Genomic DNA, 126,477 nt, shown 5'->3' on the forward strand with positions numbered 1-126,477 from the left:
CCAATTTAAGCATAATTTATTATACAAGGAACAGAACTGTACAGGATAATTCTACCATCATCACTTAAGTCATTCATTTTGATTGCACCTCCTCTGATTTAGTTAGATTCTCATTCAGCCACAAGCCATACCATGTGCGGAATCATGAAATTCACTCAGAGGAGACTGAAAGACTGTAAATACTGCTGTCTTCCATTAGGATAAAGAAAGGCATAATTAATTGCTGTACAGTAAGAATATTGGCTGCATATTTTGTCTCAGGAAATGAAAACTCATTTAAGAATAACTTATTTCTCTTGGGGTTGTAAAGACATCTTTATCTGTACATCACTATTCTTTTACCCAGGCTTCCATTTATTACAGAATGAAGACTAGACAAATTATTGTATTAGAACTCTTTATCTCAGTTGTCCATGGAACAGCTTGTCCCAACATACACCAGAATAAACAGATAATAACAGACTGAATACTGAAAATACAATAGAGTTTTCTAAATGTGATTACAGTGGTTTTTCTCTCAGTTACTAGTATCAGTTCTACACATAAAACGTTTTTTTAAATGCTCTATAGGATAAACATTCATAACCTAATTCTGATTACAGTTTCCCATTCAATCATGAAGGAGACCTTCAAACTCACTTGCCTGAGGCACTGAGAAGCTCCAGGTCTTTGACGCTCATGAAAGGAAGATAACAATCACTCTTCAGGGGAGAGAGATTTTTATTATACATACCCCGTGGGTTTTTTTTATCCTTTATCAAACTGCACCTTTGTGGGCCTTTAATTTCTTAATGGGTTGTTTATCCTTTCCCCCATAATTCATGATGAAAAGCTAGATGTCACAGAGATATTGTTATAGTGATGAAAAAGTTGTACTGATGAGCTGAGTCAGTGATGTAGTTTGATTAACTTTTTATATAAATCTTTCTAGACAGCTTTCAAAAGAAGGCCAAACAAGTCAGTTGACAATGTTACAAATGTTCAAGTAGGTGAAAATCCACCTGATGTAGATCTATAAAAATACCTGAAATAAGTAAACAGAACCAGGAAGAGATATTGATGGCATAAATTTCATTTTATTATAACATATAAAGTGCATGCTGGAGCACTTTTGTCTGTAATGCATGTAGAATATAGGGCTTACAATAGCATGATATATAAAGACTTAAAAGCAAGACTTTTGGAAAGCTGTATTACTTGTAATTCCAATATTCATAACTAAGTTTATTAGGTGCTCTCAGGCGAACACCAAGAAAATCTTTGTACAGTGATTGCTACCTGGTAGCATACTCAGTGTTGTCCCTCTCTAGTTCCCTGGTTTTGTGTTTTTAACAATTTGGCCTTTTCTCCTTTTTTTTTTATTCATACTTTTCATCATGATATTTTAGTTTTCACCAAGACTCTCCCCCTTTCCTCCCTTCTAAAACGAAGGAATGGGAACACTTCAGGTTCACAGCTTTTTTGTGTAGTGGACAGGTAGATAAGTAATAGGAAAATCAGAATTACCAGGGATCAAAGATGGACAGGTAGGCAGGAATCAAAACACTTATCTTCTAAATGAGCAGTATTCAGGAGTATCCAGATATGTCCTGGTGAGTTTTGGGCATTGCCACATTTAAGCACGGCAATTCCTTTTCCATGTAACCATTAAAGGTGCACAAACATATTTCCTAAGGGTACCAGCTACTCATAATGATCAATACATCGCATCAGTATAATACATTTTTTGCCTCTCTAGGTTACATTTTTGAATATGCCAATGTATGAAATCAATTTTTTTTTTCAAACAAATTGATTTTTCACACAATTTAATTTTTCAGTTTTTACAAAGAGCATTACAATATTGTCATTCCTTGGACATTATCATTGCTTAAAGAATTGGGAGAAAACCTACTCTAATGATAGGAACAAAAAAGTGCTAGCAACTGAATTTTTTTTCCATGGACAGCATCCTTCCCCTTCAGGACTTGCAGGCCAAACATTTCTAGGCAAATTAAATTGGTGCTGGAACACAACATTATAATAGGAGTTGGTTTCATCCTTAACCACAGAAAGGCTACTGCCTCTTCATATTACTATGGAGATGTAGACTGCCTTTGATTCTCTGCTAAAGAGTGTTCTCTCTAACTTACATATTGTTTGGCATGCAGGATCCTTTGAACACATCTCCATAAAAAAAAAAAATCTTACTTTGCTTCCAAGTCAAATGAATTATATATGTTTAACACACGAGATGTAGCTGTGGCATAAATGTCTGCTTGTGAAGTCCAGATATCATTCCAGAATATTAAGAGCAATCTTAAATCTGCTGGTTTATCTTTTTGGTTTTTGCAAGTTTTCTTTGTAAGTTTATGTACAGGATACAAATATTTATGTCAGTGAAGTGTTTAATCCAAAAAGCCAAATAATAGTAAAAATAGTAAAAAGTCAAATGCTTTATTGAAGTTTCATTAAATTACATCAATAAGCAAAACTTGCAGCCTCATTAAGACAGCAAAGTCTGATTGCCAGGCTCTATTTTTCTGCCAGAATATATAGATTTTTTAGCAGAAGCCCACGGTAATTGGAAATATCTTTCTTCTTTTAAATTACTTGTTAACTGAGTTAACAGTGTTGTCTATTCCATATTTTGCCTGATCAATGTAACACTGGTAAATTATTATTTTATGGCTTTAAGGTATTAGAACAATACTAGCTTCATCCTCCTTTAAAAAGTCTTAGTGTTTCAAAAACTTCTGAATATGAACATTGAGAGACATGTTAATTCCAAAAGCTTTAATGGCAGTTTTCTTTCAGTAACTGAACCACTCTCTCTCATCTTTGAATAGCAAACAACTCTTCGACACTAACAGCATAATTACATCAGCTGTCATCTCCCCAAAAGACAGAACAAATATGAATATCTTGAGCATTTGAAGTTTGTCATTGATTAAGGTTTAAGATCTCATCTTCAGGTCTTAATAGGGTATTCTTGCTATTCAGATTATTTCCTGTATTTTATACTTGCAAAACCCCTCCAGTTTCCTCATTCTAACTCAGTTGACCATATTTATATTTCCCTCATAACCTTTTACTTGCCACAGCAATTTTCTACAATTCCTACCTTTCAGTGTACATGAATGTCTCCACATTCTTCCTCCAGTTTTGCAGATGTTTGCCTTGTAAACCACCCTGGCTTTTCAGCAAACATATTCCTTAGCTGTGCCATTCTGGATGAGTGGATATCTGTTCTACCACCCATAAACCACTTCCAATTACTATTCTCCCACTTCAGATTAAATTTCTTCTCCCGACAGACTTACCTTATAAAAGTATTCATCTTTATACAATCAGCACTTCCAAAGGATTAAGTATATATATATTATTGGCTTGGACTTAATTCTATTTGCACATATCAAATGTGATCAAATCATTATCAGTTATACCTAAGCTATGGCTAATTTTTAGTTCTGTGATCAATTCCTTTTCATCTGACAAGATGAGGTCTAATATAGAATTCCTCTATGTTGGATGCAACATTTTTTGAGTCAGGAAATTGACATTTTAAATATTTTGAAATTCCAAGTACATTTTAACACTGGCAGCATGAGACCTTCAGCATATGTCACTCAGACTGAAATTCACTCAGTACAGCAGTACTTTCCCTATGCGTTGTATGTGGGTAAGGCATAGGTCATGCTGTTCTCTAGTGTGATTTGATATCAGCTAAGTACCCTGTCAGCTTCTGACTTATCCACTAGAACATTGACCCATAAACATTCAAGATCCTTTGTTTCCAATTGCCATCAACTCAGAAACAGGTAATGCCATTTTTTAAGTGCTTTCTGTCCACTTGATCCTTCCAAAATAGATTATAGCAATTGATTCTGACATTCCTGTTTTCCAAACAGTTGTAGCAATAAAAACTAGGTCAAATCTGTGCTAAAAAAATGATCTGCTGGTGTCAAGTTTCCAACACGAAAAGAAAAGTCACTGAAAAATCTCTGCTCTTTATATTCTATAACATCCCAGTTGGGTTTCTCTTACAGTTTTCATTTGCACTTAACAGAAGCTCATTGATTCCTTCTCAATGTTTCCATTTCTGACCAGCCCCCAGACACCCAAGCGGGCTAGCCCTTTAGAATAATTCCTTTGTGAGAGTAAATTAAGCAGCAAACTCTCCTCAACAGAAAGTGAGGATATTTTCCACAAACCAAATGCCTTCACGTTGTCACTCACTCAGAGATTCATTCTAATGTTTTTTCTACTTGGTCTTCCCCCTTGCTCAGAAGTCCTGAAGGACATCAGGGGGGTTCACAGGTCCTGGAAGGATGGAAGGAAACAAAGGTGATTCAGGGACTGAAACATTGGTCTTACAAGTAAAGCCTGAGGGAGCTGGACCTGTTCAGTCTTGAGACAACCGGGACCTCATGAAGGTCTGTCAGTATCTGTAGGAGGGATGTCAATAGGATGGATCCAGGCTCTGCTTGGTGGTGCTGAGCAATAGGACAGGAGGCAATGGCAGAAACTGATGCACAGCAATTTCCACCTGAATATGAGGAAGAACTTCTTTACTGTGCAGCGACCACACACTGAAACAGATAGTCCAGAGAGATTGTGGCCTCCCTCACTGAGATAGATATTCATGGACCATAGGCACAATCCTGTGCCATGTGCTCTGGGACAACTCAGCTTAAGCAGGGAGGTTGGACCAGATGACCCACTGTGGTCCCTTCCAACCCTACCCATTCTGTGATTCTGTGAAAGAAGAAAACCTGCTCACTGCAGGTACCCATTTATCATGAGAGATTGTCCACACTTCCTAAGGTGTCCCTACCATCCTGGCTCTTTGCCTGACAGCTTCAGAAACTCATTCAGCATTGAGAGACGCTCCCGTTTGAGGCAGCTCGTTCGGAGCTCCTGAAAAGCACACCAATACTTCGGGCCGTGACGATTTCCCACAGTCCCCGTATCCCCCAGGGTCTAACCCGGCCTCGGCACCTCCCCAAGCCCGCCGGGGAGGGCTGGGACGGTCCCTGAGGGTTCCGGGAGCCCGGCCCTCAGCGCCGCCCGGCCCCAGCGCCGCCCGCGCCCGTCGCCATGGCAAGGCGGCGGCGTCCCGTGAGGGGCCGGGCCGGCGGAGAGCTCGTCGTGTGGCTGCGCCATGGGCCCAGGTCTGTGCCCCGGGGAACTGCAGCTGGTGGGGCTGATTTTATCCGTACCGGAGCCGAGGGTCAGGGTGTGTAGCGGGACAGGTGAAGTGTCCCTGGGCGGTGGTTGGTGACAGCCAGGCAGCAGCGGAGGGCGGCTGTAATTCCCAGAGCCGCAGGGACGGAGGGCATTGAGGATAAGGGTCAGGCTGGGGCCGTGACCTCGTCCAGGTCACTTGGAACAAAGAGCATCTATCACGCTGGCTGTAGATTTCAACATTTTATTGTTAGTTTCTATTTTTTTATTTACTCCCTTACTTTCAGTGTAATAAAGCAGCGTGGCAGTCTGTCCTGTCACATTCTGATGTCCTTTTATCTTACGAGTTGCCAAGTAGCAGCAGATATGGCCACAAAGACAGCCGTGTGTTGTATCCATCCCTGCTTCCTCACCTCCTTCCCTCCCTGGGAAATCCTCAGCCTCCAGTTAATACCTCAGAAAATGTGTAGGAAGAGGCAGCCAACAGGTTTCCCAAAAGGTGCTGGGAAAGGCACCATTGCTATTAGCTGGTGTTTTACCCTCGCCTTCAGCGCACCTTGGAGCACTCACAGTCCGTGGGGAGAGTCTCTCCATTATGGGACTAAGTGAAGCACTTCTTTAGAAACAAACTGCACCACCTCATCTTTCGCTGAATTCTGTGGGTGTGTGGTTAAGTAAATGAGAAGTGGCTTGGACTTGATAATAAAGAAGCAAGATGTAAAGTGATCTTTAAATGACCAGCAGTGAAATTTACACGACTGGAATAGCATTGGTTTCAGAAGGATGTGTTGCTGGTGTCTTCTGTCATGTGTCTGTGGTTGTAATTTACCTGTAAGCATCAGTTGCCTTGGAAATGAGGGAAAGACACCCTCCATTTCACTCTGAAAACAATCTCCCACATCTAAAGTAAAAGTTCAACTGGCATTCTTATGAAGCAGTTTGGGTTTTCATTTTTTTTCCTCTCCCAAGCTTTGAGTTTGAAATAGGAGCCAGGGTTGTATTTTAGTCCTTGTGAGGCAGAAACATGCTAAGAAAAATGTCTGCATATTTGCCTTGATGTGAGATGTGTATGCCTGATACCCTCTTTTCCCATAGACTTGATTTCTGTGGATTGGGAACGTGGGGCATGTGAGCCAGCAAGGAGTTGTGTGCTCCAGCCAGGTGCTTTGTGGCAGTCCCCAAATCAATAGCTTTCCATGGCTGCAATGGCTATATGGGGGCTATGGCTATATGGGAGCAGCTCCTTTCAGCTGCTTCTCCTTTTCTGCCCCATAGCTGCAGTCAGCCCCCCTGCCTTGCCAAATTCATCAGCCTCCACTAAGGCAAGGCTATGTTCATTTTCCAACTTGATACCTCACAACAAAGAAGCTTGTAGAAAGCTTTGCATCTTCTCTGAGCTTCAGTATTGCTGTTTCAAAGTTTAATTACTATTTCTCACATAGCATCTTCCGAAAAAGGGGTTTTCCTTTGTATATAGTTTTTGTATACAAACCTGTCATTCTCTGTGAGAAGTGGTGGTGGCTCTTTTATAGTGGTGAATTACCCATATGTTTTTTGTTCTATTGATTTTTTATTTTCTAGGACACACATATGTTAAATTTTGCTGCCTGTAATTGCAGACCAGTTAATGTATAAATAATACCTCTTTTCTTTCTGTAAAAAATGTTATCATTAGTATGAGGCCCCAGAAAAATTACTTAGGAGAAATATCCTATCCTGTCATCTTTTCAAACTATAATTCTCCTTATTACTCAGTTCTAAGTAACACAATTTAAAAAATTACATCACTATAACCACAGCAAAATACTGCATCAATGAAATGGTTTTTGATCCCAGAAAGGCTAATATATAAAATATCTACTAGTCTGGTGCTGATCATTCAGTAACAAATTGATTCATATCTAATACTTGTTTCCCAAAAAATAAATTTCATTTCACTAAATGTAGCAAATAGTTAAATTCTTTGCCCCCCTTTTATTATATTCTGTTTTTCCATCCCTATTAAAAGTTTATGCCTTCAGGCCTACCAGCAGGGCATGCAATACCTACATTAAACCAAATTTAAAAGTAAGGGTGCTCCTGCTGCTAACGTCCTCAGATCACAGACATGCAAAATGAAGGAACTGGCAGCTGAAACTTTAATGGTAGGAAGTGTAGACTGAATACTTGGGGAAAAAACACAGTAGCTCTATATGACAAAAAAGTCCTATTAGCATTTATGTACTTCAAAATGACATGCTAGATGATTCTAAATAACTGTGGGGCTTTTGGCTTTTGTTTTAAGTAAAGCCCTATGTTGTAAGTATAGCAGGACTTACATTTTTTTCCTTCAAAAGCTTGTTTCTATTTTGATTATGTAGAATTTTGAACATTAACACAGTGCCTGTTGATGCTCTGCATCCTATTTGTCCACATTGTGTATTAACTTAAAATATTATCAATACTTGGACCTAGATAGCTTGAAAAAGCACAGGGAATCCCATGCAGGTATGGTTCCTGAATCAGCTGTCCCTATGGAAATCAAAAGCACCTCAGTGAAAGAGAGAAATCCCTGGAAAGTTAATTAATGACCATTCCTTTGTGTTACGTCCTACTGAAGCAATGCTGCGATTTGTGTGGAACAGGAGTTAGGCTTTAAAGCACTGGAAATAACAGAGAGTGGGCTGGGAAGCAGCACAAGAAGGAAAAGAAGCTACATTGCTGTGAAGGGATTATTTCAAGGAACATTGATTTTATTTGTTTGTTTTAGTTAAACTGAACGTGTTGCCTCAAGCAGTCCTCCAAAGCCCAGGGGAACATCCCAAGTTTATAGAGCAGCCTCTTTGCCCCCCATTAGAGTTTGCAAGGTAGGTACCTCTTCTCTTTCAAAGCTGTGAACAGTTTCAATCAGCTGTGCCAGGGTGACAGATTATGTTTGCTCTTTCACAATATTTAAAACTACAAACATCATAGGCAAGGAAATTCTCTCTTGGGAAAGTTCCACAATTAAAATAGAACAAAAAAGAAGGTGTCCATTTGATTAAAAAGCATTTCTTGTTAATATCTGAGTGATTTAAAATTAAATAGGAGCCAACTTACAGGTGAAGTAGACTCTTTCTGTACACTTTATGAAGTACTGTGAGTCATTACTGAAACACTAGAGAAATAAGGATAAAGAAGCTTGGAAAAGGCAAGTGACAACCTCTGGAACAAAAGAAACAGTGTCTTTTAGCAAATGCCATCCTCATCTCAATTCTGTAAAAAGAAACTGTCTGTTCTAAGTCACAGTCTCTTTTCTTCACATTGATTAATTAATTAATTAATTTTAATGTTTTTAATTCTCATTGCATATAGGAAGCTATAATGATTTTCTTGAGTTGATGGAATTTCCTACTGTATTTTTTCCTCAGTATAACCTGCCCATCTTCTCTGTGTTATTGCTACACTAGCATCATTGATAATAACAGTGTAAGATGAGTATTTGTTATTTCTATTAAGCTCAACCCTTTATGACCATGTCTGTAGTTGCATCAGCCTAATACAGGTCATTACAGAACTTATGTAAAAAGTTTTTGCTTATGTTTCTTTTTCCCCTTGGCTGTAGTTTTCTTTAAGTTTGAGGGTATTACCAATCAGAAGTCAGAAATTCATACTTGGCTATAAGGCTGGTGGCATTTAAAATTTTATGTGATTTCTAAGACTTTTGCCTCTGATTCTTTAAAAAAATTATTTATTAAGATACCTTTGTAAAGACAATGGAAAGGCATCAGGCTTTCTTTTGTTTCATTTTGAGATGCCTTTTAACTGCAGTTAAAAAGTGTGGATTAAATTGCAGCAAGCTGATAGTGATTTGCCTGTTGTAGTTCACTGTTTCAGTTTGGGGGTTTTGACTTTCTCTCCCTACTTCCAAAGATTTCCTAAATTTTGATTATTCTGGTGTGAAAATTTTAAATTGAATATGCTTTGGTGTTGATTATAAGTGAATTTTCATGGCAATATCCATAAGGTGTACATTTAGCCAGATCAGCAGCAACTCCTACAGATTGTGTTAAGTGCAGCCTCAAAGCACAAGCCTCCGCTGGTGCCACTCAGCAGCAGCAAATTCTGGAACAAATTTAAAGGCACTATTTGTGAGGGAAGTTTTCACTGTTACATTTTTTTAAATACAGATATGTCAAAATATCTCTGCTTTGCTTAGCTATTTTGTTTTCATTTAAATGAACTTGGTGAAGTGTCTTTGGTATTCTTAGAGCAATAAGGAGCATGACACTTATATTAGCTAACATTATGAAAAGAGTTTATTCTCATCACTGTATTGAAAGACAGAAGTGTAATACAGACATAGAAAGAGCAAAGTAATGGATTTATGTGGAACACTAATGCTGAATTTCTTTTATCTTTGAGTGATTAACCAGACAATCTTTGTGCTCTTTCTCAGAAGAATAAATTCACATTACTTTTAGAAAGATAACATCCTCTTCAGCTGGGATATCAGATTCTATTTACATACACCTTATGGTCAGTAAGTGCATAATAAATTTTCCAGGTATATTGTGTGTTTCACAGTGGAGATGCAAAGATATGGTGGCTGAAGTGAAAGGTGAATGGTGGACAGTTCAAATTTTAAACCTACATCCATGCATCCTGAAATTTGCTCTTTATTTTAATGACCTACAAATTATCCCCTCAGTGGAGCAGCTTTTGCACTATGCTGCTCAAACTGTGGAAAGCCAGGAGCAGTTTTAAAAGATTGCATTGCACCAAGGAAAACATTTTGAGTTGGATTTGGCAATTCTTTTCTTGATTTGCCTTTGTTTTTAATTTTGAAGAAGCTAAATATGAAATAGATTGGACCATTCTGGTCCAACAACACGAAAATGTAACGGTTCTGATTTAGGAAACAGTTTAAATATGGATAGCTTAATCAATTATTACTGATTTAGCTAATACACAATTTCTTCTAGTTTAGACAGAAATAGCAGATAACCAGATCCCTGAAAGCTAATATCACCTCTGTTTTCTTTCAGGAATAAAGATTTGAACTAGCTACAGACCAAAAAATTAAAAAGATATTTGTATGTGCTTACAGAATGTCTGATATATTACTTTGTCAATATTTCATTGTTCAGCTCTACTTGGCAATGATAATATATTATACATGCTGCAGAAGTCTATGTAAGCACCTTACAGTATTTCTTTTAATTTTTTTCATTTAAATTTAGGATTCATTTGATCAAAGACAAAGATGCCATAGATGATTATTTGGCGAAGAATATCAAAGGGGTGTCAAAACAAGAAGCTGCTGCGTAAGTTGGCTTTTTCAAGGCATTTTAACATCTATAAGTTTATTGTTTCCTTTGTTTCTAGTCATCATAGTAATTTAAATTTAAAGTTCCCTAGGCCCTACCCTTTTTAGTGGAACTTGGCATTTAAAAATTGAAGTTGATATTAAATAATGATGTTTCATTTCTCCTGATGTTAAATATATCAAAGCATTTATTGCCTTGGTTTTACTAATTTTTATGTTTACCAATTAGATCAGATTTGTAACATTATTGTTAAGGTTGTGTCAATAATTATTATATTATGCTGCCTTTTTTTTTTTCTTTCTCCTTCTCCTTTTTTTCTGAGCCTTTGTGAAATATCTCCTTTGGGGTGGGAGCTTAGTGTACCGACATACACGTTCTTGTAATTTTGAATGACTATTTAGCCAAGCCCAAGTGCTGACTTCTGTGGTAAAGCATTTAATACCCCATTAGTTATTTAAAAACCCACTGAATGAAAGAAATCTAGATAACTTTTGATTTCTTACAGCTGAGGTATTTACATTTAGAAGTTACAAGAGACTATGACTGACTTACTCTTCTGGAGTCTTTTAACAGATCTGGGGTTCAGCACCATCAAAATTAATGAAAGAATTCTAACAAACTGGGTTGCTGGTTGCTTAAGTGAGCTGATTTATTTATTTCAATATTTAAATAATAAAAAGATGCATATACAAGGGCTCTAGGCACCTTAACAATGAATATTGCAAGATCACCCTTGCAGCATAAAAACATTCTATCAGTCAGACAGGAATTCCACCAGCTAGTTTCTTGGAAAACATGCTTTTTTTTCTCCTTCCTAGTCTAAGAATGTGCCTGCAAACCTTCCCTAAAAACTTCCACGTTGAAATCTAGAAAATTCCTAGAAGGATCAGCTGTCAGGGAGCAAGCACAGAACTAAGCACCTTTCCCTTACTGTCCCTCTGGTTCCATGCCAGCTGTGGAACTGGCTACTCTGCTCATTACATTCCAACAATTGTCACAGGCTGAGCTGCCTTCCCAGGGAACTCTTTCAGTCCTCAGCCCCAGTGGATTTCCACGCACCATGCCGGGGACACAAGTGTTCCTTCTAAGGTGATTACACAGGAAATCACTATTTTAGGAGGGCCTTGGGGCTTCAAAGTGCCGTTTACAAACAAACAAGAAAACACAGTGCAAAAAATCCTCCTAAATGATGTTTTTATATCCAAACCCCGAGTCTGAATGTTGTGGAAAAGGAAACCAGCGAGGACATCCACAATGAAGTAAGAATTTTATCATCTGTTTTGCCATACCTACACAAAGTGGAGTTCCCTTACAGTTTTGTAAGAGTTCCAAAGGTAGCAAAGCCTCTTAGAAGATTAAACTGAAATATCAAATGTATTCTGCTTTATTTATATGGAGATTTTTAAAGTACCTACTTTAAAAAGTTACATTCATGTTCTGTGAATTTAATACTTCTTGGAATTTTAGCTTTTGATAATAAATTAGCAGTTACAAAATTTCTGTCTGTATATATAATTTACTAGTGCTATTTCGTAACCTTGATAAAATCATTTGAGAGCAAACAAAACGAAACAATCTTACTGTACAGTTGTATTAGTACTATGCTAATCTAATTAGAAAAAACAAAAAGCATAAAATGTAATCTAAAACCAATTTATTAACTAAGGTAATGCCATGTCTGTAAATGATCTTCCTGAAATCAGTGTAATGCTTGGTATGTCTCAGCAGGCAACGGGTGTTATTATTTTAAAAATGAGAGATGGCTTGTAATATGCTGCATAGTTTTTCAATATTGTTTCCATTCCAGAGGCAGATTATTAAACTTCTTGATAGAGGGATTGAATTGCCTTCCTCTGACATATAAATATCTGTACTTTTGTTTAATATGGAGGTTAACTTAATATGCCAGTGGTTATTTCATCAAGAAAAATTCTTGTAGCCACATTCCTGCTTAATATTAAACACCGATTTTTTTTAAAGTGTACATTAGGCAAACAACAAATTTATTATCTTCTAAATAAAGGAGTGTATAGGTGGTATCACATTTATGAAAAAAAAAATTCTTTAAAATTTTTTCCCTTAAATTCTGTCCTTCACAATATTCCTTAAAATTGAGATGAACTATTGAAGGAAAAAGATTGCAGTTATTCTTGTATTGTAAAATATTTTCCTGTGTTTCAGACTTCAGCAAAAGAGAATACCCTTAATTGTATTCATCATATAATCTTGTTTTTTCCTGTGAAAAAATGATTTTATTTTTTTTTTTAATAATTTTTTGTCCCAAGTTGATAAGCTAGATCATGGAGGAAAAAATAGTGCTTAAGAAAGGTAGTACTTTAATTATATTAAAACAGGATATTGCTTTGTTTTTTCATTGATTTTGTTTTGCTTCCTTCTCAAAGACTTTAACTTGAAATAAGAAGTGAATGTGGTGCAAGGATCTGGAAATGGAAAAAAAGTAGAAGTTCATTAATGCAGAATGTGAGTGCTTTCTTGCCACAGAATCAGGCTTTTATATGAGGAGGTTGGCTGACTCCCATGGCCTTCAGTGTGCTTTCCTTGATACTTTCTGTTCTTAGTCCCGAATCACCAAGTCATTAAAAGCTCAAAATCAGATTGCAGTAAAAATTAAAAATAGTTCATATGACTGAACGAAGAGTCAAGAAGTTCACGATGAACTGTGAAGTAAAGCATTTTTCAACAAGAGATTGATTCCAGGATTGACTCTTCAAATTATTTTAGAGCCTAAAATGGGCTAGAATTTGATATTGTCGTTCTTGTTTCCTGATCTTTTTTGTCAGGGCCAGAAAGATCAAGTAACAGTTCTCTCCGCTCCATAAAAATGAAGACTATTATTTGAGATCCTCCTCAAAAGAGGACCACGTCACCAAGAAAGAGTTGAAGACTAGAAAGAGAAGCTTTGAAATGTATTTGATGAGAGGAATAGCTTTGCTTAGCTGTAAACCAAAAAAATAATTACATTAGTGATGTTACTACATGTATTTTAAATACATTTGAGTTGAATGATGAAGTTCTACTGTCCTCAAGACTCTAGTGATCAAATGAAATCCAAATTATTATACAGAGATGGTAAAGGCTTACCTAGGTATGCAAAAAAATTGTATTTGTGTTTTGTGTCTCGTGTGTGGTGGAACAGCATATTATGGAAAGCTTGCTTGATAAATCTATGCCAGTAAAGACAGGCTCTAAGATTACTTTTTCAGGCAGGAGACAACATTCTCTTACATGCATTCTGTCAGATGTTTTTGAGATAGAGTGGGCTGTTCTGCTTAGAATTCTCCAATGGCTGGCCCACTTTAGGATTAGCTGAAACAGAAAAAGGCAAAAGCTTTAATTCTCAAGTGTGCTGTGTCCCCTACAGCAGTTGTTGGCCATCTCTGTCAATACTGGGAAGGTGGATCATTAAACTACTTTTCAGATTGTTGACTGCAAAATGGAACATAAAATTTCTGCTCTAGCAGCGATGAACAACAAATGTAGTGAAGTATAACTTCTGTAAACTCCCTGCAAGAAGAGCGGAGTGGCTTTCACCCAAGTTTAACTAATCCAGGTTAATAACCCCAGCTGTGTGATTAGTTGAGCCCCATCTTTCAGGATCCAGGCAAGTGCTTTAGAATAAGGTGAATCATACTTTTGAAGAACCAGTTTCCCTCCATCCCTTCTAGATAGATCATAGGGTGACGAGCTCAGATGTAGACATAATTTAGCACTCTATCCCACACTGCAGAACTATGGAATTTTGAAAGCTGTAAAAAGGCTGAGGGTAAAGACTGGTTCCTGAGATACCATCTTTACAGGAGGCTGTCAACTGTACAACAGAAGTGACCTGGCATCCATTTTAAAACTTCTGTTGGTGCCGTCTGATACAAGAGTATTTTTCCGTATTTCAGTCAGAAACAAATTATTTACTAGCCTCCCCAAGTTTCTCCTCTTTTCAGTATCAGCATCAGCTAGGTAGATTTAAGGGAAAATGATGTAGGAAAACTTATGAGAGATTAAGTATTAGAGGAGTTTGTGGAAATAAATTATTTCTTTCCTACATCCATACATCTTCTGCCAGTGATCTCTGAATATTCAGCCCTATCTGTCCTCCAGGACTAAAGAGGGAGAAACTTCCTCACCTGACTAGAGGCCAGGATGATCTGGAGAGTTCACTGAGGGAGAAAAGTGGGATTTGTGAGCTGATGGAGAGAAGACCTAGTTTAAGGTTTGCTTTGTGTTTTCATCATAGCCATGATGGACTAGATTTTTCTTGTCCTTTGTTTGTAAGTTATTTAAATAATGAGAGTTTCAGTACTCAGTTTCTGATTTATTTGCTTCTTTATCTGTCTGTATTCTGTTTTTTTTTGCTTTGAAAGACCAGTGCTTTAAGGAAGTGGAACTCAAATATCTGACTGGGGATTTGATTAACCCACACTTTTAGTATCTGTCACCTCTACCACAAAAATTAGTTAGGTGACTTCTTAGGCTACTCAAAAAATAGATGGGGACCTTTTTTTCACTGACATCATATTGACATGTTTTCTTTTTCACTACCTGAATTTTTTACTGTGGCTTCCCAATTTGAAGTGGTTTCATTTAGGCATGGGGATTTTGTGTTGTAGGGTGGATTTGACCATTTTTTACAATTTCTGTTAATAAGAGGCTCTCGAGGGACAGAAGAGGGGCACTACCAAGAAAATGGGTAAGGAAAAATACCTTGTTGGTATGGAATTAAGGCAAGGAAGGAGGAGGTGCATTCTATTACTAGCAAGCTTGCAAAAGGCAATTTGGGATGCAGACAGATAATGTGTAGATGCAGATTCTGCTTTTCCCTTGAGTGCACAGTATTTGGTTCCAGTGATGCACTGCTGTGAGCTGCCTCCATTTCTTCTGTGTACAACGCTGTGGAGACAGAAGAAGGGAGGCAAGCTCAAGGACATAGCAGTAAACAGAGAAAGAAGTAAACTTCTTTCCCTTTCATATTCAGTCCTAGGAAGACTTTGCTGTTCTTCCTGATGTCAGTCTTTGGACAGGACCTGTGAGCACCTTATGGCCCTCTTTGCTCACATTACTCTGGTTGAAAACTAGTGGAAAGTTGTGTAAATTCATTTGCATTTTATGAGGGTATTTCTTCACTTTTAGATACTAAAAACTATGGAAGAGGGTAAATCAGAACCAAAGAAATGTATCCTTTCATGGTAAAAGAAATTTTAAATTAAGGCACTCTGTCCCAAACTCCCTGCTGGTTGTGGAAAGGGAGATGGCACAAGTCACTTAGTGAGCTAGATGATAAATTTTAAATTCCTTTCACAATATTATTTAAATATGTATTTTTTTGCAGTCTGAATAATTCCTAACAATCTCGCTTGCCATGACCAGGATTCAATGTTTATTAAACAACTTTCAAAAAGAGATTTTAGAACTTAGAGGCACACATTCTTTTTGGTCAAATGAATGATCTATGTGAATTTTGGGGCTGATAAGCATATTATTTAGTGTAATTAGGCAGCGATCTGAAGAACAGAACTGTGTAGGAAGCGAATGGTTTGCCTTTCTTGAAGAAACTTCTCTGTGCATTTGTGTAATGTGAAAGATTTTTCTTGAAAAGGTTAAAAAAAGTTCTAATCAACTTCTGTACATTATGTAGAACTTCATTTTCTAAACTCTGCAAAAGAAAGTTTCATATTTAATGGGAAATCATGAATTATTCCATTTATTATCTACTTCCTCCTTTCAAAGACATGATCTGGATAAAAGGCGGGGTGAATAATTTCAAAAAATACAATACATTTTTAATGGGAAGGTGCAAACTACAGATTCTCATGACTATTAGCAAGTATAGAGGAAACAGAATTTTACTTGCAAAAACTCATCAAACTCTTGCAAAGATAAAATACATGACATACTTTAATAAAGAAGAACACAGTGAGCTGAAGTTTTTCTTTTTTATGTAACTTGTTGTTTTTACTAAGTTTGGTCTTACGGTTTTTTAGTGCTTTCATTTCACAATAGTTTAACAATATTTACTACTGAAGATAATGTACAAGCAGTACACAGCTGACTTCTATGTTTAAAACACTCCATAAAGGTGAAGCATCTCTAGCACAGAAAAAGAGGCTGAGATAAAAAAAGATTGTCTAATCTGCCTTGGTACAGTCATGACTTCCTAATAATTTTCACAGTAAATCCTGCATTGTGTAAAATCCTAGCTTTTCCTTTCTGCTCAAACTCTGTGTGGTCTATTTGTCCTTATCCTACTGAGTAAATTCAGCTGGGGACTTGAATAAGAGATCTCCTAAACAAAAGCAAAAATACTGTGGGAATTGTTCATATCAATCCTGCAATAAATGCAGAGCCTTGTATAGGGTTTTATGATATATCATAACAGCAGCTCAAAAGCTTACAGAAAGTAGACAATTATGTTTATCTGTCTTGCACCCAGAAAGAAACTTGCAGAGAAATTTAACATGTAAAAGAAACTTGCAGAAAAATTTAACAACTGCTTTGATATCATGCAAGTCAAATGGAAAGTATTCCAAACTCACATGTTTCTAGCTCTCAGTCCATCAGGTCAGCTCTCACATAAAAGAGGGAAGTTAAGAAATACTTCTTTTTGATAACTAGTAGTCCATAAAATAAGGTTGGAATTACTTTTGGTTAAGGAACATTATTAATTTAAAAAGAAAAGCTGAAAGATTAATCACGATAATGTTTTTTCTGATTATGCTGGAAATAATCACAGGTGTGTGTACTTTTGTAAGATGAACAATTTTATAAGGGTAGAACATTTATCTTTATTTTTAGTGTTTTCTTAGCATTTATGTTTAATGACATTAGAATGTTTTAAAAGTTAATTGCTAAATTTATATTTCCATTTTCTGGGTTAATGAGGATTCTTAATTATTACAGTGCTTACATTCATTTTAAAATACATTTTCTGTGTCACCCTTTGATGTTTATAATTGATTAATTTTTCATTTTATGTAGCTTTGAACAAAAGGAAGTGAGTTCAATATATGTGTTCTTTGTGGGATCCTACTGGCAGGGTGTGCATCCCCCTTTGATTGCATGATTTAGGTTAAAGTGTGGTTTGACAACAACCCAGTGACTGAGGCAGCAGATGAAAAACACTGCATTGCTAAAGCTGAAAGTTCTTTTACATATACATATATATTGTATAAAGTACCTACATCTCTTTTATATATATATATATGTGCTTTATTTTCATCTTTCTATTAATAGTTCTGGATACATAGCTCCACAAAGCTTTTCTTCTTTAAAAAATCTATATTGTTACAGGCCAATTCCAACTGACATTTTTCCCTCCCACAATGTGTACAAATTGTTGTGCAATTTCATTTAATTAATAATTAGAATAGGGAATCCTTTTTATAAAGTTTGGGGGTTTGTGGATTTTATTCTTATTTTGTAATAGGTTATTAGCTGTTTCAAGCTTGTAATTTGGAATTAAAAAGCAGGCTCCCCCACCCCAATTTAATTTAACACTCAGCCTTAGTAGTAAAATATTCTGAAGTGTAAGCTAACTGTCTATTACTGCTTAATGGCATTTACTGTACTGTCATATCTTTTTTTAATGAGATTACTATAGTCTACAATTTAACATATTACCATCCAGTAAATATTTCATTAAAAGAAAAGTATTTAAATGGACAGTCTTTAAAGCAGGATTAAAGAGGCTGTGCCCTGATGCAGTTAAATAGCTTTGTATCAGTAGCAGTACGTGGTACTGAAATGTGCTGAGTGCCTGGACCATCCAAGGGCTTAACTTACCAAAATACTCATGTGGATAAATTTTCACAGAGACCTGGGATAGCACAGGACTTGGATGTATTTTTAAGTTAGCTGTGTGCCTACCTTTGGTGGGTTCCAGCCCAGGGATGTGGCAGTGTAGACATCAGCAGTGTGAGTACAGGGGTTGACACCACTGGAACCTGGGTGCTAAGGGCAAATCCTCACCTTCCATATTTGCCAAGTGTTTGCATGAGCATTTTTGGCATTCAACAATTCCCTGCACAAACTTTAACTCGTTCTGGGTGTGAGTCACCAATGGTGTTGAAAAACTGTTCTTGTTTTTTGGCTGTCCAGCTATAATTAAATAATAATTCCTCTTTCAATTTTTAGGCAGAGCAGCCTGAACTTATAAATTCTTACAGCATATTTTGCTTTTTTGTGTTTTATGTAGTATATTTGTTTTTACTTAATGCATATATTTTTCAAATTTTTGGGAGGAAATTTTGATATTCCTGTGTTTATGATGTGGTTTTTTGCATCTCGGTTAAGCAAAAAGTAGCTAAGTATTCACATACTTTATGCACTTTGAATTTTCTTGTAGAATCATAGACAGGAAATGGGGAAGTAAAATAAATTTGTTTAAATAAACTTAAGCAAAAATATCTTTATTATTTTTTCATAATTTTGTGATGCTTATCTAAGACATTTTATATCAGTCATTGGCTTGCCAACTGCAGAAGGAAATCCCAAGTGAACGAAACCTATTTGAATACAGTTTTTAAACATTATAATAATTGGTAGAGTAATTATTTTACACTGGGAGTACATTTTAATATTTTATATACTATAGTTGTTTAATCCATGCCATTTTGTACTTTACAAAATGGGATTGCTACAGTAGAGTACAACTACTCGTATTGTAATCAGCAATCAGGAATTAGCTGGGAGTACTAATTAAGCCTTACAAAATCTAAATATATGAAACCTAATATTATATTTACATATTTATATATATAAATATATCTGCCATCTGAAAATAGTAGTCTTCTGGACTTATTTTGCATGCCTGTAATTGACCACATCAGACAGGAGGCATGGAGAATTAAGCTTCTGATAAATGATTCTGTTATGTTATACTGACTATTTTGATTATTTCTAACACCACTTCCTGCCTCTTGGCCTCTTAATCTCCTTTTTCTGTCTTCTCTTTCAGTATAAAGGGTAGAATGCAAATAGCCTTATTGTGGAGGGTTTTAAGTTGAAGGGAATGTTGCATGGTGCTGTGCTCATCTCCCAGCATTGCTTAAGGGTCTTGTAAAATTGCAATACCTTAGTATAGGAAAGTCCTTGAGACTGGAACAACAATGTAATTTCATTAATCTCACTGAACACTTACTATTTATTATTCTCGGACTGGTAAAGACAGTTTAGAATCCGGTTACCATGATTTCTCAGCATGACTCTAGATTGTTTTGTAATAGCAATGATAATGCAAAAAGAAATTCATATAAGAAAATTACATAAGTAGCTGTATAGCTTTGGAAAAAATTAAAATGTCTGTAGCTATATCTGGGTACACTTAAATTAAGCAGAATGTTAACAACAGCAGTGTCTTTTTAAGTTCACAGATCCATGTTCAAGAAGTAGCTCCTTCCACCTGTGTGATATTATATGGCACAAAATTGTCCCCTGTGCCAAGGTGCCACTAAAATGGCACTTTTGGTTATTTATTTCACTTTTGGTTATTTATTTTATTTATTTTATTTATTTGGTGCTGAAAACTCTTGTGACATGCAACCCTCATCATGACAGAGACTCTGAGAAGCTCACAGAATTTTTCAGCACTTTCTGATGGAGCAGTGCATTGGAGTAACTGCTGGTGTAGGACCAGATCCACCTGGAGCTCCCTGCCCAGCCTGTGTAAATAAACATAAAACAACACCACGGGGTAGCAGCAACAGCTGAAATGAGTACACAGGCAGAGGATCAGGGGATTCTTAGCGTCAGCTGGCTTTGTGGTGAGTGTTGAGGTTCTCATCTGTTGAGTTTCGTGGATGAAAAAACCCAAACCAATTCTGCTTTAAATTAAAATCAGATTAATTGGTATCTTTCTTTTAACCATAAATACATAAATACATAGCGCCAAATTTAATTTAAAAATAGTTTGCTTTAAAAAAATGCATCTGAAACCTTTTTCTTTGGCGCGATCTCATGATCGCCCTAGGGGTGGAAGGCCTTTAGGTTTGGAGTCACATCACATTCGGTTTTAAAATGAGACCTCGCAGAGCTGTCTGCTCGCTCTGCTCCGACACGTTCCACGGCTCGCAGGCACCCGGGCGAGCCAAGCGAGCGCCTCGGTGGCCCTGTGCCCTGTGCCCTGTGCCGGGCCAATGCCTTTGTTCTGCGCCGGGATCCGCGCATCCTGCCTGCAGTTTCCCACATTTCCAGTAGATGCCCCCAGAGACCATTAAACCCCGGGAACGGCTCCGCTCCGAGCAAAGCAAAGGGCGGTCAGTCTTCCCTCTTTTCGCTCCTGCAGGTAACGTAATTGTTCAAGGGAAACCTCAAGTCGGCGCGGACGAATGCAAGAAAACAAAGTCGTTTGTTTAACAATAAATCGTAATATATCAGGTAGCAAGGGTCAAAAGTGTTTAGTGTAAGGTATTAATGTAGAAACATACTACACTAATGCTAACAGTGGGATTTTATAAAATAAATCACAGAATCACAGAATATCCTGAGTTGGAAGGAATCTTAGGTATCTTATTTGATATTGATATTAGAAATCAAGTAATCTTTAGTTATCTAAAACATGAGTTGTTCTGCTTAACCTCAGATTTTACATGCTGCAGGACAGAAAAAGCAGGATGGAAAGTGTTTGGAGATTGAGGATTTATAGTTTATTTCAAGGTATAATGAAGAGTTTACTGCTCTCACCTACACCATGCCTCTGTTCAAAAGAAGTGTTTGATGGGGGAAAAAAAGGACCCTGGAATTTTCATCTGGAAACACTTTGATAACTGTAACTATTTTAGATTTCATTGCAGCGTCAGGCTCTTTTAGGTGATACAAATACCATTTATCCCCATAATATCATTAATCTCTTGCCCAATTTTATTGTTTGTATGTGGTCAGTCACTCATGGCTTATATATTACAGAAACTTGAGGAAAAAATAGTAGTATTATTGTGTGCTTTGTGCATTGTCACTGGTATTACATTTATTTTTATGCCACTAAATTTGAAGGGTTTTACAGTAGATAGCTTCATTGCTTGTGTGCCAAAATCAGTCTTCTTTGCCTCAGAAAAAATGTGCTCTGCACAGTAGTATTACCTCAGCATTATTTTAATTTCTTAATTAGTTAGGATGGGATTTATTAAAACACTCTTGACTCTGTTTTTTTAAAAATGACATGGTTTACTGTATGCTTTGTTTTCCTCTACTGGTTTGCTAATAATGATTTCTTATGGGGAAAACGTGCTTTGGCTTGAAGTAAAATACATCTGTCTATAGAAAATAAAATGTTACATGCACACAGTTTTTTTATTTGTATGAATATTGGTTCTGTGCTCAGTAAGTGTGCAGTGCATGTTAAAAATTACCTGAAGGATATTTTGGGTAGTGACTCCTGAGATCTTTTATCACCACTTCCTTGTTTACCATTACAAATAAACAGGCATGTGTGTGCCTGCTATGCAGAGTGTTATTCCACTTCTCTGAGTTATATTACAGTAGGATTCAGTCCTCGGCCTTTGGAAGTTGGGAGAAATTTTTTACCTGTGCTCTTCAGAGTTGTTTTTGGGTTTTTTTTATTGCATAGAATTTTCAAACAGGAACGAAAAAGGTACTCCATATAAAAAAATAGGGAATACATTGCATGGTATTAGCATAGTATCTTTACAGTATTTTGAGGCAATATACTGTACATTTGGTATATGTCAAATATAGCATACTCTAGCAAATTAAGATTTAAATGTTTAAACATATTTCTCATATACTTTTATAAGATAAATGTTGCAAATTTTTATGGAATAGAATAGAATAGAATAGAATAGAATAGAATAGAATAGAATAGAATAGAATAGAATATGTGTGAGCAATGTGTGATTTTCTATCTCAAAAACCATCTATTATATGTTAAACACAAATTCAATATTGTCTGGTCTAAATTGTGTCAGGATTATTTAATATTTTTATTCTCAGTTCTGCAACTGAAATGCGAAAAATACATGTGGAGGATTAATGTGCATCTGTGTAGTAAGAGATTTCATTTTAATTATGTCTATTATGAAATAATGCAGATTATTTGCTTCCTACATCATACATTGGTATCTATTTTATTGATGTCCAGCTAAGAATTTTTTTGCATCACTTCCATTTTTTGAACATTGTTAAAGAACTGCAGTAGGCCTTTTTAAGATCAAAGTATTAGTTTCATTGGGCTATTATTTATTACACCTGAATTTATTACCTACACTATAAATCACATTTTTCAGAATTCTGTATTTATTTTGAAGCTGAGATAATTTGAATTTAAATGGATTTTAATCTTAAAGGACAATCTTGAAAAGAGTTTGGGAACTTAATGGAATATACAAGATAAAGGTAACGCTTCTGGGTCCTTGCCATTTTACAGGGGTAAAGGTTGGTTTTCCCAGACTGGACAACCATCCCTGCAAGCCTTTCCATCTGTACTTTTGTGTTGCAGTCCCATTACACTCATGGTTTTCTCCAGAATAGGACACAGTGATTGTTTCATGTCATATAAAAGAAATATTTTGATTATTTCCATAAATAATACCCCCAAAGGTGTATTACCACTTGAGAATATTTGATTCCACAACTTTTTGCTATGTACATCTTATCAGAGTTTATGAAGGCGCTAACTTCAATAAAAATTCATCATAGCATCATTTGATTGTAAAATTAGGGAGAAATTACCAAACTTTTGCATCACTAAACCAGCTGAAGTTATATGCTAAATGGAAGGAAAATTGTATCTAACAATTATGTTTCTGGCATAGCGTTTGACATTTTTAAGCCAGGCCATCCTGTCCTACAGCAAAACTATTTAATGTGTGTATATATATATATATATATATATAACAACATAAACATATAACATACAGCAATATATATATAACATATAATAACAGTGTTACATATAGCGACATATATGTTGTTTTGACATGTGCCTCAGTGTTCCCTGTGCACTGTCTTAAAGCAAACTAAGGGTTCATTGTGTTTTCATGAACTAATGTAAACATGGGGGGAGGGGTTCCCATCAGTCAGCCTTTTTTACCAAATACCAGCTAAAGAATACCAGTGTAATTTTTTACTGTGTTTTCAATGTATGTAATATATTGGTATTTATTATTGCCGTGTTTGCTTCCCTAGGGTATGGCATTCGCAATCAGATTTTAGCAGATCTCTTTTTGAGCAGGGGAAATAATACCCACTCCCTGCTGCTGAACTGCAGAGGTCTCTTCCTGAAAGCTGTTGTAGTTATCTGCACTTATTTGGTAAGGTGGAGAACAGAATACAGGTTTAAAGGCTTAAAATCTCCCTTTCTTATTCCCAGTTACAGGAATTCATACAAGAAGAACATCTGCATAGACATGCTGCGCCAGGGTTATCACAAGTCCTTCTCTGAGCTCTTCACTCTGATCCAGAAGTGGAATGCCTTGAGGGAGGCTGCAGGGCCTGGGTCAGCCATATGGCATGAGAAGTCCCTGGAGGAGCAGCCTGATAAGCTGGATCAGCTTTACCACTTCCTGACCGGGGCTGAGGCAGCCCAGCGAGCAGGTAAATGGGGGGATTGTGGGTAGCGGAGCAGCGGGAGCCGCAGCCGCCAGTGCCTGGGGGAAGCTTCCAAATTGTTTCATGTATGAATTTGAAACGCTACTGCATCTTAGCACATTGCAGCCTTAGTCAACTGAGCTGTATTTATAGAATAAATGATTAGCAACTGCAGATATCAGGAGAGGTTTTGTGAAGGAAGAAAAAAGAAGGAAAAACATGTAGAGTGCATTTTGATATCATCAGAAATGTTTGATGTATTTATAGCTTTGATAACATCTCAATTATTTTCTCATAGTTTCATTATTTATTGTTTTTCTTCCTCTATAGACCTAAGTAGTTGGTTTTGTATTAAAAAAATTAATAGGTGAAATGTTGTTTCACACAGTAATAGTTTTATAAATCTGATTTTATTAAATACCGTCTGCTAACTGTGTTTGGATTTGTGACTGACTTAAAAAGGATTGTGAAGGTGTCAAATAAAATACAGCACACAGATGTAACATGCCACCTGTGAATTACTATATATTAGTGAACACATAACTCCAAATTACTGTATTTTCTCTATTGCCTACTATTTACTAAGCACTCATATTTATCGTTTCCTTTTACTATAAATAGTAACATAACTGACTTCATCTTTCTCCATTGGAATAATTTTAGGGATGGAGGCAGATAAAGCTCTGACTGCAATCCTGCTTCATAGCTGAGTTGATTCACAGTAGCTGTCTTGTTTCAGGTTGCATTTTGATCATTACAAATATAAAAACCTACAGTAAAGCCTGTGAGTTTGGAATCTAAGCATTTTGTCTAAAATTTAGAGACGGGCAGCTTCATTTCAAAAAAGGAACAGCAAAAGAAACCCTTTTGGCACTTCAAAAAAATGTTAATTTTAACTGTTTATTTTATGTTTGCCATGAAAGCAAAAACTTGAGGTTTTTTTTCATTTAATTCACTATAATTATTGACAGGAAGTCCAGCTAGCCATAATTGGAAAGAATCTTCAGCTTTTCCTGGAGTATGACTAAACCTGAATTGGCACCCCAGTATCTTGCAGAATATCAGAGAAGTTTGGGGGTTGGACTGCCCCGACAGAAGCATCCTGCCAATATTTGATGGTTAAAAAGTACTAGACATAGCTTAACTCAATGGACCTGCTCCCTGCATCCACTTGAGGAGAACAGTTTGCCTGCCTTCAGTACATTATATTTTTCAGTGTTACAGGCTGATGTATGACAACAGAGGTGGCAAACAAGCTCCCAGAGAGCCAAGGCATTGCTGAATGTGCAGTTCCTGCCCTTCTCTCACTGAATCTGGCATTTCTTGTGTGCTGGGCTCTGTAAGTTTTTCACCTTCCCCAGAGACAAGGTACCACCACCAGCTGCCTGATTGCACCTTGCCTCTAGGAGAGACTATCTCCCAACTTTGCCTGTTGATTAAAATGGAAGAAGAAAAAAAAGAATTAGGAGTTGGCAAGTATTGTTATTGAATTGCTAGATTAAAGCATAGTTTGTTTTGATTTTTTTTTTTTTTACCAGTTTCAATGCAAACCTTCGCACAAATAACTTGTTTGTGTAAAATGAGGTTTGAGTTGCCTGGCATATAAAAGGGTGGATGGTAATTCCTGCTGCCGGTCTGAGAGCCAGCAGTGCTGTGAAGATTCACATGAATTGTGCAGCTCATCAAACACTAATTCAGTAGTTCTGCTAATCCAGTTACTCTCTGATTCTAATCAAATTGCTTGGGGCTCTGGCTTATGATCTCCTGACAACTCCAGTTGACACCATTTAAGAATCATTTAGCAGTTCACCTCAGCTGGAACTTACCATGATGTAGCAGCCACAACAGCAGCTGACCTGCATTTGCTCTTCAGCTGCCACAGTTCAAGTTTAAAAGGGTGAAAGAAATAGTCGGGTCAGCAAATGGTGAGAGTTTCATGGCATGGTTGATGTTGCTAATATTAGGTTGGCTGAAATTTTACATACCTCAGGTAACAATTACGCTGAAAAAAAAAAATAGCAGTTATAAACAATGGCCATAAAAAATTCATGACTGGTAAGTTTCTTGATGAACTGAAACTTCTTGAAACATTGGAGTTTGAACCTGGAGTGGTATGTGGAAAACAAAACACTGACTTTGTCAGTAAATAATTTTATTACTTGTTATTTAATTTTTTTACCTGATATTTTTGGATCATAGAATATGGCTGTCTGTGCTGGTTTTGTGCTGAACCCATTAGACTGCCTTAATTTTGAATATAATTTAAAACTTCTAATTTTAGAGTTTTATGGTACTTACCATAGTGTACAGAGCAAGCTATGTACACATTCCGTTTTCATATTTATTGGTGGAAAATGTTAGTGTTGTAATGGTTTACACAGTTTATAGTTCTAGGACACTACAATGCTGGGTGTAAATTGTTTGCTTGAACTGAATCAGAGCCATCCACCACAATGTGCAGGCTATCAAAGAGCAATTACTTTCTTTACTGCTGGGTTTGAAAATAGTAACATTTTGTTTACCAGCGTTACACTGTACAGACTAATTGCCTTTACACGCATCAGTAAAGGTTCTCTTTTCATTTTTAATAGAGTATTTTGGCTGAACTTCAAATCATACAAGAGTTGTCTTTTTCTTTTTTTTTTTAATTGCCCATTACCAATATTTTACTGTGTGCAAAGAAAACATTTTTTTCCTGTCCAGCTTAAATTCATTTTTGTTGCATTTGAGTATCTCCCAAGTATTTAAAAAATAGAGAGGGAAACTTAATCCCTGTAGCTTCTCAGAAAAGTGACTGGTGGATTCATTTTTCCCTGAGTTCAGCATAATTCTAAAAGCACTAGCAGAGATAGGCAATGCTTGACTGTGTTTTTATGCCTTCTTTATGCAAGTAAAGTAAATATTTCTGACTTCAAAATTGAGGGAGTTTTAATTGTTTTCTGATGTTCCTTTATCCTAGACTAACCTTTTTTTTACTAGTTCCTGTTTCAGGAACTTAGAAGAAATAAAAAAGGAGGTAATTGAGCTGTTTAAATATGTATAGTTGTAGGGCTTTTTACAGAAGAATGCAGGATAAGTGCCAGAGTAATGGATCTGCACAGTTCAGCATTTGATGTATACAGTGATTTCTTGGCATGTATATGGAAATACTGGGGGTTCCTTCAAAAGGCAAGTTATATTTACTATTTATCAGTACTTTCTAGAGTGAGGTGGTTTGCTTGTAGATGTGTGAAGGAATGCAAAGCAAGTTCCAGCTCAAGAACAATTAAAGGAAGTGATGTCCCAGCTGTTAACTCTGCTTTGCCAGAGCAGGAATGCAAAACCAGGGAAAATGCCACAGTTCAGTGGCTGCAACATGTGTTGGGATCTCAGCACTGTAGTGGCAGATTACCGTGGCAAATCCAGAGGATGGAATCCTCAGGTATGAACAAGTTTTCAAAAGGTCAAGACACTGCTTATTAGCTGATCACTGGAGCAGCTGCTGGAAACCAGGAGTTAAAACCTGGGAGCTGCTGCCTTTCTAAGATTCCACCTGCTCCTGGTTCCTGACCCCACTCAACCTTTGTGCTGTGCTGTGTGCTAAATGCTGAATCTCTGTGCGTGTGCTGCAGGCTGCTGACCCTTGTTCTAGACAGTACCAGACACACACAAGTAGAAAGAAGAGACAACTTGGCTTTCTGTCCCTCACTTCAGTATGGAGAAAAATTTTGACAGTATGAGTTATCATTAGTTTTTGTTGTAAAAGATGTCTTTTTTTAAAGTCTATGAAGAAGGCACGTGTCTTTGTGTTTGCGTTGGAAAATCTTTGTTCAATATACTCAAGGTTGAAAACAGAGTTTAGCATTTTACAGTAGGCAGCTTTTCTGTAAGATTTTGCACTTCTGCCTTAGGCCTGTGCAAGAAGCATAGCAATAAACACATTGCCCATGCTATTTTAAAAAAAAAAAAATATGGAAAGGGGTTATGCATTAAAAGAAAAAAAAATACAACAAACCCTCTTTTAGTATTTTCTTGGATGAGGCATAGTTTTGTTTGCTTTTGAGGGGCTGGGCAAGGGAACACTGACTTTCTAAGGAGGTTTATCATTCCCTACTTAATATTTTATCACAGGAAAAAAATGCAGCAGTTGCTGGAGACCAGTGGAGAATTTTATTATTTTTGTAGTTACCTTACAAAAAGTTGAAGTGATCCAGGAAAGAAGCCAAGCCTCAAAGTACAGCCACTTGTAGAACTACCACTGAGAAGCAGCACTTTTTAGAAAATGTCTGTAGTATGTTTTCATTGTAATAGCTTGGAGTCCCCTTTTAGCATTCCAGATTACCAGTTAATTGCCTCATATTATTATCATTAGATGGCTTTATCCAGTAAAATTATACCCTGGCCATTTCTGTAGCATTTCTGTATAGACTGTACATTTGTTAAGCGTTTTTCTTTTAGGTTCCTGGAAATGTTGGGAGTGCTGTGCTGTGTGCACTCTAGGAAACAAACTCTGCCTGAAATTTGGTGTCATCATGCTCACAACTCATATTTTTACTTTCTTCATTTGTGGACTTAAGGCTAAACTTTTGGGAAAAAAAATTATCCATTTATAAATAAACTTTCTGGAATATTGAGGAGTCCTCTGCCTGTAGATGTAGAGGCATCCTTTTTCTGAACAAGCAAAAGGGACTGATTCTTTGCCATGTATAGATCTAGGTGGAAATAACTGATTGCAGAACCGTATTCGACTGCAGTTTATGCCTCTTCTTGATTCAATGACTTACAGCCTAGATGTTTTTGTGTGTGAATTCTTCACAGCATCAGCTGTCTACTAAATCACTGATTTTGATCTCTCTGGCAAAAGAAAAATGAAACTTCCAGCATTAATAGTGTCTCATTCTGACATAAAAAATTACTCCTAGTGACTTAATTGACCTTAGGCCACTCCTTTATGTGTCTTCAAGAGTGGAGTGTCAGTTATAATCCAGTCATACAAACTTTAAACAGATAACTGAAGTGGGGGATGAGTGTTAATGCCTGTCGAGAAGTTTCTGTATGGCCTTTGTGTGGCAGGAACAAAGGACTGACTGGTGACTTTTTGAGTGGAAAAGACTGAGTCATAACTGGATGTTGAAAAATTTCTTTCTGTTACCTATGGTTTAAAAATGAGTGTAAGTTCTTGTTAATACAAAATGGAACAGCTGCTCCTTTTATTCTTCAAGGGAAGCACCAAGCCAGGATCTCTTCATGAGGTTTTCATCTCTTCTCTAAAGACCATTCCTGTACTTCGTTTCCTTTCTTCCACTGCATCCTGTCAAGAAGGAGATCATAGAGATGTGGCAGCAAGTTGTGTTTGAGTTGCACTAGCATGGCTTGCTGGCCTTCTGTAGATTTCTTTTCTCTCATTTTAGCCATGTTGGAGTTCTCACACTCAAACTGCACCTCACTCCCCCTTGCATTGCACTACTTAGTAATTGTCTAGCTGAGTACAGCAAACATGAAGACATGGATTTGAGTGATCCTCTGTTCTGTACACAGCCTTGCTTGCCAAGGGGGCAGTTCCTGAGAAGAGCCCAGGAGCAAAGGTGTTCTTCTGTGGGCTGGTCAGGATCTACAGCTTGAGCACAGTGAAAGAAGACACTTCTTGGCAACTGAGGTGCACCTAAAGACATCCCGATACAGAGCATGAAACACCCCGTGTGTTTAATATATGGGGTTTAATGTTTAAGCTTAAGCTGAAGGTTGTTTTGGATTTTTTTAATCTCTGTTTAACAGAAAGATCTCAGGAAGGTTTGATAGGACAATTATGCTTTTGTAAATAAACACTGAATTAGGGAGTTTTTCATTGTTTTGATCAACAGATACCTAAAGATGACTTGTCTACATGTATTTTATAATCAGTTGTAGAGAACCTACTCTACAAAATCAGAGAGCTCAAAGTTTTAGTATATGAACTGCTTCTTGGAGGTCTTATACAAGAGAGTATTTTCCTATTCCTCTCCTGGGGATGTAAAAGTTCACTTTCACTAAGTCTGACACACGAGCTTTGCCACTGTCAAAATAATATCAATTAACTTTGAATCCAGAAGACAATATAACTTCAAAAATCTGTAGTTTGGGGGTTTGTTTTATGGCCAGCATATCTGGTCAGCCACTGTCCAAGACAATGCCAGAGAAGTGGTTGTCTTTGTGCACATCTCATTGTTATGCACCGGCAGGATTGCCATCAGAGGGTCACATTAAAGTTCATTCAATCAAAGCCGTGGCAGTAGCTGGAGTCCGCCTCAGGTCACTTCCATCCCTTGGGATTTGCAGGGCACTACTTGAAGTTATTTGCGTAATTTTATGTCACATAAGTGCCTTGATACTTTGCAGCAATGATTTCAGAGGAACAAGTCTGTATCCAGTGTGTCTGTAGCTAATGATGATCCATCCAATTATCTCTTCTCTTTCTGGGTTATTGCAACCATTTGTATGCATCCTCTGGTATCTTTTGAGTTCATTTTCACTCCACTGTGCTCTGTACGTAATGTGTATCATTATCTTTATGTTAGTGGTTATGATTATCTTGTATTTCACTGCTTATATGGTTGTGTGCTTGTGATTGTGGGAAGCTCTACCTCTACTTCTGAGATAATCTCTAAAAGCATTGCCTTGGCTGCAAGCATTGCTCAGGTTAGGATGAGATGATAAATCTCAGCCAAGAAATATCTGCTTTTCTTCAGTGAGAGGAAAGGGATCCTAGGTAACTCCTAGCCGTATCTAAATTGGTTCATTTGGATGGATCCCAACTGGGTCTTGATAGACGTATCTGTGTCTGTTGTCCTGGTTTTTGCTAGGAAAGAATTCATTTTCTTCTTGGTAGCTGGTAGACTGCAGTGTCTCAGGTTTAATATAATGTTGATATGTGTGATAGATAATGATGTATAGATGTATAAATATATCTGTTATATACAAACACAGGCATATATGTGTGTATGTGCATGCACACAGGCAAATATATTAAACCCAACCCAGTTTTGTTATTTTCACTCCAGAATCATTTGACGAGATTTTTATGAGGCTGTTGTACCAAAGTAGTCTTAATTTCTAATGTATAAATATGTTTTATATGATGTAGACTACAGGATATTCTGAAAAAGAGGCACCCAAGAGGTGCTTTTTCAGTCCTGAGAAGAACCACAAGGTATGAAATCTCACAGCCACGAAGGATATTCAGACTAGGAATACATAAAGTCTGTATATTGATTATTACTCCTCTCAAAGCTGAATTTTGAAACTTAAGCTTATGTTTTGGTTTAAAACCTTAGATCCAGAAGATGAGATGATAATCTGAATGTAATTTCTGAGCTGTTTCATTTTTGGTGATCTTAAAGAGGTTGTGAATCACTTGTTTCTTGGAAGGATGTTATCTCTTTTAAAATCCTAGAAATAGAAATTTATATAACACACATTGCTTCAAAATCATAATATTATATATTTTAGTGGGAATTATTAAAAAGGTAAAAATCTGAGGTTACAGCTTCATGGAAGGGAAAATTCTGAGAAAATAAAAAAGAAAGCAAAATAATAAATAAAATAACAAGCAATAAAAAAGTGTTGTTTATCATTAGAGGAATGAAATTTTAAATCAAAATATAAAATGCATGTTCAAGAATGGGGAGAAGGTTTCAGCTTGATTTCAAAAAACTTTAAGCAGGAAGAATTCAGACAATGTTCTCTGAAATGACCAAGATGAAGAAAAAGGGAGGAGAAACAAGGAGTAGATGAACATCATGAAGACTGCAGACATGATTAGGTGGTAGACCTTTTTCTCAAAAGACTAAAGTCCAGTGTGTTGTGCAACACACTGAAGAACTTTATCAAGATATTCTGAAGTCAAATAGAATCTCAACAGAGAGAATGAGAGATTTGTTTCTTCAATAAGGTCATATATCATTTGTAATTTTGAGACAGAACATGCTAGAGATAAGGCTGACAAAACCCTCATATGGTTTAGTGATGAATTTAAAGTACTTGTTTGAGTTATTGCGGCTGTGTGTTCCAAACAGTGCAAGTGACTTGCATAGGTGGTGCAATTTACAGTCATTAAACTCATTATTTTGGAAGTTGGATTTCCCCCAATTTGTCATGTAGGTAACAGAAGAGAATTTAATTGCATCTTTTGATTAAAGTGTTTTCATATGGTTATCACAGTTTCAAAACACTTAGGAAAGATCTGAACTTTGAGATCTTGCCTATGCTGAAAAGATTTTTTTTTTTCCCAGTTGATTTTCGTGTGGTGCTCCATACCCTAAATTTAAGAGGGGTTTTTCTTTTCTCCCTTTTCTCTCCTTTTTGAACAAAGCTTACAAACTGCAGAACTGCCAAAAACAAAGCAGTTCTGTTCACACATCCAGCTTAACCAAAGAGTTGTAACTCCTGTTCTTAACTCCTTTACTCAAATACATGGAAATTCCTTAACAGCCACAAACACACTAAGTAACCCACCAAAATTGCAATGAAGTTTTAGCTAATTATTGAATTTCACTTCTGGCATGAGTAGAGTTTGCACAGAAAATTAATTTCTATTGGCCATGAAATATATAGCTTCATACTGTACTTTATCATCTCAGATTTTTCAGCATCATATAAGAAATAGATCTTTCAAATTCACTTTAGGGAGGAACAGTATGATAAGATTTGTCAGGAATGTTTTAGATTTCTACTCCAAATTAGTCAAGTTTTGAAATAATTCAAGGATGATACCTTGTGGTTTTTGTTTTTTTTTTTTAAAGGTGCTTTTCCAAGGGAAATAAGCTGTTATTCTGTGACTTTAAATTGTGGATAATATATTTGTGGATAATTTTGTATTGCTACTTAGATTTAGGACTTGCAGGTTTTTTGCAAATTTTAGGGATAATGCGTGTTCATTCAGCTGTCTGAGATGATAAAGAGTAGGATTCAAACTTCAGGCCATAGAGAATATCTGTGACTTTGAGTCTCACCTGCTTTCCACATTTGTTCTGAGAACAATTCCTTGGTGAATTGGGGGGTGCAGGGGATGGAGGGTGGGTCCTAGGGAAATGGTTGCAATTTCAATTTGTCTTCCATTTCTAAGAGTGCTAAGGTACTAAACATGGGATACACATGAAAACTCAAAACCTTTCTTGTAAATCATACTTTGAACATTTAAAACTATATGAATTAATAGATTGTGTTTGCAGTGTTCTTTTTGGTTCTTAATCTCCATCAACACAGTTGCTACCTCTCAGGCCTTTTCAGGGCCCAGAGGAAAATGCTTCCCCAGTCTCACTCTGACTTTTCCTTTGACTAGCCAGTGTTTTATCCAGGTTCTCTGTGTTTTATTGAACAGAATTTTGGTTTTGCACACAGAAATGAGAACAAAAATATGTTTTTAATTGTGCCTGACTTGTAAGGTTTTAATTTTCCACTTATATTTCTCCAAATGAACAGGTAGCAGAACTTGATGGCATTTGAATGGTGGAAATATAAATAGCTCTTAAATTTCATTATGATTATTCATATTATTGCTATAACATGCAAAATTTCTGAACACTGATGATAATATAACGTTTTTATTGTGAATTTTGTTTTTAAAGGGCACTACGAGAAGGTGTATGATAACCAGCTTAGCTTGGCCTGCTTTTTCAATGACCCTGAGGACAAATGGTTAAGTAACTACTTTTATGAGCAATGCTATAACACTGCTCAGTTAGTAGAAATTGATGGTGGGAAGAGAAAGGCACAAGCATGTGTAAACATGGGCCTCATTGAAGAGGAAGAAGGTAAGGCACTGACATCACAAAGCTGCTTTGGATGGCATCTGTAGTTACTCTAACTGGGATGAATTAAAAGAGCTGTGGATGTGTAGTTCTGTAATGTTTAATCCTGCTTCCAACTTACACTTAGGTGAACAGTCTATATTTTTGTTCTTTTTAAAATGACATTCTGGTTTTCTTGACTGCAAGTGACACCCTCTTTGTTCGTACATGACTGCCACACTGGTGTTTGCATCAGACAAGCTCCATTTCTCCATCCACATCCTTAAACTGTGGGTCTCTGAAATTAGAAGATATTAATAGAAGTAACTAGAATCACAGAACAGCTGAGGCTCTAAGGGACCTTGACAGCTCATCTGATCCAGACTTTCATGGGAAGGGGAGGCTAAGTGAGGTTATTTTAGCACCCTGTCAATTGCATCTTAAAAACCTCCAGTGATGGGGACTCTACTACATCCCTGGGGAGCCTGTTGCAGTGAACAGTTGTTCTCACTGTAAGCAATACTGCTTTCTTATATCAAGGTGAACCTTGTTTCTGTATTTAAAAGCATATATTACCTTTCATGGCAGGGGGATTTGTGTGTGGACAGCAGTCTGAGTATAAAAATGGTGTTTTCCTCTGCATAAAATCCTTTTATGGTGTGGAAAGACATGCAATAAGTGAGCCTCAAGTAATCGAATAAAGCCTGTCTTCCAGTTCTAATTTGTAAGTGTACTGCATGCCTAACTATTGCTTAAAATATGTGATTTGTGTAGCCACTATGATTTTGTTTCTAAATTTGGCTGTGGGTTGAAACAATTCCAACTCTGAACTCAACTTGTGGCTGATTTCTCGTATAAAGTGGCTTCTCTGAAAACAAAAAAAAAAAAAAAGAGGACTGACAGAAGTTGAAATATTTTGTGGAAATAGTCTAATTCCATTAAATGTCTGACAGAAGGGTGTGTGTTTTGAAATGCCCAATTTCCCAGCAAAAGCCTGGACATAAGACAAAAACTCTCCAGCCTTTTTTCTTCTTTTTTATTTTTTTTAAATTAAAAGGATGTCCAATTTTTTCCTCTTGTTCTCTTACGGCTGACATGACACCTTTTTTTGTATTTCCTCACATCTTTCTAGGTTGATGGTCATTCACACTGTTTTCCTGTGAACTGTTGCCTTATCTTTCTTGCCTGCAGATTCAGTTTTAAAGAATCCAGACCTGGATTCAGTTTTAAAATTTGAGCACATACCAATAATTAATAAAGTGGAAAGATTACTTTCCTTACACATGGTATCATCCAGTTTCCCAGCTGATAAGATAGCAGTTGCTTAAAGCCCAGCCAGTCACAACCAAGTCATTTTAATTTTGAATGAAAAATGCTTAGGTAGGTTATCTATCTCTTACTCAGTAGATTAAAATTACATTAAAATTGATGGTTTTTAATTTTTTGTAGCCTTTTCACTTGGTCTTTTAGTTACTAAAAAATAAAATTTTAAGAAGGCGCAGACAAGCAAACATTTATATATACTTGTAACTTCAAAGGCTGTTACTGAATGTGACTCACTGCTGTTACCCAAGCACTGCCTAAAACAAAAATTTGATGTTTTCTACTTTTATGATGTCATAAGCAAAAGTTGTTGAATACTTAAATATCTTGAGGCCCATTACAAAAGCACATAAAAAGTTATGAAATAGCCTGAGATGATCAGAGGAGCAGAAACTTTCTTTTCCTGCTGAAGAAAATTAGAAACTTTAAGAAGAGAAGCTTCTTATTAACCTTAGTAAAGAGACATAAAGCAAAGTGGATTTTTACTGCCCAGGGTAAAGATCCACTGAATCTGTGGGCTCTGTCTGTTGCGAGTATTTTCTTTCCAGAAAGAGAGAGAGAGAGACAGGTAAAAAAAATTAAAGCTGAGAGAGTAAGCGCAGGATTTGCTTTGAGGGACCACAGAGTGAAAAAGACAGCAGATGTATTCCATGCACTGTGTATTTCCAAGGATGAAAAATTGATTCAAGGGAAAGTTCTGATTGGAGAAAAAATGTAAGAAGAGATTTTGGGGGGAGGCATTGTAGAATATTGCATCAGTTTTAATAGTGTTATAAGTAAAATTTTAATTCTGTTATTTTATATTTTTTTTTGTTCAGTTATTCATGATTGGGTAATCAATTTGTGAACCAAATTAGTTAGGTTCCCACTTCTCTGGGGGTGTATCTACAGGAATAAATGTAAACACCTGGTCCCAGTTATTTTCAGTTCTCTCATCCAATAGTGTATTTTTCATTACTTGGGAAAGGAAGCTGTCTATATATGCTTAGGACTGATTGCTTGGGGTATAAAGTTAAACACAGACTTGTAAAGATTGTTGTTTGCCTTGGAAGAAAATCAATAAATTTGCTGGGTAATTTTTGTGTAATCAAATTTAAAGTTCTTTGACTTTCAGCCTGGTCTCTGTCCTAAAGGCTGGATATAATCTGATGTTCATTAATCTTCAAAGCTAAATATTTGAGGTGTTGGTGGTGTAGACTTCAGTCATAATATTTGGATGCAGGCCACTGGTAGCTGCCAGTAAGGGAAAGAAAACAATGATAAGTGAGTAGCCTGCTACAGACACAAATGGAATGTTCTGCTTGGAGCAAACATGATTTTAATGGCATTTCTTCACAGAATGAGATTTTTAACCTCTTCCCTAGAATGCTCTACCTGTAAAATAAGGTCTGAAGCATTTATTGATTATTGTAGGACTGTTCACATTTTGATACTGTTCGATTAGCTGTGCTACCGTCCTATTTTGTCTTTCCTCAGAGGGCTGATAATGTCATTTTATTACTTTACTCATTATTTTACTTTAGTTACTAATTTATTACTTATTTTTTCATATAGCTCTTTAATGTGCTGATGTAACTTTACAGACACTGAAAATGTAATGATGTAACATGTTTTTATCACTTTAAATCCAGAATTACTTGTTGTCCAAGTAAGCACAGGCTTCATGATAGAATCTTTTGTAAGAAATGGGAGTTTTAAAAAGCTGAAATTCTTCCTGTGTTTTCGATGTGTTTCCAGAAGTAATAGCAGTCATTATAAATGTTTGCAATGTTCTCCTTATCAGAGAGTAAGATTATAATCATAGTTTATGATAGATTATATTAGTGTGCTTTCTGCTGAAGTTAATTGTGAACTTGAGGTTTACACTGTTGTATCTTGCAGAGGAAACAGTTGGAGTGCACTGAAGACGTGTAGTATTGCTTTCTGTAGGTTCTTACATCATTGCAATATTTGAATGCTTTCTGGTTTCTGCCAAATGCTTGCCACCTATCATGCATGAAGTGATATACACCTTAAATATATGCATCCCAAAATTTAAGATACCTTATATCAGTAATGCTCTTATATCAAGAGCAGTCTGGGGGAAAACAGGGAATTTGTACTTGTAGGAGCTCTTTGTTTCAAATATCTTGCAACAAAACCAGATAAATTCCTATATTATTTAGAAACACAGCACAACCAGACATCTGAAATTAAGGTACCTGTCAGTTGCGGTGCTTGGGAGCATTTCTGGATACATTTAAATAACTGTTTGAAAAAGCCTGTAAGTATCACAGTAGAGTCCAATGAATAAAACTTTCAAAATTAATTACAAATGTATATCAGTGCCATGTCAGAACCTGGATGTCCCCTGCTATGAGAGCTGTAAGATGTGTGCAAATGATGCCATTAGTCTCAAGGCAGTGGTGACTTTGAATTGGTCATCAGATTTATATTCTGCTAGCACATAAGGATTAACAAAAGTGGAAGTAATACTTTATCTGAAGTCTTTACTGGATGAAAAGATTAAAGGCAGGCAGAACCGGTGAGAGAAAAGGAGCAAGTGCAAAGCAAATAGCAATGTTGGGAATCTCAGTGCTGATTCCCACAACATACAGCTAATTCAGAAACCCAGTTTTGTCTATCTGTGTGTGGTTTTTTAGATTGTGAGTCTTAGGAGACCTTGATGAGGAATTCCTTTAGTCCTTTCTAAAACAGCTTAGGCATTTCAAAAATTTGCCATATTCTGCAAATTAATGGCTTGTAACTGTTCAGTCCTAATACAACTCTGCCTTGATTATAAGCAATATTAAGGTCTGATTGCTTTTCAGAGTGATGTTATGCCAGAGTTGATCACTTTGCACCTGCCCCAAAAATATTAATAAATTGCACTTGATTTATTTGAAAAGGTGTAATTGTTTTATCTGCAATCATGGTAAAAATACAGTCTATTTCATATGTTGGAATTTGACAGAAACTTTTCTGGTTGAAAGACCTACTGAACAGGAGGGACTTATAAGTTTAATTAATTTGTTGGGGAAAAAAAACAGCACAGAGTTCTTGCAGATTTTAACAATCTCAGTTGAGACTGTGTTGTAGGATTTTCCCTATTACTTTGCCATGGTATTGAAATTTAAGTTTTTATCAAGGCATTGTGGAAATTGATGGAAAATATTCTGATTGTGTTTAAGGGGAATTTCACAGAGTGGCTTTATTGGACGGAGCCTCTGAAGATCACCTAGTCCAATTGCCCTGCTAAAGCAGGTACACCTGAAACAGGTTGCACAGGATAGCTTTGAGTTATGAAGCTTAACTATTAATTAATGGATATATTTGCTGAACAACAGCTTAAAGATGGTTCATGACATCTTTTGGTTTTGGCACATAAATAATCCAAACTGTTTATTTTCTTGTTCTTAGTCAATAAATTCTTGCTAAGAATCCATTCTTACTAAGAAATTATTGATTTTGTATTTTGAATTGTTTATGGCAAGTGTTTTTTAATTGAAAACTGTAATGTATAAATAATTGAGAGAAACTCGGCATAAATTCATGAGTATCTATGCAGAGGAAATATGCACATTTAAGCAGAATTTCCCCAATTGGTTTGCCTTCAGGCAGAAATAATTTATATTCAGATATAAAAAAGAGAATGTTAATATTGCAAAATGAAGTACTAAAAAGGTTTAAAAAGGCAAAAGTTAAAATTGCTAATGAAATTTCATATGCTTTTGTGTGTGCGCAGTTTACAACTTTATTTTAATTACATAAAAATATAATTTCTTTTTAGGAGATTTCTAAGTATAGCCAGAATAAAATTCACCAGTGGGATGGGTGGCCCACATGCACCTTCTACATTAATAGAGATTTATGTTGTTATCTGTGCTGCAGGTCTGCCAAGCCCACTTAAATAGCAAATCCTCCATAGTATAGTGTAGAAACGTTCTGCTTTACAATGATTGCATAATTGCAAACAGCTGGTAAATAAAACAAACCAGGGGGACAGCATTTGTGAGAAGAGATTAATTTCTTCCTAGCTACCTGTGGAGTGCAGAGCTGTCTCTGATAACAGAATTGCTGCATTTGAACACTCCAGCCTGTCTATTTAACTGTGTTATGTTTCCACCATAAGGTGTATGCCCAGTATCTGAGATCTCCACACCGTTGTATCCACAAGTCTAGCACAGACACTGGAAGAAGGCAACCTAAAATGAATCCCACCTCTTTGTTCAGGAACAAACACAAGTCAAGTTATCAGCTAAAAGATAGATTTTGTCCATCCTTTTGTGTGTGTTGGAGATTCCTTTCTGTAAGCAGCTTGTTCTGGTTTAAAATGATACCCAGTTACATTTGTGATTTTTGATAAAACATCAAGCTCATCATTACCTTTATAATGAGATTTTTTTCATTGTGTGGACCAAAAAGAGGGAAAGTATTTAAAGATATAAATTCCTATGTAATTTTTTATAGGAAGCTTGTGTGCTAGTTGAAACATGACAGTGGCCTAAAGGAGAGTCACAGTTCTAGAGATTTAGAGATTTTCTATCCTTTCAGACGGGAACCACAGGTTTGTTCTGCATTTATACAATACCTTTTCCTCTGTGCTTCTACAGCACTTGTACTTGGTGAGTTTTAGTGATAAAACTAAACTGTGATAAACTAAAGCTAGATGAGAATGTGCTGCTCCCTGGCCAAGCAGAGTGCTGCTGTCTCAACACGTACAGCAAGTTCTGCCTTTCTGTCTGTCTGGTGTTTGGATCAATGTCTATCCTTAAGATACTAATTTTCTAAAAAAGTGGTGAGAACTTACTGTCCTGTTGACTTCTTACCAAATTTTGTTGAAACTCAATCCAAAAGTAATTGAAGAACAGGATGATCATATGGATTTGTTCCCTGCAGAGACTACCCTAAAAGTGTCTTTTTGTACTGTTCATTGTCTGGAGAGAAAATACATATTTATATAAAAGTAATAACCAAATACCATTGGTTTATCATGATATCCCTCTCTCCTTGCCTCAGGTTTCATATCTCAAACTACAAACTTCTCAGATTTATTCCTACTTATGATTATTTTTTTTTTCCAAACAGCTTATTCAGAAAGACATGTAGGAATAGTTTGGACCCAGGAACACACTTGCTTGGTTCCAAATCCCTTGTCTTTGATTACATAAACCTGTTGCTAAATTTTAAGTTCGTACACTTAGAGTCTCCACTTTAAAGACAGAAAGAAGCCTTCCATTAATAGGACATTAAATTCTCCATACCCAATTTGACCATTTAAGGTACTTCCAGTCATTGATTTTCACCATATCAACTGAAGCTAATTCTCCTTTGTTATTCTGCACTTCCTGTATCTCACAATGCAATTTTATTGTTTTCTGATTTCTTAAGAATTGAATATATGTTAGCTGGGAAAAACTTGATTGTAGAGCATAATTTAAAAAATTTAAGCAGCAAATTGCTAGGAGTTACTCTTTGGATATTCTGCTTTTTTCTATCAGTCAGAAGCAGCCATATTTCCTGCTGGATTCTTGGGAGGACAAATTGAACAGGTTTATTAAATAATTGAGCTCATCCTTCTGCAAGTGCACAAAGTAGTTTCCTAGTAAATAACGTCTTCTATTACAGGGTTGTTACTGTTATTGAACTGGTATTGACAAGTACTGTCTTGAATTGATGTTATAGAAATTAGGAATGTTTTCAGTTCAAATTAGCAGTCTTAAGAAAGTCTGAAAAAAGCTTCTGAACATGCAATGTGAAAGCAAAAGGGGTCTGCCTGTTAAGTTCATAAAAATATTCTTCATAAAATTATTTTTTATTCTTACTTTTAAAAGGTTTTGGTGGGTAATAAAGATATTTTGAATAAGAACTCAAGGAGAATTCTGTAGTGCTCCTGCTTCTGACACAAAATCCTGTGAAAATTTAATACTTTCTATGTTAGTTTAGTTGATTCAAATCAAGGTTTATTATTAAGCATGGGGAAATAATAATATTCCTTACACTAAGAAGTAAGGTTCCTTAATCCTTTCATGGTCACTCTGTTTCCTGGATTAACTCTTCAAATGGAGAATCTTTTAGTTCTGCTATAACACCTGGGGACAGGTCTGTATTCTTGCTTTCTAATAAACTCTTCAAAATATTCACAGCAGTGCTCAGGTGCTGATTCTAAACTCTGTCATTTGCATTGTCATTAAAAGTTTTGACATATGAAAAAGAGATCCTAAATTAGTTTCCTTTCCTAGGTGTTCAGTGATTGTAAAGTTCATTTTCAAGTCATGTAGAAAAGATATGGCTGTTTACTTGAACTATGAAAGATGTATCAGGAATATTTTAGAAAAAACATTTGATGCGTGCTTGAATATAATATGTTGCACTCAGGTGAGCTGTTTGTATAGATACTTCTGTCTGAATCATATTCTAAATATTTTTGGTATCCAATATTGCTCTGTTTGCTTTATGTGCATGTTCATAAGACCATGACATTTAATGAAGAGATCTTTTTAAAGTATTGATAGCCATGAGTAAATTATACTGTGTTTGATCTGTGTTAAAGATTCAAAGTCCAAGATATTTGAATAGAACTTAGAATAAAAATGTAATTAGGTTACATCCCTAAAGTCTGATATATCTTTAAACAAGACTGCAAATGAAACTTTATTAAAACTTCAAATGAATTATTTCTTTGCTTTTTTAAATTCTTTTTCCCTCTCTTCTCTTTCATGTCTATTACTGACATTGCTGCTTGTATTTTACCTGTCTTTTCCAGGGTACTTTAATTATTTACTGCTTAATGACTAGTACTGAGATGAAGCTGCCCGCTCACTCACAGGGTTTTTTTCCTTTGCTTCAAAGCTTTGAGAGGTCTTGGAATACTGTAGCTGGACCAGCAGTTGTCATCATAAACTTTCCTGGAGGCAGTTTTTCCTTTCAGTAATTGATAAAGGAAGCTGTTTCCAGAGGTGCCTTTCCAGTGTTACTGAGAGCTGACAGGGTTGCATGTCCTCAGCCTTTACCAATAAACTGGAGAAGCCATGGGTAAAGCAAGCATGAAGCTGCTAATAAAAATATATCTTACTCTTCAGAGAATCATTCAGGTTGGCTGGGATCTTAGCAGGTCATTAATCCAACTGCACTTCTGGAGTAAATCATTGCACCACAGAAGAGCTCCGATGCTGGAGCTCTGCATCTTATAATAAATCTGCTATTGGAAGCTATGAAAAATAAGGGAAACTGGGTGGAATCTGAATAAAATGTAAACACTGCCCAAAAAGTATTTAAACCAAGGCAAGTGTTTGACATGACTTAGCAAAAAACGTAATTTAGTGAAACTAATCTGCTTCAGTGTCACTTTCTTTAATGGATAATGATCATATTAATCTTTGAGGTTAAATGCTGATATAACTTGTTTTCATTATTTCTATTGAACTTTAAAAACTTTTGAGAACTGAAAAACAGAATTGCAAAGTATATGCCATTCATCCCTGAGTTTTCTGCTCCCTTCCCTTTCTGCATTTAGATATCCACCCATAGACATTGAAACATTTGTGAAACCTGAAAGGGAGCATCCCACTGATTGTGGACCTGCTCTTATCCAGAGCCTGGAGCCTTACAGTGTGAGCTTCCTGAATACATTTTGCATCTTTGGGTAGCCTTTGTATATTAAAAGCACTTTCATGCTCTGCAAGCATGAAAGAAGGCTTGAATAATACTGTGAAACAAGAATTCCATTCTCTCCAAATTGCATGTGTGATCATTCAGCTAATGTTCAACATCGTTTGCAATGTTCTTCTGCAGATTAAAATTGGTATATATCAAAAAGTGTTTATTTACATATAATCAGACAAATCTGACAAATGCTGCTTTCACAAAATGTGTTAACCTAAAAAGATAAAGGAATTTTAATTGTAAACCAGTATTTTGCATGCTAGTTCATTTGAATATGAATGTAAGACAGACAAGTTAGTGGAATTTTCATTTGGGACCTGTTTGGTTGTCATTTTTTTTCCACTTGCTGGTCCACACTACACCATTCCCAAAGCAGATGTCATTTCAGCTGCCTGTGGGAAAACCCTCCTGTTTGCAGCTCAGGAGTGCTGGCAGCAGAAGGGGAAGGGATTAGAGAGCAGCCAGGCAACCAGAAAAGCCAGCATTATGCCTGCCTTGTGAGGTGTCTCTTGGAGAACCCTTTAAGCAAGCCCATTTTAGAACAGGTTTGATATCCCAGTGTGCTGGTGGTGTGATGCAGCATCCTGCTGTGGGTTCTGCAGTCTGCACTGCCCTCTAGGTTTTTGTAGGTGTATTTTGAGTGCTTGAGCTTTAAGGCAAGTAATATAGGTCCTCAGAGGACAAGACTACATATGCTCTAATGCTTACTGGATTACTACAGTTATGATTTTCTTTTCAGAAAACACACATTTGTTTAAGTAATGTAAACAGAAATAATGTATCATCCTCTACAGTGCAGTACCTAGGATTAGCCTGGCAGTTTTTCACCCAGAGAAGGGAAGATAAAATACTGTCCTTTTGCACTGCAGTCAGTCCACCAATGCTACATCTTGGGTTGTGTTGAAACTTTCCTTTTCTCGCTTCCTTTCTCCTTTCTGTCCTCAAGTGCTCTACTTTTCAAACATGACTTAAGCTGGCCTTAGGGAACTTGGACTCCAGGTAAGATCCACTTGTGTATTGTCAAACTGGAGGAATGATCAGAATACCCCATGATGAGCCAGCATGGTCATTGCAATATTCTTATGAGCTGCCTACATCATTTTGCTAAAGTTCATGGTGGAATCTTTCTGAAAAAGAAAAAAAAAAATCAGCTTCTCTAAAGTAAATTAATATAAGGGTTTATTCATTTTCTTTAAAATAATCACTTTGATTGTTGGCTGATAATTGGTTATGTTTGAGATGAATGTTGGAGAGTTATGGAACCACAAAATTTTATCTTAAATCCCTTCCACGATTTTTGCTTGTTTTCTCAGCTGGCGCATGAGTTCAGGTTATTGTATGTGAGAGCTGTCCCAGTGACTTCTTTGCACCTCAGGAGTGCAAGGTGGTTTAACTGAATGAGAGGTGTTTGCTGAATGAGAACCTTGGTTTTGTGTTTCTTGTGAACACTTACGTTTCTCTGTTAAACACTTTGTAACAATCTCTGTGGCAGACTTAAGTATTTCAGCATGAGTAGTGCTGTCATGATTGAACATAGAAACTGAGCATAAAACAGGTAGTTCAAGCAGTTAGACTGAAATGTAAGCATATATCTTTTGAAAGATAATAGCATTTTTGGTTTTCATTACAATTAACTGATGCTTCAATCAGATTTTGTGTTCTCATTGTAGTGAAATAACTGATGGCAAAAGATGCTCTAGATTAAAATGCACTATAATATACTCAAAGTTTCTTTTTCCTTTAAGTTGTTTTAACCTACAGTGGAAAATTTTCTAAAGCCCTCAACAACTGTTTGCAATTTAGAATTAAATGTGTTTCCTGCTTCTAGTGGTGCTGCTGGGGCATGTTACCTAACAGACCTGTCACTTTTCTTGTGCAGTTGTTTCTGTGGCATTATTTTCATTGGCAAATATACGGCATGATAGAAAAGGAAATCATTAGGTGCTCTCACTATTGCTGAGGCATGGAGCTAGAGCAGGTCAGCCACTGCATTTTGCAGATTGTGACATTTTAAATTACCTGTACACTACTGGAAGCAATCTGTGGACCTAATTAACATCTCACCTAATTAAAGTCAGGAACATATGTAGAGAATTCTAGATAGTTTTGCACTGCCTTTATTTATTAAATACCACATTATTCAGATTTGAGTCTCTAATTTCAGTGTTGAAAACTTCAGGTTTGTGTGCTGTTTTCTTAAGTGGGAGTAACTTTTTTTTTCCTCCTTCAAGTAATCAATGCGCTGCTGAATGAGTTCATTTTAATGCACTCAATCATGCCTCTAATGTTTGTAGCTTACGGGCGCAAGCATCAGTAATGCAGGAATGTTATATGGCTTTAGTTTGGGCCATTTCATAAAATATTCATGGAATCAAAAATGTGCATCAAAATAGCGGCTGGGAGAATTACATTTATGTGCCTGCTTTTATGGCAGCTTCACATTTAAACCCATTTGTGTTAATATCTAGTCAATCTTTCTACTTAAAAAAAAAGGGCAAAATAGTGGTCTCCGTATTGGTTTTGGTTTGGTATCTACTTTGATATAGCAAATCTGTATTTTTGGATTGGGTTTTAAGGAGAATTAGATACAAACTTTTAGATGATCTAAAAACATTTCTCTTCCATATTTACAAAATTATATTGAATTGTTTTGCTTGAATGAATAGATTTATTTTTTTACTTTGAAGCAACGCAGTGAAAACTGTAGCAAAAATCTGTGTCAGTCTTATATTCATATATAATTGTTTAAAACTGATTTTCTACTCTCAAATTTCTATTGTGACAATGTTAGCCTCTCATATTTAAGATTAAGCTATTGCTGATGGGATCTCCTTTGTTATGCCCTGAGTTATATTAAACTATAAAAAACTATAGAAGTGTAAAATTTTATAGTGGTAGTACATATGTTGTAGGAGTTACCATTCTGGTTTTTGATTCCTTTTATAAGAGAGACATAGAGATTCTCCAACTCCATTTGGTATCCACTGAGATAAATTCTGCATGGTGGTGTGAGAATAAATATGCAATTGCTATTAATGTTGCCAACTGAAAATGGCTATACTGCTTTGTGTAATATTCTGCAGATATATTTTTCAAACATGGATTTCCTAGAAACACCTTGTTGATTTTATCTTTGAATTCCTAGACCTATAAAAATGCATTTCTGCAAACTGTTTCAAGAGATTTTCTTACTCCATTATTTTTCCTCTCTTTTTGCTTTTTTTGGTTGTTTTTTTTTCAGTTCATAATAAAAGTAGTTTAAAATTCTGGCTTGCCATTGCCTACGTGAGATAAAAATGCTCTTATTCTCAGAAATGTTCTGTAATTGGCTAATTGTTTTTTTTCAAGTGTTTTTCAAGATTTTCAGATGGTGTTCTATGTATGTCTGCAGCCAACACTTGCAGCAGTTTAGTATTTAAAAATTAGAATGCACGGGCCTGATCAGTTCCAGCTGAACTGACTCATGACAGGGACTAAACTCACCAGCCCCCTGAAAAGATGATTTTCCCATAACATTTGAGTTACACAGAAACATTATGGAAAAATAAATAGGCTGATGTGTCACTTGCCAATAGGAGCAAGGGATTTCAGTTTATTTTCATAGAAGAATAAATTCCAAAATCTAAAACATTTTACCTTCCCCAAATTTGAGAAGTCTCCAAATAGCTCATTTTATTTGAAAGAGTCTTCAGTAAGCAAATTCCCAGCCATGTAAGGGCTTTCATGTCAGGAATTCCACCTCTTCCTTGTCTAGGAAACTAGCAGGTATTTTGGCTTTCTGTACATCACTTTGTTTTTAGTATTTCTGTGAGCAGATTCTTTTACATTTTACTGCATAACCTTTCTTGGTAATTCAGTGAAGCCAAATGTAATATAGATCCATTTAAATATAACCAAAAAATAATCATATTACATTATAATTTTGAAGCTTGGTGTAGATGGATTGTTTCCAAAGAGGTTTCACTGAGATCTGGCAAAAGGAGTGTCAGGTCACAGCTCTTAGGGTTAGGTCAACTCTTGAGAACTGTGGGGTGTGTGCAATGTATGAGTTCCATTTCTAGTCTGATAGAAACTTTCACAAGGGGATTCTGCAAGAGAGAGAGCTGGGGTAAGAATCAGCACACCTACAGTTCTAACAACCTGAAGATAGTCCTTAAGATTGCAAGTTTTATTTACCTAAACAATGTGTCCTGTTAGGAGATCATGTTACAGTGTCAGGAGAAACTCAGATACTGTTCAGCTGAGTGGTGATACCACTTGTTTGCTGCTTCCCATTCTTACTAAAAGGTTTTGAGTAACACATGAATCAAATTCTATTAAAGAATCCATTACATATGTAGTGTATCCCAATGACTCAATTGTATTATAATACCCTTTCAAAATAACAAACTATTTATTAATGAACTTAGGGGAGAATTCCAAGGAGGAGTCTGTATGTGCTTATGAGAAACCAAGTGAACAAAATGCTGGCCTAGAGATTAACATTAAATTTTAACTCAACTTTCAATCATTTGTCACAAGCCAAACATGAGCCTCTTCAGTATCTTAAATCTGCCTTTAGCAACTTGGATAACTGGAATTCTGTTGACTTCTGCGTTGACTGTGCCCTAGGAAGTTAGCTGAACAGGATAGACAAAGACTCAGATTGGAAGCCTCTTGAGAATGGACGGTTCTTGAAGGGTTTTCATCTGACTTCAGCAAATATACATCTCTATTTTTTGTTAAATCTACTATCAGGGAACAGCTTGTAACTGGTTGTCATAATTTGCCTTTTCCTTTCTATTTGTGCAGTCTGATGTCAAGCGTGTGATATTTTGGAAAGAATGCGTAGAACTTTTCCTGTTTTCCCAGTGTCTTGGGCCATCTCTCCAATACCTGTCCCTAGCTGGAATGGAGCTGAATAAAGCCTGCTGTCTCCCCTTTCACCTGGCACTGCACTCTTCAGCACCTATTGTCTCCTCTGGGATTCCTACATGAATTGTAGGCTGTAGAGTCATAAAATTATTTATCTATGGCACTCATTTAATTCATTGCATCTTTGAAAGAGGAGTTTCTTGTGCTTGTCAGTTTTAGCTGAACTTGTTTTAATCATCAGAGAAACTTAATATGAAAATAAATTCAATTCTAATAAAGATGAGTTATGTTTTATATTGCAGAGTTGAAAGCATGGTTATAAAGGGGTAACATATGCAAAAGACAAATCTAAATTGAGTTAATAAGAGAAATCTGTCATAGCTGTTCTGCAGCCTCTAGGTTGGCTGCAGGCCTGGGAAGAAAACCTTGTTTTCTCTAGGAATGCTTGAAAAAGATTATTCTCCAAGCTTTTCTCCCTTCCTTTCCAATGACTGGGAAACAACTTTTATCCTCCCTGGTTCTTTTTGTATCTTGAATTCAACACTGTAAATAAAGACCCCAAAGCAGCAATAGTTCCTTGTAAATCACATCTCAGAAGAGGTATAAGCTACAAACATCTAAATTAACATACTTTGTGGTTTGTTTCAGCTGTTAATATCAGTACAGCTGATATACTGATGATCTAAGGGACAAGATTCCTCCATCATACACGCACAAACTTATGAAGGCAGGGTCACATTCACCATTCTCCCTGCTAAAGAAAAGTCTTTGCTAAACAAGATATTGTGACCAGCATGCTTTCTTTAAAATTATTTTTAATGTAAGTAGTCTTCTCTTACCTGCTTCCTAGCAATACCCATTATGTATGAAAGAAAGCTTATCTGTTCTTTCCAAGAGCTTTGAATTTTCATTGTCCAGCAGGTATGGAAATCTATATTAAATTTTATGCACAGAGGTAAATCCAGCTGAAGATAGAGGAAAAACTACTTGAATGTGAAAATGAATTGAATTCTATCTTCAAAGTTTCCTTTGCCTTAAAGATGTTTGAGTAACTGGCATTTGAAGACCTTGGAGTATATTACTTCAGGCTCAGTAATTAATCTATCAATGGTTAGTGCTCTTACAGTAAATTTACTAGATAAACTCATCAAAGTTGGCCTTGCAATAACTGTTGAATAAATGCTTTGCATGATAATTCTTTTTCTCATTGATTTAATTTGTTTGGATTAAGATTTTTGGTTTTCCCCCACAGTTTTGATACCTTTATCATCTACACTTCAAATCTTTCAGCACAGGTTTTCATTATGGAAAAATACACTTGAGGAATGGTCTCCATTGTGATTGTTTATGCATAGATGTGATTTTGGTATATGAGAACCACAAAGACTTTATGAATCTAGGATAAACTTATTTTTTAGAATATCCTGACTTTACATCCCTGGAATCACACCCCTTCAACATTAGGAATATACAAAAGAAAGCTAATTAAAAATGTGATAAATTTAAATTAGAGTGTTACTGTGTACTGTGAAATTTGACCATATTTTCCAGCGATCTGTGAGTTATGTGTTGGAGTCTTGAAAAATCTGTGGAATGTTTGTCTACAATTTACTTTTAATGATAAAATTATTATAGACTATGAACTTCAACAATTTTTGTTGATTGCACTGATTTTTAATTATGAATGACGTTTTTCAGGTCACGTCATGAAAGCTGCTGAGCATTTTGAAGCATTTTATCAGCTAACAGAGGGCTCATCATGGAAGGATGAGACAGGCCGCACTTATGCTTCACTGGCATGTCAGCATCTCTGGAGAATTTATACATTGCTAGCAGACAAAATGCTAGAAAATAAAGAACACAAAGAGGCCATCAAAACGCTAATAAAAGCTTTAAGGATGGCAAAAGAAGGTAGGTGGAAAATAATGCTTTCCCATACCTTCATTTGATGTGTAGGCTATGATTTTCCCAAGAGTAAAGTAGAAAGTGTCAACAATTTGACTGGATGATTATTTCCTATGAAACTCAAAGACAAATGCTATCAATACACTTGCAGATCTCACTAAAGCAGAAATGCCTTCTTGCCGACAACAAAGAAACTTTTAGGTTCCTCTCCAAAAAACCTGACAACCTTTTGGGAACAATAATATCAAACTGTGAACCCATAATCAGAAAGTGAGGTCACTGATGGAAGGTGAGGTCACTGATTTTGATTGGCTAGTCACTGTTGATTTGGCAGTTTTTGACTGATATTATCTGCTGGAAAAGTTACCTTTTCACTCTACATAATTACTTAATTATTGAAAAAAGCATGTTTTTGTCATAAGCAAACAAAATTTTCTATCTTAATATACATAAATACTTTTAAACCTAAAGTAAAAAATTACAGAATCACAGAAGAGCAGAGGAAATCATAAGGTTGTCCTGAGCAGGCAGTTCAGGACTACATCCAGTCAGGTTTTGATATTTCCACAGGTGCAGCCTCCATAACCACTCTGGAAAAGATTTACCACTGTTACCCTCACAAGGAAGAAGGTTTTTGTTTAAATACATATTAATCCAATATTTATCAACAGATCCATTAAGTTTTTTTAATTTAATAATGTATGCCGAACCTTTAGTCTGTGACCCAGTCCTTGATTAGTAGTTGGAATAGATAAACTGTCAAAAATGGCTAAAAATGAAAATATTTTCCAAATTTTAAAATGAGTTCTGTGACCAGTAACATTATAACTGTATAGGTCATAATACAAGCTTGCAGTGTTTTCTATAGCTATTGTCTATAATACATGCTTAAATTACAGCTACAGTTAAACTCCTCTTCTTAATATTATCTGTAGTAAGTAGAAGGACTGGTGATGAAATTCCCTATGGATGCCTTCTTATTACTAGTGAAATCTGCTGGATATTAGGTGATTGTCAAAATGAATCTGATGTCTTTCCAAAACTTATTTTGATCAAGTAGATACTCTGGTTACCTTATTTCAAATTTTAAATCAATCACTTTCACAGCTTCCTGAAGCAAATATCGCATATCACTATGCACAATGTATGTGCTAAATTTAAGCTTTAGGAACTTCTTTCTGAGGATTTCTTCACTCCTCATTCCAGACCCATACCGGCTAGTGGATGTTACCTGTAATGTCCATTCTGCCCTTCTGGACCATCATCTGTATTTATGTATTTTAGGAATTACAATTAGATATTACCCTCTTCAGACTGCCAAATCCTCTTAAGCAAGGAAGGAAGTTCTTTATGTCCCTAGAAACTTTTAACTTGCTATTCTTCTGTGAAACTGTATTTCTGTATCATTTTCTCTTATTATGCCTTTCAAGGGATATTGAATATTGGAAAAGACCATCAGGTTTTTGAGTTACAGGCTTTTAATAGTGGTAAGTAACCTATTAAGTGCTATAGATAGAGCACTGCTATGGTCTCATCAATTATTATCATTCAGAGAGTTTCAGAACTAGGTATAGACTTCTGTGTGTTTGGACAGAAAGAGTCTACAACTGTAAGCAGACAATCTCCCTTTTCATTGTAACTGTATATATTTATGCATTTTACAAAATACCTTGATATGCATGTATTCTTCAGGTTGATTTTTCATCATTTATTGTGTTGGAGAAGATGGATATTGAGCAAGAGAAAAACTGGATTTTTGGCTGTTTTTAATGTAATTTCATTTACAGAGTTTTATATGGCTGCTCATGTTCCAGAGGGAAATTTTTGAATATAGTGTGATACTTTAAGAACTACATAATTTGTTTCTATTAATTTTGGTATCAAATAGATTATTTTCTCTTGAGGGAGCCATGCAAAAGGACCAGCAGTGTTTCTTAGACCAGTATCAGTGAAATAAAGCCTGGCATGGAAAGGTGGGATGCGCCTTAGCAATACCCCAGAATTTTCTATAAGTACTGCTTGCAAGTATAACTTACTCAGTTTTTAGCTATTTTACACTACAGTAGCTAGTAAAACAGAGAGGGAAATAAGATGAAACTGATCAACCGGTGGTTCTCTCTTGTTGTTTCACTAAGATTCACCTTAGCAAAATGTGTGGGTCAAGATACATTTTGTGTCTATATAGTAAGGTTTATTACCTATCTGTAGCCACTTTTCTATTATATTGAGTATATAGAGAGAGATTACTATAATTTTCTAATTCGTGAAGACACTAGGACCGTGATTAAGCAATTCATGACAAAGAACATTACACGTTTATTTGATTGTACTTTATTACTGGAAGATATTTTCTCTGATTTTGCTGAACTTCCTTGGTGAACTCCATAGCCTCTATTTGCAATTACCACTGTATGTTTTCAGAAAGAGATATGTGGTGGTGGTAAGGAAAGGGAAAAATTTACTGCAGTATTTTAACATCTGTATGTTATTTAAGAACCTGCAGGGTCTGTCTGTACCAATTCCATTTTTTTCAGGTCATGCTGGTAACTCTACTTTTAACCCTTCCTGTAGGAGGTGATATAAAGATGCATGGAGAAGCAGCCTATTGCTTAAGTCTAGCATATCATTTTTCTGGAGAACATGAGACAGCATTAGCAGTAAGTTTGTTTTTTGCTTTAGCTTTCATAATGCCTTCCTCTGCCTCCTCAGCATGCTTGGCATTTGCAGAGTGGAAAACACTTGGAGAGACTTGGCTCATGAACCTTTCATAACTTTATCTAGTTCTGTAGGCAGGGATCCATGTGGCTCAAGCATCTGTGGTTCCAGTAAATTCCAGAACTGATTGAGCCCAGGTTTCCATGCTTGGATCTGTAGAAATAATATAAATTGACAGTTCAGGTTATATGTGACTAGCCTTCCTTTTCCTGTATATATGCAAATTTCAAACAGTCTCTATTTAGTTAGGTTTTTGTATAAAACACCAGTTTTTCAAATTAGTCTGGTACAGTGTATTTGTGAGCAACAATGAAAAATACATCAGTTCACACACTGAGATGGTTAGAACATCAGTAATTTAGAAGAAATATGAATTGCTTTTGAAAAGCTGTAATGCTGATGCAATTCCTGCTGTGGAGACTTGAGTTCAAACTCCGCTTCTGATGTTTCCCTTGAGCCTTAATAATTCTAAGACAGTGAGAGCTCTGCATGTGGAATTCTAGTCTAGAAGGAGGGTTTCCCTGCCTCCTCATAGGTCAGTGTGAGAGGAAAGATAAGCAGCAACTTGATTCTTTTGTGCTAGTCATCAGTCACAGTCCTCCATGATCCTCTTAAAAATGTTCTGTAGAAAATAAATTTGGATATTTTGTTCATGATTGTTGCAATTAATCAGGTGGATAATTACTCTTTCTGTTTGTTCTTGTAACTTCAGAATGTCTCGGTATTCTATTAATGAACTTGTTTTATAGTGGTCATTCATTGTGTTGTGATGTTTTTTGTTTTGTTTGTTTTTCTCAGAAGCAGACCAACAGAAGTCTTAGAATAAATTTAGCATGTGTATCAATATTACTTGCTTGGCTCTTGCAGTAGGAGGTGTTTTAGATTTCTGTCTGATTTAATTTTTGTTGCACTTTTTTTAGAAGTTATTGACCACCTTTATACATTATTCTTCAATGCTGAAAGTTCTATCTTCTGCATAAATCAATTGAATGCTGGAAAGGGGGAGCCTGTTCTCAATGAATTCCAGTTAAACCTGTAGCTGAATGTAAAAATATTTCAAAACTAAAAAGCTCCATATAATTTTATAAGATTGTATTTAATAGTTGCAACAGCAGCAAGAATATAATATTTGATCTCTTACAAGAAAACAGTATGGTAGATTAGACAGAATTTTTTGTACTTCAGTTTACCAGCAATTGTTTTTTGCCTGACAAGTATGCTAGCTTTCTTACCTGAGCAACTTTTCACAGACTCTCAGAAAGTTAGCTCTGTTTCACACATACTGTGTGAATACTGAAGAGCAGCAAGCAAATGTGCTAAATAAAAAAGCCTGCATCTTAATCTCTCGAGAATATAGAAAGGATCAAACTTGAAAGTGTAAAAAATTTTAGTTGTCCTGGCATTGTTTCCTCAGAATAATTTTTAACTACATTTTGTAGCTATTCCTTTCCCTTCATTGTTCCTCCATGTCTCCTGTCAAAAAGTTACAGGAATCATTTGGAAGTTGCATTTCATTTTGTTGCATGCAGAGTTTTTTTTTTTAAGGAAGCTTCTGAAACTTTTTTTTTTTAATGTACTACTGCTCATTTTAAATATATAATCAATAGGTAGTACCTAATGTTTTTAGTCATACCAAAATACCCGACAGTTAAGGAAAGCAATGTGAAAGGGGAAGAAGGTCTCTGTAGTACAAAAACAAGTTATACATTATGCTAAGAATATAAAATGTTATTTTAACAGTAATGGAACTGCAAACACTTTTCAGTGGTAACAATACAGTGACATTTTCTAATATAATGGCATGAAAAATAATATATTACATGAAATAATATATTACATGAAAAGCTTTTTAAGTACTTTGTTCAAAACATACACTGTGTTCTATAGGATGAAGAAAAAAGGGTACAGTTTTAGCTCCTTTTGTCTTTTGCAGTGATCAGTATAGACAGCAGTAAAATATCAGTGGTTGACAGTACTGTTGAGCAGAAGTTGTCTTCACTCTCCAGTTGGAAATCATTGCCTAAAATTTCCCCTTCTGCTCTCAGTTTAATGGTCTCTGTATCCAAGGGGAGCTCAGATGCTTACGGAGATGAAATCATTGCCTCCTGTTCCCAGGGGCCCACTGGTTATCATTACCCATAACATGCAGACAATACTGCTAGGAGCCAGTTTGCCTCATGGTAATATGTAGTTCATCACCAGCTTCTGTAGCATGCTAAAGAGGTCTTGCCACACAGCTTGGGACTATTCGGATGTAGACTCTGGGGTCTCAGCAGTTATTTCCCTGCTTTGCATCAGTTTTCATCTTCTTTATCCCTTTGTGCCGTGGTCCACCTCAGGCAGTCTCCTTCTAGGGGAATCTGAAAGGAGCAGCTGTTACAGGCACCATTTCCTCCAATTGTTGCCACTTGGTTCCTTTTGCTCTTTAGCCTCCCTCCCCCAACATGCACACACAGGATCATGCATATGAACTTGTTTCTCTTTCATTCATGTCTTCTAGCAGGGCAGAGAAGCATATGTTCAAAACAGTCATTATCTGATGCAGTAATTAAAGACTGAAATTATTAAGTTGCAGCCTATAAAAAAATGCAGTCACTTTGTATCAAATGGGCTGGTTTTGTTAGAGAAGGTTTTTTATTTGCTAGGGACTTAGTGTTTAACATGATTTGATTTGGTGTATAATCTGTATAAATTAGTTTAATTTGATTTGATATATATGATTGATTTCAGTGGAGCTACTCAGATGTAAAAATATAAATGTGTGCAAGTTTAAAAGCCCAAGAACTAATTACATTCAATAGCAGTAGGATAGGTTCATAATATTTTTCATATTGTCTGGTTTATAATCAAGCCTAATGGTTTTTCCACAAAATATTAATAGCTCACATTATATAGATTTCATCTTAAACATTATAGATTTTGTCATCGAGGGTTCTCCATCTAGGCTAATTATAAAATAAAAGTTACTGTTTACTTATTTTTTCCTCAGACTCATTATACAAGCTAAGTTTTAAGTGAAACAGTTCTGTGTCACTAGAAATCTTGCATAAGGTATTATAATCTAATGCTTGATGGGGGCATTTTTGTGGTTTTTTTTCTTAGACTGAGCTTTCAAGAATTCTTTGAAGTGTAGGTATCATGGATATTTTTCTCTTTCAATTAGAGTTGCATCCCAAATCATTACAAAAAATCCAGTCCTTGTTCCTCATCTAAGTGTTAGGGGTTTTTCCAAGTGTTCCTTTATTTTGGATATTGAATTCTTTGCTTCAGATATGTTACACATTTAAATAATAGAGGCAGTGTTCATGAGTACTGAGACTCGTGCCAAGCTAAATGTGATAATTTATGACATAAGGCTATCTTCATGAATTGTCAGAATTACGATACACAAGCCACAGGCATAAAATTATCAAGAAAATTTATGAACTTGCAAAGACATCTTCACATTCAAAATGACCCTGTTAAAGCAATCAGAGGTGATTAATGGCCATAAACTTAATTTCTGTAAAAGTCTGTGTCAAAACAACTGGGAATTTTGTCTTCTCTCATGCAGCTGGGGAGAGTGTGAGTGGGGTGCAGATGTTCTGAATTTGGTATATGCAGTATATTTTATCTGATTATATCTATTATATCTCATTATATGGATTATGCCCATCTGGATGGATGGATGGATTTGGTAAATCAAGAAGGATCTTAGCAAGTAAAAGAATTCCAAAATGCAGAGTGAATGTTATTCTCTTTTCTCCCAAATACTGAGTAAGGTTGTTGAGAAGAATGAGTGTGTGAAGTTAGAAGGTTGCACTTCAAGTCTGTGGTGTCTGAGTAGACCACTGAGTTTGCATTTAAACTTTCCTTATTGTTACCACCAAAAAAAACCCTCTCGAGTGGGGACTCACAATACACAGCCAAAGATACTCTTTAAAGGAAATTATTTCAAACCCCCTCCTTTTAAATCAGCCATACTGTCCTTTATTAATCTCTAAGTGATATTTAGCCATTAGTAATGAAATGTAACATTTTTGGCTTAGCAAATGGCATCACGTGCTTGGAAAAACATCTTAGAATACCAGTATAAAAAGTTTCATCATTGCTAGAGCCTCCACTTTCATTGACGTGATCTTTAAACTGTATTCGTATAGGAATTTAGTGGTTTTCATATCTGAGGAATAAAACCCCAAAACTTTGAGCCTTTGTAGAAGAATTCATCATTACACTGACAATAGATTGTGTACAGAGAAAGGAGTGGCCCAATTTTGAAACTGATTATATTTCATGTTCCTGAAGGGTCCCACTGCTGCTAGACACTGGTGAAGATGATATAAACAAAATTATGTGAGAATTAATATTGCAAGTGAACTTTGTCCTGACAAAATATACTGACTCTAATGCTGAGGGAATTAAGAAATTAAAAATTATTTGTGTTGACAATACTAAAGAAGACCTAGAACCTCAGGAAAGAGATACCTATCTGATCATTCAACTAATTTTTTTGTTGTTAGTTTAGCATTTAATCCTTAAAGTGAAGGACAGTTCTAACTTTTTTGGGACATGAAAGCTAACAGTTTCTTAGTGAAGGAAGGGTTTCTTCTGTTGATCTAAAGTTAATAAGATTTTTCCTATCATAACCAGTTTCTTGAAAATCTGGGATGAAAAGGGTTCTGATTGTGCCTGAGATGCAGCAATGCTACTTTCCTTCAATACTTTTCCATACACTAAGCAGTTTTGCACCTTGGTGTAATGGTGTCCACTACACTTGCCTTGAAACATGGTGACATTTTTCTTTTCAGTCTATGGTTCAGATTGCATTTTGCTTGGTTAATGGCAGCACAAAAACTCCCTTCAGTAATGTGGATTTTTTTCAAGATAAATGTGCCACAAGAACATCCTCTGTAAGAAAACAGTCTTAAATGCAGTCCTGCTTCAGAATTACAGTAGTCTAGTTACACAAAAACTGTAGAACATGAGAAAAAAAATATTAAGTACATAAAAAATCTATTACCTGATGATAAGAAAAATCACAATTCCATGTTTACCCACAGCAACAATGAAAATAAATGTTCTAACAACTTGTTGATATTTACCCTATTTTGGAAAACCGCTCAAGACTATTCACTGAGTCTTCACAGAAGTATGATGAACATTATTTATTTCTATCTTTAGCACACTTTTATAGGGTCTGACAGGGTCCGCAGGCCTAGCAAGCTACTGTTGGTTAATACATATTGTTTTACATTCTTTCCCCAGAACACAGTGCCACTGTTTTTCTTTATTCTCGCTGTACAAGGAGAGTTTCAAGGACACTGCCTTTAATGCTGTCACCTGGATTAAAAGCTGGGTTGTGCAGACAGGCTTTTACTAAAATATCATGTTTTTACTCTGTTAAAATGTTTCTCTACAACCCTATTCTTTAAGAGTCTCATGCCCCATAAGAGCGGCTACCAAAACATCGTGAATGGCTGGATTTCCATCTTTTCCATTACAGTTTTCAATTTACTCATTCATACATCCCAAAAGAGTAGGACTACTGCAGTAAGTTGAAAGTTTGCGTGCACAGTCCATTAGATAAATCTATAGCACCTTTTCAGAATGTTAGAATTATCTGACCACTGGTGTTCTCAAGAATCTGAATACAAGTTGGTGACTAAGAGTTTAAAACCTCAATTTTGAGGGCTGTGCCTGGAGGACATTGTTTTCTTTGTTTCTACTTCTGAAACAGTATGAAAGTTTCTTCATTTATATCTATTTACAAGATTATTTACATATATTTATATATGTATATATATGTAAATATATTTGTATATTTATATATATTTACAAGATTACGTAGCCTTACTTAAAATATATACTAAACATCCTGCATTTAGAAATTCTGCTATTTAACATATCAAATATGGTTTTCCAAACTTCAAAATCTATTTTTAGTAATAGTTTTACTCTACTTAAAAATGATAAATTGTAACATTTTATTTATTGTTTTATTATTGCTACACACACACATGCAGGCACTTACACACACAGACACACTTCCTGTATTAGTATCTAAAAGAACTGGAGGGGAGTGCAGTGCAGCACTAGTAAAAGTATATTTACATCATAAGAGATATTCTAAGATCAAGAGAATTCTTTGTATAACTCTGAATTATGTCTGTGAAATTTTTCCTAACTGTTATGCTTGAACTCAAAAGAGGCAAACTGCTCTTATTGGGGGTTTTCCCAGCTCTAATATCTTGAAAACTTGAGAACAAAGCCATAAAGATTCCTTAACCTGCTCTGCTAGGGAATAAAGATATCTTTACATCTGGTTTTCACAAGGCATGGAGGGCAGAGCATTTGGCAATCATGGAGCCTCAGTTCAGGTCTTGCTTTTTGGTGTTGCTGCTGGGATGGAGCAGCCTCTGCGTGGTCTCTGCTGGTGTGGCCAGTGCAGGTGGCTCTTCCTTGTGCGTTCCCAGGCAGGTTGGCAGCCAGACAGGGGACACAGCTAGACAGGGTCTACTTCTGGGAAAAAAATGGTTAGTTTGTCCTGACTGAGATTTCTGAAACTCCACTAACTGTCTTCTGTCAGTTACAGGACGTGATTTAGGCATTTTCTCTGGACTCTATTGAAACTTTTTTTAGAGTAGCTAATAAAATTTGCTTCTTTTTTTCTTCCCCCACTCTTTTTCTTCTCTTAAACACCTGCCAATGTAAAGTTTCCCCTCATTTAATTCTGTTTAACTTCTATTGGATTTCTAGCTTAGGTGTGCTGTACATAATTGAGGGAAAGGGATAGCTACAGCATGTCCATGTCCATAGTTTATGTTATCTGATAACAATAGCATACAAGATCTTAGGAACTGCCAGCCCATTAGCGCACTTCCATTAGTGAAACTGCACATTCTATACCCAGGGATGTAGCAAATGGCTGAGGAACTGCAGGAGAAATTTTCTAATTCTGTTAGATAATCTACTTACAGAAATCAGGCTCTTAATGTGTCATGAGAAAGAAAACATTTGTACCCACACTGTACAAATTCAGGAATTTCAGTACTTAAACACAAATATATTCATAATCTGGGAGGTTTTGTTTTCCATTGTACAGTTAATTCTAATGAACAGATGATAAAAAAGAATTCTGTAAAGTAAGGCTTTTAAAATTAGATTGGTTTCTCATTGGTACAGTTCAAGCTACAGCAATTCACTTATTAAATATATGTTTAAATTTCAATTCAGTTATTCTCAATGACTTTGGGGTGACAAGTCATATATTCAGGTATTAGCAAATGCTTAACAACTTTGCTTGATCAGAATCATTGATGGCTGAATTGGAGAAAAGGTCTTGATTCAGGCATTAGATCTTGAGGAATTTAAAATTTATCCTTTGATAGATAAATAACCTGAGAAGTTAAAACACTGAGGCATGCCTGTGTAAAACTGAGAGCTTGGTGCCTCCTTGCTAGAAGCAATTTGTTTTGCTGTTTTGCTTTCAGCTTATGTATTATTTCCGAGCTGATCAAAAGAATTGGTAGCAAAGTGTGAAATAAATTGTACTTCTAAAGAAATCGATTTCACATTCCTTGGTGCTTTAAATGATTTTAGTAATATTAATATTTAAAATATTTCTGTCTGAAATCTTTTTATGACTGCATATACTAGTAAAGGTCCCTATTTCATTCAGCTGTTTTTCATACTAGTATATTACACAGCAAACATTGTAGAAATACTATCTTTTTGCACTGAAATGGATACAAAAAATCTCAAGTGTCTTTTTGCACCTAAATGACTCAAGTTTTATTCAGTCAATAAGAACAGTCTATTAATCCTTTTTCTGTGTTACATGGGTTAGAACTTGAAGAGTATAAGGTCCTCAGCTGAATGAGATGCCTTCCTTAACTTCTAGATTGATTTGCAGAAAAGTACCCGCTACATTATCTGATTTAAATTGGCTTTATACTTTCCTAGTTTATCTCAGCAGTTTTTACCATTGTTATGCAAATTTAAACTTTGTTTGTTTGCTTGCTCTTAGCTAGGAAAACTTTGTGTAGTTAAAAATATCTGTTCAAGATATTAATAAGCACAAAGCAGAATATTTATAGGTGCATTGTCTAAGAAATAATGGTCATTTAAGCATGCAAATATATGTATTATGATACTATTGTCTTAGCAGGCTAGAGTGATCTGACAGCCGGGTACATTCATGTAGAATGTACACATCAATCTAATAAAAGCAGTCCAGACATCTGGAAGACATCTGGATCACAGTGCTGCTGTACAAAAACATTTCTTAACAATTCGCATTATTGCACTTACCCCAGTTTCCAGTCCTGTCCACCCTTTTCTCCTTGTTTCTTTCCCCGGCTCTGCCTTTGTCTTTTATGTACTTGCAGAATCTCATTTTTCCTTTACAAGTCACCTCCATCTGCTTATGTGTCAGAGTGGCCCTGGTGCCACACATCACATAGAGGAATTCTCAAGATGAAGGGCTGTATTCACATCACTACTTCTGTCTCAGCACTGTTTCGTGCTTGTCACTGCTCGGCACTCAGCGCCACACTGCCTTGTTTTGTCAATAACCATTTATTTGTTGCTGGAATAGTAGCAACCATTACATCTGACCTCCCTGTTTCATCAATTATGAATAGATTATTGGATGTGAACATCTGCAAAAGCTTGCTGTTGAACTTACCTCCTGGCTGGGATTAGATAAAGTATTAAACTGTTGTTTATTGTCAGGCCAAAACTCTACTGGGAAGCCAGGGAATTCCAGGACTAGCAGACTCCCATCAGCAAGCACCAAAATTGTTTAGTATTGCCACCGTTTCCCATAAGATCGTAGCCATTTATTATTTACACTTATTACTAGTTGTTATAACATACTTGATAAAAGCTCTTGGCAGGCACAGTGTTTCCAGCTATTGTCACATCTGTCAGGATGGAAAGGATACATAAACTGGTTTTTCCTCTTATGTTGCTGTTAAAGGGTAACAGATGAAGCTTCTTCACTCCAGACTGTTAAGCCATGCTTCATTTTGAAGAAATATGTCAACAATGGCTGGCTTGGAAAACATTACATTCCTGTCCTAAATATAGATTGCAGTAACCTTTACTAGGGCAATTTCTTTTGCAGTGGAAATTTCAAATTGCACAGTGACAGTAAATGAAAATACTTGGATTTGATGTTTGCATAGTTTTTTTCTCTGGATGACTTTTAAAAAACTTTTCCAATATGAATGAATAATAAAACCCTTTATGATGTATAGGAAATAAGAAAATCATTACTTCATTCCTGCAAAGTTGTTGTGTAAAGAATCAGAATTAATATAATTATTGGTGGCACAGAAGGCCAGAATTAAGGACAGAATTAAGGACAGTAAGGCAGAAACAAAAATTAAAGTTTATTCAATCATCTGTACATTTCATCTCGTTAAGCTTTCTGTGCAGCAATATGAAGCATATGGGATGAACTGCTGACCTTGTAGACACCAACAGAAGTTTGAAATTACTCTGGGCAAAGGAACTTTTTCAATTAGTTACTTATATTTACATATCATCCATTCAGAATCAAAGCAAGATGTACATGTCCTGAGTATTATGTGACGCAGACAAGATGATACAAGCAAAGAGCCTTAGGTCTGATCTTGATAGACTGTGAAGGAATGAGTGAAATGTTTGTCTTCCTTCCCTTAATCCTTCAAGCAGATGCACACACAAGTAACCTGACGCATGTGTTGCTGAGTGTTTGTAGAGCATGAGGGTAAATACCGCACTTGATGGCCCAGTAGATCAGTGGAGGAGTGTCAACTGGATTAGTTACCCACAGGGAGAGTGGAGCCAAGCAGCACCTCAGTGATAGCCATGTCCTAGCTCCAGAAAGTCTTCAACAAGGGTGTTCCCCTTTGACCTTTGACTTGGACAGACTTCTAGTTAGATTCTTCTACTTCCCTCTCCTCTCCCTGATCCCCTTGCTCCAAGATGTATGCTTATGTTATGCATTATCCAAGCAAAGTCACTGGAATAGGAGTTCTGGAACAGACCAGACCAATTCCAGCCAAATTCTTTCTGTCTCTGTAAGAAGATTGACAACATTTGTGGATTTCTGGTAATTTATCCAAAACTACAGCCAGTGTAAGTGCATGTGGCTTAGGGCAAGGAGTTAACGTTCACACAACTGAGTTGGTGAATTTTAGTTGTGAGTAAAGAGGGAAAAGTAACAGTTCAGTCAAACCAGAGAGTTCTGCTTCTTTCCTGGATGTGGCACCCAGTTTCTGTACCCCTGAACTGCGAGCATGCAGATGGAATATGTGCAGCTTCTACCCTGGATGCTCACTATGCCTGAACATATTTAGCACTGAGCAAGGTGTGGCCTTCCATTCAGTTGATACTGGTGTGTAATATTCCTGGGATCAATGAGCTCTGCTCATTATGATCAATACATTTCATCAGCAATACAATTTTCTTTTGCAGTCCTACCTCTCCCATGCTGTGTTTTGGCAAAAAGGATTATATCCGGGTTTGTATTGTGAAACTTTTCTTTAATCTTATTCAGCATGGCCACAGGTGTGTAACCACTCAAATTATGGTAAAAAAGACTGCACATTTTGTCATTTTTAAATAAACATTTCTGGGGCAGCTACTGGTCAGAGTTCATTGAACTGCAGTGTGCCTATGCGTGCAATTCTATTGTCTCTTATTTTCACTGGACTGTATCAAAATTATTATTTAGCAACCATCAGAACTATGTGCTTTTTTCTGAAAGTATTTAAGCGGTACAAGGTGGTGCGAGTCCTGTAGTCTCACTCGACTGCATTGTCTGTCTACCAACACCTATTGTTAGCTTCAGAAAAATACTGTCAGATGCTGCTAGCCAGGCTGGGCCTTAGCCTGCCGCTGCAGTGCCTGTCAGGAATCATTAGCTACTGATCTCTTTGACTAATGGTCCAGTTGATTGTCTGATTCATGTTCAAGATCTGTAAATGAGGCAGAAGCATCTTTCCTGCTCACCAGCTGTGAAATGGCTAAACACAGCTAGATTTGCAGAAATCAAAACAAATGTATTTCCAATAAAGTTTGGCAGCAATATCAAATCTAAAGTTGAGAGTGGAACTATGTTTTTGTGGTTTTTAAAGTTACAGTATTATAAATCAATGTTATCTCATCATGTGCTTGTCAGAGAAATGTATTTTACCAAAACTGTGAAATGCTGGTAGTAGCATTAATCTTATGTTGAGTTGGATAGATGTTCTTTATTCAACATAAATTCATACTTTCAGTATTTGCTCTTTTGTCCATTATCCCCAGATGTATCAGTGTTCCACAGCCTCTGTGCTTTTGTCTGAGTCCTGCATATGCTAATGGGGTGTGCATGCATGTCTTTGTGCACATATAAAAGAATTACAGGTATGAAAACAATGAAAAATAAAGGGTGGGATTTTGGATGGAGGGATTTCTTGGGGGAGGAGCTCCTGTATCTCTTTTATATTAATGGAATAAGGCCTGGAGGCTCAGCCTGGCATAATGCCAAGATAACTGAAGTAAATCTCTGCCTGAGAGCTCACGAATATTTTTCTTGGAAAAGGAGCTAAACATGAAATTTACCACTAGCTAGAGAATTAGTGTGAATTAGTTACCACAAACAGGCTCTAGTTTGTGGATTTAAGCAGAGCTTAATACTTTATTTTTACACTGTAATTGTGGACACAACAGACTTACAAAGACACAGAACGAGAGTTGATTTTGTGAATGGATGCTTGCACAGCAGCTATCCTGTGGTCTGTTATGTGGGAGTTGAAATCCACCTTCAACTTCTACCTTCCTATCCTGCATGAAGGAGGAAAAGTGATTGAAACCCACTGTATTAGACATTGATTTTCATGTTATTTGGGTTTTTTAAGCTACTTTTTCCACAGACCCACAGAAGTAAAACTTTTGAGACAGTCAGTGTGCTTGGTCACATTGATCCAAAAACTAATCTGTGACCGGAATCAGTGTGGTTTTTATAATTGCTATATTGTTAAACTTAGGTTACGTTTTTTTATGTAGTGTATAATAGTGTATACATATATAGTATATATAGTAGAAAGAACTGTACATTATTCTAATCTGTTCAACCTCATATACAACTAGTTGCTAGGAGTATCAAAATGTCTTTGAAACAATATGGAAATTTTATAATTTTAGAATGGAGTCTAGTATGATCAAGATAAATCTATTTTAACAGCTTCCTTCCTCAGAACTATTTTTAGATGGCTAATTCTAAAAAAACTAACAAACAAAACAAAATATAAAGGAAAAATAGACGTTTTACCCCTTCAATAAGTAAATCTCTGGAAACTTTGTCTAACTTTTGAGAAGGAAATTTAGCTTAATGTGTGTAATACCCAAACTGGTTTTAATATACATTACCAGTATAGAGTCTTACATAGTCCCATTCAATATCTATTTACACATTGTTATATATTTTTATTGATACATAAATTAACAAATAATTACAAAGAAAATTACCAAGATGACATTTTCAAGCACTATATTTGCTATAGAATACTGCAGCAGAAGCATCTTACATTAATAAGAAGGTTTTTCTTTTGTTGTCTGAATTTTTCCCATGCAGTAAAATTGCACATTTGTGTAGGAGTTTTCAGCATTAATTAATCCACCTCTTCTTTGGATGTAATCTTCCCCTGCACAGAATGGCATATATATATATATATATATATATATAATGCTATTTTCTGGTTATTCTTCTGTCTAAAGGCAAACTTTCATTGGGAACCTATAAATTCCATTAGATCCAAATGATGACTGGCAGAGCCCTGCCCACACAATACTCTGCCACATGCATGTTTTCTCCTATGTGGTATCCACAGCAAGCTGGTTACGTGGATTGGTTGTTCCTATCCCATAAAAATAATCAGGAAAGTTTTCATGCCCATTTGTTGGTTTTAGGCTTTTTACAGATTCTGGCAGGCATCACTCTGCTGGTTCCAGTTGATTTTCCAGCATGTAAATTTTGTATTTTTTTTGTTTTGAATGAAAATAAAAAATCTGCTGTAATTTCAAGAGACTTTGGGTGAAATCCTATAATGCTGATGTGTTTAACTGTCACTTTAACCTGTTTGATCTGTTCCTCTTTTTCTATCCTGAAATGTTTCTGTCCTGAAGTGTTTCTATCCTGAGGGTTGAAGGTTGAGCATACATCACAGGAGAAGAGAACCCTCTTCACTTCTTTCACATAAATGGGTACTGGGCAGCTGTGGCATCCAGGGGCATTACACAACTCCTTTCCATCAAGCTGCTGTGTCCCTTTCTGTGTCCCTATGTGTTACCTGAAGCGGGAGGAGTCATTTGAAATACAAACATAAAGGGTTTCTATGGTAATTTATCAAGATTTCCTCCCTTTCATGAAGATGTTTCAATTTAAGTCATTTCCTCATTATTTAGAATGAAGTACAATAGAATGATTTGTATAGAATAGTGGTAACCTGAGACCAAAATGAGCATTTTTAATCAGTATGAATGAGTGGCTTTATTTATTTACTTCTGTCTTTCTCACAGCTGTTGCAGCGATGCAAGGAAACAACTTTTTACTTCAGCTGTGCATGATTTTTCCTTGGGTTTATCTGTACTTTTCAGGCTTTTTGATATCTTTAATAGAAAAAAATATACAGTAGCCAAATCCTTAAGTTCCTAAGTAACCTTCCTGCACCACAGAGTAATGACTGCAGGCCCTATGTCCAAGTTTAATATTGTAGAGGCCAGTTTAAAGTAGGAATGATTTCAGTCCAGCACATAACATTTGTGACACTTCCTGATACTCTGATAGCAAGTTTTCTAATATGGGCACGATTATTCCAACAAACGCTGTAGTCTCCTGAGTTAAATGCAATACCAAGAATTATTTCTTGGACACCTGTGTGTTTCTGCTACCATCCTGGATCATTAGAAGGATGTACTGCAGGCACTGACAACATCATGTATGTATTCAGTTTAGGGAGAGTTCTGAACTGATGTGACAACTTCCTAACTGGGGTGCCTTTGTACTCTTTCTGTCACACTTAATGCATTGATAACTCAATTGGCAGTGACCTGCAAGGATAGGATGCAACATTAGAACACTACTGATAAGAAAGTACTTGAGGGATGATAAATAGGGCAGTGCACATTAATCAATGCTACTTCTGGTGCACACAGAGCTTGTGCAGCTAAAGAATAAGAACCATGTCCAGGGATGCTGCTGCATGTAGTAAAACCCCAAAAACTAGGAAATCTGAGTGATGGAAATGGTGACACCCACAGCATTAGCACACACAGGTTGTCTTCTCCTGAGCCATGCACTTTGCCAGTGACAGGGGATGTGCTCTTAGTGGAAAATGCCCAGTCTTTTACCTCAGTATCATTGGGCATCATGGGGCATGCGGGATACTGTCATATTTCTCTGGGCATCTCCCATCCCCCTTCAGAGCTGGTAAATGACATTCACTACTCCTTTCTTGGAAATGTGCAAAAAGGATTTCCATAGAGAGTCTTTGGAGATTTCCTGTTTTCTCATGTGTGTAATAGATTGGGTCAAGCAACAAAGAGGAGGGATGAAAGAATAAGATTTAATTTTATATGCACTCTCCTGTCATCACCATTGAAAAAAAAAAAGGATGAAAAGATAAATTCTGCAATACAGGTGATGTCAGTGTTAAATTAAATTAAGATCATATATTTTTATGCAGCAGCTTTAAGCCTTCAGTTATGGAGGGGTTGATAATAATAGAGTAGATTCCAAGCTAATGTTAATAAACTTCTTGTGAGTGAATAATTAATTAGAAAAATAGCAGCCCTATCTACAGTATTTTAAGACAACATAGATGAAATGTATAACCTGTAATTGATTCAGTTTTGGGGCATCTGAATTGTACTAAGATAACTTGTGACAGATTAAAGAAAGAAAAATAATACTGAGTTGTATTTCAGCATATCATTCTAAAACAGTATGAATGCAAAGGGCACCATCTTAAGTTATTGATTATCAGAAACTCAATAAAAGCACAGGCTCTTAAAATCCTTTAAACAATGGATAATAAAATTTATACTGCAAATCAGTAAAAAAAACTCTGTTTTTTTGCAAATTGCCAAAATACAGAGACATAATTGCAAGTTATGTCTTTTTGATTTGTAATTACGGAATAGTTTCAAACAACTATAAATAATGATCAAAACTCTAGTCCCATTATGGCTAATTAGAGAACAGCTGTAGAAGTGGGAAAGCTTTAATTTTGTGTTCTGTGTGGACAGAGAGATTGGGAGGGGAAGAAAAAGTGGGAATTCCTACTATTCATAAAACACTATTTACTGTTTTTATCTTCCTGTTTCACAGGTTTTGAACACTTCTGTAGATATCTTCACAACCCTTTGTGATTCTGCTGGCCTGGGCAGAGCATATGCAGCTGTAGCCCAGATCCTGGCAAGGTAGGTTAACACATCCTTGTCTGACTGTCAGTGCAGATTCACTCAGCTGTGAAAGACTTAAATTGTTAAGAGGTCTGTCGCTTCCCATTACTGACTGCTTAAATTTTAAGCAGTGCCCTTCTTGCAGTAAGTGACCCTTTCATCGAAAGTTATTTTAAACTGTTACACATTTTTTAAAATGTATAGTTCTAGTTTTTCTTTGCCTGTAAACCTGTCCTTTTTCTTCCACATTTTGAGGGCTTTTTAAGTGTTGGGGTTTTTTTTTTTTTTGTTTGTGGGGGGACCTTACCTTACTGGAAAACAGAAATGCAGACCTATTTTTCAGGTTAAGAAAGAGAGGAAACCTGGAAGAATGTAGCAAGCTTCAGTAGGTGTCTCAGTGTAATATTTTCTGAACTGTAAGTTTCCATTTATTGCACTCACTTCTGGTTTGTGCATGTGTAACTAGGTACAGATTTGTTGCAAATATGATGCTTGTGTTCAATATTTTTTGTTTCAGCATCTGGCATTAAAATCTTCCTCCAGGTGAATTAGTTCAGGTACAAATTTTGACATAAAATAGTCTAATGAAATTACCATATGAGATAGGGAAAAAGGATATTAAAGTGAAGGTTGTAGCTTATTCTTGATTTATCCTATGTTTGAAGACCTCAGTGCATATGATGCATGATAGAGCTTGGCAATACGGAGAGGGACTTGTCACCAGGTTTATTTCAGCGTGCAGAGCAAATTCTCCTCTTTGAGTTAGATCCCTTGTCTCTTGGCCTTATCCAAGCACACACGGATCAGCCACAACCACAGTACTCTTCAGCTCTCTGATGCATAATTCATGTCTACATGTATTCTGAGCATCCTAAATAAGGACATGAGGAAAGATATTCAAAAAGACACAGAACACACTAAGAATACCAGATCCCAGTTTTAAAACTCTCTTAAAGCCTAACCAAGAAAGATTAAGTAGAAAAACGCCAGCTGTTACAATGAGTGGCTTTGCAATGAGTACAAAGTTTTCTGAGCTCTCAGTAGCATTCCTGAGCTCCTTGTATTCTCAAAAAGTAGCAGTCTGGGTAGAGGCTGGGTTAAGATAGTCAAGAGAACATCCCTGTTAAACTATGTATATTAATTTCCTTTCTGTGATTTAGGCATTCTGGAATGAGGGCACATGCATTTATTTACTCGAGAAGTTGCAGATTTTGAGACCTTTCTGAAGTCAGTTTATTAAACCCTTCATCTGAAAGACCATGCCAGTGCAATTATTTTCTTAAAAGCAGACCAAAAGACAGAGTGGCTAGTGATTTTCTTCTGCATCAAATCTGTATTCCACACCTTCTGGGAACATTCTATAGCTGTCCATGAATGGACAGCCCCACTGCTTTCCAGTTGTTGCAATTTGGAAGAAAAGGAAAACAGTAGATGAGCAGTGGGAACAGATACTAAGAGTGGTAAGACTCCTCAGTTGAGTATTTAAGGCATTCTTCTAGAAGAGGAATATTCTGATTCATTGACGTGAAGGAGGAGTTTAATCCCATGTATAGGATCAGGGATTTAATCTCTTGAAGAGCAGATTAGAGAATACATTGGGTTTTCCTGGTGAAGACCCAGCCATGAACCCTTTCTTTTGAAAATCGCTGTTGACTACAACAGATAAAACCCATCTGCTAGTTTTGCCATGAAAGCATTTACCAAATTAAACACCTTACATATGTACCTGCTTTGAAGAGCTTTGGGTATGTGATAGGGATTTACTCTTCAACCCTGTAAAACATCATGGTGGTTCTCAGCTGTCAGTGTTGGACACGAAATGATTCACATGGATGCAGCTCTTGGTGTGGTGAAAGAAGAGACGTTTATTTGTTCTTTCAGTATTTGTAAGTTTTCGATCATGACTAGGGATTGGATAGTCAGGTTACCACCTTCCCTACTGGACTGGCTGTGAGAGATGTCTATCAAAAGGCATATCTTTAATGGAATGTATAAACACCTATGTTTATAGTTACTTTCTTGGGAAAGTGGCTAGAAATTATGAAAACAGTATTGAAAGGCCTGATTTTCAGGGTGACGCTCACCAACTTTCAGTTGTTTGAGAAACTTATATAGGGAAAAGTCTGGGCACCTATGAATCATGCATGAATCAAAATAGTTTGGGTTGGAAGGGATCTTTACAAGTCAGCTAATCCACCCCCCCTGCAGTGAGTAGGGACATCTTCAACCAGACCAAGTTGCTCAAAGCCCCATCCTGGCTGGCCTTGAATATATTCAGGGATAGGGCACCAACCACCTCTCTGGGCAACCTGTTCCAGTTTTGCCACAGTTGTTGTAAAACATTTCTTCCTACATCTAATCTAAATCAACCCTCCTTCAGTTTAGAACCCTTGCCCCTTGTCCTGTTGCATGAGGCCCTGCTCAACAATTTGTCCCCATCTTTATGACAAGCTCATTTTAGATACTGTAAGTTCTCCCTGGTGACTTCTGCAGGCTGAAAAACCTCAGCTCTCTCAGCCGTCTTCATAGGAGAGGTGCTCCAGCCCTCTGAGAATCCTGGTGGCCTCCTCTGCACCCACTCCAACAGGTCCATATCCATCCTGTGCCGAGGATGCCAGAGCTGGACACAGAACATTTTGGATAAATGCACCAATAATCACTGCTGGTGGCAGAATTCCCATATTCAGCTTGTTCAGTTTGCCTTTACTTGTACTGTTACCTGGTCTGGGCTAGATTTGTGTAAATAATTCTAAGTTTGATGGGTAACATCTTCACAAGAAGATGACTCCCAAAAATAATGCATTACAACCATAATGTCTGTGAGAATTTGCGCTTATTTCCTTGTGATAGATTGGATAAAGTGCCCGAGCCCTCCTGAATGGCTCAGAACTTGTCTATGGCTTTAGAATATTTTGTGAAATCTTTGCTTCAGATGTTTCCAGAGACCATGGGAAACTGAAAATCTTTGTCATGTACATTTAGTCATGTCATTTTCCAGGGGAAAGAATCTGACATAATAGCATCATGTTCTTGACTTATTCTGCCAGTGTCCACCATGGTAATGACTTCTTGTGGACACATGATTTATACATCCAATTCCATCACATGAGCAATCCTATAAAAGGTGCATATTTTCATAAAAGTCTAATAGGGGTAAAAATCTCATAGGGCATTTTAGCATGAAACTGGAAAATGAGTTGCTGTAGATGTGTAATCTCTTCTGCTGAAGTCATCATAACTGTTCTGTGGGATCATGAATGACTATATCTTTAGGAAATTGCATTTTATGCATTTAGGAAGGTGATGTCTAAGGAGATAGAAAGTATATGGCTGTATAAAATAACATGTAGATTTTTTAAGGAACTATAAAATATTAGCCCTTTGAGTAGAAAAGACCTGCTTATCATGTTATCAGGTCTTGTGCAGGATAAGTGTTTCAGTAATCCTTCTAGCATACTTTAAATATCTCAAGCTGTAGTGCTTTTAAAAATACTTCCTTTGAAAAATTGTTAACCTGTACCAATTGATTGCTACCTGGCATAAGTGAAGTTCTAACAGTGAGAAATATCTTTCTGATATGTATCAAATTGGTTCCTGTTTTCCTCAAAGAGGTTATATAGGCTAGCAATTTTCATATTTTCTATATGTGGAGCAGAAGTTTTGATGTGAAAAATAAAAAATGGCCAAAAATGCATCAAAACATTTCTATTAATTCATGAAATTAAGAAAACCTTTTTACATTTTCTCCTGTCACTGATTCCATTTGCTTTATTACTTTCAGCCTCTAGCCCACAAACTTGGTGGCACAATCAAAAAACCCCTTAGTGGCTGTTTCATCTCTGCTCTATTTGATTTCTCCACTCTGAGTAAATGATTAAGTTTTCATGCATTGGTTCAACCAAAATCTATGTTCACTCAACCACATCCTTTATTGATTACTTCTACTGCAAACAGTAGGCCAAGTGTGATATACATAATTGGACAGTTGTCAGGGGATGTGGGTGTTAACAGTCCTGTTTTCCCAATTGGAAAGTGGAATCACCTTGATACACAAATATTCTGCACTGTTTCATTCTCATTCCTTGGACCAAGGAGTCCTTTTCCTCAGAATATATGTTTTTAACTCTCAAAGGTCTGGTTGAATGGATTTAATGATTATACCATATAATATGCTCTTCAAGTTGCACCTGTGCACTGCATATAGAAAACTAGAAAAATTGGAATTAATATTTGTCTAACACTTTAACCTTGTCTTTTAACTTATATAAATCATATGCTGTGTTTCTGTAGGGAAACATGTGATTTTCTTTTCTTTGGAAAAAATAAACAGGTTAAAAAAATATGTGTTTCTAATTCTAAAATTTAGCAGCCTTTTGACATTTGGTAAATGTTTACAGTCTGGTATGTTTCATATTCTCATGGTAATAAAATACTTTAAATTAGGAAAGTTTAGTAAATACAAGTCTGCTAATTGACCACTAAGCTTTACAGCAGCATATACTTGAGCATTTCAAGAATGTTAGTTTGCAGTGGTTTAGCATCCTTTTGTAGGAATTTTGCCCTCTCAGTCACATACAGATAATCACTGCAATATTGTAAATTTGCAGCTAAGCTTTGCTGTGTTTCCTCTTTCGTGGCAGGCTGTTATAATTACTCCAATAGCATAAAAGAGGGAAATTCAGAGTTCTGACAGATTTTTTTTGAAAGCGCATATCCCCAATATATTTTATAATAAAAACTGTATTGTAAATAAATGCTAGGCCATCATTTTCTGCAGGAATATAACTTGAAGATGGTTTAAGATGGTGAGAAAACAGATCACAATCCTTTATCACTTACAGAAACTCCTGTTTGTGTGAATTTCTTAATTAAGACTGGATTTTCTGTCTTGCTTGGTGCATTGACATTTAGCATGTGACATTCCTACATTAGTGACTCAAGTTCATGGCTAATATTGAGGTCAGCTGGAGTAACACTCCAACCTTAAAGGGAAAAAGGGCACCGTGCCTAATTCACAAGCAAGCTCAGATGTCTGTCTTATATCTTGCAATCACACTGCTGAGGTCTTATATTGTTAATATGACTGGCTTTATTAAAAAAAAAAAAATAAAAAAATAAGGAAATCTGCAAATGTTATTGTCAAGGTACATTAGCCAATTTTCAAGTTAGATGCAGCTGTGACCTCAGGTTGCTCTGAGCTCACTGGGATTTGGGGGTGGCACCTGCAATCCACAGTTTATAGGTTTGCCTGTGTGACCCTGGCCACCTTTGATCCACCCAGCCACAGGGCAGTATTGTGTTACAGGGAAAGGCTGTCACCCCAGAATTAAGATACAATACTTTTATGGAGCTGCTGCTGTACCACCAGCTTCTAGAGCAGCTCTGAATGACAGAAGACCTTACTGAAAAAAACACCTTCATACCTCCTTCCCTTATTTTGTCAGGATGTGAGGTCCAGCTGAATTAAAGATATTATCAGCAGCTTAGCAGGGGAAAAAAAAATAAATAATGGAAGGTCCAAAAACCCTGTTGTATCAGTCACCTGTTTTCATTCTTGGCCTTAAAATATGGCACAATAGTCTGAAAGAATGTTTTGTTCTATTTTGCTGAAAGGATCCAGCTTTGCCCTCAGACATTCTGTTTGGATGTAGTTTTATTGAGCTCAGCACAGGTAGCACTGGAGGCCATTTGGAAATAAAACCCAGTCATGGATGAGTCATCACAAAGTAAAGTTGCTTCAGAACAAGGGGGCAGATCTTCAGCATTTGAAGAAGCTATCTGAGTAAATATTTCATTTTGTCCCTGTCCTTTGCTTCAGTCAGGGAAAATCAAATGAGGCTGTGAAGTACTTGGGAGAATTTATGAAGAATGCTGAGAGCGCTAATCTAACCCAAAGCCTGGTGGATGCAAATGTCCTACTTGGAAAAGTTCACAATGAAAGAGTAAGTACTGTTTGTAGTAATGATCTCAAACTTGATTTACTTCTTGGTAAAATCTGGTTTTGTTTATGAGATGATGCAGGAGGATTTGCTCCAGGTGTTGCATCTTGCAGGAGTTACCCAAGGAGAAGTCACTGTGTGATTAAATGAAATGTGCCTTAATTTTCTGGGAAAGGTGAAAGTTTCACATCATATTTAACACACAGAGTATTGTTCTAAAATAGATGAATATAAAACTCCAAATTCAAATCGGGACAAACTTTACATGTTGTGAAAAATCTGCATCCAAATCACCATTGGGGCCATATATGCCCATAAAGAGTCATCGGTTAATGCAAATGAAATTTTATTGCAGTATACATGAATGCATACTGCACTGCATGCTAATGAGCTGTTTATAATCTTAGCTGCATTTTTCTTCTACATCCTTTCAGCCAAATTTGGGAAATAGGTTCTAGCAGCAAGTAGTTTGTCAAAGGTCTGTTAGCAGTGGAAGGACTTTCTCTTCTCGCTCCACTTGCACTGCAGGAGCACTTGGGTTTTGAAACCAAAAGGGTTAAAGACATTGCTGCAAAAGTGAAAGATTCATGCTTTAACCCCTATTTAGAGCTGAATTGCTACACAAAATTATTTAGATACAATAACTAAAAAATAATTTCTTCTGTATGCTGGATAATATGGAACTTAGGAAACACTTTCACTATGAATAAAATAATAATATAATAAAATATCTTCTGTTGCATATTTTTTTGTCATAAGTTCTGTGTGTAATATATTGAACAGAGCTCTTTCCCCTTTTCACTTACTCTAAATGCCGCTTTTTTTTCCTGGGTTCCTCTTACAGAGAATTCCCACTACCAAAATTGCTCTTCTGTTTGTCCTGTTTTTAGTTCATAAGCAGTAGAAACTTTTTTTACGCTATAATCTCTAAATTAGCCTGAGAGTTTTATGTTTACCTGTGTTCTTGACATAAATGCTGAATTTCTCATTGAAAATTCAGTTTTTAATTCTTTGACAACTTGATGAAGTAACTGTAAAATTGATCTGAAACTTAGAAGGAAGCAGGGTGATATGATACTATGCTGAATTAGTCTCCTCCAAATCTGAAAAGTAATTAAATAAAATCTATTTAACTGCTTCTGTATTTCATCCCTTCTTCTGCCATTGCTAATAATCAATTCAATAGAACAGGTATTTTAAGAACTAATCTCTATTTGATTGTTCTTTAAATTCTCTTTCTCAGTTCAGAATTTTCTGCCTTGTGCTGGGGCAGTAGTGTAGAAGGGTACAAGTGCAGTTACTTAATATTAATATATATATATAAAATATTTAGTTAAAATATAAATAAAGTTTGCAATTCCCCATTTTGTATATAATTTTGTTCTGCAAGGTCAGCAGTGTTTACCAAAACTGAGCATGAATTAACATTTCTTCTTTTGGATAACTGCCTGCTGGTGTCAGCTGTCATCACCAGTATTCTCTAAGTTAAGTCATTATTAGAGTCTTTTTATTCAACTCTGTACATCCCCCAGTGATAAAATTTGCAGTAGTACTGTCCATCAAATTAAAGATATCGCTGTTTATATCCAGATCTATCCGTGGGGACCTTTAATAAACCAGGGATATAACTCTTCCTTTTCTTCCAAGCACAAATCATTTTGACCAAATTCACTTTGGTCTGTCCATACTGTTGCTGTATCTTTCCAGCTCTCTAATCTCACTATTCCCTCACCAACACTGTCTTTTTTTAATCCTGTACACACAGTTTTCTTTCTACTCATGATTGTTTTACACAGATGTTTCTTGTTTCCTGAAATTCCTGGGTTTGTGTTATGCAGGACTATTAGGTCTCATTTCTCCTAGTTTGTTAAGCAGGTTGCTTACTTATTATGTACACTCTGAAATATGCATGATACACTCTGTCATTTCTGATTTCACTTTTTCTGAGCTTCTTAGTCTGATTTGCTGCATTCCTCTCATTAATTGCATCACTTAAGCTGCTATAGTTCTCATGAGTATGGTAAGTAGGTGTTTTTGCTTTTTGTTATATTACAGTTTATCATTCTTTATTCATTGATGTGTCCTTACAGGCCTAGTTCTGCTCTTCTGCTGTGTTAAACAAAGCTAAAAGACTACCGCCGTTTCTATTACTCTTTTTTTCCTTTTTTAATCATATGCATATTTTAGCAGTTATAGGAATTTTCATCCCAAAAAGTGGTATCAAGTGAAACTGGTACCAGTTGGAATCTCTCTTCCCAAGCTCTGTGCAGAAGGGAATTTCAATCTTACTAAATCAAGGTGAGAGTGAAAGGATAAGACAGCTCTGAAAATGTTTTCAGTCAGGAAGTTTCTGCCATCAGGGCAGCAGAATTCCACTCCAATAGTAGGACAGAGAGATAAATAATTTGAGTTTTCTATTCAGCAACAGTTGGACTACATTTCTCCTACTGCTTCTCTTTTTGTGATTAGGAATATCCCTGGGGTTTTGTATACCCCTTTCTTCACCCATAATGAGTAAGTGTTAATTTCTGTTATTTTCAGAGTGAGTCTATCACTTCATTATCCTTCTTTTTTCCATTTTTAGGATTTGTTTTTTAAAATTTAATGCCACCATAAATTAGGACCTTTCCTCCCACAAAAATGTTGAATGCAATGAAACAATAGCAATAATTTCTAAATGGTCTGACTGCAATCTTTATTAATACTTAGCATTGATATACTTGGATTTTACACTCAAAATGCTACAGAGATAACCAAAAAACTATTAAATTCAAAGATATGAGCAGTGTTATCTGGATTTTAGAGGTCAGAAAACAGCAAGGGAGTGTGATTTCCTTAATGCCCTGCCATGGGTCATTCTGTGGGCTGCCACATCTCTGAGGCATCAGAGGAGGAGGCTCTAATGTCAAGGTAAAATACAGGTGACTACAAGTAGTTTTTAACATTATTTTCCTTTTTTTCCCTCTTCTTTACTAGGGGAACTATAACAAAGCTCTGGAATATTTCAGTCAGGCCTCTGAGGCAGCAAAATCTTTGAACAATTTGCCCTTGGTGGCTGAAACAGATAGTTACTGTGGCATCGCCAAGGCTCATCAGCTGATGGTGGCGTTCAACAGCCACGTAGCAGCAGCAGCGGATCCGCTCAGCCTGCAGTGCCTGCTGGCATGGAAGCAAAACAGAAGTGACATGTGCGCTGACCCTCTTCCAGCCGGTAAGGCAGTGCTTATGAAACACATTAGTGCTGCATTGTCCTCAACACTTAAGTCATTTTTCTTGTAGAGTTTTATTAAATTATTTCCCGGGTTTAATCCTTCTACGGAGCAGAGATTGGGATTTACTCCTTTGTGTGCTTGTTTTAGAGGCTGAATTAAAGAAGTTAAAATAAAATATAACAGGGAGAAGTGGATAGTAGTAGTTGCTCTTACATTTTTTCACTGCTGTTTACCAGAACATCACAGTTACATGTTTTAGTCAAAACATAACTGTTTTAATCTTTAAAGAAAACAATAATAATAATCTCTCTTTGCAGTGCACTTTTCAAGTGCATCCAAAAATAGGATTCCTGTTACTAAAAGTGAGAAGTAATTTCTGCTTGACATAGTTCTGAATCCAGAAAAACACACTGCTTTATTTTTGGTATCCTTGTACTTGACATTAGAGGGAAAGGGAAGAAATAAAAGCAAATCTGCTTTCTTTACTTATCTCAGAAAGAGGGCTTTGTGTGGAGTAGACCTCTTTCTTCATGGGTTAAGTTTTCTTTGCTCTTTTTCCCTTGAACAATATATTAATACAAGACAAACTGAATTATGCATTATCTCCAAGTACTGATAGTAGTAAAATGTATTGTACTGAGGAAGGGGGAGGTATAAGTCCACTCTACCTTAAAACTTCCTGCTCTGCATTCCTGTGAAGAGTGTGAATCGAATACAGTGGAAATAAATGACAACTGGGGCAGTCACAATATGAGCTTCAGGGTTACTTTGTTATTCCCTCAATTATCCTACTCCTAAAGAGAAAGAACTGCCTGGCTGCTCCTTTCCTTTGTATCTCACACTTTCATAGAAGTCAAAAATTAAGTATAACTTCAGTGGTGAATTTTGCATATAAAGTGGTAATTGAAGATATTAGCAGTTTAACAGGAGCCAGGATACCAGAGGCAACACTGTAAGCTACTGAGAATTATGGAACATTCATTTGGAAACTGAAGAGATAAATTAGCTAGCATTCTGTTTAAAGTTCTAGTTATGGTAATGCTTCTTCAATGACTAAACATATCTATATTTGTGAATTGTGTCTCAGTAAGTAAACGTCTAGCACACTGGCAGATTTTGTTGACTGTCAGAGTTATTTGGGTGCATGGCTCCTGTCTAGACCTGTAGTGCAAATGCTGAGAATTCCAACAGTCATAATACTGTTGGTCAAAAAAAGAATTCATTAAAGAATATTATATACATTTCATATAAGGATCACTAACTGCAGCTGATACAAATAGGAGGCAAACAAAAATCAACAAGGGCAACAGTAAAAAAACCACAGGAATCTCAAAGACATAGAATGAACTTTGTATAGCCAATATGAATTTTAGTTCTTGCAGGTAATAAACAGGTTTTCTGTTCAAGTTTTAAACATGGCTTTTTCCAGTCAGTTGTGAAACTCATTTATATCCTGAAATGATATGTGCCCCTTTAAGCTCAAAAATCCTGCTCCTCTTTAACAGTACTTCAGGGATAAACAGAGTATGATTAGAAAAACCCTTTATCGCCTGGCAAGCGTGGAACCACAAACAAGTTTTGCCTGCTGAGAGTCTCTTCCTTCTGTATCTCTGCCTAGTTTACCCTCTGTTACTTTCAGTATTGCAGTTTTCATTTCAGTTCCAGTTCACTCCAGGAACCCTGTGGCTACTGCATATTTAGCAGCTCTTCCAGTTCAATATCATTCTTCTCATTAGTGCTCCAAGCTTACTCTCATGATACCCAGATTACATCCAGGAAAACATAGTGTCACACTGTCAGCACAATCTGTAACATTCCTCATGTTTTGTGTGCCAAATCTCTCGTTAGTACTGGCATTACATTTTTAATATCTTTGTCTGGCAAAACATGACCTGGCACCAAGTCAAGATGAGGATTTGCTGGCTTTGAGTTCCAGGTACAGCCTTTATTCTACCTTCCAGGAGAATGTCTGTGCATCCTATGATGAACTCATCACTTAGGAAATTCCTGCTGTGATAATAGAGCAGTATTTCTAGCTCTTTCAAACAGCTCAGTGTTGATAATCTACTAGATTTTTCTCAGTCTTTTTGAGGAAAGAACAGAGAAAGACAAGATACCATGGTAGTTCTTAGTCTGCAGGGAAATTTAATGAAAGGGAGAATAAAGGCAGTAAGTTTTTATTTCTAACTCTTCTGACTGAAATTTTTTTCTGTGTGAAGAAAATAAGAGTAGTTTCTGTATTCTCAGACAAAAGAAATACTTAATCTAGTGGGGGAACAATTACATTTAAATTCAAGTACTGCCATATTACCTTATGTCTTTGAACCAGGACCTATTTTCTAAATCAATCATTTCAATAACCAGGCAGGAAGAACCATTAATTACTCAATTTACCTCAACATTTATTAATAAAATAGATGTTTTGACCAGAGTTGTCATGGACAAAAGGGATAGGATTGTCAGAAAACAATGTTTAAAAATGCAAAGGAGAATGTGTTTCTATCTGCTGCCTTTGACTCGGTCACCTAACTTCACTTACAAAAGAGTTATTTATGTCATTGTGAGATGCCACTGCAACAACAAATATGGTTTTATTGTTCTTTTTATGTTTAGCAAAATGGATAAAAAATATTATCAGCAGAATCAGTAGGCAAAAAGAATTGTGAGTCCACATGAAATCCTAGAAAGGAGCCTACAGCCTAACATTGTCTGATGAGAAAACATTTCACAGATCTTTCAATAAATAATCACCTGATTTTCCGCCTTCTAGAGGAAAGAAGAATAATTAAAGGTGCTGAAGGCAGGGAATTTTTGAATCAGATTTTGCATGTTGATTACATGAAATGCTGACCAGAAATTGTTTTTTGTGAGTCTGATAACTCTCAGTCCAGGTTTTTGCATCTGGCAGGGCTGTGCCTCAGCAAGAGCCCTTGAATGCTTGAAATCATCTGAACACTTTTAAGAGTAGACTTAAAATGCATTGTCCTCATCCTACAAAGTCTTCAGTTGTTTTCTTGGGCAATAGTATGTGCCTTTGACAACAATTTAGATTTACATTCCTTGACTTTGGAGAACTTGGCAAAATTGACACATTTTAGCATAGATTTCTTGTGTTTATTTTGTTGGAGTTTTTTTATGATAGCTTTAAATAATGCATATTGTCATCTATTCTGAAGTATTATGATCAATAGAATTATCTGGTACCACCAACTTCAGCATGATCAGGACTATTTCTAGTATTCCACACCTGAGCAGCCTTCAATATAATTTAAAATGCATGCACCAGCTAAACCTATAGCTTGGAAAATACAATCCCATGAGCTTTTGTTCTTACTCCCAAATATGTAGTCCCTCAATATTCTTTCTCCAGCCTCCTCTCATGGAGGTAAGGAATGGTACATTCCATAATGTGACTGTGTCTTTTTGTGTTGTGTGAAATACTACATTTTCATCCTACTGATTGACATTTTGAAAGCTCTTTAAGATGTTTTAAAGTCATTTTTCTGTAAAAGTTGTGGCTAGCACAAAATTTCTAGTGTTTTGGAAAACAGCAATGTGACCAGGTGCATTTTAGATTGAACATATGTGTTTGTCTTTCATTAATAAAAGGATTATCCATAAAGGATGGGAGAGTCAGAAGTGAGATATGAGATCAAGGATTATGCTAAACAAATTCAATTAACATTTCTCTGCTGTAACTAACCAGGGCTATGTAATTTCTGGGCCATTTTGGTAATCGTGTGCAACAGCAGAACAGGCTGCTTCATAATGTGATAAACTTCTTTTTTTTACTGTCTCATTTGTCTAAAGTACATAATTCCAGGAAAACTTGTAATGTTACCTCCTCCCTCTCAGTAGTCTGTGCACTGTGTGCTAGTCTGGAGACAGGGAGAAACAGTTTGGGGTTTCTCAGAAAATGCAGCTGAACATTAAGTAATGGAATTATAGACATTATTGTTCATTATATATAGCATGTATATAATTATAGACATTATTGTTCAAACTGGTAAATAAGAACTAGGACTTTAAATTATGTAAAGGACATGTGTGACCAAGTACAGACTCCAAGGCTGTCCCTGTGCAAGAGGCACAAAGGCTCACTTCTTAGTAAGCCTGTTTTGAAAGTAGTTCAAATGCTTCACTCCCCTACAATTCACAGGATGGCATTTCTCAAACAGAATAATTTTCTCCCTTCTGGAAAAAATACAGTGGCTAAAAATTTTGAAATATATACATTTAGGAAAATTACTAGGAAAACAAAAAGTTGAGAGATGATTCTGTCTTTTTTTTTCCTTTAAAATTTGGTAAACTTGTGCTGCCTCTTCTTTATTCGCATCACCTAGCACTCATCACTTTCTAAATTTTATCTTGTCTCACCTTTAGCTTTTAAAAATATCAGTCATTTTTTATATTAATGCTAGATACACTCTTAAAATATTCTCAACTAAGTCTTAGCTAAGTGTTGAAATAGACCATGCTTGTGTATAGATGTTCATGGAATGGAACGAGTGTGTTTCTGAAAACCAACTTATGTGGTTCATATATGTTATATTATTTATTACTAGTTGGAATTTGTTTTTTAAATATGTGTTAAGTGTGGTTAGAGATACACTGATGTTTTTAGCAAGTGAGAGTGATTACTGCTTGGACTACAGAAAGAATCAAGTGTGAAGAGAAGAACTGAGGGTGACAGGGAGGTTTTTCAGCAGATTGTGGTCAGTGGCTGATGCACCAGATTCTCGCTGGAGAGCCTAAGAACACAGTATAAACATCAGTGTCAGTTTTGCCAGGAGTGCAGTAGCTTGCTCTATTTTCTGTTGATGGCTGAAGTTTGTCTGAAAAGAGAGGAGTGCTGATATTCAGTGTTCTCTGCTTTGTACAAATGCAATATCCAGGGGGTTTTACTGTGATTTATTTTAAATACCGATGTAAGTAATTGGGAATTGCTAGACAGGATCAGATCTAGGTCAGGTGTGTGGATTTTCTGTACCCTATTTAAGAGGAAGGTTCATGGAACATTTTCATGTGTAACGATGGATTAATGTGTTAGAAGTTTCTCCATAGTCCTTTCTGAGAGCTGGCACTTTTTTATTACTAATTAGTGTTATAGGTTCAAAAAAATCACTATCACCCTGACTGTGATTGTGAGTGTTCTTGTCATCAATAATTACATAAAAACATTTTACCCGGGGGGGAATTTGGCTCTTATCTAGGCTTTTTGCCATCTGATGTTTCATATGGAACCAATGTGTGGCATCTAAATCTTGCCACACATTTCCTTTAGACATATCCTGTGCTAAATGTTGTTGGCATCCAGCTGTGTTTTCTCAGACAAGCTCCCTAGATCAGCAGAAAATGGTTTCCTAAATAAGGTGAATTGTTCTTTCTCGTGGAAAAAAAAGTTGGAAGTGATGTTCAAACTGCAGTATATTGTCAGACCCTTTAGTGTAGCTTTATGCACTGAACTAGCATAGTTTTGTGCACTGCATTGTCAGTTCTTCTACATAAGTGAAGTTCTTTTCCAGTTTAAAAAGCAAAAATTCTCGGGGCAGAAGTTCAGTCCTGCTTGATTTTATGGAATGGTGCAAAAGAGAAATTTGATCTTTTTGCCCAGCCATGTTGGGCCACTTCTGGAGAAATCCTTGATTTGAGGCACCTGGAAGTTTAGGTTTGACTGAAGCATTGATGAAGAATCACAAAACGGAACAGCTGGCAGGAGTTGTACTCTGGCAGTGCTCTGATGGTGGCAGGGCCAAAGTAGGAACTCCTGAATTGGCCCTAGGGCCACTCCATGTGCCCATCCTTTCCTTTGCTATATACACAAGCAGAGGTGTAGCTAGTGGGTTGATGCTCAGGAAGGAGAATGGATCCTCATAAAGAGCCAGAGATCAGACTTTTGTGGGTTTATATAATATTGAGATGGTTGTTGTCATTTAGACTTTGTAAAGAATCTTTTATTGGTGCTGTCTGCAGACATGCCAACCAGGTTAGATCTCAGGCCAACATAAAAACAGCTCTCTGCTCCAAACCCTTCCTTACCCAAAGCTCCCCAGCAATTTTTGGACACAGAAAATCAAAGCCAAGACGAAGAAACTCTGTTCAGTGCGTATGTTCTGTAACAGAACCCTTAGGTCATCTCAGGAGTGTATCAAACACTTTCCTTCTCCTGGGTTTCCCAAGCCAGCTTTCTTTTCTGCATCCTTGGAAGATTTTTTTTTCGAGATCCTTTTCCCTGCCTAGATACATTCTTTTATGTTCCTCTTATAAGCAGCAAATTGCTGTTTGTATTAAGACTCTGTGGTCTGAAATAGTCAAGATTTAAATGATGTACATTTAGAATAAGCCAGTGTATTTTGAAATATGTTGTACTTCCACAATTTTATGTATTTATGAAACCATATTTCTTTGCCCAAAAATCCACCTCTTTTTATTCTTTTCTGTAGTCACCGGAGATATTTTGTGATTTTTTTGAACTGTTTTTGAAACATTTCTTATTTTTTTGTTTCTCTTCATTCCTTGTCTGTTCTCTTGGGTTTTCTTGCCTGTTCTTCACTTTTATACTGCAAATTATTCCTTCTCCTTTTTTGGCCCTACACCTTCACTCTGAATTCCAATTTTATGCATGTTTATGCCAATGATAACGAAGGTAAGTCAGTTATCTCTATACCCAGTAGCTGCCATCTCAACTTACATCTTCTTAGGTATATCTTTTGTGCTTGTATAGGAAGGTTTAGAGAGTTTTTTTCAGTGTTTTCCTACTGTTTTCACACTGTTCTTCATGCTCTGTGTTTTTATTACATTGGGCTTAGAGAACGAAGTGGAAAGAATTACACTTCCTATTGAGTATCTTGACAAGTTGGTTAATAGAAAATGGTGAAGTATCAAAATGGCCTTTAAATAGGTCTTAATCACCTGTGGGAATGGATTGACTAAGTTTAAGTACACAACTGGGTGATTAATTAGCTTGAAGATCCAAATGCATACTTAAATAGATGACCGTGCCTCCAGGCTCATCTGCTTGTTCCTACTTACTCAGTTAAGCATTCAATATTATCTATAATGCCGAACGTTCCCATGAAAAGCCTCATACAGGTCTTGCCATAGACCCAAATAATTATTCAGTATTTTTCATGGTATGTCATACAGGTACCTATACTGACATTAATAAGTATCTGATAGAGTAATTGATATGGAGACGGTGATTTGAAATTGTTCATAGTCAAAGTTTTTTTTCATATTTTTCCCATGTTTGCTACAGTGATTTAATATAGTTCCTTTTTCTTAAAATTCTGGCATATTTTTTAATTTTGGAGATATTGAGCTGCTATGGATGTTAGTCAAACATAATGTAGCTGGTGTCAGCTCCTGTGGGGAATTAATCTTCCACAGCAGTTTTTGAAATGGGAACTGCAAGTGCCCAACACCCACCCCTCATAAGTAAACCTTATGTTTATTCATCTGCTAATGCCAATGTCTATGAAAGCTGATACTCAAGCCCTGTCCTTCTTGTGAAGGTGGATTTCACTGTCTGATATTTATAGGTCACATGAACAGAGAAGTGAACAGAGCTGTCTGACTGTGTGTGTGCATCCCAACTGGGCATCTGTTAGCACTCTGCATTTCACCTGCTGCTGATAGAAAACTGAAGCTGAAAAATGGAGGATGCTTGTGCTCTAGGGTAATCTTGCTCAGCTCATGTTGTGCACCCAAGGAATTTGACAAATAGGAACTTCAGACCATACCTGAGGTGTCAAGGAAAACCAGTTTTTAGAAACCAGGAGGGGAGAGGGACATGTGCTGCACAGTATCCACCGAGTTCTTATCCTGGGTGCGGCACTTGCAGTCCTCTATTTACCTCACACTTCAGGCTTCTGCTGGAAAACATCACTTCAGGATGTTATAGAGCCAAGTTCTTTGATTCCAGAACCTTTCAGTCTGCCAAACAGTGCCTTGAAATGTGTAATTCTCCAGGAGTAAGCTTGTTCTCAGTTCTGAGAATAGTATTGAATCAAATTAAATTTCATTTTGTTGATATTCATAAAAGTATGTACACTTATGCTGCAGCAAGAAGAGAATTGAGATGAAACATTGACAATTTCAAACATTAAGAAATCAACTGATACATTGAAGGATAACTGGATTTCTGTTCTTGCCATCTCTTATAGATCTTGAAAAGCCTCATTATTCAAACAAGGAAAAATAATACTTCAGTTGCTGTATTAAAAGCATCACTGATGACGGTAACAGGTTAACTGTGGTTACCGGAAACAGATAGCTCAGGCTAATGACACAGAATTTGATTTAGTTACATTTAATTTTGTTTTAGTTCAAAATAAAAATTTCTTTCTCTCACATACTTTGATAAGTTTTTAATGATTGTAATGCAATCCATTAGCCATTTGGAAGATGGGTGTGCATATGGAGTACATGAACATACACGTGTATACCTACAGAGAGAGAATCTGTATGGCAAAGAGAGGAGAATGTTGCATATATGTTAAAAATTGCAGATCAAATACTGCCCTTTTTATGTCCATAAAAGCTTACTATTTTGAGGATGGTGGCATAACTGTAACTGTAAGTAGATTTTGCCCCTTTCAAATACATTATCAAAAACTTCAAGACAAGCAGAGGTTCAAGTAATTGGGGGAGTTGCTAGGTATGATATTCGTGCTGGAGAACATAACCTAAAAAAGAAGGAAGCTCTGACTGAGGCTATTCTAATAACTGTATTTTAGTATGTTGTATTTTGTATTTCTAAAGAATATTTTTGCTGGGAAACACTGAAAAATGTTACTCCCTAATCGTGGTATATTTAAGGAATGATCATGCAACTAAAATGTGGAAGATGCAGGAGGAGTCCTAATTCGTTGTAGGAAAATATGGGGTTAAAGTGGACTATATTTTAAGCAGTGTTCAGTTGACTTGCTGTGTGGGGAGAGACTGAGCAGTCCTGGCTAATGACTTGTAGGTACTGAATCCTCAGGTCTCTCAGGTGGTTTCCCTCGACCAGTTTCAGCAGAATGATGAAAAGGTTGAGATAAAATAAACTGACAGTTGCTACTCATCGCAGGCAGCAAGCTGTACCCTGGCAGATGAGACCCTGGGAGCCCTCTTTTTTAAACAAAGGCTTTCACTGCAGTGAGCAATGAACTCCACACAAAAAAGGAAAAGGAGAGAGAGATTGGCAGCTGGTGACCGACAGGAGGAGGGAAGGGAGGGAAACTGAGAAACACAGCAATTGTTGGCTAATTAGAAGCCATTCCCACCTACTTAATACCAACCCATTAAGCAGAAAACACTTTTCATCTTACTCTCGCTGCTACACATGACATTATACTCCAATCAATACCCTCCCACTGGCTGCCCCACTGCCCACAAATGAATACATTGCAGTTCAAGAATGCAGTAATTGAGTTGGGGCAGTGAAACTGCAGCTCACAGTCAAGATCTTTCTCTGAAGATACAAATGTAATGTTTGTTGCTGGGATAAAGAAATCAAATCCCTGTATTGACAGCTGTCAACAATTGGCAAATGGATGAAGTCGGCAATGGATCCATTTTAACCTTATATTGAAGTGACAATAACAGTTTATTTTCAGAGTGGGTTTTTGTTCCTCATTTGAAAAAGAAATCTAGAGGGTTTGCACCCAGATGTATAGATTTTTAGGGGCATTTTGAATTCTGTTCTTCAGTTAAACCTACAAAATATATAAATTCACACATCATTGTGTGCATACAACAACACTTCTTGTATTTACGGCTGCTTGATTTTTATTTATTTTTAGTTTTGTAGGCTACATTTACTAAGACTATTTCTAATTTCATTTAGGTCTTTCTATGATTTCTAGGCATCACCTTAGAGTTTACTGTTTGGTCCACAATAGCACCTTGTGCAATAGAACTAGGCCTTACATTTCAATCATTGGAACCTTATATTTAAGTTCTCTGTTTAGATTCTTGCAACATTTCTCTTTCAAATGAAATCCCTTGTTCCCTGAGCCATCTGGAATTGATAATACCATGCACAATATGCAGCATAAAGTAATACTGTGCAAACTGCAGTAAAATTCTTTCTTCATATCGATTTTGTTACCGCAGAATCAAAACAGCAGGACACTGTTATGCTCCTCCTTGGTTGGACTGAAGACACCTCTGTCAGTCTTTTGGAAGTACTGGAAGGAGGTTCCAGTACAAGACGTGACATCTCTCAAGCCCTTTCAATTTCAGAGAGAATTGAGTATCAATTCAGGAACTAAGATTCCTTACAGTGCAAGTTTGAAAACATCTTTTGGATGCAGATGAATTGCATGCTGTGACATCTGATATTTGCAGAAAGAGGCAACCATCACTATTGATGCTAGTCATTGTCATACTGATACTGTGGCATTTTCAGCCTGGCATTTCTTCAGATGCTGTTTGCTCAAGTACTTCTTATCTGCATAATTGTAGAACATGCTGTTATCTTGCCAGGCTGAGCCTTGAACCCTCGAGTCAGACTTTATGTATGTGGAATAACTTAACCTACTGCTTGTGGCTCTCACCATTTAACAGCCTGTCTATATCTGAGTAAAACAGTGAAAGCTGAGTGGAGTCAGTAAGGCTGACACAACAACAAATGTTTTGCATCTTTTGAAATTGTAAGCCAAATAACAACAAACTGCTACTTCATTGCATCTTTCCAGTTGTATTGTAATATTTTAAGCTCATTCGTTAAATTATCATCAATGTTAACTCATCTAATTCTCTTCCCAGTATTGTAAAGCACCTCTCAGTCACCTTCTTTGGGTATGCTCCCCAGGCTTCTTTTGATACATGTTTGATGGCACTGTTAGAAAGAGATTTGTCCTTAATAAGGTCTGTAAAGGGGAAATAATTGTCTTCTGATAGAGAGATTTGGTATCTTCACTGCTTGTGAAGATGCGAGTGCCTCAGACTTAGGAGTTGAATATGATAAGACATGGAGACAGAGGTTTTTTTACTTAGAGATACTTGGATAAGACAATCAAACCTACATTTGGCTTCCACATAGATATAATCTGCTATATAAAATAATCTTGTTTTATCATTTGTCTCTGTAAACTCTGGGACTTTGATTCTTTTCAACACAGAAGTGTACAAGTTCAGTCTTACTTTGACTTGATGCCAGTTAGAAGGATCAGAGGCAGGCTTGGGAAAAAGCAGAGAGCAGTTGGCAGTCTTTGTGTTTCTCAGTGCCAAAGCCTGTGGGGTTAATTTGAAGATGCCCATATCACCTTGGCAGAATCATCTCCAGTCTTTTCCAGAACTGTGGCATTTAATGAGCCAGGACAATAAGCATAGGATCATAGAAAAATAGTAGTGGAAAGGACTGTAGGAAGTCATCTTCTCCAGCCCCTATACAGGAGCAACAATACAAAGAATTTTTGTAATTTTCAAGAAAATTTTTTCTTGTCTGTTCTTAGAAAAATCTGGCAATTGATTTTCCACAGCATGCACAAGGAATCTGTTCTAAAGGATAAAATTATGTAGAAAGAAGAAATAAACCAGAAAATTTTTCATTTGTCTAAAGTTATCTGTAATTGTAACACTGTGTCTATTCTTCAAATTCATCTCTTCCACATTTGCAGTAAACTCAGACAGGAATTATCTGGCACATATTGGTGTTTAGAAGAAAATTTTCTAGTGAAGAGAATGGTTATAAGGATTGCTTAGTCTAAGCATAAATTATATATGATGGAATGTAGTTCCTCCTTATGAACACAACTGGTGGAAGGAGGTAGAGAGCGGATGAAAGGGTTCTGTCTCCCTTTTTGTTTATTTTCCAGTTATAGTGCCTAGTAGGACTAGTCCATATCACTCAGCTGAGCACAGCAGGTTGGTATCCACTCCAAAAGGGCAGGAAGAACCAGGGCTTCACGCCCAAGAAATAAACCAGTGCAGAGGTGAGGATTGCTGTGTATTCTTAAATGGTCTCCCTAAGTGCTGTGAAGCATTGTTGTTCAAAGTCTCGTACATAATTCAGGACTCTTCTCCTTACATAAGTTTCTGAAGCAGGAAAGCAGATGGATTTCTCCATTCATTTTACTGAGTTAATCCACTCATACTTCAACTCTTCCTAGAGATTCAACTGATCTTAAATAAAATATTTTAGATCCTTATTTATGATTGAGTTTTTTGGGGTTTTTTTCTATGAGCACAAATAGGAGAATGGAACAAACTCTTTATCCATTCTAGACTGGATATTTTGATACTTCAAGAACCCAGACTAATTTTTCTCTAGTTTCAGCGTTCACTATTTCAATCCATATCCTCAAAAAATATAATTATAGTACTACTGTGTGCCTTCATAACTTCGTATTCTCAAAAAACTACACCAACTACTGTTTGCCAGTCTTCTGCAATGAAAAACCAAAATATTTACAAGCCATATAACTCACCTTTTGAGCCCTTGTCAAATGCTTTTATTCCCTTTTCATTAAATTTTTTTTTTCCCATTCCATAGCAACTTTTAATTAAGAGTTTGGCTTTCTTTCTTTTCTCATCTTGGAATCTATTTTAAAACTATCTGCCATAGCTCCCTTGCTCCAATTCCTCAACTCAAACTAATTTCTAAATGTTGCTCCTTTTTCTATCCTAACTAAGACCTAACAATAGCTGCCTTCATTAGTAAAAGTTTCCTACAGAGACACTTCAACCTAAGTTAGAAGCTGGCAAGGCTCTTGTTTGCTTATGACTCATTCATGGAAAGGAAAATCTGAGGCTGTATTTGTCTTTTGCAGAAGTTATAACTAAGGGAGGAGAGTACAAAAAGCATCAATCTTCACCTAGATCAAATGATCAATAAAACCCACTCAAACTGCATCCAGCAAACATTCTGCTCAAGGAGACTCTGCTTCAGAAAAATGGCTTCATCATAGCTGAACAGAAAATGTATCCTGTGGAAATAGTTATGGCCAGGCAGTGAGCTGATCCTCCATATATTTTTTCACTCCATGTGAAATAGAGGTGTGTTTGATTTTCTTCTACCAATTTCAGTTGTCTCACTGTGCTCTGAAATCTCCAGATTGATTAATGGAGCTTCTCTGGAGAAAAAGGATGTTTCTCTCCCCTACTTACATGTACACTGTGCACTGCAGAGGCACACACTGGTTTGGTTGTTATATTGTGTTTGGGGACGTGTGTTCTTAATGGAAAAAAAGAAGAAAATTGTCAGACTTAAAATGAGATATGTTCTCCATTATTGATTTCCATAAACTTGAGCTTCTTGTTCAAGTTTTCATAACCATTTAGTCTCCAGTGCCTCTCTATCTGTAAACATTTTCGAGTATTTGTCTCTGAGGATGCGTGTGTGGGACCTGCTCGTGTCTGACATAAACTGTCTCAGTTAAGAGGAAAACTTTTCTTTTCCCCCTGACCTTGTGAATACTGTGTACATAGAACTTTGTGGTCTAGATATTAAGGAGGCTGTTGCATTTTATTTTACTAGACTGAGGTTTCCTGTGTTCCTGAAAATCTCAGATTCCATGGATAAAGCAAGGGCTTAAGAGCTTTTGAAGTAATCATTACTTAGAAGACTGAAGGATTGTGCTCTTGCAGCACCTCTTGCCTTGTTTTTCTGGAAACAGATAAAAAAGTTTTCCTCCATCAGCATTGTTTTAATTGTGATTCTGATGTGTCTGCAGGTGATAAGTTTGGTTACTGCAGGAGTTAGCTGAAACTTTGTATTTTATTTAATATTTAAAATAATAGTTTGTATTTTAAAAGGGGTTATTCACAGACACACTCCCCAATAAATTCAATTTTTTTTTTTTTATTTTATTAATCCTAGCTCTTCATAGATCTTTCCTTATTCCAAAGTTGTCTCCACTGGCTGATTTTGGTGGAATGCTGTACCCTGTACCTCCTGACTGCATGAAATACATATAACGTGCTACATCTCTGCATGGTGTAACTCCAGTGTATGCTTATCTGTATTGGCACAGTGTGAGACAGAAGTGAGCAACACTTCCCTGTTGCAAAGTCACTCTTTATCCTCGTTTTCCTGTCATATGAGAAGCACTGTAAGCAGAAACACTTGATACTACAAAGCGCGTTCCTTAAATCAGTTTTAACTGAAACTGCATCCACTAATGGTAATTTTTTATGTATTGCATGTCACTACAAGGAAACTGAGAATGTTTCTAAACCTTCAACAGCAATCTCTGTAAATGGGAGATTCTTTTCAATTTAACCTTAAGGGAATTCAGAATTTCATGGCTTTATTATGCTCACTAGGAAGATAATTGCTGTTATTATTTAACTGCATTCACACACAAATTCCTGACACAAGCTCAGCCTTGTTTACATCAATGCAGTTATATACATGAGGAACTGCAAACTTTTACCTAAAAACTTGGTCTATCTTGATGACCAAAGGAAATCATTAAACAATTTAACATGTACTTACAACCAATCCATGATATCCTTTTGAAAAATCACAATTTTTGTTAATCATTATGAAAATTAAGATCTCCAATAGAAAATTGTTTTTTAATGAACACAGTTCTGTGTTGGAGAGCAAAGTGTAAGAGATTTAACATGACAGTATTGTTCTGAGGGGAATTTTGGTGCTTTTAGGTCAATTCTTGAAATAATTCATATAGGAAAAATAGCTTAATACTGTTCTTGCCCCTAATTAAATGAAATTGGTATTCTTTCACACAGGTGCTTTATTTAGCAGGATGTGAAATATGAGAAAAGAAGCAGTAATTTCATTGTAAGCTGAAGAAAAAGGTCCAGGAGCATGAGCCTTTACAAGTAGCTTTATCTTACTTAAATTACACTTATGGAACAGTTCATTTCCATTCAGCAGTGGCTCTCCATCATTTAATTGGAAATATTCTATACTAAGAAATTGTCTTTCAGTAAGAGCCACTGATTATTGCTTTCAGCTCTGGGGTTCTCAGCACAGGGAAGATATGGACCTGTTGGAGGGAGTCCGGAGGAGGGTCACAAACACGACCAGGGGGCTGGAGCACTTCTCTTGGGGACAGACTGGGAGAACTGGGTTTGTTCAGCCTGGAAAAGAGAAGGCTCCTGGGAGACCTCATTGCAGTCTTTCAGCACTTGAAGGGACCCTCTAAGAAAGGTGGGGACAAACTGTTTAGCAGGACCTGCTGTGATGAGTGGCAATGATTTTAAATGGAAATAGCTTAGAGTGGATATAAATAGGACAGTTTTTACAATAAAAGTGGCGAGATTCATGGACAGGTTGCCCAGAGAGGTGGTGGATGCCCCATGCCTGGAAATATCCAAGGTCAGGTTGGATGCATGTTTTGGTGATTCATTCAGGTCTGCTCTGAGCAGCTTGATCTGGTTGGAGAAGTCTCTGCTCTGGATGACCTTTAAAGGTCCCTTCCAACCCAAACCATTGTGTGACTCTAATTATTGTATTTAGTGCATCCAGCCTTTTCCATGAAACTCAGGGATCCTGTCTTTTAACTGCACTTTGCTTCCTTTACATTTCCTTGAACTTGATGAGCTTCATGATGGAGTCCAACCTGAGCAAGGCATGACCCTTAAACAAAAACCGAAAATATTCTCATTCTGCAATCAATTTCCACCCCCCTACAGTCCCGGACAGCAATGTTATGCAGGGTGCACTCGCAAAAGAGCAGTCCTTCCTTTCTAGCGTTTTACATCGAGACACCAATATAAAGTTGGTATTTTTAATACCCTGTCACGACTGACCGTGGTCATTTTGTTCGCAGGAGGTGTGGTGGGGGCAGAGAGAGCTCCCGGCAGCGGGCAGGGAGTGTGGGTGCCGGGGGTTGTGTTTAGCCTCTAGAGGGTGCGCGTTGATCCCTCTTGATCACACAACAATTTGCAGTGACAGGAGCGACGAGCGGGTGAGTGCAGGCGCTTGTGCGTGAGCAGCAGCATCACCCAGCAGCACGCTCTGCCGAGGCGAGGCTCCCGGCTTATGTAATCAACCATTCCAGCTCCTGGGTGCCCGGCAGAGATGGAACATGCCTCTTTTTTTGTCACTGAATGGGGTGTTAGATATTCAATCAGCATTCAGATTTATGCTTCAGATGCTCATGAAAGAGGATGCTCTCCTTGGCGTGCCTGTCAGCGGTGATGCTTGCATGCAGGTTTTTGTATTTTTGGAGGGTTTATTTCTGAAAATATTAACACAAGCATCCCGGCACGTAAATAGATCTGGGGAGAGCTGAAGAGTTAAGAGATTTGCAATCTAAGGTTTTATTTTACCCTTTGACTTCCTCAAAAATTTTTTTTTTTTTTTTTTTTTTTTTTTTTTTTTTGGTTTAATGTGAAGGGTGTCTTCAGGAACATAGCTTATCATCATCCTGTTATATATGTGAGCTTTAAAATGTAGTCTAAATTTGCTGCAAGAAAATTGTATTCAGGATCCAGTAATATAGTTGCATTCAAGACAGAATAAAAGGCTTATATTGCTACATTTGATTCAAAACAATGGCTTAATTGGCCAGGAAAATGTAGTTATCAGATGATAAAGATATGAAGTCAAGGGCAAGATATGCCTGAAAACAAGCTTTTTCCTGCCTAAAATTAGGCAAAGTTAATAGGTTAAATTTTGTTTATTGAATAAGAGAACCAAAGTTGATTGATATAGTAATTTCAGTGTTTGCTATGGCAAATATTTAGCTCATTATCAGTTTTAATAGCATTTTGCAGAACAAGCCTTTTCTTGACATGCAGAAAATACTATTAAATTTCCCTGCATAGATACATTGTTATGACATGCAATAACTACTTGAATATAAAGGGGATTAATAATTTAAAAGGTGTTAACAAATTAGGGCCATCATTAAAAATAGACTTTGAACCATTTTGTAGAAAAATCAGATTGAGGTAATGCTCTGCTCTTATGATAAAGAATTACAGCATTAATTCTGCAAAGTGAACTTATTGCTCCTATTCGTCTCCAAAACCCTGGAGCATTAAAAGACAGGAAGAATGAAATGATCACTGCGTTTTTTCAGGAACAACAGCTCTAATATTTCCATCACAGTTTCACAGCTCAGCTTGCATGGTTGTGCTAGAGGAAAAACCCATAAACGTCATGCTTCCCTTTGTTTTGTTTTTGCTGGTCTTATGGAATCAGGTCGAATTTTTTTCAGACAGTTTATATTAATATACCGAGAATTTTGCTTGTACAGCATCTGTGCAGAGTATAAAGCAAACATTTCTTCTGTATAGAAGCTGTTCTTTTCTTGGTTTTTAAATGTAATCCCCATGTTCCTTTTGCGTTTTGTTTTTCCTTTCTTGCAACAATTGATGACCAGAGGCATTTCAAGGTTGAATTCTTGTTGCTTTGCAAATTATTAATTTGTTTTCTTTCCAACTTGAGATAAACAGAAATAAGATCACTTTTGAAGCCTTTTCTTCATTGTTTCAAATTGCATCCATTAAACATGTAGAAAAATGGACCTTTTTTTTTTTTTTTTTTTGTGCAAGTGTATTAGGAAATACATCTGTGATTCTTACTCATGTAAGTAATCCCTGCCCATATAGTTTCACTGCAGTGAGGGTCAGATGTGGACCCTTATTTTAGAAATAGTTCAGTCAAAAGATTTAAATAAGATTTAAATAGTATTTAAAAGGCTAACTGTTAATTACTGCTCATTTACCTGTTGTTTACTTTCAGATGCAATTTAGAGAAGAAAAAAAATAATTTATGGGATTTAAGTAATAAATTTCACATTTCAAGGAGAGAGATACCAGGAGTTCTTAGGCCCCCAAAGGAAGCAAAACATTTGTTCTCCCCCTCTCTCTTATTCTCACTTGCCATGGCAGTCATGTCCCTTCATAATATTTCCCTCTCATCCCCCTTCCTGAGTTTTCCCTCCCCTTCCCCTTGCACTTTCTGAGACCGCAGAACCCAGATGGTGCCCTCACTGCTGCCAGACCCTGGGGGAACTGCTTCTGTTATACCCACCTCTCAGTAGCTGCACTAAGTAGCATGCCAAAAGTCCAGTGCTGAGATATGTTTAATTTTGATATTATTCCCTTTCCAGTGAATTTGTTTGTCAGCACCAATTTTTTATCCTTAAACTCAAGTGTCTGATATTGGCAGTGATGCAACATCGAGTTTAAATAAAACAATGAGTTTCTAGACATCTGGTTTTGATTTTAGCAGAGTCAGATGTTGTTAAAGCATCGATCAATAAATGGTTAAAGCATTGTTTATATAGCACCTCTATTCCTGCTAATACTGAAAAATTCATAACATCAGGACATTTTTCAGGCAGACCTGTATGTTTTGGTGCATTCAAGAAGTACATCTCCTTTTATATAACACTATAACAGTTTTTGGGGTTTTCTAGTCACACAGACTGAAGAAATGGATGGAAAAAGTAGAATACGTGGCAGAAAAGATTCATGTTCTGATAAAATATAAAAGAATAGCTGTGGCAAAGATACAGTTAACAAGGGCCATCAATGATAACAAACCACTAGCATATTATTAGCCAGTGGAAGGTCAAGGACAGTATTAATCTGCCCTATAACAGAGGGAGAAACTCTTAATAGATGACCTAGGGGAGGCCAGTGTGCTTTAATGCTTTTTTGGCTTTAGTCTTCACTGAAAAGGTCAGCTGGGATCATGTGGCAAACAGAGTTTATGTGTGCCACAAGAAAAGAAACAGATCAGTAAGATCCTAGGCTACAACAGGAGAAAGTAGGCTAGAGAGTACTTAGAGGAAATAGATCTTCAAATCTGATGGGCTGCAGAAACTTGATCCTACAACTCTTAAAAAACTGGCTGCAACAATCTCGAGGTCATTAGCCATTTGTGAAAACTGATGGAGTTCAAGTCAGGCTCCAAGAATAGTGGAAAAAGACAAACCTGATGCCTGTTTTTAGAAAGGGATAAAGGAGGAGTGACCATGGAATTTCAGTCTTGGAAAAATACCAGAACCCACAACCAGATGTTTAATAGATATCTAGAAGAAAAAAGTGAAATCTGCAACAGCCAAAATGGGTTTGCTAGTGCTAATTGTGTCAAGCCACAATAATTACCAAGGAACAGGACTTCCAGGTAAAGAAGTTAAAATAAGGAGAATATATCTGATATATTCTGTCTGGAGCTTTTGATATAGTTATATGCAACATTTATGAGCAAGAAAGGAAGCCTGAACTGCATGAATCTACTATCAAATGGGTGAATAATGATTATTAAAAAAAACCCTCTGACAAATAAAGCTATCTGTGTCTGTTGTTAGAAATAGAAACCCGTTTGCCTTGCTATTCTACAAGCATCTGAGTCTGTAATGAGTTTTATTTCCACTCTTTATCTGGAGACTGGAATAGTAAGTATACTTTACCTTGGAAGAGAACACAAACTAGGGAAGGAACATAAGCATTCTGTTCATGATGGTGCAATTCTAAAGGATCTTGGCAAACAGAGAAACACATGTAATGTTTTCAGCTTTATGTGTATGTTTGTGTGAATATAGATGATCAGGAGTAATCAAAGTCAGAATTACAAAAAAGGAGCAAGTACTAGTTCTGTAGAGGGTGGGAAAACACCAGGACTAGCAGTAAATCAGAAGCTGAACCTGAATGAACAGCATTGAGCTGTTGTGAAATCTGCAGACATCTTCCTGGGGTATTAAAAAATGATGACTACTCAAGTAATCCTTCCACTCCACTCAACACCAATAAGGTCTCAGCTTAGTATCATAGCAGTGCTGGGTTTCATGCTTTATGGAGTATGCAGAGCAGCTGGAGAAGGTGCAGGAAGGATGAAAAGGAGCTAAAAATCATAACCAAAAGAAGATATTGATTTAATGGTAGATTTGAGCTTCTGTGTCTATAAAAGAGACTCAGGGAAGAACAAAATTGCAGGTCTGAGCTTTGCAGAATTTGAAGAGGGGCATAAAATAAATAATGATCTTTTCTCTTAGTCCATGATAGGTTGAACTAAAAGTAGTGGACTGAAAAGTTGTAGTTAATGGAAATATGCTTCTGATTAGCCACTGGGAAAAACTTTGCAACATTGTAGGAACTTTTTTCGTTGGTTCATGAGTTGTCATTATGATGAGGGTGATTTATATATGTTTTTGACATTCATAGCAGAAAATAGGCAGCAGCATTCCTAACATGCTGTAATTCTGGAGATAAGCCTGTGAAATGCTCATGACAGGATGTCATGGCCTAGGAATGATAAAAAGGAAGGATTTTCTGTGAACAAAAAACTGCATTTTATTTGGTAATAAATACTCATTTGCTAAAAAAGGGTGGGTAAAATTCCATTTCTGTGTGTCTCAGTTTGCCCATCTGTGAAGTCAGCTTTAAGATGTTGGTATTTTTTGTAAAACAGCTTTCCAAAATACTTCTTGGCTTAAGGATATTGAAAGATATTCCTTGCCTACCCCAGTGCATCCCTTCATCCTCGCCTTTCTGGAAGTTCTCCAGATCTTTCTTCTCTTCTTATCCGTGCTCTTCTCTGCAGAAACCATTCCAAGGCTACTAACGTGTCAAGTTTTTCCATTCCATTGATTCTGATTGCAACAATATTCATTTTTGCTGGTTATTGGAAATCCTGGAATCAGCTTCCTATCCAGGCTTAATGTGTGGGAGGGCTATGAAAACTGAGAGTGAAATCCACTTATTGGAATAAAGCTCACAGCTGCAGTTTGGACTCTTTCCTCCTTCCATTGCCTGTTTCTTCTCTCTCTGGCTAAAACAAAAAAACCTGCCTTTTTCATCTCCACTTTCCAGCCAAGGACTATTTCATGTCTCCCCATTATTGGAGTCTTAGAACCTCTGATAATTAGCATTCAAAGATGACTATGTGCTGCAGGTGAAATGCCTGTTTCCCCAGCAGCTGGGGTCAGCCAAGAGATCCATTTTGTCATTCACCATTTTGTGTGCGCTCACAAGATTGTTTCTCTTGCTGCCAAGTCTTCCAATATAGTATGATGTTCATTAATTGTTTTTTTTCACTTTAAAAATCTTTCCATGTAAACTCAAGGTTAGCCATAGGTAGCTAACAAGTAAGATGAATTTGACAGAAATTCTATTGGGTCTGTAGTTCTATTGGGTTTTCTTCCTCTACTCAATATTAAGGAATTTATAACCCAAGAAAGGCCTTTTCAAGGGAAACTAAGCAAATAGAAAATTGGGGCATGGGGTGTATATTGTAACATATTAAATATTTGAGTATTTTTCCACATTTTTTGGCCTCTAGAAATTACAAATATTTATAGATTTGAAATTCAGCCAACTATTTGAAAAGTGATTGTGCGCAATGCCTTATGGTTAAACTGTATCTATCATTTCAGCTGTTTCCTACTAGCATTTAAATTATTTGCTTATATTTTGGAGGAAGAAGAGAAAGAGAAAAGGGCTGCAGATTGATGGAAGTTTTTTCAGAGTCTGACTTAATAAATGTGACAATCAAATATGAGGATTTTTGGAAACAGAGATAAGCGACGCTAGCCTGAAGGCTGAACTTAATGTCAAAGAGGGTGTTCATGCAAAGCAAAACAGTGTATCTAGTAAACTAGAGAAATATCATCTTTGGAGGAAAAAAATCTCTAAAGATTTTATGCCACTTTTAACAGGCAACAACAAAAAAGCCTCAGCTGTACCTCAGGATATGATCAGTCTTTTTGAACTGCATTTGTTCAGTGCTTTTTTGTTCTTCAGTGCTGTCTGCAAGCATTCCCTGTCTCAGTCATAAGGCTCAGAGTTTGGCAGTTTTATTTCTTTGTTATATTTTCATCATGTGAGATAAAAAGTCACGGATGAGTGATATAATGGAAACAAATGTTACCTGTGTCTGAGCAGGAGAAAAAAGCCCTCAGTTGCACTGAATCTATGCTCTTATTCTTTCACAAAATTGAAATTTTTTGAAAATGATAGGTGATTTTTTTTCCTTTTCTGCTCAGCCAAACTGCCTCTCTACCAGAAGGGGAGTTCAGTAACCACCTTAGGAAAAGCATTTCTCAGGATAGCTGAGGCTGAGACTGTTATAGGCATGATCTGTTCAGACTCTGTAGGAGGGGATGAAGGCTGCATCACTCTCGAGTAGCCCCTGGAGATTAGCTCAGAGCAGCAGTACAGCTTTGGAGGGAGCTGTCAGCCCTCTGGGCTACAGGGATGTGCTCTTTTTAATAAGTACATTGCACAAGACAGTACCTATGAGGTAAAGGGCATTAAAGGGCATTTTTTCACAAGAAAGTCTTTTTAAAAATAATGATTAGTAAGTCCAAAGCTGCACAGTTAATTTGTGGAAAATACAGTGTGTTCAAAATACCAAGCAGTCCTAGATGTTTTACATGTGAATAGAGCCTAAACAAAGTACACTCTACAGAGGGGAAGTTGGGTTCATCCTTTGCTCAGAGATTTGAATTTAAGCTCTATTTGTTTTCACAGTTGTGAAGAAGGGGGTTAGTAATATGAAGATCATTTAATTCTGTAGTGTGTCTTCAGGTAAACAATATTTAATTTGATTAATCAGCATATTCATTTTTGTGGAGGAGGAATTGGGAGAACTCCTTGTTTGAAAATAGGGAATATTAACAGATACGCATTAGCTAGATATCACAATGCCATCTATCTTCCAATCAATTGCTTTTCAGAATGTGGGATGTGACAGATTTTGAGGGTATTGTGTGTAATTTATACTTTCATTTGGTTTTTTAGTATGTGGTTATGGCAAACACTTCATTTGTATCATGGGTTTTTCAAGTTTAGCTACTTCATTTAGCTACTGAAAGGTTAGTCTTTTTTCTTGGACACATATTAGATAAACACATCAAAAATTAAAATGGAGCATTATGTTATCAACACAAGCAAAACTCACATGTTTGTGAGTGACCAGCAATTGAGTGAGCTAAATCAGACAATATTTTAAATATGAAATGACGTGACAAAGAGTCCCTTGAATTTCCTTTTACATATTTTTCATTAATATAAAATCTTGAAGTCTGGTGTTCATAGACACGATTCACTGATTTGCTCACTGAATTTGGGCCATTGTAATCAAAACATCACTGATGAACTGGTTAAAATGAAACTGCAAGATTGCCTAGTGTTTTATTTCCAAAGAAATGCATGTCTGCCAGAAATGAAGGATGAGGTTCTGGTTGTCCTCAAGTTATTACGGGTGGGAGATTATACAGACATATATGGTAGTGATGAACAGAGATCAGAGAGGCTGGAACATCAAGGGGAAGGAGAAATGGGAATTAAGAGATCAAAGACTGTAGAGGAACTGGAGGGAGAGTTGGCTTTGTCTTCACTGCCAAAAAAGGTGTGTTTTTTGTGTGAAAAAGCTAACAGTAGCTGTAGTTATTTTGCTGTGGAAGACAACAAAAGCCTTGTAGCTTTTACTGTCATCTGGCTGAACAAGTTCAACTGCAGAATTGAACTTTAACACCTCTGTCCTTTGTCTCTATTTTACTTAACAGTAATTTTTATGAATGAACAGGAAAAAAAATTACTCTGCTTTATTTCAATGAAAACTATTCAGAGAGGAAAAGCATAACAATAAAGAGCAGCCTAAATTGGACAAAAGTCTATTTTCATAGTAAGCAACATTTGTCACCACAAGTAAGGCCTCAGACTACCAGGAAAGCACATGGAGAGTAATATCTGGAGAGGATAAGGCTCTGAGGGTGTGCACTGAGATAGGAATTTATTTCACTCCATGACACTGATTTGCTTTGCAAATATTGACTCACCTTTTCTCTCTGTTGCATCTTTTTCTCTTGTTTCTTAAATAATCACAGAAAAGCACAGCTATTCATTAATTCTTCTCTTAATCTTTCATTATTCAAGGAAAGAGCTCACTGAAACCTAAGGTCATATCTCTTTAATACTGGCTATTTATAATTAGGCAGTGAAAAGCATACCTAAATATTTAAAGCAGTTTGAGATGTTGATTACCCAGAACTCCCAATGGAAATATACACTTTATTTATAAGAAGCCTAGGGAGAGAAGGAAATGTGTGCAATTTTGGAAGTTTTGAAAGTGTATGTTAAAAAATTGCCTGACCAAAATGACTCAGGTGCAGTTGATTCTGATTCTGAACAGCAGTATTATTCCAGTACTATTCTTTATTGTCTTGAACTTCTTGGATTTCTGTCAAAGATATGGAATTAAATGCTTAAATGGAGAAATACAGTTTTAAAGACACTTTCCATAAATTATAGCTTCTCATATACTTTCTCATATAAAATTAAATGAGACTTTTAGGAAACTTGTCTACAATTTCCTCTACCTCCTTAGGCAAGCAAGGCAAGCAGGCAAGGCTTTAACAGAAAGATTTGGATAAAGAAAAACCTGTGAGATCACATTTATGCTGGATCACATCCTAAGTTTCCTTTATCACAGAAGTTTTTGTGGAAGGCATTTGCACAATAATAATATTTTTATGACAGTAAATCCACCAGAAGTAGAATTGATTGTGCTTGAGTTACATTGGAAATAGTTGTTTCAGTTTGGGGAAGTATTTTAGCTCTGTTGAATTTTCATCTACAAATGTGCATTGGAAGGCAACATGTCTACCAGCAGAGAATATAGTGTATAATTCTCATTTTTAGTATCTGAAAATCATTAAGATAAAAATATCCTTATCTCTAATGTTTAAAAGGAAAATGTTAAAAAGCATTAGCAATACAGCTAAGCTGTAATAACTTTGTCTTCTGTTCTTCAGGATAGACCTCCAAGCAGCGTCCTCTTGAATTCACAGCAAAAGAATAAGTTTTTTAATAGAGTAAATTTTCCTCTAGGATTATGTGCATATGTCTACTGCCTACCTTATCAAGGGACTTGATTCTTTGTTTAGTATAAGTAGCATTGGGATCACAATAAAAGAGAAGGCTGGTCTCCTTTGCTGTCTGCACACTAGATTGCCTTAAGAGACATTGAGACCAGTAGAGAAAAAAGAAATTACACTGATCCAATAGATATACTGCTGAGAGGTTTCTATTATATTCTTACCTCAGACATTGTACCACCATTAAATTCACACTTTCAGGCCCTGGGAATCGGGTCAGCATGACAGAGAAGTTTGGCTAAAATGAATCTGCTATATTAGTTTTTGTGAAAATGATTAAGCTCCGCAGGTTCAAGATCAGGACTATTTTTCAAGCAGTCATTGTTTCAAAGCTAGGCAAATAAACGCTGATAGAAAAGAGAAAATCACAGGGAGTCAGACCAAGATGAAATTGAGCATCAGAGTAAACAAACTACCTGATTACATGATCTCGAGTAGGAAAACAGCACAGAATCATTCATTTGGCACAGTTAAAAATTATCTGGCAGGCAATTTTTATTTTAAGTATTTTAAATAGACTGCCCATCAAATAAGCATAATTATAATCAAAATTCTTACAACGTTCTCAAAATTCCTAAAGGCAATCAGCTCCACTCAAATTAGTAACTTGGATAAATCACCATTAATTAGCTAATATAAGCCAGCAGGTGGTTTTGAGCCCAGAGAGATTCCCTGGTTATTTAAATTATGTATACTATACTACACCAAAGATAGAATAAGTGAAAGGGGAACAACAGGCACAAGTCTGCTAAAAAAATAAACAACAACAAAAGCCCTCTTTAGGGATGATGCCTAGCTAAGGTCTTCTCCGACTCCTACACCCTACCCAGAGCAATACAAGACGTCTTTGACCTTCAGCTCAGATAGTGTCATCCAGGAATGTTCTGTATAGTTCCAATTTCAGCTCTGAAATATATGCAGGAAACAAAATCTGCAGTGGAAGCTTAGATGGAAAGGTTAGTTCTGAAGATTTTGTGATTACTAGAAGGACAGAGAGAGCAGTGACTCTGTTTTACAGAAATGCACCACTGAAACCACAGGGATAACCTTATCACGCACACCTTCATCCCAAAAACTGTTGGAGACCTTTTTTTTGTGAGCTTTGTAGGGATTTTCTATGAATAAATAAAATTACATAATTTTAAAAGATTAATGTCCAAGCCTTCTGTGACCAATGCTGTTGTGGTCAGTTGTGGACAATAACTGTTAAGAACCAAACCAAACACTTTCACATTAGTATGTCAGAGAAAAACTGATTTATTTCTTTTTTTAAATACTGATACCAATAGTGTAATGAAATCCAGAGATTCTTTGAGAAATCTGACTCAAACCTGCCTACAAAACTATTGCCTTTCAACATCTCCTACTTGCATAGTGTGTAATCCTAAAAATCTCAGGGTTTTCCATAAAGTTCTGACAAAACTTGCTGCCACAGTTATGCTTGGTCATGCAAAATCGAGGCTTCACTGTATTTTAGAGCCTCTGATTGAAGAAAATGACATTGTATAGGAAGAAACAGCAAGATCAATCCAGATATTTTTATTTGTCTCACTGAAAGTCTGGACAGTAATTCAGTAACAACACTTGAAAGGATTAAAACCTCTGCCAGGTTTTACTGAATGATCTACAGGTCTGGTAGTAATATTTAATCCCAAAGCGTACTCTGGGATCACCTGTGCCTTTCACATCAATCAGCTCAGTGTAATGTTCTGTTTACAAAGAACTGAGATTGTGTATCACATTGTATTCCTGCCTCTGTGTCTGGCAGATACTCTGTGTTGTTGGAATTTTCTTCAGGCTTTGATGAACTTCTTTTTGTACATTTTTGCAGATTTCTGGTCTATCCCACTTTTTTTCAATGTAAAGGATAAATGTATCATAAACCGGTTATCCAATAACTATTTAGCATATTCATTCAAACACAAGGTTCAGTAAATTGTGTCTGTTCAATATGACAAAGAATAGCAGAGGAAGAAGGTTTTTCTTTGCCATATTACAACTCAAATCCTAAAGCTATAATTTTTCTAAGCAGAGAAAACGTGAAGCCTGTACCTACCTAAGCCCTTCCCACCTCAGCAATAAATGCATAGGAATTGGGCTTATTCCCACATCAGTGGGGAGTCAAGGCAGTTTCTGAGTTACTTGAAAAAGCATCAAGTCATGTTAGCAAAGTATGTAAAAATTATAACAACCATAGATAATTGCATGGGTAAAATTAATTCCATGTGTGCACAAAAGTAATATCACCAGTTTTTAAAAAATGTGACTTGCATGGTGTTTTAAACTACCTTAAAATTCTATTTTTCACAGTATAGAAGTATACAGCTGTTCGGGGAAAGAAAACCCACAGACTTGTTGTTCAACACATGCAACACTGCCCTTTGATATCTTTTTTTGGACTTTGTAATATTGCTGTAACTACCGCTGTTCCCAAATATTTTATTTATAAAAACTGTCCTCCCACAGGGCAGCTGCAGATGATCTGCAAGCTGAAGACCAGCCTGCAACCTCCTCTCACTCTAGGAAATGGTGCTCCTGTTTGTAAATATCAGTGCTTGGCTTGGGGTTTTTAACAACTGGTGTGCTCCCAGTTTCAGTGTATACAGCACAAGATCCAGATCTTGGGTAAAGGGTGGAGGTGACAGTTTAGCATCCAGTCTTTACATGGCAATGCTGATATGTTCTATTGTTGCTAAAAGCATAGAAAAACAGTCTGAATGCCTTTACATTAGCACCACAGGCAGAATTAGTGTTACCCTTGCAAGGAAAAATTGTCTTTTGATAGCTTGGAGGGATCAGCACTCACAAACCATCATTCGTTAGTAGCTTCTGAATGAAAGTGAAATAGATGTTAATGTTCAGACAATGTCAGGTTTTATAGAATGAGTTTTAGTCACCAAAAGATGAGAATGATGAAAACCCCTGGTAGTGTTTAGCAGAGGTCATCTAAGTCTTCTTTCCTTCATGGAACAATTGGAAGTGTTTCTCTGTAGGTTTTTTATGCTAACCCTTCTCTAATGTCCATGATTAGAGATTATGCTTTTCTAATACTAAGATGATATATGGAAAAAAGACTGTAGTAAGTTGGATCAAAGGCCTGATTGGCCTGGAGTCTGTCCGGCAGTGGCTAACAGATTAGGGAAAAATATAAAAACAGGAAATTTGGGACGAAGAGCTCTGTGTGGTATTCTCTCCATATCTTCAGTAACAAGGGACTTCTTGAAGAAGGTGAGTCTAGGATCCCATTATATTTAATAGGCTTTTCTGTATTTATCCATGAACTTCTCCAGTGCATTTCTGTTACATAACTGGCAGCCAAGGTACCCCATTGAATTTGGCAGCTAAAATGCAACTTCCTTGGATCTGCCCTTAGCCAGCCCATTGTTTTGCAGCTTCAGTTGTTACCCCTCAATATTTGCTCTAAGAAAGTAAGTTATCATTTCTCACTCTTTTTCTCCATGGCACTCGTGAAAATAGATACATCTCTTTATATCCTGCTGTCAGTCATCTTTCTATCAAGCTGAAGTTTCCAATCTCCCTGTGCATAAAAGACATTTTACATATGTGCATCAATTTGCATTTATCAATGCTGAATTCTATCTGATGCTTTATTGCCCAGCCATAAACTCTTCTTGAAGTTCCTTAAAGTTTTGATTTTGATCATCCTGTATAAATTTTTGTCAGCAGTAGGTTCTGTCACCCTGTTCACTAACATTTTTAGTTGTTGTTGTTTTTTTTTTTAATTGCTTACAGTACAAATTCTGCCTTAGATCACTGTTGAATTCACTACTGATGTTTCCTCATAATGAAAATCAATCCATCTATTCTTATCTTTATTTTCTACCTTTAACCGGTTGTTAATCCAGGAAAGATATCTGAAGCATTCTGGGAATCTAATCAACCAGGTAATAGTCATTCAGCTCTCCTGTATTCCTCAAAAGAAAATAACCTCAGCAGACCTCTAGAAAAGCGACCTTGATTTTTTTTCCTCATTATAACATTTTAATTTACTTTTCTATGATTATATCCTTTCTTAGAGTTGTAGCTAATTTGCCTGGTATGAAAGTCAGATTTTTACTGGTCTCTCCTCCCATGGCACATTCTTGGTTCTCATTAATGTCTTGTTTAGCACTTCATGTCGCTTTTCTACTGAGGCTGATTTTAAGCAATACCTTTGTTACATGTCCTTTAAACCTCTTGAGCAAATACTACTTTCTTGCCTGATTGATTTCTCAGCTTGTTCTAATCCTACTCTAACAATGTTTTGTTTTGGGACTGTTCCTCTCTTATCTAGATAACAAAAATGCTGATCTCTGCTGGAGGTCTTCCTTAGTGACCACCATCCCAAGAATATGTTTCGCCTTTCTGCTGTTATCTTTTATTCCTTGAGTTCTCATTCGACTTGTTTGTGGTGTGTTTGTTTTTCTGGGAAAGAAAAAAAAAAAGAGATATGTAATTGTGCTTTTTCCCACTATTTCATTCTAAGAGCACAAATAGAAGTAGGAAAACAATGCAGTCTGTGGAGATGTGATACCTGATATCAGTGCTCTCTTGTTTTTGTGTGGTCATCATAAAATAAAGCACTGGGTTAAGTTTTATGCCCATGCCCTGAAAACTTCCAGCTGTTGCATTTTAGAAAATTCTCTCTGATATCTTGGCACCATGAAAGTTCACATTAGAGTTCACTTTAAAGCCAGGGAGTCATCAGCTGTTCATAGGTGCAGTGAGGGGTTCAAGTTGATGTTTGTGGGGTGTAGCAGAGAGCAGCTTTCTGTGTCAGTGGCAAATGAGGAGAATACAGAGTGATTGCAAAACAGCTACATCCTCCTGGGCTATCCAGGGGAATTTCTGACAGTTGTGTCAACCTACAGAGGCCCTGATTCTGCTTTTAATTGAGAGCTGTATATTAGAGACATCTGTGCCTTCCTTCTTGCATTTTCAAATTTCAGGGGAAGTTTCCCAAGTACTCTGTGACAGAATACAACATCATGTGGTTACTAAACTTTTAGTCACTTACTGGTTTTCCCTGTGTTGTCTTGTTCATTGGTTTTTTGGGGAAAAAAAATCTGTATTGTTAATGACCATTTCCACTCCTTTTCCCTTCATCATCTTTTCACATTTTTGCTGTCTTCAGAGTTTTCTTTCATCTTTTCCCTGCAATGCTTTCCTGATAGGGACTTCACTCCTTTTTCTCTTCTCACAGCACTGGTTAAATGATCAGAGATGAAGTTTGATTTGATAGCAAAGTGCCATTATTTGAATTTAGAGATAACATCCTAACTGAAATGGGAATAGAAAGAGAGGCTTATTCAAGGATATTGCTTTAACTTGTCTGCAGAATCAGGCAAATACCACTGCATTAGATATTGGAAGAACATTCTCTTTGGGGAAACAAATGGAGGGAATAGTTCAGTGAAAGTGTCCTGGAAGGCTTTGGGTACTTGAGGGAAAGGGAGAAACAGAAATGGTTTGAAATGCATAAATGTGGTGAAACAGTAGAAAGCACCAGCACTTAAAGATGGAAAGAGTTGTATCTTCTGAAAGTTTTACCTGGTAGCCCAAAAGGTAGTGGCAGAGATTTGAGAGAAATATAAAAAAATTCAGTTTGTGATCCTTTGTGGCTCATTTTTGCCTTTTCATCAGTTTATGAAGGAGTCCTGAAAGGTTCTAGGCTTGCTGGCTTGTTTTGGAAATTTCAGCAGACGCAATGTGTGTGCTCTGTGGTGTGTTGTGTGAGGTTTTCAAAATTATCTTCAAAGCTGGCATATTACATTTCTGCCAGGTCATATTTTCTCACAAGTGTATGATGTATGCTTGAATTAAGATGTCATGATTTATTTAAATGTCTGGAAAAAAAAATTACAAAAAAATTAATGTCCTTTTTTCAACAGCTTAACTTTTAAACCTTTATTTCAGTGCCCTAAGACTGCTGTTTTTTTCTATTTACTGTCTGTATATAGTGAAGACATACATTTATAAAAAAAATACATAAAAGTATGTAGGTATAAATGTAAACTTTGATTGCTATTATACCCCCTGTGGTTAAGAAAGGGACTTGGGAAGTTTTACAGTCAGGATTTAGTCTAGACCTGAACCAGTTTGGCTTATATTAGGTTGTTTGTTTACACTTACTTTTGATGAATAGGTAGGTCCTTAACAAATATATTATATACAAAATCACTAATTAGCATTGTCTTACTAAATTTAGTTGTCCATCCAGACACTACTCTTCAAATCCAGATCTCTTCAAAATAAACTCTCATTTCATAATTTAAACTTCTCTACTAAAACGACTTTTAAGATGTCAGTTGTTTTGCATTCAATAAAGCTCGTCTTTATTGAATTGTAAATAATTTGTGAGATTAAACTTCAGTTGAAGCTATAAAAATATATTTTTTTTGTTAAAGCATTACTTAAAAGCTTGTGAGGAACTGAGTTGTAACTATTTCTATCTGTGACATGTTGTTCCTAGAAAATCAGAAAAAAAATTCATAATAAACTTGCCTTTTACATAATTGTTAATTGTGAAGCTACTTTGCCATTAAAAATAATAATAATTTGAATGTAAATATATAAAGGAAATGTGTATTTGAGATGTCTATACTTTTGATCTAGGTGAACTTAGGGGTCTCTAAACTAACAATGTTCTAGGAGACAGAGTGATTCCTCTTTCTGAATGCCATCTTATACCAACTCTTGGAAGAAAAGTACAATTAATGGATGCAAGATTGAGATCTTTTAGTGTCAGCAAAGAAGTAGAAGAGAATATTCCTTTTTTTGAAGTGGTATTGCTTCTCACCTCTGCACTCAGAAAGGAGTAAAACCATAGAGAACTAAATACTCATCATAATGGTCTGATTATTTTGCATATGGATAAGGTGCAAAAATTGATACTTAGATTTAGATTACTATTTGAAAACTAATCTGAAAGTTATTTTATTAGCATATTAAACAATTATATGAGCAAATAACACTACTGATAAACAAACATGCAGTTTAAGGTTCTTCCCCAGAAGTAGAACACACAAAAACTAACTTCTCTCTTCTTTCAGTAAACAAATTTGCGGGTAGGTTCAAACTGTTTAATTTAATTAGTATTAAAATGGAAGTCAATGACTAGAAAGGGAATCCAGATCAAACGTGCACTACAGCTTACCCTAAAGGAAGAAATATTGGGCCAATGAAAGCAACTATAGAGAATGGGAAATAACAGGCATGTGCTGGCATATTAGGAATGTCTCTTCATAGATGTGCAAGTTTTATTTCACATTGTCCTCACCCTTCTCAATAAGAATGACTGATAGCTTCACTTTGTGATTTTCCAGCTTTTAAGAGTCTATTTTTATTTATTTTTTATGACCAACCTTGCACTTGTTAAATGTAATTTTTGCTCTATGTAACACAGAAAAAAGCACATCTGCAGTATGCTGTCCCATGAATTAACAAGAATGACTGGACATAAGACAAGAAATCCTTTAAAAACATATGTTCACATTAAATATCTGGGCTAGCCCAGTAAAGGAGGTCTTATGGGGTCATTTTTGATGCAGTGCAAGTAAACCATTTCTGCTCTTCTGGAATAGTTTCTTTCAGGTTTATATTGAGCTTGTATAATGGCACATTACATAAATAAGGGCTTAGTTTGTACATTAGTCTTTTACAACTTGGATTCTTACTAAATCCTTGTTTTTACTAACTTGATGCTTAAGAGATATTGATTTCTGCTACGCATGCCTGTGGTGTTTATTTTGATATGTCTGGGATTAAAAACAAAATTAACACGCATAATCAGTTTTCTTAGAATTAAAAAGAGTGCTTTGGTACCTTTGGTTACATTCTTCTGAAGAAAAAGGAGAGCAGAAAAGATGTGATAAAAAAGGGATCGATTTATTCAATCACTGGGTATAAAAACATTAGCCCTGGGAAAGACCCTTCCTCTAAGAGCTTTAGCTGCCCAGTCTCACTTGTGTGGCACAAAATAATTTGCATTTTTAGAGAAAATTCATGTCTTCTGTGAGCTCTAGTGAAACATGAATAAATTGCTTTCTTTTCCTCTTTTTCTGATTTTATAAAGCTGAATCCATTAGGGGCTGAGTCAAACTGTAATGAAAGAAAGGCAACAACTGAGATGATGGAAACCCTGGATTAGATTTCTTAGTAGTCCAAGCCCAGCTGTCACGGCCTACGTGTCAAGTTAGTGCTCTTTGGGGAGGCCTGGCAGTACATGTGAATATATTTTTTTAACTGCTGTGTTACAACAGGTCTCTAAAGCAGCTAGGAATTAAACAGAGATGCAGAGATTAAGAATTAAATAGAACCACAGAAAACAGTCCACCAGGGAGACTTGAAGTGGGGCAAGGAAACCTTCCCAGGGCTATTACCCACTGCCATGCCTGGCAGGCTTGCCTGTGGCCTAGAGACTCTGAAACCTCTAAGTAGGGCTGTCTTATTCCAACTTATAGAAATTAATTTTGTCTATTACACCTTGTGAGCTTTGCTATGAGGTAGGACTGTGGTTTGATCACGACATACAGATCCGAGCATGGATTTTAAGCCAGTTACTGTTTTTATTAGGAAGACCTGATGTGAAAGCACCAAATATTCATCTGAGTACAGACTGATGTTAAATTACCAAATTACTGGTACCCAGAGTCTTCTACCTAGTGCTTGGAACTTACCCAGCTTCCAAAGAGACTCTCACATCCTCCCATGAAGGGCCATGATGGCACAGCCAAAGGGTCCCCCAGTCTGTAATAGATTCAGACACCTGAAATCATCTCAAGTTCACCATTCATTCATTCACCGTGAATTTGTGGAAACCATGATATTTTCAAATCGAAGATAATTTCATAACAGATTTCCTCAACTGTGGGAACAGTTTATAAAAAAATAATATCTGCCAGAATCCCTATCAGACTTGTGCCCTGGGGAAAAACTCCTTCCCTATTTCTCAGCTGGTGGCTTTGTATGGTTTCTCTCATCTTAGGAGAGCATTTCAAACCAGCAGCAGTTGGTGTGTGCCTGCACTTCCACTGGTGCCTTTGTGAGGGACACAGCTGAGCAGCAACATCTAAATAACCCTGTTTCCTTTTCTCCCCTTGCATTGTGGTTGTGGAAAAAATCCAGAATAAGCCAGGTTACTCATTGCTGCTCTCCTTCCCTTGCACCTAGAAGTCCGTTCCTCCCCTCAGCTCCATTAAGAGCCTGCCACACTGGGAGTACCTGCTGGTAACTCTAATCACTGTGGTCAAGGAGTGGAGTGGCAGGGTGACATCTTTTACTTCTTGAAGATATTTTGCTTGCTGCTGCATGCTTCTAATCTCTGCTGTTCCTATAGCAAAACAATGTGACTGGTATGGCATAATTCAAAGTGAATTTAGAATTTTTGAAGTCAAATGTTTTCTAGAAAGATCTGTTTTGAAGCAATTTGGCAAAGCTGACATAACCATGCTAACTTCAGTGAAGCTGCATGGGCTGCATCCCTTGAGAATTGGGCCCAGACTAGCCAGAGCATTTATTTTTAAATTCTAGCTTCTGCTGGCTTTTTCTTAAAAAGTCTCTGTAGTTCTGTAACTTTCTAAAGTAGCTCACAAGTCTTGTGCTACTGCTAATAAAACAGAAAATCCATTTCCATTTTTCAGTGTAATCTTTTTTTCATGCGAATCTATTTCTCATCAAAAGAAGCGGGTGACTGGCGTGAAAGCTGGAGCTCTCTACTTATCTGTAAAGACAAGTAGTGGCCTTTCAAGTTGTCACATGTTGCCTGGAAGAACATGGCTGTAAATTCAAAAACTAGGAGGGAGAAACTAAACACCCTGTGTTGCTGTGGCCAGCAAAAGTATTGTTCCCAATGCCTGGTGAAGAGAATTAGGTTTGATCTCTGATTGTATGGTCTCAATCTGTTGGTAAAATCAGCAACAAAGGCTGATTCTCCCAAAGAAGATTCTCCCAAGTGCCCATGGTAGAGGTGTGTCCCATAGCACATGAGTGTCAGTCAGCACATGTCACTGCAAGGACCTTGCACAAACCTTTATTTCCAGCAGCTGGTTGTGTTGGTTATTTTTAAAAGATAAGTAGAAGCACTTTGCTTCAGTCTTAGAGGGGAGCAATATTCTCCCCAGACAAGCTCAGTCACAAGAAAATCGATACTTCCATAAGGGATTCCGTACCTTCTTTTTAAGGAATATCATTTTCCAGACACTTCCCTGCATGTCCTCAGCCAGAGAGGATGCAGTCATGCCTGAGGTGCCTTAGAAGATGTAAAGCTAAAGTCAGGTAAGGAGAAAAAAATCTCCATGGCATTCCTTTTTCCCTTGTAGCAGATGCCTTGCTGGGATTTCTCTGCTACACTGGCTTCTGCTTCTGTACCCAGATGATACCTTTGGCTAAACTCTTAGAAGACAGTTTGCAAGGCAAAAAAACCTGCATTATAGAGACCTCAGATGACAAACAGTTTTCAAGCTACCAGGCAGAGTCATCACTGAAGATGCTGAGTCTTAACCATGAAAAAGTGCTCTTACAAATGTAATTATGAGAAGAGAGGTAAACTTTTAGAGGCCAGAAAACGAGGTAAACTTTCAGAGGCCAGAAAACAGCAGAGCCAAACCAGAACATAAAGAATGAAAGCTGCAGAACAAGAAACTCTCAATAAAATTACACAGGACACTCATGTCAAAATACAGAGATAAAGCAAAAAGAACTAAAATCAGAGATATTTTAAGTCAGAGTAGTCTGATACTGTATTTGAACCTCAGTATGATCATGGCATACAGTTAAGCAAGAGGATGTGTTTAAGTAATCTGTTTCCCAGCTCTCCTCCCTTGGGACACCTTTGAGGAAGCTGAATTTCAGAGAAGGGGGTGCTAACCACTCTGTGACAGTCAGGTCCTTTGAACACACATCAAGCTGCATATTTGGAAATAAATATTACACACTGCCAGTGAGCAACTCCTCTGCTCAGTGTTTTGCTCCATGAGTAGAAAGTGGTGTTCACAAAAGGCAGGTAAGAGCCGTCCTGCTATGCTGTCTTGTAGGTTTTAATTGTGCCTTTATACCAAGTACTTAACAGATAAATTGCACTATGTCTGAGAAAAGGAAAAAGGACAAGGCTTTATGTGTAGTCATACACAAAAGTTGCACGTTAAATGCAAAAAGTAGATTCTCTAGTAGTGTATTTCATTTTACAATTAAAATAGTATTTCAAACTTTTTTACTTGAAAAAGTATTTTAATTTACAATTTACAGTACAAGGGCTGTAATCAATTGGGGGAAGACTGCAAAAATTTTTCAGTGTAGTGGCTTTTTTATAAATTGGTGTCAGAATTGCCACTGTGCCTGAAATCTGTGTTTTCACAGCTACTGTACTGTATTTATTTACTGAGCACCCAATATACCTGGCTTTGCTTTTTTTTAAAGTGAAGTAGCCATGATAATTCTGCACACAAATTAGGAGCAAGCATGCCGCTTCTGTTATGACCAATCTGTTGTCAGAAACATCAGCCCACTTACTGCTTCTTTGCCCTTTGCAATGAGAGTAGATTTCATTCATAACTCTGAAGATGTGTGTTAAAACTTTGATACCTTTGAGATAGACACATTTCTGTGAAAGTCTGTAGGAATGCCTCTAAAAATACTGGCAGACATTCTTTGAGACAATGAAATGGCACTTCTGTGAGCAAGGTAAGAGTTTCCTTTCATATGGATTTCTGAGTAGATTTCAGGCTCAATCTTTAGTGATAGCTCACATCAGCAGAGATAGAGTGTTTTTGTACTTCTTGTGTGTTCTCTCCTCACCAACTCCTCAGGGTGGCCAAATGCAAGTTTGGCTTCTACCACAAGAGTAAGCAGACACCCTTTGCTCTGAAGTTTACTTTCTCAGCAGGTCCCCCCAGGACTTGCCCTGTCTTTAGGAGACAGCAAGTAGCTTCCAGTTGTGATCATTCTGCACTTGGACAGGGGCTGAAAGAAAAGAAACCCTTCTCTAGGCCATTTAGGAATTCCACTTTGTAAAGTTTGTCTACTTTGCACCGTGGAAACTTTGATTAACCAACTGGGCAGATGCTCACCTGCTTTGTGTTGCTGGAGAACTTTGAGAAAGTGTCAAGACACTGAATGGCAAGTACAGAGTAGAGCCTGTACTGCCTAACTTGTGCTAACTGTACAAGATGCTGTAGTGAAATTTTAAGCTAAGAGTTTGGATTTAATGTAGAATTTGTTGATGGTAAAGGTAAAACTATAAGCTAAAAACTGGCAGTGATTTTGTTTAGGTTTCTTCATATTTTAAGTGATCTTCTTGATAATAATTTTCCAAAGCTGTTTTTCTGTGTTGCCAATATTTGTGTAGAATTCTTGTGATCTCTAACTTCCAGATACACAAAAGACATGGTGTCATATTTTGGCCTTGAGAAAAATCCTTGGTGTTCTTTCTGCAGTCAACAATTTGGCCTGATAGAGCTGTTACTTAAAATTGATATTCAACAAATGGTTTTTGCAAAAGATATCACAGATGAATGTATAACAATGCACAGAAGTGAAAAATGTAAGATCAAGAGTGGTTTCCATTGTTGTACAAACATCTAGAACACACCCAAACTATGTAAGAGAGGAATATTAATTTGTCTGAGAACTGTTATATGAATAAGTAAATAATGGAAGTTATTAGTCAGGAAAAAATTCATACTCCTGTTAGGTTTTCTCACCCAAACCAGAAAAGCCTTGCACTTTCCTTATAGTTCCGTAGTCTGAGTAGGCTCTTCAAAAGCTTATAAAATAAATTCTCCTTCTCATTCATAAACTTGCCCACCTGTGAAGCCTTTATTCAGAGAAACCTACCTGCTCAAGTGCTTGCTGTAGTTCATTAAAGGCTCCCATTTGTACTCGTAAAGGCTCATTCATTGCCCTGAATAATATATATGGTGTGCTGAAAGAGAACCAACTCTTGCTTTTATGATCTAAATTAAACAACTTTGTCTAATAAAAGAAGCTCTGTCTCACTTCCAGCTAGGCCACAAGCCCTAAGGGTCTTGTATGTGCATGTTTATTATTTATTTATTTATTTTTGCCAAATTGTCCTTCAAGGATCTGAAAGCTGAGAGAACTGAGCTGCCTAAATTGTGGCTTTCTCTGCCTGCTTAGAAAGACAGAGGCAAGCACAGGCATAACTGTACTGAAGCAAACATTCATCCATAAACTTATTCTAAAATGCAATTGGATGATCTTTGGTCTTTTCCTCAATCCCACCTTCTAGCCTTCCTTATCTTGAGAGTCCATCTCTATTATGCGTGGCTTTTCCAAATGCCCGTGATTAATAACTGCTGTGATTCATTAGCCCGTGTTGGTGTTGTTTCCCCAATGGGAGCATTTGCTATCTAGGGATAGTCCATGATTGCTCTGCCTCCTGCAACAGCAAGATGCTTTCAATCTAATGCGCTGTCCATGTTTTAGCATAAAATAATATTAAGGCATCCACATAATGGAACCGTCTGAAGATCCATTTTATTAAGCACTGAAAGAAAATGTGTGTGTGTTTGCATGTGCAAGGGAGGCATAAACAGCAAAACTATTTCACCAGAAACCTCATTTCCGCAAGGGTTTCACGTAAAGACGCAGCTATTTTTGAGGTCTAGTTCTTTGGCTGTGAGCATGAAAAAATACTCCATAGCCAATATCTTACCTGGTGCAATTAACTTGCTCAAATTACATACAGCTTATTCGGAGAAGGAAAAATAGGAAACAGAGGTAGGTTTATTGTACTTATTCCATTTTGAGGGTATTTATTTTAAATGCAATCTACCTTCAAGTACAGAGCTGTACTGCTCTTAAAAGATTACTGCTTCAAGTTACTCCACATACCTTAACATAGCATGGACCCTTTTTACATTATACGATCAACTTTTTGACAGTGCAGGGCCAGCACAGCTAATGGAATAATAGCCTGCAGGGTCCAGCTAAATGATATACGAATATAATCAACCTTTGTGATGACTATTCAAAAGTAATCCCTTTAGCTTTCAACTGCAACGTATATTTCAACCAGGCAAAGCCATATGAAGAAAATCTCTGCAGACTCCACTGATACAATATGGCCTTCATATCCCCACAGTGTGTTTGCTGCTCACAGTGAGTTTTAAATTTAAGGTAATGGCTACTGTATATTCATGTGAGCATAGAACAATACCTTTGATTTGTTGGAGAAATGTTACATTAGCTACCAAGGGCCCTATTCAGTAAACTTTGACACAACCCTTATATATGGTTTACTGCTTATTCTAAATGGAATATGCCTGATAGAAATGCTTTGCATGCCCAAATTGTACAAATTCATTAATCTTCATATTAATAAAACCTCCAAGTACAACTGCCTCCATTCCAAGTGAATCAAGAGAGGATACATGGTTAAACAGGTAGGCCCAACATGCTTTTAAAAGGCATTGCATTAATTTTCATTTACTAAGACAGAAAAATACATAGGAAGATCATCTACAAGTATGGGATGAGCATGTTGTTGGCAGTCATATTATTTTCTGCTCTATCTCTATTCCTACACCATTACATCATTCTTCAGATTATATAACTCAAAGCAGCTGCATGACCTTTACAAATGCAAGTAAATTTTAAAATACAATAATGAGTTATATCTCATCAGCTGTGTTGCACCAACATTGGAATACATTGAGACAGTCTTGCTTTCGCTCCCTTAATTGACAAAAAAATGCAGTATTGGCTAGTGGTGGATCTGAATATGTGGAAGTAATTCTGCTAAAGGAAAATGGATGTGATGAAAATGCTGTGTTGCCTTTTATTGCTACTTTTGTATGTACACTATAGTCAGAGTTCAGTCTCATTAGCAGGAGCTGCAAACAGTCTTGTACACACACCTGAATCCATGTGAGAGCATAACAGCATGTTACCATATCTTGTGGGAGGTGATGTGTTGGAGGATTCTGCTTAAGCAGGTGAGCTATGGTAAAGGAATAGGAGAGGCTGGGGGTTTCCCTCTATTTGTTTGCCATCGTACTTCTTGAGCCCATGGAAAACTACTGCGTCCTCAGCATCCTGCAGCAGGGAGTTCCAGTGAGGAGGTGCACAAAGAAGCCCCTGTTTTGCATCCAAGTCCACCACCTCCCACTTTCAGTAGACCCTACTTCATTTTTAATTTGGAAAACACAGTGAATAATGGTTTCTGGGTCATCATCTCATGCGTGCTACACTCATTCTTACTTCTGTCATTCTCCTGAAAAAAATGTTCTTTTTTTTTTTTAAACTAGTTTCATCTGCCTGAAACAACAGTCCTCGTATGACATCATCACTTCATGGAGCTTTCAGTGGAATTCTTGTTAATAAAGTCCAACAGTCTTTGGATAACGTAAACCTTGGATTTGAATGATTTCCCATCACATGGGCATGCAATCTCAGGTGTCATCTGCTTCATTTTCTTTATAACCTTTTGGGAGAATGGTGCCTGAAATTCCTGTCCTCTCTGGAGTTAGTTGTAGCTTCAGTCTTTGTGGGTGTGGCCTTCTTTCTTTTGTATGGCTTTTCACCAATCATATAATGTAAAGGACTTGCAGCCCTGCATTGTTTACTTCCAAAAACATCATGAAATAATGAGATTTTTAGAAGTGTAGTATTCTGTAGATAGACACATGGAAACAGAAGAAAGATATGCCAATTCTAGCTGCACTGAAAATCCGACCAGACTATTTTAATTATATTTTATCAACAGCAGTGATAATCTGTCAGGGACATCCTATTATGATTAATTGTATTTACATTCTATTAATGTTATCACCACATTTTGCACAATAAGATGGAAGGAGAATGCTTGATGGTGTGATCTGTGGTGGTATATATGTATTATCATTATGAATATGAGATGCTTTTATTGTTTCCAAATAGCATAGGCCAAACAAATGCCAAGAAAACATTTATGGCTCAGTAGTCCATCAGTTATCCTTGATATGCTTAATATGTGCTGGGAGGGAAGAACTGTTAATCAGCCCATAATAGCTTGGTGTCCAAGTGTGAAGGCAAAAGGCCAAAAGGTGCCTGAGAAAAGCAATTTCTGCTGTAACTCCCCATCTGTCATGTGCACATCCCCACCGTCTCTTGCATGTGTCAGTGTCTGTAGCTATCAGAGAAACAATTTTCTGTGTGTTTGCCTGAAAATACCCACCTTTCTGTACCCAGCCACATTTTGGGCTTGAGTCACCCACTATGAGCCACTGTTCCACCAAAGTACATCCTCTGGAAAGAGCAGTAACACTGCACTGGTGTGATGCTGGAGTGGGACAGTGCAGTTCTGACCCCTGTGAGCACTTCTGGGCTGCTTCCCACTGGCTGAGTTCCTAAACCAAACTGAGCTTTGCAGGTTTTATTACATCTTTTTTTCATTTAAGACTTGGTCTGCTAGAAAAGGAATTCCCTCTTTAGGCCTGGTTTCAGGACATGTCACCTGGAATAACTACATTGTTAAATACAGAGTAAACCACTAACACACACACTGCCCTCATACAAAATGAAACTCCACATGGGAATACTGATTCTCAGATATTCTTCATAGATTTACTTATCCTGTTCTTACTTGCATACAACTATGGATAAAGTCCTTGTTAGCAACTATACTTAATAAAACCTCATGAAATGACAAAACATAAATTTTATTGAGTTATCAGTGGCCCAGTAGTTTTAATCTGTCCCAGACATTGCACCAGCAGGGACACTGCTTTGGACATTATTTTTCACCCCCACCGGAACTGGATGATTTATTTTGGTCATGAGTTAAATTATGATGCCATACAAACAAAGAGGTAGTGACAAATTGAGGAGGATCCAGTTAAGAAAACATGAGTTCCTTTCTCTTGGATATATTATATGGATATATTCTTGGATATATATGTAATATGGAAATACTGAAGAGAATATGTTTGCTTAGCCTCCAAAAGGGAAGATTAGAGAAAGGAAAATAGTCTCTCAAGCTATAAGGAGTTATTGTGAAAGACCGCGTTCCATTGCTCTTCATGTCTGCAAGAGGTAGAGAAAAATCAAGAGAAATCTTTCAAAAGAAAGAGAAAAATCTGTTTAAATTGCAATAAATATTTATCTTAAGTATTAGGGAAGAAACTGAGCAATAAGGCTATGAAGCACTAAAACAGAGAGGTTAGGGATGTTGTGGAATAGCCTTCCTCAGAAGCCTTGGAGAATAGATGTCAGGGGTGGACTAGATATATATGTGCACTTTCCTCATTTGAGGAGGTGAAGCAGATCAGTAGCTCCCAAAATAAGGAGCAATGCCCCAGGGGTGGTATGGGTGGAATGAGGCAGAGGGAGGTGTGTTGCTGGAGAGTCCCTGGGAATGGAGCAGAAAGTGCAGCCGGGAGGTGGGAGTTTGGAGTGGAAACTGAGTGAGGAAGGAATGAGACAGCGTCACTTGAACAAATGAACTCTGGCTGTCAAGAACTGCAGAGTCAAGCCATGGCCTCCCAGCCACCTGTTCCCTGGATCACATCCCATGAGGAGAACCCCACTGAGAGATGGCAGCCTTCTCTTGCTTCCTGCATTAGCGTTCAGGAACACACATAATCACAAATGATTATATGAAGGTGCTTTATTGAAGAGCTCTGGCTGTCAGGGGTACACATACCCAAATCTGACCCGACTTGGTTTGGAGTTGAACATGTTTTATACTCTATCATTATATAACTTACATATTCATTATTAAACTTACATTGTTCTATTGTAAGCACTGTTTTTACCCAAGCATGGATTGCTCGTGATCCCCCCTAGCCCCCTAACATTGTTTCTCATGTTCTTTAAACTGTAATTATATCTAATCACATCTAACAATTGTATTATTTATCATATACTGACTACACAGGTGCAGTTTGACCTGATCTTTAGCAAGCACAAGGCCTAACATTTCTCAGGGCCTGCTTTTCCCAGGGATTTCCAAACCTAACTTTCTTTCTAAGTCTCCGAATTTTCTAAGATTTTAGAACCTTTTACTATCACCTGCACTGCTCAATTCCTCCCCTGCATGATGTTCCTCCTGCCTGCCATCTTTCAGTGCTGCCTTGGCTGTCATCTTCTCCCAAATGCATCTCCCTTGTTGGCTCCCCAGCTGGTCCCACCCGGACCTGTCCTGCTGGACAGCTGCTGCACAGGAGTGCAAGAAATGAGAGCAGAAACCCCTGACAGTTCTGTGTTTCTAGGATTATGTCTTACTTGACTCACCTCTGTGTTTTTTAGATTTCCTTCTCTTGTGGCTTTTTACCATAGGTCAGGTTTTTCAATTAAATCATTTAGGACTTCTAACCATTAAAAGAGTTGAAAGTCTAAAACACTAAAGCACTTTTTTTTTTTTTTTTTTTTTTTAAATAACAGACCCTCATAAGGAAACAAGTGCCTCAAAGCCTCTGTGAGCCTCTGTCCAAGACTTTAGATCTTCCTGGTACAGTATTTGCTCTTAATCCACAGACTTTATACCAATCTCCTGATTTTTACTAAATGTCATTGCTATCAATGCTTAACCTGATTTTGACAGACAATTACACATCATTTCAGTCTTAGTATGTCTAAATAACTATATTTTTCCTGTTCATAAATTAATGAATTCACACTTCCCTCAGTTTTTTTACACATATTCCCAGTTTTAGAATTTAATTACCTTTGATCGAGTAATTACTTTTAATTTACAGAAATAAGCCTTTGAGACAGAAACAAATCTGATTAATCAGATTCCAACCCCAAATATAAAACATGTAGATATCAATGTATATACATAAACTTCTGACATTTTAATATTTTTCTATTTGCTGTTTTTTTTGTTCTAGAGGATGCCTGCTTATTGACTCAGAAGCTGAAGTATGATGACTACAGGAAGATCCTTGAAGAGCAGTGTAACAAAGTAGGAATTTCAGCAAGGGTTTTGCCATTAAAATGCTATTATCAAAAAAAAAAAAAAAAAAAAGCATCTGTTATTGAAATAAATATTAAAAAAAGACAAAGAGTAGTAGAATGAAAGTTTTTACTTTGTGCCCCCATTGTTTAATGTCTTCCAAAGTGTCAAAATCCTCCTGTTAAGATATTAAACGTGAATGGGAATCCAAGATGCTCAATGCCTTGTAAGATCAAGATTCAAATGTGTCTGGAAAGTTTTCTTTAAATCCCAGATTGTGATCCTTTTCAGAAAAACTTATTCATAGAGCTAGCAGTGATTTTAGTTTGTGTATAATGGTTGGGGTTCAGCTGTAGCTGAAATAGAACTGATCCAGCCTGGTGGCACCCTATGGTGCAATTTTGATCCAATCTTTTACACAGGTTGGACTCAAAGCACAACCAGATTTGTTTAAAATCCATTTGGATGCAATCCAGTGCCATGTGCTGTAGAATTACCCTGCCTGGAGGTGGGACCAGATGTGGTTCCTCCCAGCCTGACCCATCCTGTGGCTCTGTGCTTCACAACATCAGGTAAACTAAAATTCTGCTTAGGTTCTTTCTGATAAATAATCTGAAGCACTGATTTTGGACTCTGTAAAAAAATTGTGTCCATTTTGAGCTGATGAAAATCCTGACAGTGGGTTCCACACATGACCCACTGACATCTGTGGTCTTCACAGTCCTCCGAGGACTCAGAGTCCTCAGAGCCTGCTACCATCGCTGTTGGCATTAAGTAGAGTTAGAGAACAAAAGATTGAAGTTATCACTTTTCAAAATACACATAAAAGCAGGACTTGGAACCTTTGAATTTTATTTAGGAAAATTGGTGATTCATAATTTCACATATTAGAAAACAAACCCTTTCTTTTAAACTAAACAAACAAAGCTGTAGCACTCCCAGTAGCCGACCATTCCTTTCTTTAACTGGAGGTTTGCAGACTCAGAGTTTGTAGCGAGGTCCATTAGACCTATAATCAGGTTTTATGATGGTGTTTGAGCAAGCATTAGCTTTTGCCATAGTAATAACTCAATTCACAGTTTTCTTCAGGATTGTAATCCAAGTATTTGGTTGACATGTGACAACAGGGTTTCTCCCTATTAAAGAATAGTAAAAATGTATCATTAACCAGATCTTATTAGACTATTTTTGATCCAAAATGCTGTATACATGCAATTTAAACACAAATAGCTCAATAATTTTATTCTGTTGTTTTTAGGTCTTTATTGTCTGAACACCATGCTTGTTATAACAATGTTAATTTAGAAGGCTTTTGCGAGGCTGACAAGTTGTACAGAAATATTCCCACGTGCAATTAGGCACACACATAGGCAGCAAATCTCTTTGCTGAGTGCTAAAAGGAGGTAAACATTTTATGGAAACCAGAAAGAGAAACAGGACTCTGAATTAAATGTAAACAACATCTGTATTGTTTACCCCTTAAGTTTCCCCCTTATATTTTAATAATATTGATATGAAGTAAGAAAAACATTCTAAAACCAGCACAATTTTGCAAATAATATCTTAAAATCCTGTTAACCTACAAGCTCTTCTAATCTCTTTAAGTATAGCATGACTGCTAATTTTAGATATTTGGAATTTCTTTTATCAAAATATTGTTGAAAGAAATTACATAATTGAATTTGGCCTTCGTAGTACAAAAAGTAAGTACATAAAATAACATAAACTACACCAGTGTCCTAGAAAAGACAATTATCAAATTATCAAGGGCAAGTTTCTAAATTCTTAATGGCTTTTAACCCCATGTACATTTCTGCAGGAATTGAATGTTCTGTTTATGTGTCTCAAAAGTTATTGTGTAATTATGTTAAATAGCATCCATGATTTTCACTATTTTTTGCCAATCTGCACCCGTTACTACATGATAACTCTGAGATGCTTGTGAAAAACTGTCATGAATTAATCCCCTAGCGCGTCAACTCTCCCGTACTTTTTAACACTTTTTCATCATGCAGCTTTTAATAAAAATAAGGGGAAATTTATCATCCTACAGCAATGTGAGTTCTGTTCTTGAAAGTCAGGAAGCTTTGGGAGCAAATTATGTTTATTGTACTAAATCTACCTGTCTCCCATGTCAGTAATTTGTCTGATGAGTAACTCTCAGTCTGGCAGAATGCAGGCGTTGTTCGGCCCCTTGCAGACTTTTTCATTGGGAAAACGAAGGCTCTTCCCCCTTCAAATGAATGGGGCCAGGAGGTTAGGCAGGATGTTGTTCTGTACGTCATTGTTTGGACAGGATCCGGGAATAAAGCTCTCAGCTGCTGGAAGCAGTCAGAGCTGCACGGGTCACAGCAGCCCCAGTGAACAGCTCACACAGCCCAGCTGAAAGCACAGTACTCACTGTCCTCGGCTGAAGCATCGACCCAGTGCTGCTGCACTAGAGAAATCACCACTCTGAATTAGCAGTGCTCTCCCAGCATCACTTCCCTTTGCTGATCTCGGCAGACACAGTCCTGCTTGTAACATCTGTGGGGATCAGAGCTCACATTGGTGTAATGGAACTTCTGTCCTTTGTCTCATTACATGAGAGGTGCTTTCACTCCTTTAAGGAGCTCCTCTTATAGAACACAGTTCTTCTCCACCCTGACTCCTTCTTTATCCTTGCAAGCCTTCCTCCAAGTTTTACCAGAAAGTGCCTGATCCCCTGACCCTTAATTTGCAATGAGGAGGGAGGACTTATGAGAGAGTATGGATTGCAGTTTACCACTTTCTCTGTGCTCTCAGAAACCACAGGCAGAGTTGACTTTAACAAAGTTAGGAAGGCAGGCAGATCAATTTAGCCTATAATGCCAGTCCATTTCAAACCAGGACTTGTCAAACATATTATAGCAGATGCATATCTGAATAGTTCTGAAGTGTAATGTCTCTAAAACCTACATTTTGTGGGTGCCTACGGTGTTAGATTAGCAATTAAGGTTGCTTTTTTGAATAGGGCTTTAGTAGGTTTCACTGTGGATGCATCCAATGGTATTAACTAACAATTTTTGTAGCAGAGAGGAAGGTTGTATCCTTGATACTGCTTGAGAGAAAGGATTCTGTTTATAATTATGAAAAACACGATTTCTGACCATTAAAAGGGTGTATCTTGTTAATTATGATGATATATAAGATATTTCACCTGTGATGCCATTTAGAAAATTAATGTTTGAGTCACAGAAAGGTCATTGCCATTCTGGAAGGAATCCATTCGTCTCTAAGTAGGCCATCCAAATATAGACTAAGAAATACTCTATACATAATTACCTGGAAATAGATGAAATAAATAAGATGGATGATAGGTATTACTAAAGCCACATGTTAGTTTCCTGATAGAAAAAAGTAGATTGTAACCGGAAGAAGCAATAATATACATGTAAAAATGCAAGAAATAGGTTAAAGTCTTGAGTAGTTCTGTGAGGTTCAGCTATTACTCATGAGGTGAGAACTCAGCCCTCAAAAGTGGTGTGCATCAAGGACTTTATCCTGAGATTCGGACAGGTATTTCTGAAGACAGCTCTACAAAGAACAGATTGAGGACTTCTTTATTTATTTTTTTTTAACAAACCTGTATCTTGTTTGAAAAGATAACTTCATAGTACCTCTATATTTGCCACACAAATGCTTACAAGTCGATAGAATGTGTGTGCTGTCTTTGAAGAGAAACATGTTGATGGGTATTTCCAGGTGTGAGTCCTCTTTTGACTCAGGCCTGAAGTCTCCAGGAGCTGAGGAGGATCCTGCAGGGTAAAAGTCTCAAGTAGTCCCAGCAGCTGCTCATTCTGCAGCTCTGTTCTGCAGCTTGGTCTCCTGCAGCATGGGAGACATGGGACAGAAAACCAGTGCACAGCAGATTTTCAGTAGCATGTGGGCGAGCCAGAGACTGGGAACTTGAGCATCCTAAAAGGAGTGTCTGGGAGCAGCAGTAGCTCCTGACTCCTACTCAGCTCCAAACCCAGCTAGGACTGAGATCTCCTACACCAGATGGGCAGATGAGAGGTAGCCCTTGTCTCTGGGAGGTAGCTTTTGTAACTGGCACATCCAGCCCTTCATTTGGGACATACTTATCCATACACAGAGGTAAATCAGCTTTGAAAGGCTGCTGCCTCCTGCACTGAGCTGTTCTATCCCTGGCAGTATTGCTCCTGCTCTTCCTCAACTGTCAGAAAACATTGTCCCATCTGGCCAAAAGTTCACAGTTTACAATTGTGCTGACTTAAATCTGGACTTAACCATAGCAATGCCTTTAAAAACATCTTCCAAGAGCTCTCCTTGAAGCTGGTGGTCACTGTTATTCTTTGCTGTGTGCTTTCCTAAGAGTTGTCTGCCTCCTGGCTCCTCGGTGTCACTTGGCTGAGGAAATTAGACAATCTCTTTCCCCACAAATACCAGGAAAAAGGTTTCCTTGGCATTGCTGGCTGCTTGCAGTACAGATTAAGCCAAAATTTATTTATGATAAGGGAAGTTCAGGATTACCTGATTTCCATCTCATGGTTGCTTCTCCCTCACAGCAGCCCCTTTAACATTCTGAATGAGCTTTCACATGTGCTGAGCCTTGATAGCCTCAGAAGAGCTCTGTGATATTAGAATATTTTGATGAATTAGGGCTTTTCTTTTACTTCACCTCAACAAACACCTGTTCTTGGAGGGCAACATCACACACACATTCAGGTTCTGCACTGCTTTTGGCAGAGCCATGAACACCTGCTCAAGACTGCACTTCCATACACCCACCAAACCACCTTGGAGAGGTGATTTTTAATCAGTTTTCTTGGTGGGGTCACTCATATAATTCATGTTCTAGGGTTTTTATCTCCTTCAAATTCAGGATAGTGGAATCTGCCTAGAAAATAACTTTCTGAAACTATCTGTGCCACAAAACTTCATAGTTTATACAAAGTAAATAAAAGAACAAGCTGTAAAGGTGAGGAAAGTAAAAGATTAAAAAAAACCTAAACTAATATATTTGCAAGAAATACGCTTGTCTTAGTCACTCTCTCGGTTTCTCCTGGATCCCACATCCCACTGTAGGGGGCTGGGATATTTCCATCAGTGAGACAATGCACTTTCCCTTGAAAGCTGCTGGGTTTAATCTCACCATCAGATGCTGTGATTCACTCCTGCAGTCCCTGTTGTACCTTTCTTAATATCAGACAAGAGTGAAATATCTTCAGGACTGTGAGACTGGAGTTAACTATTTTTTCGAAGGAAAAAGGCGCTGGAAATATTTGATGATCTTCATCAGCTGAAAGAATCTGTGGAACCAAACCCAGACTCATGAGCCTGTCGTGGTGTTGACTACAGGAGCCAGGAAGAGGCATTTACACCTCTGAAATACAGTGAGTTTGGTCCAGTCTCAGGCATAGGTCAGAGCTGTGTTCAAGGAAGATAAGAGGAAGCTCTTCTACTTTTTCCTCTGATTTCTGAGCCTTTGAAGACCATTCCAGGTGTGTCTGTAACAGAAGGACAGGTCAGCTCTTGACTTCTGAAGCAAAGGCTTCAATGTCTTCACAGATATTGCAAACTGAAGTAAAAATCTGCATGTGGCAGCCCCAAATTATGGGTCACCATACCTTTGCTTCCTGATCTCTGTACTGGGGCCTTTTGAATTTCTACCTGTAAATTATCTTCAGCACCCTTGAAACGCAAGTGTTTGTAACAGCAGTGTGAGCTGAAAAGGTTTATTTCATAGTTTGATGTGGTCCTGCCATCTTTAGCTGGTTTTTTGCCTCCCTGCATGATGATCACTCATCTAGGGTAAGTACTTTCCAAGTTTTGTCTGGTTTGCCATGGCCAGTCCTTGGTTAGAAGCTTGATCCTCTTTTCTCACCATTTGCCACATACAGCATTGCATCATTAAAAAAAAATGTTCAGGTAGATGGATATTCATAGCAGAACTAAGTCAGAATCTCATCCCCCAGTTTAAAGGCTTTGTGTTGACACACAAATACAAATTACAGTTAATCTGATGTTTTTGAGCCTACTGTATCCT

At 36.8% G+C, this 126,477-nt stretch overlaps 1 protein-coding gene across 1 annotated transcript; it reads left to right on the top strand.

Moving 5' to 3' along the window:
* The first annotated feature begins 5,143 nt into the window (after window positions 1–5,143).
* Window positions 5,144–120,469, top strand: TTC29 (tetratricopeptide repeat domain 29). Its single transcript, XM_058838830.1, has 12 exons — window positions 5,144–5,255; window positions 7,916–8,012; window positions 10,368–10,451; window positions 23,791–24,014; window positions 33,590–33,775; window positions 49,271–49,483; window positions 52,049–52,134; window positions 67,533–67,624; window positions 73,425–73,548; window positions 76,522–76,756; window positions 119,936–120,002; window positions 120,385–120,469. The coding sequence occupies exons 1-11, from the start codon at window positions 5,144–5,146 to the stop codon at window positions 119,971–119,973; spliced, it is 1,491 nt and encodes a 496-aa protein (XP_058694813.1). The 3' UTR covers window positions 119,974–120,002; window positions 120,385–120,469.
* The last annotated feature ends 6,008 nt before the right edge of the window (window positions 120,470–126,477 follow it).

This window comes from Poecile atricapillus, chromosome 4 (genome assembly GCF_030490865.1).
Source record: "Poecile atricapillus isolate bPoeAtr1 chromosome 4, bPoeAtr1.hap1, whole genome shotgun sequence".
Classification (NCBI taxonomy): Eukaryota; Metazoa; Chordata; class Aves; order Passeriformes; family Paridae; genus Poecile; species Poecile atricapillus.

What these genes read in the sequence shown, in the direction of transcription:
- TTC29 (XM_058838830.1), top strand. Translation starts at nt 5,144, where the DNA reads ATGGGCCCAGGTCTGTGCCCCGGGGAACTGCAGCTGGTGGGGCTGATT. An exon ending in TGAAGTGTCCCTGGGCGGTG is followed by an intron (nt 5,256 to 7,915) that starts GTTGGTGACAGC and finishes TGTTTGTTTTAG; the next exon opens with TTAAACTGAACGTGTTGCCT. An exon ending in CCCCCATTAGAGTTTGCAAG is followed by an intron (nt 8,013 to 10,367) that starts GTAGGTACCTCT and finishes ATTTAAATTTAG; the next exon opens with GATTCATTTGATCAAAGACA.